The sequence below is a fragment of the Brachyistius frenatus genome, unplaced genomic scaffold, assembly GCF_029030835.1.
Source record: "Brachyistius frenatus isolate BFR_SWC_R1_liver_20210118 unplaced genomic scaffold, ASM2903083v1 Contig_235, whole genome shotgun sequence".
NCBI classification, from domain to species: Eukaryota; Metazoa; Chordata; class Actinopteri; family Embiotocidae; genus Brachyistius; species Brachyistius frenatus.
The window spans coordinates 128509-271287 of NW_027210834.1; the positions used below are offsets into that span (position 1 = coordinate 128509).

The 142779-nt window shown below is 41.7% G+C and overlaps 8 protein-coding genes across 12 annotated transcripts; 5 read left to right on the top strand and 3 right to left on the bottom strand.

Moving 5' to 3' along the window:
- Positions 1-15544: 15544 nt before the first annotated feature.
- On the bottom strand, positions 15545-18169 carry sod2 (superoxide dismutase 2, mitochondrial). The gene is made up of 5 exons (XM_069720147.1): positions 18076-18169; positions 17388-17593; positions 17063-17179; positions 16315-16494; positions 15545-16128 (listed from the first exon to the last, which is right to left on the bottom strand). Exons 1-5 carry the CDS (start codon positions 18108-18110, stop codon positions 15983-15985), a joined length of 684 nt encoding a protein of 227 aa, XP_069576248.1. The 5' UTR covers positions 18111-18169; the 3' UTR covers positions 15545-15982.
- A 1111-nt stretch (positions 18170-19280) lies between these two features.
- Positions 19281-25913, top strand: wtap (WT1 associated protein). The gene is made up of 8 exons (XM_069720145.1): positions 19281-19472; positions 19993-20028; positions 20136-20191; positions 20287-20345; positions 20471-20598; positions 21772-21950; positions 24416-24570; positions 24705-25913. The coding sequence occupies exons 2-8, from the start codon at positions 19999-20001 to the stop codon at positions 25361-25363; spliced, it is 1266 nt and encodes a 421-aa protein (XP_069576246.1). The 5' UTR covers positions 19281-19472; positions 19993-19998; the 3' UTR covers positions 25364-25913.
- Positions 25914-27094: 1181 nt separating this feature from the next.
- Positions 27095-30872, top strand: acat2 (acetyl-CoA acetyltransferase 2). Its single transcript, XM_069720141.1, has 9 exons — positions 27095-27243; positions 28060-28194; positions 28333-28514; positions 28756-28873; positions 28954-29097; positions 29202-29324; positions 29422-29576; positions 29666-29776; positions 29940-30872. Exons 1-9 carry the CDS (start codon positions 27195-27197, stop codon positions 30108-30110), a joined length of 1188 nt encoding a protein of 395 aa, XP_069576242.1. The 5' UTR covers positions 27095-27194; the 3' UTR covers positions 30111-30872.
- Positions 30873-30909: 37 nt separating this feature from the next.
- Positions 30910-35928, bottom strand: tcp1 (t-complex 1). Its single transcript, XM_069720140.1, has 12 exons — positions 35818-35928; positions 35346-35431; positions 35129-35257; positions 34746-34843; positions 34549-34659; positions 34238-34419; positions 33750-33876; positions 33065-33240; positions 32822-32945; positions 32025-32217; positions 31728-31891; positions 30910-31328 (listed from the first exon to the last, which is right to left on the bottom strand). The coding sequence occupies exons 1-12, from the start codon at positions 35888-35890 to the stop codon at positions 31115-31117; spliced, it is 1677 nt and encodes a 558-aa protein (XP_069576241.1). The 5' UTR covers positions 35891-35928; the 3' UTR covers positions 30910-31114.
- Positions 35929-39092: 3164 nt separating this feature from the next.
- On the bottom strand, positions 39093-82252 carry LOC138633755 (pleckstrin homology domain-containing family G member 1). 3 transcript variants are annotated; one of them, XM_069720167.1, is made up of 17 exons: positions 81933-82252; positions 61135-61706; positions 55968-56068; positions 54014-54083; positions 48827-48873; positions 46686-46836; positions 46133-46264; positions 44984-45166; positions 44791-44886; positions 44325-44411; positions 43863-43896; positions 43603-43695; positions 43327-43388; positions 43032-43223; positions 42769-42888; positions 40817-42653; positions 39093-40128 (listed from the first exon to the last, which is right to left on the bottom strand). In XM_069720167.1, exons 2-17 carry the CDS (start codon positions 61555-61557, stop codon positions 39119-39121), a joined length of 4638 nt encoding a protein of 1545 aa, XP_069576268.1. In that variant the 5' UTR covers positions 61558-61706; positions 81933-82252; the 3' UTR covers positions 39093-39118. The 3 variants fall into 3 exon arrangements, with proteins under 3 accessions (XP_069576268.1, XP_069576267.1, XP_069576269.1); XM_069720166.1 differs by lacking the exon at positions 81933-82252 and adding an exon at positions 72475-72936; XM_069720168.1 differs by lacking the exons at positions 46686-46836; positions 48827-48873; positions 54014-54083; ... (1 more) ...; positions 61135-61706; positions 81933-82252 and adding an exon at positions 46381-46677.
- Positions 82253-119521: 37269 nt separating this feature from the next.
- Positions 119522-124568, top strand: paplnb (papilin b, proteoglycan-like sulfated glycoprotein). Of its 2 annotated transcripts, none has more exons than XM_069720151.1 (13): positions 119522-119617; positions 119849-119931; positions 120309-120418; positions 120771-120831; positions 120930-121032; positions 121330-121460; positions 121892-122209; positions 122461-122637; positions 122711-122861; positions 122940-123020; positions 123514-123670; positions 123780-123858; positions 124209-124568. In XM_069720151.1, exons 2-13 carry the CDS (start codon positions 119875-119877, stop codon positions 124491-124493), a joined length of 1710 nt encoding a protein of 569 aa, XP_069576252.1. In that variant the 5' UTR covers positions 119522-119617; positions 119849-119874; the 3' UTR covers positions 124494-124568. The 2 variants fall into 2 exon arrangements, with proteins under 2 accessions (XP_069576252.1, XP_069576253.1); XM_069720152.1 differs by having other exon boundaries at positions 123559-123670.
- Positions 124569-125857: 1289 nt separating this feature from the next.
- Positions 125858-128840, top strand: erh (ERH mRNA splicing and mitosis factor). Its single transcript, XM_069720158.1, has 4 exons — positions 125858-125994; positions 126405-126492; positions 127858-127978; positions 128060-128840. The coding sequence occupies exons 1-4, from the start codon at positions 125992-125994 to the stop codon at positions 128160-128162; spliced, it is 315 nt and encodes a 104-aa protein (XP_069576259.1). The 5' UTR covers positions 125858-125991; the 3' UTR covers positions 128163-128840.
- A 1087-nt stretch (positions 128841-129927) lies between these two features.
- smek1 (SMEK homolog 1, suppressor of mek1 (Dictyostelium)) lies at positions 129928-140809 on the top strand. 2 transcript variants are annotated; one of them, XM_069720142.1, is made up of 15 exons: positions 129928-130109; positions 130256-130311; positions 130402-130500; positions 130627-131244; positions 132218-132295; positions 132385-132501; positions 134583-134699; positions 134794-134925; positions 135453-135555; positions 135711-135869; positions 136015-136184; positions 136918-137060; positions 137861-138051; positions 138702-138913; positions 139625-140809. In XM_069720142.1, the coding sequence occupies exons 1-15, from the start codon at positions 129968-129970 to the stop codon at positions 139745-139747; spliced, it is 2460 nt and encodes an 819-aa protein (XP_069576243.1). In that variant the 5' UTR covers positions 129928-129967; the 3' UTR covers positions 139748-140809. The 2 variants fall into 2 exon arrangements, with proteins under 2 accessions (XP_069576243.1, XP_069576244.1); XM_069720143.1 differs by having other exon boundaries at positions 136921-137060.
- Positions 140810-142779: the final 1970 nt, after the last annotated feature.

Sequence of the window (142779 nt, forward strand, 5' to 3'; positions counted from 1 at the left end):
AAAAAAAGTGATCATACTCTCAAAGGAAAGACCTGTTGTTTTATATGTTGGGCGCACACACACACACACACACACACACACATATACACACACACACACACACACACACACACACACACACGCATACGCATGCAACAAAATTTCCAGGTAATCAGTTCAGGCTGAGAAAAAGTGCTCTGTATCCCAATTCTGTCAACAGCTAAACTCGTTTTTTATGACATGGGTGCCTGAAAAAAAAAAAAAAAACATAATGCGATGGAAACAAAGCTGGAAAAGCAGAGATGATTTTAGACATCGTTAACTCGAGGAAAGTGGTGTATTTTCTTACACTTAAGCAGTGACGGTGATTGCTACTGACCTTCCACTGTGACCGTGTGTGAGGTCTGATGTGCGTTTGACATCTCCCATGAGTCATTATATGCACTGGCAATGACACATATGCATGCGTGCTGTTCATAAACAAGTGCAGGTGTGAAAGTAATCACGAGGCACACGGTCATGACACTACAGCTCACTCAACAATGTGATCAAATCCTAATCAAGCTGCTTTTACTGATGGTAATATTCTCTTTCATTGGCCCATAAACCACAAAGATGGGATTTAGGATTATGGGTAATTGTTCCTATGGCCGTGGTATTTTTGGCTAGTTGACCCACCTATGTCATCCTATCCTACACGTTCGGGTTATATAAATCTGATAACGAGGCAGTGAAAGGGTTTGAGTGAGTGTCTTTACAGTCTCAGTCAAAGTCAATTTTAGACACCGTGATCGATTCATGAGGCTCCTAACTTCCCGACTTCCTGGACCGAGAGGCGCTTGAGCTGCTGCAGTTTCTTTGACGGTTTTTAACATCTTGAAATCTTTGAAAGTCCAGTTTCATCAGACAGACTGATGCCTTTTATCCACAGGATTTGGTCCTCTCTGATCAGATGATGAGAGTTAAATTCTCACGGAGCAGTCAGAAGATCTGCTAGTTTTAAACAAACCACCACCGTAGCCAGACCTACGTGCAACAGAAAATGAGTCATTGGTTAAAATCTTTGCTTGTGTATCAATCATAGTTTACTGCCCAACTGACTGGCGAAACTTTGATCTACTACACTTTTCATAGTTGTGTGAACACCATGGTTGTTGTTTTTTCTGCACTAAATGATTATTATTATTTTGTGTGTAGTCTAAATTATTTATCTGAACTAGACTCACATTTTAATAAAGCAGAATCTGGCTTCAGGCAGAATGATCTCAGTTAAATGAACACATCAAGTGTTCTGTTGTTTTACACGAGAAAATCTATAATTTTATGTCTATTTCATATTTGGAATGTGACAATAAAATCTGCCTTCCAGCTGCTCTAATGTTCCCTCGTTTACATGTTTCTTTAATCTGGACAAAAACCCAAGGAGAAACTGTGGTTGAATTTCTTCACAGAGGCCCAACTTCCCTGGTCCCGTTCATACAACTCGTAGTCATCATAATCAAACAGTCTTTGGAGTCGGATGCAATATAGGTTTATTGAAAATCAAGGGTCTCAATAACTCGAGTGATCTCATGAGAGCAACTGAAGTGAAATTGTCAGGCACTGTCTTTATAAACTGTTTAGGTCCCACATTGTACTAGGGCTTTCCCAGGGAGGCACATGCCATCACATGTTACTCGGGAATCCTTTTCACTGTAATTAAAATGCAAGCTACCCCACCCATCAGGTGTCATTGCCTTTGTGCTGATACTATGGGTCTTATCAGGTTAGAAGACACCCTGACATGTGACTGCTGACTCCCTCATGACTGACGCATGACCGACACTCTGTACTGTAAATCACTTAAAATCAATACTCCTACTGACTAGGCATTAAAATGAGTAGTTGAGTACACAGATGTACGTTTGACAGAGATGTTACATGATTTGCCAGCTTTCTTCCCTAGCCAGCTTCCACATGATGTTAAGCTTTGGCTAACTGTCTGCTCCCTGTAGCTTCTTACTTAACAGATAAGAAAATGGCATCAATTTTCTGATCTTGCGGGATAAGTGTTTTACCCAAAATGTTGACCCATTCCTTGAATGTAAGTGAAAGAGAGACTAAACAGATATGTAGGTTGGTGCTATAGTGGCATTAGCCTAAACAACCGGGTCTAATAGTGGTCCATGTCATAAAGTTGAGATGACAAACATGAATTTAATATGCAACTAACATCACAATGTACCCCACGTATTTGATTCTGAGCTCATCTGACACGGTTTTCCAGACGTTGGGTATTTAAGGCTCATTAAATCACCTCAACTGCTCTTGTCAAATGCCAAGTTGCTCAAATGTTCTATTACTTCATTATTACCCTCCACTTCTGCAGCAGATACAAATACGTCATCGGAAAAGTCCATGCCAGTGGAAGTAAAGGCCAGGAGTGGTTTGATAATCAAAACACAGAGTTGGCAGGGGTATCTTACCTTTGACAAGTTTATTGTTTTGGAAGTCATTTCTCTCCGACCTAACTTTCCAGCATGGTAGCCCCTATTGTTGAGTTCAAAACTATGATTTCATCATAATCAGCAGGGGTATCATTATATATACAGTAAGTATTCAAATGGCTGATTAACTTTATCACTACAAAATACATACAAGAAGTCCAATAAGGATCTTTTGCAAAAAGCGCCAAAGAGGAAAGTCCAGATATCACATTGAAAATCAACGGTCAGTGAATTTAATTTGTTTTTCAGTCTAAGCACAAGGCTATGCCTTGAGCATACTTCACATACATAAATCAACTTATGACAAGCATTTAACGTAATGTTTAAGTTACGTAACAACAGTAGTTTTAACCCAAACCATTATCTTTTCTGAAATCAAAACAAGTCATTTTGGTGCCTAATCTCCAAATGTGTCACAACGTTAATCATGTTTTTATTATTGTTATCATAATGATGAAAGTCCAGTGTACCTGTTGTTACACTCCAAAATTTAAACTACCTATTCAGTCGTTTAGGTGTGAGGACGTGTTGGTCCTATAGAGGGCGCTTAAACGCTCATATATGCCGTTTCGTGAGTCCGTGGAAATCGACCTATTGCGTCGTTTCAATATGAGGATGTGTTGGATCTGTCAGGTGTGCAGAGGAGAAAGCAGGAATTGGAAAATCTTTTCATTCTTTACATTATTACTTGTGTCACTTCTCGTGCAAAACTACAAATGCCTTCCAGGGCAGATTGTCAGAAAGCTCTTCGCCCTTCCTTTGAGTGTAGCTCTTCAGCCCAACCCCAACACTTCTCTCTTCCAATATGGCCTAACGACCTGTCATATGAACGAGGTCCTTTGAACTATATCTCGACATTCAAATACAATGCTTTGCTAAAAGGATTACGCACTATTCCCACTGGACTATGAATACCAGGATGCATTTAATTGGCCAAAACTGTGATTTGCATCACATTTGTTAATATAATGGGATGTTGCATCCAAATTCATGCATACAATAAGAGGGAATGAGATCACCAGAGTAGGTTAAATTGTTAACACACTATAAAATAAGGCATGGTTTGCATTGCATAACATAAAGCAGACATGCCTCTGCATGCAAGAGGAGCATATAAACTGTTTTGGTTTATTATGTCTCTCTCTCTCGCCGCTCATTTAAAGACCTGAGAAAATCGGACAAGTTGACTTATTCCTCTCTACCATGTGTTAGATGAAGGTGGAATATGTGCGTTGCTCTGTTGGAATTTATCCCCATGTGTCTCTGGGTTGTTGAACAGTGCTCCTCAGCTGCTGTGATCCTTCAAATTCAATCAGCTTTGGCAGCCCGACATCGGCAAGTACAGTTGTTGCAAATAATTATTAGCATTTGTTTAAACCACAGAGAATAGAACAGTAAACTGGCAAAACAAATTATACTAACCTATCTAACTCATGTCACGTTGTAATGTTGAACATGTGAAACACACCTCCACAATTAATAAGGGGATTATTAAGATAAAAATAATGTGAGGAATTGTTGTTAAAAGCCCTCCAACCCAGACAGGCCAACATTTGTCATTGGTTTAGTGAATTCTCAGTCTTACTCTTCTTTTTTCTGAGACTTGCTTCTATTTTCATGTGCCTTTAATAATTACTCCCACTTGTTGGACTTATTGAGGTTGTAAATGTTACAACCTTCTGCCAGAGGCTGAGGAAACAGACAGACAGAGAGCACAATAACAACAACACACATAAGGGATCTGGATTTACAGGCGGAACTTTTGAGCAAAGACATAGGTAGTCTGGTCCTTGTAATGGACGTTGTTACTTATCTTTTAACTGTCATTTGAAAGGACTTCAGGGACAAGATATATTTATACAGAGGGACACTGACAGATGTGACGGAGACAGAAACATAAGTACTTCCTTGTGTGCAGGCACAGGCCGTCAATATGCCTGCAAACAGACTACACACATAATATAGATGCAAAGGCACATGCAAACATTCCTCCACTTATTAACTCAGCAATTGAAGTGACGCTTGACCCACATGTCACAGTCGTCGTATAAATCTAAAACTGGGGATATGCATTGCTCTTCTGCCCTCTTGGCAAGTCCATCACATCACTAAATCTAGATTAAAAAAAAAAACTAAAAAAACAACACATGTTGAAAATCCATCTCAGTCAAGAAAAGTCATAGATGGACCATTTAGGATGCCGTTTCCTAAAGAGGCTTCCAGAGCAATATTTTTACATGTCTTATTAATCTCTGCATTAAAAAACATCCTCAATGGCAGAGCCAGGAGATGTTGTGAAAGAGCGAGCTGAGCGCTTTTAAGCCTGATTGGCTGCAGCTCTGGATGGAAAAGTCCCATCACAACAGGAGGTGCCTGCACTGGATGGATGAGGCAAGATGATGGCCAGCAAACGGAAGCACACGGGAGGGGCAGAGAGGAGATGACCCACGTTGTGGGTGAAACTTCACACTGACTAGATTCCTACTGTAAGTATATTTTAATGTATACATTAGAACAGGAGACGGCAACCTTGTCAATGTGACTGCTAATGTATTTAAAACAAAAAAGTAATACGAGTAAGAAAACTTGTAGCAATGAACCCACAAAAAATTGTCGCCCTGCAATTTGCTTCAGTTCTAATGAGCATTTTAGCATCGTTCAGCACACTTACACCAAACTCAGCAGCAACAACAGTGTCAGACAGCTGTTCTCAGCAAAACCGACTGCACCCTACCTGCCACGCATCACCTGACAGAATAAAGGAGACCATTTAGAAGACATCAGAGCTAACGAGAGGACAAATATTATTATTTTATTTTATTTTTTAATTATTCGTCCAATAACAGGCATACATTAATGAGGTGGCGAGACGTGACTCTAAATAAATGCTCATTTTTCTCCATGTCTGCTGGTTCTGCAAAAGGCAAATGTTTAACAGGTTTACCACGACTTTATAAGGTGATAATAAGGTAATGTTGTGTTTACACTCTTGCTTGTTTCCCAACCACCAAGTGGCCAAGAAAAACCTATTAATGCAGCTTTGAAGTTGACCAATAAAATCAGCAGGTTCAAATTAAACAGGAGCTCCTTTCTTACAAATCTGACACTTACAGCGACATAAATTCTTAATCCAGTAACTGTAAAGGAAATAAAATAGGTGATCTACATATTTTATACATAGGGGCGAAATTTAGTCCCTTTCTTTGCAGAAGTTTTGCTTTTGTATGTAGGTTATAGTCAGTTTTCCATTTATTTCTTGTGTTGTCTGCCAATATGTATATTCTGTTCTTTACTGTTCTTAATATTCCACTCATCTACACACACATACGCAAACACTTCTTCCCTTGTTGAAATGTTTGGCTGTCTAGAAGAAGCCTTATTGAAAATCCATTGTCGATACGAATGTGTATGAGAGTGCATTTGCAGCCTTCATGTCATTTTCAAATTTGTCCTGTGTGCATCTGGATTATGTGCACACTATTAATTCAGTCCACAGTAATATGCATTTGTGCGCGTGCGTTGATCATAATACCCGGCAGAGTGCCCTTCATAGTGCCCCAGTTGGTAAAAGACTGAGGCAGATGTGTGAGGATGAGGTCACTCACGTGCTGCCTTAAAGACTTACACTGATGCTGAATTACCTCACATGGACAGAGCGCAGCAGAGGGAGGGGTGAAAAGAGGGGGAGTGCAGTAGTGAGAGAAACAGACAGCGCAACAGAATGACTTACTTGTTCTGCCTTTTCTGCAGTTTTCAGGGCCAACAGCACATCAAAAATGTATCTCTCAAATACTGGATGAGTACCATTACCTGTTTGTTTGTTTGTTTCGAACCAAGCTGCATCAGTCCTTAAAGAAACACAGTGTAGGATTTTGTGGCATCTAGTGGTTAGGTTGCAGATTGCAATCAACACAACACACCTCACCCTTCAGAGCATGTCAGAGAAACACTTAGAAACTGGCAAAAAAAAAAAGTGAAAGGCCATCCTTAGAACCAGTTTGATTTGCCTTTGAGGTATAGAAACCATAGACTATATAAAAATGGACGTAGCGTTAGGGTTCAAAAAGTGAAGCCAATGTGAAAGTGCCTTAAAAGGCAATACCACTGACATCCACTAGGGGCTACCTCCAAAAAGCCTCTGGCTCTATAGACTCCCATTCAACTTCTTTCATAAAATACGAGGTCAATAAATTTGTTACCAGAAGTCATCATGATGCCAGTCACTAAATTCACACTTTCTGATCAGATTTGTGATGGTCCTTCTGAAAATAATTCCATAATTAAGTAGATATTTGACCTCAAAAAGAGCTATGTTTGAATACCATGGCTGAGGTGCAATCAGGTTTCATGTGTTGATAGCCAAGCGTAGGCGCTGTTCTCGTTCAGATCAAGTCAGAGCCAAAGCTCGTCCAAATGTGGTCACTTCTGGCTCTAAAAAAAGCCCAAGACGGCGACAGATGAAATGCAAGAAATGCAGTCCACACACACCACTGGGTGACGTGACAGTCGATTGCCCATGAAGCCATGGAAGGTTACCCACACACTATGTAGACATTACAGGCTCGCTCTAAGGTAATAAAAACAATGATTCTTTCAGTTGATTATACACTGATAAAAATAAAAATGTGAATATTATATTCTTTTCCTGCAATAGATCCTCCTAAATCCTTCACACTGAACCTGTAATTCAGAATCCTTGAAGAAAAAGTGAAAGCATGAGGAAAAACAAGGCCCAGACAAATGAGTAAAATGGTGAAATGGACAAGAGTCAAGAGGGTTATGTTAAAAGAAAGAATGGCAGTGAGAAAGTTGGTGAGTGTGAAATTAGCTGGGAGGAATGCTTTGAGAGCTTATTTTCTACGGCTTTCTACCCAACTACTGGTCTGACTGCCAATGTTGCATCTGTTTCTGAACACAGCAGTGACTATGGAAAATTCCCTGGCAGGGAGAATCAACATCACACACATTCATGCATGACAACATGGAGATCAAACCTGTAGCTATGGCCTCTCTGTATCTACTTATCTCTTGCATAACAGACTGACCTTTGCCACCTTCAAGAGTTGCCTTTCACATGAATCACATTGATATAATACAGACCTCGTCTCCCACCAGCTCCTCTCTGGCCTCACTTGCCTCCTTCTCCACAAGCAAACAAAACTTCAAGCCACATTAAGGGTTTTAAACTGATCAACAATCAAATAGAGGTTATTGTTAGAGCTGCAATCTAGACTTTGTAACTCGTTCTGTCTCATATGCTCACTATTTCAAACAGGATTCAGACTTGTGAGGGCCCACGGCAGGAAAATCAATTTAAGGAAAGGAAATAAGGAAGTGGGTAAAAATGCATCCCCCCAAGTCTCCCATACAACGATGCCTTCATGGGGAAAATTATATTTTCTATTCTTTTTCAAACTTTCTGGACAGGAGGTGAACAATCTACCACTGTGACATCTGAAGTCACTTTGACCTCACGTTTTTTTTTCTTCCCTTTTCAAAATACCTTCTGTTGTGACCCAGTCGTTTTTTCCATGCTGGTTTCTGCTCCTGGTTTTCCATTTGGAGATGTGTTTAGACAGAGAATGAAATTTAACAGACCAGAATGATGAATGGATTCTGATGGATTCGCTCAGGAATACGGCATCTCTTCAGTTCAGCATGATCCCATTAGGTATGACATATGAAGTCAGCTGAGACCAGTTTTGCGGATTAAAATAGTTTATTGAATCCCACTATACATCAGGGTTTCAGAAAACGAGTGGATCGTTGTGTTTTCTATGCTAACTCTCTGGAGTGCAATTTCTTGGATGCAAAAGGAAAAAGTGGATGTCTGATTTTGAAGGTGTTTCGCCAATTGCCACTTTACCGTTAGACTTTATAGTAATGCCATTCTGACATCTCTTTCCAGGCAAATTCACTGTGAATCCCACTTCATAAGGATATGCTTGAAATTAATTTTGCACGTATGACATGTTTGCATCCGTACACATCAAAAGGCAATACTTTCCGATTGGTCGCACTGTAAGGGAGGGTGAAAAAAAACAGGCCATCACAACGAAGGTCGAGACCAATAGCCATTCAAATGGAGGCTACAGTGTGCTTTCTCTTCTTGAATAAAATATAGCTAAAGAAAGGACAAATCATATTTTCCATCGTTTTCCATTTGATTGGTTCCCTTTTTAGCTCATCTCATTGCAACCTCGTCTTCTTTAACAGCTTTTCTTTGGCTAAATCTTTGCACTAAATTTGAATTGAAATTGTCCCGGTTTCACTCTGAACCTTGTTTCGTGTTAAATGTAACACCCATGCCTCTGGTATCACCCCATCCACCCATCGGATGTGCCAGTATCTCTTCCGGCTCCCAGTCACCTGTCTGCCACACCTACCTTACTTGTCCTCATTTCCCAATCAACTTCCCTGTAGATACCTGCTCTCCAAATCCATTTATTGGCCAGATTTGTTTGGTGTGTTTGCCTGAACTCTCCATTCTTCTTGTTCTGCCTGTGTGCCTTTTTACCTGGTTGACTATTTTTTTGACAGTTTTGGCCCAAAATCATCAACCTGCCTGTAACCGTCTGGTTTTGCATTCTGCAAAAAAACGACCTTAAAACTGAAAAAGTCTGCATCAAGGTCCTCCTCCCTGCTCTCCTGACGCAAACCGTGACAGAAACCTAGCTATAGTTGGCATTGACACTCTCAGAAAGTTACAAAGATTGTGTGCGTGAACAGGTTTCAGACCCAAACCCAGTTAAAATGTGACCTCAGCAACAGCCATGTGATCTAAAGTTGTTAACAAACCATAAGAATTGATGACCTGCCTCTTGAATCAATGATAAATGTCTCGATCAATACACTGAATTTCTACATTCACAAAAGGTAAGAATAAAAGTAGGAATGCTCATCGGTATCCGTGTAGAAAACATATTTAACACAAATTAAAATGCTAACTAATATAAGGCGCACATATGCATCATAAGAACAGAGTGTGTCATTTTCAGTCAGGACTCAGACATATTTTGATACACGACCTCAGTTTTAAATTTGTATTTGTCCTGCATGTAGATCTGTCAGATAGCCTGTCATCCAGCCAGTGGAAGTTGATTCTCCTTTATTGTACCTCCCGGGACAGAAAGTGTCTGCTGCTGCCGTTAACACAGCCAGCTTTCCACAGTGCATTGGTAAAGGTTAAGAGGGAAAAATTGCAGACACAGCTCCATGTGTTGGCCTATATAGAACTGCAAGTAGAATTTATGTCTCGTTTCCCTTCATATGACGCCATGAACATGCAATTTTTTATCAGGATGCCGGGTTCAAAGCTACGTTGTTTGATTTTAACAGTTACCATCAGAAATGTTCTCGTGTTGAACTCACAGTTCAGACGAGACCAGAAAAAACTGTTTAGCTGTGGTGTTTCACGTTAACAACTACAAGATGTCAAATTTTCTCATGGGTTCAAAACAGCATGCGAGTAATTTTACATAAAATTGTTAAAAAATGTAAGACAAACGTCACAAATGTCTCATCCATTTACTAATTTGTTGTTATCAATAATGGAAGCTTTCAATATCTACAGATAAATCTACAAGGGCGACCTTGAGTGATATTACAAATGATACTGGAGTATGAGCTGATAAATTACAAGAAATATCAGTAAAGTTAAAAAAAAAAAAAAACTACGGTGTCTTTATTTCATAAAAAAAAAAAAAATTACAGCTGTTTTTCATCTTTTAGTGCTCATCCCAATTTTGGTTGTCTAATTAACAAGCAAAAGGAATCCGTATTAAAGAAAACAAAAAAAACAATGCATTAAACATTGTTTAACAAGAACCTTGTGCATTGGCTGATATGCAATTGCAATTTTTAAACTCTTGATAGATAGTTGCAACAAAAATCTAGCACTGGCCTGGGTTATGTCCGAGTACAGAATATGTACAGAACTGATATTTAGTCTATTGGCTCTGAACTCATCATAGAATAGCATATAGACACTAGCTTAGAGGAAGAACAGCTGAAACTGTGGGGATGGCAACAATCAACAGTTCCCCCACAAAAAAACAAAAACAAAATCTATAAATGGGAAACCCATTGTCTGCTTAATTATGAAATCTTTTTGCAAAGAATTTTTGATATATATTTCAGCCAGCACAATATGTTGTGTGAGTGTAGTAATTTGCAGAATTTAGTCAATTTAAGTCAAGTTTCCTTTCTTTTCTGACAAAAATGTGGGAATTTGGAGTCATTTTGTAAATACAAGCCCCCACTCTCTGTGAGAGAGGGGGATGTTTGCAATCTGTGACACGTGTTCTCTGATGCAACAACTTGGGCCACCCAGTGAGTTGAATTCAAGAATTCAAGCCAGTGTTTTAAAGTTAAAAGTGGAAGGTCACTTCTCATTAGTCACTCAGCATGTTTAAGCTTGTATCTTTTAGTTTCTACTTTCCACACAGTGTCACATCTTCTCAACCCACAGCCTTCTGGTTCCTGATGCCTCACCCTTTGCTGCCCTGGTACCAAGAATTCCTCAAACATGAGATCATTTCTTAGAGGTCAAACGTGCATCGGCGTGGTATCTATACGACTGGAGCCAAAACTACGTCAGGATTCTTCACAGTCACCCAGAAACACATGTACTGTGCAGAGCCAAAGACGAGGCACGTGGAAAAACAAACTCGCTTCTGTCTTTAAATCTACGCTGTTCTATTGCTGACCGACTCAGTTTGTACCAATGGACACAAAATTGATATTTTCCTTACAAACAGTTTGTCAGTCTCAAATGCTACAGCATGTACCTCCCATTTTAGAAATCTATCCCGATATTTCAGTAAATCAGCCAGTTGCCCATCTTGCTACTGTCTGTCACTTCACTTGGAAATTGGTTTTATGCATTTATGGGAGTTTGTTGCTGTCAGAGGCCACCTGGTGAGACTTATATCATTTTAAATGGGATCACCGTGGACCAGGAACAGCTCCATCCAAGGAGGAAGTCAAGTCTGCTCCACATGAAGGCCCCTCATTGTATTCTAATACTCTCGTCTTTGGGTGTCATCCAGTTTTTCTGTGCTTCTTTCGTCTCTTCCCGTCTGACATCCTGAGTACCCGGCCAAAAAGGATCTGCCGAGTGCTGACTCTCAGCAAAGCGGGAGAGAAGACGGCCAAATTTTGACAGAAAAACTTATCCACTCACTTGATTAAATCCAAAGGGATTATTGAATCGAAATCCAACAGGCTTAATTGCCAAAGCGAGAAATACAGGAACGAATGAAAAATGATGGATATGGAAAGAGAAAATACACGCAAAGGAATAATTTGCAAACATGTTGTCTGGGTTATAAAGCTTTGTACTTTTACGTCTTAAAGATAGATCCCCAGTATCACCGATTCATACGCCTGTAAAATCCTCCATAAAGTGATGTAAGTTTTGTTCGTTTTATGGATACGAGGCTCTTAGGTCTATTTGTATGGGCTACATTTGGCAAAGAAGCGAGCTTTGCATTCTTAAAAGAAAAGTCAGTGATCTCCGTGTGGATTTGTCAAGCTCGGATCAATCCAACATCAACTCAAATGACCCCAGGCCTGCGGTGATTTATCCCTCTCTGCTGCCTGAAGGATGTCCACAAACCTCTGGACTCACTGATGCAAGTGAGTGTTACATAACCGCAAAGAATTAACCAGACACGGTCACACCCGCTTGCTAAAATAATCTTCCCTGTACAAACTTTTTCAGAAAGAGATTTTCAGGTGCAGAAATGTTAAAGATCAGATGAAACACTAGCAAAGATAGAGGAGACCATGTCACAGAAGGCGGATGAAATATACTGCATACACCTTTACTTTATTCAAGCTCTTGAGGATAAGTGTCTGTCTGCCTGGTCTTTGCAGCAGTCACCCTCAGACTGAGGTATTCCACAAAACCCCGCAGCCTCAGACCAACTGAAATGTCTGGTTCCTGGCTCTTAGCGCCTGGTGGACAGGTCCCTCTCCAAAGCACTCAAGACTCGGGCTCGGACCCAAACGGGTGCCCTGAATTTAGCTCCGTCACCTTCTCTGCCAGGAACAACGGACGACAAATGCTGGAAAGTTTTACCTTCTTAATGTCGACACTTTGGTTTTCCAGCCAAATGGGATAATGGCAGCTTGTGCAGGGCAAAACAGAACCAGCAGTTAACATTAAGAAACAATGTGGGGACAGCTTCCCAGGGTGGAGGACAGACTGGTGGAGGTATCACAAGTCTATATCAGATTTTCTAGAAGGTGAATGACAAGTATTGATCTTTCACTGCAGGTGTGACTTCTGCACCTTACATCCATCCAAATGTAGATGCGTCTGTCAGCACTTCACACTTTCATGCTGTTTCTGTGTTCAAAAACCCAACAAATCTTCAGAGGCAAAGAAAAATGCTGAGTTTGTTCTTGGTTTTGAAGGTTTCTATGTTTCTCTCTCGCTTGGCCACTGAGATTTTTTGCTGGAAATGTGTGACAACATTAACAGTATTAAGGAAGAGAAAGTCTAAATTTGTATGTGCGGTAAAGAAAGGCTATAATATAAAAATCGGTGAAAAGTACAGGATGGGCACGCACCTCCACCACATATGCCCTGACACTGAAAATCAGGATACGAAACAAAACCACATGTGAGTCTCATTGCATTCTTATGTGAAACTGACAAACCATAGCAACAGCTGAGTTTGTATTTCCTATGAAGTAGGTGTATCTGTTTGAAAGAAGCTAAACAAAACAGAGAAAGTTTGTAATTCTTCCTAAAACCAATCAACATGTGTGCACATCGAAGATATTAAGATATCGTCTGATAAAAAAGGGGATACACAACCAAACTATTTGCGTCTGTACATCTCGGTCTCAGATTTTTCTAATAAACTAGAATTTTATTTGTAGTTTTTAGGAAACAAACACTACAATGAAAAGGAGATAGAGAGGTCAAGAAGAAAGACAAATTTCAGAAAGGACTTAAACTCAGTGACTGAGACATTTGCCCAGTATTTTCCTCTCTTCCCTTCCAGAGGTTAAAAAAACTATGCTAAGCGTCTTCCATCGTTTTTACGAGTTGTAGACGAGGAAAATACATTTTGGCACGCCTGAGTTTTTACAGAGCAAAAGTAGGCCACATTTAGACAAGCCATCATCTTATAAATGGGGAGACTTCTGTTTTTAAAGGCTGGCAATGTCTCACAAACGAAAATACTCAAGTTTGTCTGCTTGTAATTTTTGCTCTTATAAAGTTGATGCCGTTCTTTGTCGTTGGGTCCAGAATCAGAAGTAATTTAATATGCATGATCAACCCCAACAGACCGGTAGGTCAGATTGAGCCATTACTGTCCATGTAACGATAGAGTTGAGCTACGCCAATATGTAATAAATCCCTGATTCATTTGTAAAGAGCTTAACTCAAAATACTTTAAATGATGTTTTAATTTTTACTGATTCATACAGTAACTTCATCCAGTTATCTCATTCCTTCCAAAATTACAGCTAATTCAGTTAAACCAAAACGGGCGCCGATTCCAGTCTCAAGATTTGAGTCTGGTTAACATGTGTTTAAATCCACAACATCCACTGAAAACGAGCTCCTCTACATCATGACCGCAGCGCCAGGAAAAGGAAGAGATCTCTGAAATGTGACATTGCCACAGAGAAAGTGGTCAGTCTGAATCCCTGACAGGAAGAGACGAAACACTTGGATGACACGAGACCAACCAGCTGAAAGCCATTTGTATAAATACAGTAAACTTGTCCTTGATGTTATGCACGTTGACGTTAACCTCCTTTTCTGACGATATAACAAACTCAAAAGTCACAGACATCAGTGCCCTTTAAAAATCTACCGCGAGATGAGGAGCCAAGTAAGTAAATAACTAAGTTTTAAAAAAGTCCCAAAATATGATTCACTGCTGTATGTGCTATTTCTCATGCAGTTATTAGTTAAATACACTTGATTATTAAGTTTCTTGCAAAGAGACCGTCAGCAACCACAGCAGAAAACCTTAGGAAACACTGCCCTCTTCTGGTAATGCAGTGAAAACAAAGTGGAGCACAGCAGATCAAACCAGAGTTCACTGGTCAACCAAAAACTATTTTAAGTCTGATGAGGTTTAAGCCATCTTGGTTACAGTGCTGGACAGTAGATGCCTATGATAGTATTTAATGTCTTCCAAAGTGTTTGCACATCTTGTTAATCAGAGTTGACTTTATCAGATGGGAGATGGTTTCTCAGTGAGCACTATTTTTCTAGAGATTTAAATCTTTTTATGGGACTGAAGCCATCTTGGCTGAGCTTTAGAAACAGTTTTACAAATGGCTCTAAAATAGTACAAAAAACAAATATTGATAGCCTTAATATGGCACCATGAGATAAAAATGAACAATTACAGCCAAAAGGAAAACTCTGAAGTGGACTTGGTTCTCAGGCTCTGATTTACTTGCATTCCTTATCCAAATACAATAATAAAAAAAAAACTAAAAACAAAAACAAACACATACTATGCCTCTGAAGCTATTTCTTGAGATTCCATGACTTGTATAAAACACTTAAAAAGGTCCTATCCACTTAAAGTCAAGTTTATCCTTGTTCATGTGTTCTTTAAATGCTTCAAGATAAATCATGAGGGAAATAAGCAGTCAATATCACGGCTGAGCACTTCTGTGTTGGAACTGCAGTGAAAGTCTGACAGGATTTTGTATGTCTCAAAGCAAAGGAACCAATCCTGTTTATTTGGGGGATGGCGCTTTCTATATCTTTGGGCTGCAGGTGAATGGTGGAGGGGCGGGTGGAGTCGGAGAGTTTGCAAATGTATTCAATTCAGGTTACTGAATGAAGGCAAAGGATTACGTTTTAAGGCTTTTTTTTAGAGGGTTTGATATTTGCGAGGAGAGGAACTTCAATAGCAGGGATCTCTACTGTCCTCGAGTGGGGCCAGAAAGATTTAAACTGAACAGAAAAATATCCCCCCCCCCCCCACACACACACACACACCTTTCTCTTTCACCATGCTCTTCTAACAACATAACCATCTTATAGCATTGTCATCTCTTACATATAGAAACTGAAGAAAGAAGACTCAAGATTGTCAAATTGAAATCTTATAATTTTATTATAATACATCAAAAACACAGTCTGTATTTAGCTCAGTGAATATACACTGTGGTTATCCGACACTGGGTACAGGATAAATTATTTGGGTGTGAATAACAAAAGCCAGCTTTGATGTTAAATGGTGGCCATTTTTTGTGCGCTTTGAAAAGAGTCTGGTCGTTGGGAACAGACCTGAGATAAACAGCACTTGCAAATAACGTAAAGTAAGTTTGCTTCAACCTATGAATGTCCCGGATACACAATGTAATCGGCACCAAAAAAGAAAGTGTTTTAAAGACAATCTAATCAACTTTGCGGTCACTGACAATCTGAAGGTTTGAAATGTCTGTGTAAGCCGGATTTATTTGCAACTACTATTTGATCGAGGTCACAGGGAAAAGGGTTGTAGGGGATGTTTGATCATTAGCTTCTACTTTTTGGCAGTGTGAAGACGCTCACCCACGTTCTCCCAGTTGATTACATTCCAGATAGCTTTAACATAGTCGGGTCGCACATTCTTGTACTGAAGATAGTAGGCATGTTCCCATACGTCAATACCGAGGAGCGGAATGAGACCTGAGGGCCAAAAACAGGAAAACAATACTTTGGTGGTTCTGTTTTATAAGTGGCATTTGAAAATGGGCAGTATTTAGGGTGAGGGTAGGGGAAGGGGGAAGGGTATGAGGGGGGAGGGGTTATTCATGGCATACTGGAGAAAGAAGGTCAAGTCTCATCTCTACCTCAAACCTGCTTTCAACTGACCTGTTGTCCCCTGCAGTGGATCCTGGTTGGCACAAGCAGCAATGCGAAGTCGTCCACTGTCCTTGTCAAAACCCAGCCAGCCCCAGCCTGAGCCCTGCACTGCCACTGTAGCTGCAGACATCTTCTCCTTCATCTTCTGGAGGGAGCCAAAGTCCCGCTTGATGGCCTCCATTAGCTCCCCTGCAAGATGATGGGTGCAATGGTACACGTCAACAGCAGTCACATTTACTTGCACAGTTAATACATACTTACAACAACATCTGTAAAGTAAAGGCTATACTGCAAAAGTGCTTTATGAATAGCTAAAGAAACAAACATATTTCAGGACATTAACAAAACATTGTGGATTTCCCTTATTGTTTCTTAGGGCAGCCGTAGCCTGTCTTTACCATTAGAGGGCAGTGAGATCAAATAAGATGAGGCAAACCAAGTGAATTTCAACAACAAGGCAATTCAAAGTTCTTTATATAAATATTTAAAAGGCATCCAGACAAAATATAAAAGCAACATCAGATCAGACAATTAAAAAAAACAATGACCTTCAAGATACCACATTTGTATGTTTTTGGGGCAAACCTGTTAGAAAACAGGAACAACATCCACTCGGTTAATATTCCTGGACTCCTGATAAATTTGACACCCATATCCACTTCCCTTTAAACACAGATCTATCAAGTAGGTCCGGTGCAGGAAAGAAAATAGGAGAAGATAAGCTGGATAAAGTTTTGTGTACGTGTTTCCTCCTCACCTTGCGGCTCGCCTCCACCGTTAGGAGACAGGTTAGTCCAGAAGATGGTGTGGTTAATGTGGCCTCCTCCATTAAATTTCAGAGCAGCCTGGAGGGCAACCTGTGCCGTCACATCTCCTAAAATACAATTCAAATACATGCAGGGGGGGATCAGTGTCCGTCAGACTTTGAGACCTGCATTAGTTGCAGAGTTTTGTATTTGTCTGAAAAGTTAAAACCACGTCCCAACTGTCAACATTAAATTACAGCTGGATGCAGGTAACCGTTTCTGAGTCTTCGTTTTCAATCAGTCAGACGACGACATCATGTCACTCTGTGTTTGTACCCTTTGCCAGCGCCTCCTGATATTTCTCCTCTGTGACGTTGAGGTTGTTGACGTATGTGGCATGATGCTTGCTGTGGTGCAGCTGCATGATCTCTGCACTGATGTGGGGCTCCAGGGCACCATAGTCGTACGTCAGGTCAGGGAGAGTGTGCTTCTGCCTTGATGCAGCTGTCTGACTTATAACCTGGCTGAGGCTGGCTGCACACCTGGAGAGAAGCAAAGAAACAGCTCACAGCTTTAGTCAGGTGGTCAACGAGCAGGGGAAGTCGGTATACACTAACCACAGTAGCCTGGCACAGGGAGGTTCATCGGTTTAAGTTACACCAGTTTGATCAGCTGGCTTGCAGCGACCTAAACGTCCAGTGGTGATTCTGGGTGTTTGTAGCTGTGAACTATGAACTCATTAGGCTGCTGAAAAATGCTGTGCATGAAAAAAAAACAAAAAAAATTGCCCAAATTATGACGACTTTCAGCTTCCAACTACACCCAGAAGATGACCAAGCTTTAAAATGATCCAACACAAGCCAGGAGCCGAGCTGCTAAACTAACTTAGCATCCTGGCTAACTCACTGTGAGCTCCCAATGAACAACTGTCACACGGTCACGGACCGGCAGGACTCAGCTGTCCTCCTTCCCTCTGAGCTTCCGAGTATTGCCTCTAAATGGGAGGTTGACACCGGTTTTTTACCTGCGAAGCTGCCCAACTCTGCAAAGCATGTTCATGGTGCTGGTCGACGGGGAGACAGCAGCGCGCGCAGGCTGATCGCTGCCCTTGAAATGTTGACGGGGCGGCCGGACCGTACCATCATCATCATCAAATGGGGGTGTTCACGAGGTGCGCAGGAACTACCAAAACATACACGGCGACGAGCGAAACCACCACTCATTACAGAGATACTGACAGACAACACATAACGAAGCATTTTACAAAGGAATCGCGATATACTAGAATATATTTAAACATTATATTATGTATTTATCCCCCCCCTCCATATATATAATGTTTCGACTAACCCTTTTGGTCACTTTCCTTGGCCTTAATAAAGGTGCATCACATCACGTGAGTGGTGGAATTGTTTGCATGTTGTGTTATAAATAATGTACTTACAACGTGTCTATTTATTAGGCAATATGTTATGTTTCCATTTCGAAGCATGCCGAGTTATGGTCAAATAAATAATGCATAATTAAACGTAATATAATCATAATATTTGTAAATAATTTGCACAAGTAAGTTGAACAATTTGGCATAATTATAAAAGACTAAAAGCAAGGAGTCACGTGCATCTTTTCTCCATCACATCAGAGGCAATGTCTGAGATCGTCTATGTTCGGCAAGTGGATCACTCAGGTAAAAATAAAAAAAACAAACACATTTTTCAGTATGCATTGGACAAATACAGAATATTATCACTCATTTCCTGCAGCATGAAAATATGCAAAAATCTCCATCTTGCATTTGAATCCTCACCGCTGATGCGCCTGGAAGTATTGTATAACCACACAAATGTATCTAGGCAACAAGGAAATATTTGATTATTAAGAATAGCACTACTTGATTGATTGTCAACATCATTAGGAATTTTTATTTTTCAATTAATTAATTTATATATTAATTGTTTTAAGCACCAACTTTTGTTTCACACATTGTAGTATTTCACGTCTGAAATGTAATATGACAAAAGTAATAGAAACGACAGCGAGCCAAATACCAAAAAAAAAAAAAAAATCATAGAAATAAAAGACTAATTTGTTGTATAACTTGTAATTTGATCTTTTTTTTTTTTTTTTTTTTTCAAAGGAGCTCTTGTGCGCTGCAGCCCCGTTTCAGGATTCTGAAATCGGCGCGGAGTCAGCCGTCTGCCCGCCGTCCCTATCTTCGGCGGCGCTCTGCTGCAGCGCGGTGAGTGCGGCGCATCCAGAGCCATTCTACCGCCGTCGGGGAGGAAGATGATGGTGGCCACGCCGAAACGACACTACTACTTATAAATTCACTGCAAATCGGTTGACGAAGTTGTACTTTCTCGTATTTTAAAGACTCAGCGAAGCCGGGAGGTTCCAGAAACGTCGAAAGAAACGCCTCTGGTGAGTGTTTTGAAGGCTGAAGGCCTGACATCTGCAGCCAAGAGCCCGCTAGTTTCAGGAAAAGGAGCGCAAGGGAGGGAGTCATTTCCTTCACCGCCATTTTGTGATAACAAGGAGCTGAAAACACAGCCAAGAATTACATGCTGCCGGGCTGAGCAGAGAGAAAACCTTCAAGGTCCAACACCGGACTTCCGTAGTCTCTCTTTATTTTGCCAGCGGATGCTAAATGTTATTAGCAGCCGAGAGATTAATCTCGGTGAGCTTATTTCCTCTCCCTCGCTGCGACCTGCCACCAGCTAACGTTGGGCTCGGCAGCTCCTCGCAACTGGTCACGTTAACTTTTGATTTAACCGACCAGGCAGCTAACTAGTCGCCTCGCACCCTCGTCGTCATTAGTTAGTCAGAAGTCGCCGCCTTCAGCTGAGCTGTCATACATGTCATATTTTACAGAGATGATGCAGCACACGACATCAAGCTGGACTCAATTGCTGATTGTTTTCTTTCGTGTTTCCTTCTGCAGCTCACGATGACCAACGAGGAGCCTCTTCCCAAGAAGGTGAGTGTCTTTTCTAGTTCAGACAGTTTACGGATCACATGTCCAAATATGTAAATGAGCTTCTTTATCTAACTAGTCCTTGTTTTTTTGTTTTTTTCCCCTCACAGGTTCGCCTCAGTGAGTCTGACATGAAGACCCTGACCAGAGAGGAGTTGTGTACAAGGTAGATAGCAGCTCTGCTGTTGGTGATTCATTACATCGTGTGAACGTTCAGTATATTTAGGTTTACGCTGTTAACGCACAATCTGCTCTCCTTAGGTGGAAACAACATGAAGCATATATCCAGGTCCTGGAGGCTAAATATGCAGAGCTATGTTGTAAGTACATCTGTTGCATAAATATAATCCAATATGACGTGGTCAGGATTTCCTCTGACTACAATCGTCACTTGTGTTTTGCACATCTGATGCCTCTGATTCTCTGTCCCTCTTCGCCGTCTTAGCCAACGATGTGCCTGGGCTGAAAGAGTCGGAGGAAAAGCTCAAGCAGCAGCAGCAAGAGTCTGCACGCAGGGAGAACATCTTGGTCATGCGACTTGCCACCAAGGAGCAGGAAATGCAAGAGTGCACAGTACGTATTTATTTATCTGCTTTCTTAATGCTTTTGACGTGATTATGGGGAATTCAGTCTTTAGTCGTCTCAAGAGTGTTTGAAGTCGTCCTTATTGATGTTGAAGGCTTCTGACAGAGTTGTTGGTGCCTCGGGGACTTTGGGAAGCATGATGGAGTTCATAGTTTCCCTATAGTCGTTGATGCTTTTCAGTAAACCCTTATGAATTAGTAATAATGTATTGCGCTTTGCTATTATTATTTATTTCTATTTTATTTTTTTATTATAGACAAGCTTAGTTACAAAAACTCCTGAATGTATTCTGAATATAATTATACAAAATTGCAAAGTGCAAGCAACTGCGTCTCATCAAATGTTTCACTTGAACGAGCAGTCGTGTATCAGACCTGAAATAGTCCAATTTTCTGTCTGTGAATCGAGTGACATTGTTCCAGCGCGGTGTTACACCTTGTCATTCAGTCAGACATTCAGGATCATGGAAAGTAGGCCAAAGGTAAATGGTGTCAAGATGGGCATCCTCTGACAGCTAAATTGATCAACCAGTGGCTTAATGACAGCACATGCCATTCTTACAAAGCAGCTGAGGTAAGCTCAACACACACAGCCAGGTTCAAAAGCTTTTAAATTTCCTGCAGTCAGTTTACTTTAAATATCTGATCTGTAATGCAAAGAGCACAATTTTTCAGCTAAATTGCTCAAACGCTAAGTTGGTAGTTTTAAAGACGTATTTGTTGGACCTCTGACCTTTTTAATTCAAATGTATTCAAATCAATTCAGGGGAAGTTTGAGGTCATTATGAATTTGACTTTTTGCAGGTGAGTATGGTTCATTTTGAATTACTCCCATGAAAGGAGAACATCAAAACAGTAGCTGGATTTTTTTTTTTTTTTTAATCTCTTGGAATGAAACACAGGATTACTCCTAATAAAAAAAAGTTGAATTATCCATCCGACTGACTGATTATATTAACTGAAAAGGCAACATCCAGAAATTTCTTGAGCCCTTATCGTTAGTAATCTCCATGTCCTGCGATTCAGAATTAATATTCACATCAGATCACTTTAATTTATCCCTGAATTTTGTAGATTTTAGAGGAAAATACAAATACTGAAATCAATCATAAAACATGTTTTTATCTTACCCTCACTAACACATGTTTGTCTTGCCCTGCAGACCCAGATCCAGTACCTCAAGCAAGTCCAGCAGCCGAGTGCGGCCCAACTCCGGTCGTCCATGGTGGACCCAGCCATCAACTTGTTTTTCCTCAAAATGAAGGCTGAACTGGAACAGACTAAAGACAAACTGGAGCAGGCCCAAAATGAACTGAGTGCCTGGAAATTTACACCTGATAGGTAAAGACAATCAAAATAACTCCCCCCTCAAAAAAGTCAAGACTTCCTCACGCCCCCCACCCTCACTCTCACTGCAGGCATGCAGGAACAATGGTGGGGGGGAAGGCTGACAAATGCTGTACTCACCACGAGACTCAGACTTTACAGAAAGCCAGTCACTGCAGAACAAAACGGTTTTTGTACTCTTGCACTGTGCCAGCTACATATCACATAACCTAAAGAGAAAAGACAGTATGGTCAGGTGACACTTGTGTTTCAGCTCTCTCCCCTTGTATCCCCTCACCGTCCAAGGGCCTGAAGGAGTCCGGACTGTTCCTGAAGAGGTGGTCACTCACTTCCCGACATGGATATGCCCTCCCCGCCCCCTCAGCTCAAACCAGACAGTTCACAAATTAAATAGGGGGGTTATGGTGGAGGTTGAGTCAGGCAGGGAGCATCCCTAGCCTAAAACAGCAATTGAACATTTTAAAGACAATTCCAATACTTGCTTTATAAAGACATTTAACTGTGGATTACGCCACACAAATACCTGCTAGTGTGCCTGAAAAATGTAAGGACTTTTTGGACAGTCTAGATACATTCCAGTAACATGAGGAAAGTTTCTAGGATTTAAAAGTAAGACTTTGGGAGGGAAGAGACACTAGAAAATTAAGACTGTGAGCGGAGCAGCCCGGTCCTCGGTCCACAGAGGACCATGGTTCAGGCATGAGGGTCCGGTCGCCTGTGTCTTTGAGCATGGGCCTACACACGGTAGAGTGTATTTACATGTTTTATTTTGTGACTTGTTTATTTTTATTGGCATTTAATTTGATCTTTATCTTGTTTCTCTGAAACAAACACTTACTGCAGTGTGTGTGAATCAAGAAGCCTGATTGGCCCTCATTGTATACACTTTTATTCTTGTTTTAATTTAATAATTAAGCGTTGCTTAACTTCTCAGATCCTGAAACACACTGCTGTAGGTGCACTTGAGTCCTGTTTTGAAGTTGTGAATGCAAATGTCTTTAACAAGTCATGTTATGAGTTGATGAGAATGTATTTATTGTATTTCTGTGTATTTTTGTGATTGACTACACAATCTCTCCCTCAGCCATTTACGCCAATGACTTTCCGTTCTCACCTGTGTAGCGCACATCTTTAGTTACTGTTTACACAATGAATCCCTCCTGGAGTTTGTTTTGTTCTTACTGTCTACAAACAAATTTATACCCAGATGTTTCACTAAAGTGAGATGCTGAGATTTGGGCAAGCAGTGTATATTTGAGAAGCTTAAAGCACTTTTCTTCCAAGCACTGCAGAAATTAATGGTTATTATAACTTATTATAACTAGTAATGGAGGAGAATTGCAGGAGATGCAATTAACTAATTGATGTAAATGCATGATGACATTTTAATGACGAGTAGGAATGCCCTCCAGTTTTTGTGAGCTTTCTGATCTATTTTAAAAGCCCCATTATCACCAAGACTTCTTCTGCTATTATAGGATATAGCTGCTGAGTTTTGTGCCATAACTGTTAATACTTCAGTGTCCTCTGGCCGGATGACATCCGTAGGCCTTTACACACTAAATGGATGGCAGTTAAATATGCTTTTAAATAATGTATATTTCTTTTGTGTGCAAATTTGGCTTCTTGAGTAGGGACTATTTGAAAGCCGCAATAATTGCTAATGTAAAATGAAGAGGTGTGCTGGACTGTTGCACGATTTCTTGACCTGTCGCAAAGTTGAGAAAGCAGCATTGTTGAGCTATTTGATTTTACTGTTGAAACACTTGCTTTCTGTGTTTAAAGTGGTGACACTCAAACCCTGTGCCTGGTCCCGCAGTGCACGTATCCTTTTTGTTACTCATAGTTAATGGTTGGTATTTGAATTGTAGGTTTTCTTGTAGCTGGTCATTCAACTATTACTCTGCTCTCTTCCACTTTTCAGACTGCTTGTTCTTCACACCCTGTGATGCAGCAAGAGTATTTAAGATTGAAATTTTGGTAGCGACGAGAGTTGCTACTTTTATTTCTAAAATGCTCACTTTTCTTTCATACGCAACCTGGTGACTTAAGTTAGTATACAAAGGGATGCAGTGGGTCCATAGAAATGTAGGATTAGGCAGCTTGTTTTGAGTTTGAGCAACAGTGAAGACCATCAATTTATAACTTTTTAATCATTTAACTAAAAGAAAAAAGTAATTTTGTATTTTTGATCCTTTACATGAATTAATTTGCATGTGATCGTTCAGGACAGATGTGTGTCACTGGGTTCCTGATTATTTTTATATTGCGTTGGAGTCTTCATAGATTTAATTCAACTTGTGTTGTGACCCGAGTCCTTTAGGGACAACCAGGTTTGTGTTGACCTTTGGTAAATGGGGAAGTGGGCCAGGCAATTGGAACAGATCAATGGCATCTCTTTGCCTGAGGTGTTTGTCTCCTGGTTCACTGTGTGATGTGAGACTTGTTTCCCCTTGCAGCCAAACAGGGAAGAAACTGATGGCCAAGTGTCGAATGCTGATTCAGGAAAACCAGGAGTTGGGTCGGCAGCTGTCCCAGGGACGCATCGCCCAGCTGGAGGCTGAGCTGGCCCTTCAGAAGAAGTACAGCGAGGAGCTTAAGAGCAGTCAAGATGGTGAGAATATGACAAAACATCCACATCGCACAGCCTGGCGAAGTTTGACCGCCTGTCAAATGTTCATCTTTGATGTTGTTACGTTTGGAGTTAATGTTTGACTTTGTTCTTTGTTCCTGAATTGTCACTCCCAGAGTTGAATGACTTTATCATCCAGCTAGATGAGGAGGTAGAGGGGATGCAGAGCACCATCCTTGTCCTGCAGCAGCAGTTAAAAGATTCGCGTCAGCAGCTCACTCAGTCTCAGGGGGCTTTGGCCGGAGCTGGACCGAGCAGGACTTCACCCACTGCTTCCAGCTCATCCGCTGAACCGGCCACTCAGCCCGAGCAGGCGACCGCACCCTCTGAACCCATGGGCAACGACTTCGGGAGGGTCTCCAACGGTCCAAGCAATGGCAACTCATCCCAGAGAAGCGAGACCACTACACCCAGCCTGTACCGGGAGGTTAGCAGCACTGAGGAAGACTTTCCCATGTCCCCTGTGGTCTCCAGCCCCGGTGAAGCTGAGACCAAACTCTCCAACCACTCAGAAGAGGCGCCAGGGAGTCAGACTGCTGCGGGGAGAGTTGGAGGACCTGTGGGTTTCGGGAGCCAGCTGAGTGCAGGGTATGAGAGCGTGGACTCACCGACAGGCAGCGAGACATCATTGACTCAGCACTCGAATGACACAGACTCCACCACCGACCCCCATGAGGACAAGGCTGCCCTGGTGACCAAGGGCACCAGGACTGCAGGGTCACGGCACTCTCAGAACGGCCTGGACTCCAACACGAGCGACAGTGCAGTTTTGTAATGTACTTTAACATGTACCGTCTTCTTTTTTTTCTTTTTTTTTTATACAATATACAAACCTGGCAACAAATGCATAGTCTGTAACACAGCACTGCTGTCCCAAGATGTTTTGTTTTCACCCTCCTCCCCCTGCCTATCGTGATGCCTCTGTCACATTTGTGTTGCTAAACGGGGATATAACAGGAATGGGTCAATGTTAGATTTAAATTGCCTGGATGTATGATTTAAAACTAGTACGTTTCATTCTGACGATTATTTGAGCAAATCTATGCTGTTCTTGTTTGAGCTCTTTCCACTGAAATCAGGCATCTGGTGTTGTAACTCATTGTCAAATGTCAGTAAGATCACTGAATTACAGTAGCTTCGCAATATTCAAGGTCCTTTTTAGATGTTGGCCTTTATTTTTTAGTGCAGTTTTAATTTTTCATTGACAAAAAATTCTGTTCAAAAGATTCTGTTAAATTGTGAGTAGTTCATATGCGATGTTCATATTATTCTGACTTCAGTCCTTTTCATGTACTGACCAAATACCAATAAAGATTTTAATACTATAGAGTGAAAAGCATTTCTACTAGCCATCAATACATTAGTTTGAAAAGTCATTGCTACTCGACATAAATATAAAATCGGCTGGGTTAGCGGAAGCTTAAACATTAAAAGGCCTATCATATTTACCCGACTAAATCTACAAACCAGGTCTTGAATATTTTTTTTAAAGAAAATAAGAATTCAACATTTATCTTAGAAGTATTATGAAAAATGACATATACAATTAATAACCAATACTTATGTGACCTACAATACAGATATGTGAATTTTAAAAAACCTAATTTGAGTGATATTAAGATGAATCTGTTTGTCCCAGGAGGAAAATAATGCATTACAATAGCACAAGGAGAAGGCTGAATAGGCCTACGTGTATACAAAATATGGAAAGTATTTTGTCCCAACTAATGTGCATAAATTTAAGTGCAATTTTCTGGTTGTCCAGATCATAAGGCACTGGAAAAAATTTATATATATATATATATATTTTTTTTAGCAATCATAATGTGGAAAATTAAACAAAATGTACAATAAACATATCATAAAATGTGATACACTGTTTATATAACTGTTATATGTGGCCCTTTGGTTGATTCTGACTGGCCCGTGTGAGGTTGATTGGAAATTACAAAATAAACATATTTTCTAATTTTACCTCTTGCATGGACTAAAGCTGCAGTGCTTTTATTTTGAAGACCAGCTTTGTGATATCCCACAAAATCCCTAAAAACAGTAAGCCATTCTGGGAGGGGGAGTTTGTCAAAGGGTGCTCGTGGACTCTGCAGCACTGATATGCCCCTGCACCAATATTGCGGTGTCTTTAGAAAGCTAAGAACCTCTTTCCAACAGTATATGGAACTCAAAATGTGTTTTGGGGTGAATGTGCCTGAAAATGATCACTAATATAATGAGTCACAAATGGTAAAAACATTCACATTTTGTTTGTTTTGGTGTTTTATTGAATAAATGACATTTTTTTGTAAGGCAACCTCGCTTTTTCATTGTGCAGTACTCTTACCAGTCTTACCAGCTTGTCAAATTTAACGTGTTGTACTATAACACGTTAAATGGGATTGGTTAAATTAAACTCGAATGCCAAAATGTTGTTTTTCTTGAATCACCAATCGTCCTCCCAAAACGCACGGTGGCGCTGTGGTTTCTACCAGTCACACTTGTGCAACTAACATTTCGACATCCACGCAGTGTCAACAGAGCTCAGTGCAGCGGACAGGCAGGAGCAGCCCTCTGAAGCCTGGACCTTCAGCTGCAAACATCCGTCTGTCGACATGAACACCGAACCGGTTGTCATCGTTTCTGCTGCACGGACACCAATTGGTAAAGTTAAATATATTGATATATATATTTTTAATATATATACTAACTGGCTGCTGTCAAATTAGTTGGACCGGAAATAAATAATACGTAGTTATTAACGTTTTTAATTGTGCACGTTTGTACTCGCGCGAGCTGCCTTTGCAGGTGAATTTGTCGTTTTTAATTTGTCCGTGGTTGTCGCCCTTCAATGAAAACACGCTGGGTTCCTTGCAGAGCTGTGATTGGTTCACTCCCTGCGTCCGGAGTATTCTGAGCCCACTGATTGGCTGGCTGTTCATAGTGCCACGATGCGCGAGCGCGCTCCCACTGGCTACCTGCAACGCGTCACATCCGTTGGGCGAGTTTCTTCTCCAAGATGTGTTAAAGTTGAATCTGTGTTTTTTTATACCCTTTATTTAAGTGTGTAACAGAGCAACGCTTCATTTTAAATCGGGATACATTTTAAACCACTTTTGCTAAACTCTGATCAGAACTAAGAAAAACAGCGAAACCTCCAAATCCACCCAAATTCAGTTCTTTCCGAGCAATAATATAAAATCTGTAGGCGCAATGATACAACGGTCAAATTCATCACGTCTAACGAGTTGGAGTCCAAAATGAATTGGCTGTGTTGAAGACATTTTGAGTGACTTTTGGGCATCGACACCCCTTTGTATGGAGATACAATCATTTTTGTAGGCACTAAAACTAACAGCAAGAAAACAACATTTTCTAAAATATGTTTTTCTCTTTACAGTTTGATGCACTCCAGTAAGCTGTTGGTCTAAATATATATATGTTTTGTCCGTACTATAATAACTTGCCATTTTTACAAAGGGTCCTTGAACGGCACTCTGTCGGCGGTGCCTCTTCATGACCTATGTTCAGTGGTGATCAAGGACGTCCTGAAGTGGGCTGGGGTGAAACCAGAGGAGGTCTCCGAGGTTATCCTGGGACACGTCCTAACTGCAGGTAAAAGTTCTGGAAATGATTGGGATGAAACAAGGACAGCGGTCCTGCGTTCACGTTAGTTGTTGGGCAACATCAGCTTGATTCGACCCCTCTTTTACAATATTCTCTCATTGCAGTTTTTCATTTTCTGTCTTTCAGGTCACGGGCAGAACCCGGCACGGCAGGCCAGCGTCGGGGCAGGTATCCCCTACGCGGTGCCGGCCTGGAGCTGCCAGATGGTTTGTGGCTCGGGGCTGAAGGCCGTGTGTCTGGGAGCTCAGTCCATCCAGGTTGGAGAGTCGGCGGTGGTGGTGGCAGGAGGCATGGAGAGCATGAGCAGGGTAGGAAACGGGATGAGAAAAAACGATTAGTGATCAGACGGATAAAAGAGTACGTCTGCTTTAAAAGCCTATTAGAAGAAGGGCGGGGCTTTATTGTTCACTCATTTGATCAGATAGGACCCGAGTACGTCGGCTAATTGCTGCAGATGTGAGCAAAATGATCACGATGCCCGTCGGTGAATGACTTTGTGGAGGATTGTAGATGACAAGAGGTCCCAACTGTTCTTCTCGGTTTGCTCAGGCCCCTCACACAGTGCAAATGAGAGCAGGAGTGAAGATGGGCGATGCCTCCCTGCAGGACTCGATGGTGGCTGACGGCCTGACAGACGCCTTCCACGGCTACCACATGGGAATCACAGGTCTGGGTCTGTTTGATCGTTTCACACAGCAGCCGGATGCTGTATTGTGAGTATTGTGAGTATTTCTGAATCTTTTTCAGCTGAGAATGTGGCGAAGCAGTGGGGTGTCGGTCGAGAGGAGCAGGACCGCTTTGCTGTCCGGTCTCAGAACAAAACAGAGACTGCACAGAAAGCGGGACATTTCGATCAGGAGATTGTCCCCGTCACGGTGCCGTCCAGAAAAGGCAAGTCAGTGATTTATGAACCGATTTTCTATTCTCCACAAGTTAAAAACGCCTCGTCTGTCTTTGGTGTTCAAACGGCGCTGACGGGCTTCTGTCACCTTCAGGTCCAGTGGAAGTGAAGGCGGATGAGTTTCCTCGACACGGCAGTAACATGGACGGCATGTCCAAACTCAGACCCTGCTTCATCAAAGACGGCAGCGGCACCGTCACCGCTGGAAACGCTTCAGGTTCTACAGCCGCTTACGAACCGTGACGTACATCGAGAGGATGATTTCTCACTCGTCAAATGACTGATATTTAAAGCTGCTGTTATCTTTTTTGCAGGTATAAATGACGGAGCAGCAGCGACCGTACTAATGAGCCAATCAGAGGCGGTAAGGCGCGGCGTGAAACCAATGGCCAGAATCGTATCGTGGGCTCAAGCCGGCCTTGACCCTTCGATTATGGGAACTGGGCCAATACCAGCCATCAGGAAAGCGGTAAGGACTCATCGATAAAATGCAATACCTGAAAACAAAACCTCGGTTTTCTTTTTAGTTCATTTCATTTATGCCTTTTACCATCTCAGGTTGAGAAAGCAGGCTGGCAGCTGGATCAGGTCGACTTATTCGAGATCAATGAAGCATTTTCCGCACAGTCCATCGCTGTGGTCAAGGAGCTCGGCCTGGATCAAGACAAAGTAATTTATTAATTGTAACATGTTGTGCTTTTTGATATCAAGTTTTTATCTCGCAAAAGTGTCAGAGACACAAAGCAAAGTGGCCTCCGAGTCGACGTGTACATGATTGCCAGGACATTTAAGCTTTACTGTGATGACAAAATGTTTTTGATCCTGTCGTCAGGTGAACGTGAGCGGCGGGGCCATTTCTCTGGGACATCCCATCGGTATGTCTGGCTGCAGGGTGCTGGTGACGCTGCTGCACGCCCTCCAGAGGACCGGAAAACACAAGGGAGTGGCATCACTCTGCATCGGAGGAGGGATGGGGATCGCCATGTGTGTAGAGAGGGTGTGAGATGAAAACCTGATGCTGCTTAACAGATTGCACTTAATCTTTTTTTTTTTGTTTAATGGTTAAGGGATACAAAACAAATGATTGTTTACACCGCAGGGTGAGATGTGAAAGCTAAAGTTTACACGGCTTCCTGCGATCACTGTGCTGGAGGTAAAAGTGAGTGTTTGTTGTGATGTTGTCCAGCAGTATCTTGCCATTCTCACTGTGAACTTAAATTCAACCTTCCTCAGGTTTTTAGCTCTGCAAACATTTTAATAGTGTATGCTGATGGCTAAAACATGAACCAGTAATTTCATATTTGTGTTACCCGGTAACAGACGTACTAAACTGACTCCATACTGCAGGTAGTAGTTGTTGGCAGGAAGATGATTAAGAAGGTTTTTCTTTAAAAAAAACAAACAGCTGCTTTCAGTTACTTCTAAGCTGAAAGAGGTGAAACACTAACTTAACTGGAAAGACGAGCTTTTAGTGGCCAGCGTGAAGACGTGCGACCTTCTCTGTAGAACATACCTTTTAACTTGTGGTGTAATTTACTGATGATTGTTAGATAAACTTGCGCTAAATCTTCCAACAGCTTCCTGTGTAAAATAAATGGAGTCTGGTCAATTGTGCAGACAACAGCCTGTAAACACTGTAAACACAGCTAAGTGCCATAAAGGGAAGTTTGCTAACCTTCTCAAACCCAGTGCTTCCTGTACATGAACATGTTTCCAATCATCGAGCTGTTGGACATGTCATTAAAAAGAATTATAAACCATAAAACCTTTTTGGACTTCACAATACTCACAGCCAGTCAATGTGAATTAACAAATCAAGGGTCATTTACAACCATTGGAGCTTTATTAAGTGTCAACACAAAATCACTTGCAGTTCCTCTAGAAGCGGCGGCGAGTGGGAGAACAGTAAACAGGCAAAGTGTAAACCTACACGAAGGGCAACAGCCATGAAAGAGCTCCCTATGTATAAATACAGACATCGAACCTATCGGGACCAGTTGCAGCGTTTTAACCCTCCAGAGATCCAGATTCGACGGCATCTCTGTAGGACTGGCCGCCCTCTTTCTGCTCTGGGTACAGTTTGATGAGGTCGTCGATGCGGAGGATGGTGATGGCTGCCTCCGTGGCGAACTTGAGGCTCTTTGTTTTAACCATGGTGGGTTCGTACACACCGGCTTGACGGTTGTCTCTGGGTTTGCCGTTCACCAAGTCGAGACCAATCCTACAGGACGGAGGGAAAATTGAGTAAATGCAGTTAAGACAAAGTAGAACTTGAACAAACGAGTGTCTTCACTTAATACAGCTCTGATCTTAACAAAACAAATCTGCTCTAAATTCCTGCATTGTTTTGAAGCACTTTGCCTCCATTTTAGAGTTACACAGATGGCAGCAAAACGAGGCTGAATTCAGAGGCGCAACTAACAATGAACCAGGGATATTGTGTTTACATGTTCTACCACTTAATTTCTACCATTTCATTTAGCAGAAAACTAAAAAGGTGAGTATCGACTCAAACCTTAGGAAAAGCAACTTACATTTCCATTTACTGAGTGGACAGACCTGAAGGGTCTTAGGTAAACAGACACTACAGCTTCATGTCTGCACTGACGCAAACACTCACCACTTGAGATTCTTGCGTTCGGGGTTGACCTGAGCCTCGTTGTGGAAGGCCCGGAGCTTGGCTACCAGGTCAGTGGAGTCCTGTGCTGCGTTCACAGCCAGCGTCTTGGGGATGACGAGGAGAGACCGAGCAAACTCTGCAATAGCCAGCTGCTCTCTGGAGCCCTGAAGAGATTTTTTTTTTTTTTAAAGTGACGAGTTAAATTTCATCTGGGAGGATTTGCTTTCAAAAAGAAAACACCAAACACAAAAATGTCCAACAGCTGCAAACTTGACAGTTTCTCAGTTGAAATCTCACCATGCTGGTAGCATAGTTTTCCAGGTAAATTGACAGAGCTGCCTCCACCGCACCTCCACCAGGCACAACAGACTTGGACTCCAGCACCCTCTTGACCACACAGAGAGCATCGTGCAGCGAACGCTCCATCTCGTCACACATGAAGTCGTTGGCGCCGCGCAAAATGATGGAGGCCGACGTGCGTGCTTTGGTACTGAGGGGATGACAAGGTGGCAGAATTCAGTAACTGTACGGTTAACATGCACCAGAGTGTATCAGCATTTGAAAGACTTTAAATCCCAGTTAGGGGACCGTATTGGCCCAAATACAGAATAAACATAAGACAACCCATCCTTTTCCTGTAATGTTTTTTAAGAAAAAGGACAAACTAACATTTGTCCTGTTTGAATTGTTTTTCTGGTATACAATTAATCCAAAGAGAAGAGGGTCCTCATCATTGAAGTCTTTTTTCTCATATAAAGTTGAAATATGTCCATACATTAAAAACTCACATTTCATTTCAGACAAAAAATATATTTTTTAAACTTAGCTGCATCTTCTTTCTTTTACACTGAAACTCTCCATTCAAAAAGAATATCTGATGGCGTAAACACATGATTGAATAGTCCTTGAACATAAGACGGTCTGCAGGAATTTCCACAAAAATAAAGTGTCTTATATTCAGACCAATACGTTACAAAGTGAGCACAGCTGCTGCCAGAGCTACAGAAGAGATGCACGAATTAATTCATTATCTGTATCATTGTTTTACATTTAATGGAACCAGTAGAAAACATGTCAATAGTTGCAGATCTTACTTTTTGACAAGGATGAGCTCGTCATCACAGACGCGGTCCTGCACGACCTCCTCGGCCTGGCCGAGCATGGTCACCTCAAAGGTCTCCTCGCCCTCCAGATTGGTCAGAGAAGGACACATGGTGGCTGAGAACAGACAAACACAGCTGAGGTCAAACACGTATTTATTGTTTTTGCCAAGACATTAAAATGTATACACAGGCTTTCAAGCCTTTTTGTCTATAAGCAGCGTGCTTCCGTCTTACCTCCTGTTGCCTTGGCGATGCGTTTGAGGTCCCTCTTGAGAACCCTTCTCACCGCCATGGCTCCTACATCCACAAAATACTTCAGACACATGTCATCGATGCCACCGGTGGTCAGGATCACATTTGCGCCTGATGCCAAAATCTTCTGGATTCTCTCCTTGGTGATATCAGATTCTCTGGAACCAAACAAACACAAAAGCTATATTGTAATTCATCTCCTGTAATTAATTAACAGGTCCTGCTAAATTATGCGAGACTATACAAAAGCAGGAGCAAAGTATGGTACAGTATAAAAGTCACCACAATCCAAACTAAAACAGTCAGCCCACTTTAGCAGACATATTGAAAATGAGTCAAATAAAACAGAGCTTTGTTGTCAAGCCACAAACAAACTGCAAATGATTTTAATAGTATGATTACAAAGACGTGTAATGCACAATGTCCAGCACACAACAGTGGTGCTGCAGCTCAGACAGAAGCTGCCGCCTTGACTTGTGGCTGCTTATGTTTTGTCCCACGCGTATCACTGTGTGAACTAATGATTCAGTACCACAGCAAATTTAAATGGGATGGGTCTTAAAGATGTGTGTGTGTGTGTGTGTGTGTGTGTGTGTGTGTGTGTGTGTGTGTGTGTGTGTGTGTGTGTGTGTGTGTAAATACTGAAGAGAAAGGTACGATAATGCACCTTTGTCTGATCTGGTCGAGCTTCTCTGGATCATTGATAACGACTTGGACTCCCATCTTCATTTTAGTCTTCTGCAGGCTGAAGTCCAGGCACGCAATCTTGGCATTAACGACACGCTTCACCATGCCTTTAGACGGACACAATACACGGTTAACATTGGAAGTATACAAAAGGTAACAAAAAACCAAATGAAGTACGCCGTGTTGTACAACAGTATGAGGGATTAAGAGTCACTGAAATGTTTCAATGTTGTAATTCCAGCTGTTGTTTTATTGTCAGGCCAAAGGCGATGCCACAGTTTACAAAGCACTGCAACTAGTTTCCTTTCAAAGCCAGTTCACTATCTCCCACGCGTATCACTGCACACACCACCAGCAAGACATGGCAGCAAATTTAAATGGGAGTTGCATCAGACTACGATATCTGGAGATAAAGTGTAAATCCTCACATTTAAAATGTCTGAATTCAAGGCTTTGTGACAAACATACATTGTGAACCAACTGTGCAGTTTAGTGCATATCCATTGACCAAGAAACTCTCTTTCTGGCTGCGACCGTGGGCTTTCAGCACGTTAACGGAGTTGATGGGATATTTGGCCACCCCCTTGTTGTCCACAAACTTCACAGCTAAGGCAGCATCCACCACCATGTTGGCAAAGAAGTCTGAGTCGCTGCAGGCTCGGGGTCAAGGCAGATAAACGCAAGAAAGAATAACTTTATGCAAATAAATATAAAATGTCAACACCGCATGCAACAAGGTGGACTTATTTCCTGCCAACTCCTTCACATATCCAGGATACATTCCAATGATTTTGGAAGACATGGAGGTCTTTGCTGCGTTGATAAGACACTCTCTGCCGAGGTCATCCGTCCCGATTGTGAGATTCTCGTTGATGTAGCGCACGGCTTCTCTAGAAGAAAAGAACAAGTCAGCCAACCGGGAAACTGGAACAGATCCGGATCGAGTAATTCGTCACCATCGTTGGCGGCGTCTTACTTGCAAGCCAGACGATATCCACTGATGACCGACGTGGGGTGAATCTTCTGCTTCACCAGCTCATCTGCGCTCTTCAGCAACTCTGCTGCAAGAATGACCTAATAAACACACAAATATAAGATTAAAACTAGGAACCTGCTTCATTTTCCCAATTCACAGAATACAAAAGGTTGTGGATGACACACACTGTACCATCGTTTCATTAGGAGTGGCAGAAATGAGGCTGCTCGACCCCTTCAGACAAATGAAGGACAGTTTCTCTCCCCTGTTAGCATAGCCACACATCCGGGACAAGGCGGATGCACGGTACTAAAACAGGACTTTGGAAATCACTCTGCATTAAAACAAAACGAAAAGGTCGCGCACACTTCGACCCGACTCACCACAGACGTGGTCCCGTCTCCGACCTCCTTGTCCTGCAGTTCAGCCAGTTCACACAGGACCTTGGCGGCCGGGTGCTCCACCTCCAGCAGCTTCAGGATGGTGGCTCCGTCGTTGGTGATGGTCACGTCCTGCAACACGTGATCAGACCGCCTGAACATCCAGCTGTTCAGTTATTATGAATGAATGAATGAGTGAATGAATGAATAACTAACTCACCCCAATGTCGTCCACCAACATCTTGTCGAGGCCGACGGGTCCGAGGGAGCTCTTGACGATGTTGGCGATGGATGATGCAGCCAAGACTGCAGAGACAAGGAGGACATTTAAAAGACAGCGAGCGTGTCCTCATCGTGAAGTGTCTTCTTTCCGTGTCGTCATTGTGTCCGGCCGGCCACACCTTCAGACGGCCGGCCGGTCGGTACTGAAGCATCGCAACGTGCACCGCTGGCGTTAGATGCACATTTTATATATAAAAACAATAAAATAAAATAGAAGCCGTTAATGTGCTTTGAAATGTTCCTACCGAGGCGGGAAACTTAAAGTCTTGGACGTTAGCGGTAGCATTAGCACGAAGCCACACGTGCAGCGCGTGCTGTAAAAGAACCCGTTTTCCCGCCGCCCGCCACGAACAACGAGAACAACGTCGAGTGTTTCCGGCACACAAAGCGAAGCAGCAGCGAAGACTCACCATTTTGAGAGCGAACAGATTCGCCGCTCGTTCTGTGGCCGAGCACGTTTAACGGACCCTCCAGGAGAGACATTTTGAACACCGACACAGCCGAGAAGAAAGGAAGCCGCGCGGTGCACTCTGGGTAAACCGGCGTTAACCCGAAGCTTCGAGAAGATCGTTTATCAGAAATCCCGAGTTTTACAGCGGAAGGGCTTTAAAACAAGGAATTCATTTTAACTTTAAATCTGTAATGAAGTTTCACGTCAACCAGTTCCCTAAACAAATTAGATTTTTTTTAAAAACGACAACATTTTGGTGCATCTTTCTTTTAAACTGCATTTCCCAGAATGCCCTCCAACTTCCGCCCCGCCCCTCATTCTTCTTCTTGAGTTTTCCATCAGCGCGTAGTTTAGTGCGCACTGGTGCTCCACTCCTTCAATTTGCTGAATTTTATGATGGCATAAAAATAAAAATAAAAAGTGTGAGACAAGCTACTGAGAAAGTATATGGAAGATTATCGCAATAATGTTGTTTTTTCCAATATAGATGTATTTTTATTGCCTTTATTTTTCTTCCTTGTAGTGTTTATTGTAGTCTTTGTTTTTTGTTTTTATCTCTTGCAATGGCAAATGTTGCAGTTATTTTCATTTTGGATGTATTGTTATAGTTAACCATCAGTCTTCATGTAAGGATTCTGACGTATGACGTTAAAGATGAACTGCCAGACCATATACACATTTATATTTGTCAATTGATTGATCAGCAGAAAATTAAAACTATTTGGATAAATGATTAATCATTGAGCCTATATTATTTGTGCAAAAATTCCAAATATCTAATGGTTTTAGCCTCTTAAAAGTGACAATTTGGTGCTTTTCCTTGCCTGAAATTACAGTGCAAGTTGAATTCAAAGGTGTCCTCTGTCGGTATATTTGTCACAATTTCCATGTTTTATACGCCAAACAGACTGTCAATTTATTGAGAAAACCATCAGTAAATTTACCCATAATGAAAACTGTCACTTTATGAAGCCCTGTATAAAACATTTGAAATTTGCTGCTTAAAAATGAATTCTCGACCTACCATTCTTCTGCATCAAACACTTATTTTTGTGTGCGAGTACTTTTTCTTGACGATATTTTACTTTAGACTGGTACTAAAAGTACTTTTATTTAAGTAAAGGATCTGGAAACGATATTGCTTCTCAGAAATATAATTATACTGATGAATGTTAAGCAACAGCTTCTTTTATATTCACAGACACAAAGACACGAAGATGAGTTTAATCTGAATTTATTACCTCCAATACATTGTTTTGTTGAGCAATGACAACTAGGCAGTTAAAAAAATACAGTACACTTAACTTAAACGCCAAAGCATAATAAAGCATACCAATGGCATACAAGAATAACTTTCCTAAAATGTACATCTTTACAAAGTGTTTACAAATAAAATGTAAAAAAGACAGAAAAGTGCAAAAAAAGAGTCAATGAAGACCAACAATCCCCACCAGTGAAAAAGAGGACAAAAATATACAATGAAAAGAACATACTTCATATTCCTAACTTGTGTGAGATGCAGTTTTCCTGATATGAACAGTAAGCCATGATGTTGTGCTTCTCAACTTTTCATGTGTTTTTGTGATTTATTATTTAAGTATTAAGCAGTGCTTGATAGAAAAACTACCATATCTGATAATATTCACAGTATTTGATTCAAATTTTGTGAGTCCCTAAATTATAATAAAACCATCTTTTAATAAATATGTTGTACTTTCATTTACAACTAGTCTGTGGCTTGCTGTAACTGCGACCAGGGGCAGATGCGTTAAGTCATTTTTTTTTTTTAAAGAAAATAAAGTGTGTGGTATATCCAAGGTTTGCTTCGAGAGGTTAGAAAACAAATGTGTTGTATGAAGTGACTGACAACAATCTTAATGTGACTTCTTTTCTGTGAGTAAGGATGGAATATCAGTAGCGTGACAGTTGGGACGTAAACAAGGTAAATAAACAACTGACTATCCATTTGAGTAAAAAAAACAAAAACAAAAAACAAAACCCAACCAAATAAAGCAAATGTACACCAAATGCAGTACTGTAGTGTTTTAACTAACTCCCTTTAATGCTCTCCTTTGTGGTCCCTCTTAAAAACAAAAGGTTAAAATTAGCATGATCCAAAAAAAAAGAAAACATCATCTACGTGTTGAGATGAACATTTTGCTGTACATGATGGATGCCCCCAAGCTATCGCATATAAAACATTTCTGGTTTGCTCACAGATTCAAAATAAATATGAAGTTCTATGTTTTCTTATAGATTATCTAAAATATCAGCATTTTCTCTTTATTTTTAAAGCACGACACCCTACTGATGTCAACGGTGGTAGGTAGAGTGACATATACAGTACAATAACTTCAAATAGACTTACAAGTCTAAGTCTAGTTATACTTAACTTATTGGATCTTTTGATAGCCAATGTGTTTTCTTTCCTGTTTGTTACAGTTATTGCCCAAAAAATAAGCTCCTAAAAGTGACCAACTAGCCTGAGAAGCAGATCTGAAGATTGCAAATGTGAACTGTAACTTTGTCAAGCTGCTTGTTCAGACAATTACAAACACTAGCCACGACTCTGGTTCACCCCTCCTACAGTGCAGTTAAAATAACCTTAAGAACAAAATGAAAAGAAAGGGATCATGATTGAAGAGGTACCCCTCATGTGGGGGGAGGGGGGGTCACGATCCGGCAAAGACCATCAGATATTTGATGCGTTCGGTGTGAAACGCCGAGCACAGAAAAGATTATAATTCAGTCGGTAGCAGATATCCTGAACTACTATATCTGTACAACAGTTTATTGGCACAAGTGCTCTTGCAGAATCAATTCATATGACTTCAATGACCTCTACAAGGCTCACACATAAAGCAATTAAAGAGTTTTAATTCCTTTGAGCATTAAAATCCATTCAGTCCCACCGAATGCCAAATGAGAACATTGCTTTGTCAAAATCTTGAAAAGTTTCCAACCAGATGTCTGGAAGTGGTAAGGCAGCTCGCATGCAGGCTCTAATGTGGCATTTTGACCATTAATAGTAACCTATTATGTTTTCCTTTGAAGCCCTGTTACACAAAGTATAGGCATTAATTTGTCATTATAAATATGGCTGCGATCAAAGAGACTGTGTCTGACCCATGCTGTTATATTTGTTTTATATCTGTGGTCTAGGATGTAGATGTAGGGCGTCCAAGGCAAAGCAGCAGTGTCCCCCTTGTGGTTATACGCTGTATGATCATATATATTTGGCTTTTAGTTGTCATGTAGCCTTAGGCAAAGCTACTGGAGCTCAGACACTGTAACTTCTCCCTCAGAGACTGGACGATGTTGGATTGGCTCTGCTGCGGCTCGCTCCACAGGTATTTCTCCAGATGCTCGCGGTCCAGAGATCTCAGCGGGTCGCAGGAGCGGACCGGGGTGCACGGCAGACTCTGAGACTGGACGAGACCCCGGCTCGGACCAGAAAGGATGGCTGAGCTGCCATTTCTCTGTGCCAACCTGTCCTGCTCTTGTTCACTCTCGTCCTCTGAGCGGATCTCGACATAGTCATCGTCATCTTCCTCGTTGTCCTTAAAGTTGGCCAGGTAGTTCTGGGTGGCGGTGAGTATGCTCATTGCAGAAGCCCGATTGAGGACCACCACCTGTTGTCCATCGTGTAAAGTGAGGTCTGACTGTCCCTGGGTAGACCGCTCTGGGAGGCTACTCTGCCGACCGGCCCGACCCAAACTGCGGCCGTGAAGTCTGTCTGTGGACCGATCCACAGCGGGTCCGTTACATTTGAGTTCAGACTGGGGGTTCTTCTCCTGCTGCTGGCTGCCCAGAGAGCTGACTGACTGACAGTGACCGGGTGGGGATGACTTTGAGGGCAAAGACGGCGCGTTAAAGGAAGGATGTCTCTTAATGGAACTGTACACGTGATCCTCTTTCTCGCTCGGCGCCGACATGCACGAGCTCCATCTCTGTGACGGCGGAGTGGTTGGAGAAGGAGGGAAGGTCTTGAGAGAGGGGATGGAGCAGGCAGAGGTGAGCCTGCGCTGCGGGGTAGAAGATGCCCGAGCATCCCCCACCTCGTTGGAGCAGGAGACAAAGCTGGCCAGCTCTCCGTTGCTGTAGGTGGAGTGGAGCCATTCGTCGTCCAGAGAGGTCTCGGGCATGGACGGAGAGGACGACAGCCCCGGGTGGCTGTGATGGGGGGTAGCAGAGGTCTGACCGGCTACACCGGGAGAGTCCTTAAACATGACCTGGTCATAGAGCTGAGAGTACTCGGCTATCCTCGCACCTGAAGAGAGAACAGAGAGTGAGAAGGGCGTGTTTGTATTTTTCATGCAGCATCGGATATTTTGGCCGTTTAGAGGCAGTGGACATGATCTCTGAACACAGAACTAGAGACAGTCCATATTTGATAGATTTACAAATCCAGCAAATATGGACAGACAGAGGAAGAAGCAACCTCTTTGACCTTATACACAGTCATTTAATCAATTGTCTTCTATATTATTATTGACCGGGGTATTCTAAATATATTTTTATCCATTTTAGACAAAAAAAAACTTTAAGTGAAGCTGAAAAATGTTGTCAGTTAATCAATCAACTGAAAAGTAATCAGCAGCTCTGACTATTTAATTTTTTTTGATGGAAAAATGACAAACATTGTCTGGTTACAGCCTCTCTAATGTGACAGTTTTCTGTTTTTCTTTGTCATATATGACAGTAAATAAAAAAAATCTTAAGGTTTAAAACTGTTAGTCAGATAAAACAAACTAACTTAAAACAATACTGTTGCCTCGTCAGATGTTACGAATGCCTTTTATTCATTGTTTTGACATGAACCAGTTTTTGTAATTAGAAATTGAGAAAATAGCCATCAGATAAATAAATAATGAAATAGGTGAGACATCTTGACTTTAAATTTGGGAACAGACTTGTCGTAAAGTATCTTTCAGAGAGAAATGAATGTTTGGAGTTACCTATGGCAGCACCTCCTTGTTTCTTCTCCTCTAAGATGGCGGCAAGGTCTTTCTGTTTCTTATCTGCTCTGGCTCGAGTACAGGAGTCTCCGGGGTCCATGCTTCTCATGCGCAGCAGCTGGTTGGCTTTCTTGATCTTCTGGCTGTACTGCCGCGCCATCAAGAACACACGGTTCTTGCTTTTGTCCAGTTCTAAGTCTACAGACTCCCCCAGCAGGAGGGAGGAGGATCCCAGAGGGGTGTCCAGACCTGCCAGCTCCCCTGGAAACAAACTATGAAGGTCCTTGAGGGCACACTCTCTCTGAGGGGGGTTACGTTGAGGAAGCTCCACCAGGTCGTCGTCTTCTAGGCGGAAGCTGCCACTGCTGAGGCGAGCCAGTCTGTTGCGGATGCTCTTCACTGTGCCTGGGAGCGGCTCCGGGGTGACAGGAAGGGGGCGTGATGTGGGAGCAGGGCTGTGGTTTTCTTCTTCAGTGGTGCCTTCACTTTGAAAGTCAGGAAGGTTGATAACTGGGATGGTGAATGATGGTGTGGAGGTAATAGGTGGGGGTTTGGGCTGATGTGCTGGGGGACTTTTGGATGGAGGGCTGGCTGCTTGAGGACTGATTACAGGAGGGCTCTTTGTCTGGCTGTTTTTGACAGATGAGGCCTTCTTCGGCGACTCGCTGGCACTCACAGGGAACGCGGCAGGAAGTCGGTCAGCTTTCTTCTCATTGTTTTTGATGTAGTTTTCTAAGTCGTTCCAGATCTCGTCAACCCGCTCAGACATCTTATCTCCTTTCTGTGAGCATTGGGGAAAAGTCTCCGAGGCAGAAGAAGAGGAATAATCTGGCTCAGAGGAACACGGGACAGGACAGGAGACATCTGGTCCTTCATCAAAGTGGAGGCTCTCCTCAGAAACAAACCCTCCAAGACTTTCAGTCAGGTCTTGTTCTGAGGCCAGCAGACTGTCCCTCTCTTGTTTCAGTTTATTGCCTTCATTAATTCCCTTGAGCTCTGTTGATGGTGGCTCCCTAAAACAAATGGTGTCATATATGTTCTCCTCCACTATCTTGAGCTCACATGTCCCAGATGGCTTCCCCTCTTGTGCGGAGGACCGGTTGTTCTCTGACGAACCGTCTGGTTCAGTCACAGACTCTGTGGCCCCTGGAGCGCTTGGTACCCTTGCTGCCGGGCCCTGGGACCCCTGTGGATCTGTAGATGTCTCTTTCTGCGGCTGGCTCTCTTCTGGGTCCTTTCTGATGAGGCCCATGCTCTTCAGGTCCTCATAGCTGATATTGTCATAAACATTTTCAATATCGTCTATTGTCAGCTGCTCAGCTGAGGATGACCCAGATATGTCATTGCTGGATGATTCAGTGTGGATCACTTCCAGGTTGCTGTGACCGGCCGAATCATCTTCAGGGCTCTCTCGGGCCTCCGTAGCCTTCTCTCCTGCACTGCTCGCCCTCCGCAGGACTCTGCTTCCATCGGGTGGAGGGTCAACCTGCACTTTGGGCACCTGCTCCACATGCCAGCTGCAGGGCCGAGCTGTCTTGGGTGATGAGGTCGCGTCTGACCTCTCCGAGGGCGCCTCTGGTTCTGGTCCGCTGGGCTCCGTGGGGACAAACATCTGGTAGATGTCCTCGTCCTCGTCCTCGGGCTGCATGGTCCTCTGGCGGGTGGGGAACATGGCCCTTCGAGCCCGATGGTCTGCCCAGATGTTCCTCACAGAATGGTCGCTTTCTGTGACTATAACAGCAGGAATGGGGGATTCTGGAGGCTCCTCTGTCACGTTCGGGGACCTGAGGAGTGGTGGGTGGTGACTTCCTTCCCTTACCAGAGATTCTCTGGCTCTCTGAGTGGAAGAACCGCAGAAATAAGTTGTTTTACATGAATAAAATCACTGAGATACAATATATAATGATTTCATTTATCAGTTACTACAGTGTAGCCATGGACTAATTTACTACCTGGAGGTCTGAGGTGCTCATGTTGAAGGTTTTCCACTGTTCTATGCTATCAACAGATGCCTGAGGGTTCAGCCTCTTCCTGCTGCTTTTGCCAGGGACTCGCAGCCTCTTTCCGCCTCCCTAAATGCAGAGTTTTCAGCATTAATAACATATTTAAAAGACATGGAATTAAACGATCACACAGGCTGGAAAGTGTGTGTCACTGAAGTGTTTTAGTTAAGAAATCAAATAATGCAGACTTGTTTTGGTCAGCATAAACCCACCAGACCACTGTCATCCTCGTCATCAGCATCCTGCTGATGTGGCTCCTCTCCCTCCTCCCTGTCACTGTGGTCATAGTGATCGCCGGGATCCAGAGACTCCTGTGATTGGTTGATGAGGCTGCGACTGCGACCTATAGTGCCCAGAGCCAGCTGGGACATTGGAGAAAGGAGGGTGGCGCCGAGACTTGTTCGCTGGAGAAGCGGAGACGAAGACAGTTTGGGGTTTGGTTCAAAGAATTGGTGTTTGTGATTGTTTATGTGTTAAAACGGTTCATTATCTTTAATTATGACTCACTTTTTCACCGTCAGTGTTGGCAGCATTGTGCTTTGCATTTTTCAATAATTTAGATAGGGGTTCTGCAAAGACAGACAAAACAAACATGATAAAAAAAACAAAAACGTAAAGCTCAACTGTGTAATTGTGTTATAGATTGTGCATGTGTGTATAAAGTTTTATTTATGTCAGTATTTTTGCAAACCGAGTTAGGACAACAGCACTTTTGATCTGGTCCTCGCTGTTTGGTCTTAAATAAACACAAAGTTCACTTGGACTTTTGACTACATTTCTCACCTTTTCTGCGTCCTCTACGAGGAGTGGGGCCTTCCTTGGTTTGAAGGGAATCCTTCTTGTCACTGTCGGGGCTGTAATGAAACCCGGGATGATCTGCAGAAACGACAGGAAAGATATAACACCACTCGTAAATGATAATTAAAATGTAAAAGATGATATCTGCTGACAAAGAACATGAAGATTAAAATATATAAAGTAGAATATTATTTTAATGAGAAAAGATCATTAACTTTTCAACTTAAATGTAAATTTGCACTTACGCATTGCATCCATCTCCAAAATGGCTTGCTTGGCCTAGAATTCAAAGAGTAAAGTCACGGTCAGTTCAACAGGTTAGAATATGATGAACACGTTTTAACACTGGATGGCGCCACACTACTGTCATGCCTCAACAATTTAGTTCAAGTTTGACACTTGATGAGCAGCCTCTCTATGAAACCATAGTGAACGTTCTCAGTGACTCCAGGAGAGAAATCGTCCGTTTCCATTTGCACACGGTCAAAGGCACATGAAGAGACAGAGAAGTGACTGTGCCAAAATGACAATAAATAAGTGTAAGAAATCAGTGAACATGAAAGCAAAGACAGTAGAAAAAAGGAGGGAAATACAGAAAAGACAGAGAAAGGAGGAGGGAGTTATCTTTCCAGCACATCCCACTCAAAGCTTGTGTTTATGCCATCAGTGAATAGAGAAGGAGCTGCCAGGAGATGAGCTGCTCTTACCTTGGCAGGGATTTTGGCAGGATGGTTTTCAAGTATGAGGCGCTTGAGGTGCAAGATCCACATGCGCTTGTCTTGTTGTGATTTGGCCTGGGGGCAGAGGGCGAAACATCACACAGAAGATAATATCATACATGCACTTTAAAGGCAGCTAAGGGGGTTGGAATAAATCCTTCAAAATTTGCAGAGCTGCTTCCTTACATCATTACACATTAGCTTTTTCTTTTTCAGTGGTTAAGTAACAAAAATGACCACCATTAGCCTTTAAACGCTCAACATGTCTGAGCAACTCAGTCAGGTGAACCTGGTCGTTCAACAAAGCATTCAGACACCTGCAAATAATCATCACACTTTCTGATTATAATCCTGCACAAAGCCACTAACAGCTACATTTTTAAACATGTAGTGACATTCAAAAGGTGTTCGACGTTCGTTAAGATGTGTACCCTCTCATGTAATGTTGCTATACCTGGACTGTGTGCTGTAGTTTGGGATTCTTGTAGTGAAACACGCTGAAACTCAGCGGCTCTTTAGGAATAATTTCCACCAGCATCAGGTTACAGCACTGCAAGACACATGACAAAAATAGTGTTACTGAGCAGAAACATTTCTACGTGCAGTGTTTCTTTAGAACGTGTAGTGCTTCGAGCTGTATGACTGACCAAGATGTGGGCTTTGTACGTGTAGGTTTCTTCTCGCTTCTTGGTGATGAGCAGAAGTTTGTCGAACAGGAAGAGAGTTCTTTCATTTTTGGCTCGTTGCAGACGAAACGTTCCCTCGAGAACCAGCTCTCCGTAGCCGATCAGATCGGGGCCCTTCCAGTTGGTCAGCAGGCTCTGAATTTCCTGCAATGAGCACAGAATTACAGAAAGTGAGGGGAGTTGAATAACTTTATTTATTTGTTTGTTTGTTTGTTTGCAAAAAGGAGATTTAAAAAACAACAACCATTTGGCCAAAAATAAACTTTTGAAATGCAGCTTATAAAAATTCAGTTCCATTAATCCAGTTTATCAAAAAATATAAAAATGAATTATGGTAAAAAGAAAAAGCAGACTATGAGTGAAATAGTGTTAAAAGATTAATAATTAATGTAATTTGTATAGCTCTTTTAAAAACACAAAGTCCTTTAAATATGAGAATCAAAACAACATAAAAAAACACAACTAAAAGTTGAAACAGTAAAATTACAGACACACCACTGAAAAGCTACTTTAAAAAGGTAAATTTTTAAAGAGAGTGTAAAAAGAGGAGGATATAAGATGTGAGTTGTGTAACTGAATGCAGGAAGACACAGACTTAAAGCCATAGAAACAAAAAGGTTGAGGGGAAGTTGGTAACAATGGTAAGTCAGGGAAAAATGCCGATGAAGAAGAAGAAAAAAAAGGATAAAATGAACATTTTTATGAAGCCAATACTTCCAGACTCTTAGAGCAAACGTTTCCACACATTCCTGTATTCATCTCTAACCGTTCCGTCTCCCAGCAGATAAAAGAAACAAACTTCCCTTTTATGTGCCCTCCTTATGCAAGGCCATCATTAACCCTGTGGAAAATGCAGTGACTTGCGTAACATGCAGGGAGGATCAGGGCCTTGGCTGATTCAAAACCTAGAGTTCACATAACTGTTCTGCAGAACAATAAAAGAATTGGCTCCTTGAAAGGCTTTAAACTACTGCGTGTGCACGCTGGACACATGATCACACGCTCAACATGGAATGGATTCAGGAAAGGTTCTAAGAAAGGAGGATGACTGTTCAAGATTTCAGGTCATCCAATCGGTTCTAATCTTTGTTTTGTGTGCGCTCGCTGTACCTGCAACCTCACAGCATGCTCGTGTCTCCTCTTCATGTCGTTGATGTGCCAGGCCACCCTCTGCATGGTGTCTATTGCTTCCTGCACCACCTCGTAGGTCTCCGTGTCCTTCTCCATGTGGTTGGCTATCTCCTGTGAAGGCGACACATACAAACCGCTGTGAGTTAGCGTTCACACACAAGTGTATGCACAAACATTTACACATGCATGTTCACAAACACACGTGCAAATAATGGGTGCACACTTACATACACCCGTGTGTTGTTTAGGTGATCATAAAAAATAAAAAACAGTGTTTGCACTCCAATACAAGCACATACAACAGGAACACACACACTGAGCACCATATGTCTGAACATTTGGCTTCTCCAACAGAGCCGAGTTGGAAGCCGTGTCAGAATGCTGTCACTTCACTGTACACACGCATTGGCGTCGATAAAAACCATTAGTGTGCACTTATAAGTGTGTGTCTGAACTTACATTTCTGTGGGTACAGAGTAAATGTTTGTATGTCAGTGTGTGTGTTTGCGAGCTAAACAACTGTTAGACGTACGTGCAGCAGTAAGTGGTACTTGAGGATCCTTTGCACTGGCTTGAGCAGGTAGGAGCCCAGGGGCAGGGAGTGCCTCAGAGATTCCTGGCGCTCGCGGAAAAACTTGGCCAACGCCTTGTTCCTCATGCACTCTGTGAGCACAGCTACCGACCTGTGGAGACAAAGCACAGCAAATAAGATGTCATGAATGCGTAGTATACCGTAATTTGACAGCAATGACGAGTGAAAGCTGTAATGCATGTCCTGAAAAAACTGATTAAGAAAAATTTGACCTGTTTGGACAGAAATTGAAAACATAGAGGGAATATCAACTTATAGATGACAGGGATCATATACATATTTAAAAAGCACAGAAAAGGATCTCCATCTTTCAGCCTGGACAATATTTCTATATTAATCATTTTATTAGTGTTGATATTGATTATTTTTATTCTCCATAATTCATAATGTAAAATGATATAAAATAATACATACAATAATATCTAAGTCATAATGTGCAGATGCACCGATTTTGAAGTTCTATCAGTCGTACACTGAAACCACTTATATATTCAAATGATAAATCCTCTCAATCAAATCATCTGAATTTGGGTGAGAGAATTCATCAAAATATGTTCTATGAAGTTAAATAAAGTTATTAATGATCCGGTCCTATTTCAGCCTGAGATCCTCTGAGAGATTGTATCTCTAATGGCATGATAGATGCTTCATGCTGGTAGAGATGTCCTCACCAAAATTTAAATTTGTTTTGCCACATATTTGAATAAAACACCAAAAAAAACTCGTATGAACCAAATTACTGTCTGTGGAGCTTGTTTGACCTGCAGAAGAATAAAGATCTTTTTTACAAACAAATGGAGGCTGTATGCACACACACACACACACACACACACACACACACACACACACACACACACACACACACACACACACACACACACACACACACACACACACACACACACACACACACACAGGCATGTCTGCATGTCTAAATTCCAGTGCAGCTCCACACAGGCCTCACATTGTTCTGGAGGAAACCCGACCTAAGAGCTCATAGATCTACAGCCTGTGTGTGTGTGTGTGTGTGTGTGTGTGTGTGTGTGTGTGTGTGTGTGTGTGTGTGTGTGTGTGTGTGTGTGTGTGTGTGTGTGTGTGTGTGTGTGTGTGTGTGTGTGTGTGTGTGTGAATATGTGCAAGTGTCTGCCTGTGTGTCGTGTGTGACCTTGGTAGGGGTCACCAGCTGTGGTGTGGATGTGGGAGACGGTCTATCTCAAACAGCTGACAACAGCCCCTTCACTCACACAGAGTCACACACACACACACACACACACACACACACACACACACACACACACACACACACACACACACACACACACACACACACACACACACACACACACACACACACACACACACACACAATCAGCATTCAATTAGTCCCCATTAGCTTTTAAATAGCTTCTTGCTCACGTTGCCTTTCTTATCATACACAGCAGAAGGAAGCTGGTAGCCAGAGGAGAAGGTGTGTTAGGGAGGTGCAGTATATCACAGCAGGAGGTAAAGCCTCACGTTTCAGCTGATTTTATCACAGACAGTATGCACAGTGACACAAGAGTACTCCACATTATTCCATACAGGTGTCCCACGGCAACACAACGCTCACCACACAACGCAGAATAAAACATTACCAGCGTCAGCTATGGTGGAGTGACAACTCTAATACTCCGCCTGTCAGTGTGTGAGCTGTAAGTCTTTCAATAGGCCACGAATAAAAGAATGGCAGAAACAAATGGAGCAAGAAGCAGGGCGGGAGGTGGAGAGCCCCCGAGGCACAACTGACGGTAGACACTTTGACTCCTGCTGAGGAGGACTCTATAGAGCGTGTCAGCTCGTCAGGGAGGAAAAAAGCTGAAGCATTGAGCGCCGTACATAATGGAGCTACGTGAGACGCTGGGAAGACGGCGTACGGAAGTGAGATCAGGATGCAATAACGAGTGTACAGTAGACCGCACACACACACACACACACACACACACACACACACACACACACACACACACACACACACACACACACACACACACACACACACACACACACACACACACACACACACACACAGGTTGCTTTCTTACCGCGGGTAGTTGGTGCAGTACTGGGTGTAAATGTGGAACTCTTCACTCTGTAACAACACAACAGGAACAAAATTATTAGATGCATTTATGTAACAGGAAACAGAACAAAATGAAGAGTATCGAACAAAAAGTCTGACGTGTAACGATGTCAGGTAATGTTTGCTGGCAGGTAATGTTTGCTGGCAGGTAATGTTTGCTGGCATGCTAACATTTGTTGCACTGACCACACGGTGCAGGCTGATGGGAATGTCATTCGTTTCTTAGAAAGCAAAATTTTAAATAAATGAAAATGACACTAATTGAAAGGTGACGGGAATTAATGCCTGGATTTCATGCATACATATCAGATTGTTGTTGATATTTCAGTCTGGATCAATGTATTGGACAGACAGACCGACCAACTGACCGACATATAGAAATATCCTTCCAGCCTTTTTGGACTTCATATAAATCTTTAAACCAAGTATATTTTAGAGCATCTTAACGTGGTGACAAACTGGAACTTCTATGTTTTTGAGAGGAATATTCATCTCTGACAGCATTTTGTTGTGATTTTTAATGGATTTTGATTCTGTGTAAAAGTGTATGTTCAAGGATGAGCTCACTCACAACAGTTAAAATGATGTCTGCATTACTTTTCGTCAGTGTTGTGCTATTCTTTGGAAGTAATGCAGTTTAATCTTAGACAGACTTGACCATTTTACACTATTTCCTCACAACAGTGATGTTTCTTTGAAAAAAACAAATGCAGATTTAATATTGAAATACACGACCAAGAATGAGTGCAAAACAGTGCACACCTCGACCAGTAGAAAAAGTACATTTAAGTTAAACATAGCAGCAGTGTTTCCTAAATGTTTAGTTGTCATTTTAAGTATACGAGCCTTGAAGTCAATGGGCTTTTACATAGAAAACCTCTCGTACTGTACGAAGCTTTGAAGGTCAAGATTTAGCCACATCATTTTTTGCCTGTTTATCACTGGTTATATCTGCAGTGGGTCGTTTCAGCTTTGATGACTGGCTGGTTATTTCATGTTTACTGGTCTGCACACTCTGAGCCCACAGACAAGGAATCCACTCTCCTGCGCTCACCGATCATAATTGAACCTCATCCCTGTAGTTTATGATTAGCCTGCACCCTGGCCTTTAATTCCTGGTTTATCTCAACAGCCCTGAGCGCTTGGATTAAATATCCCCTCCTACCTCATCGCCGCCCCTTTGACTGAGATGTTTCCCACCTTGCATACCTCTCTTAACATCAAAGACATCAGAGGCAGCATGACTTATCAAAGCTAGAATGAACCTCTTTGCTCTGATCCTCATATCATCCGGGCCATCTCTTGATTTCTACTTCTGCAGCACATTTTTCATGTCCACATTGATCTTTTATGGACAGTTTCTTCTATTCATAATCTTTCTCCCTGAAAGCTTTCCTCCTCATCCTCCCTCTTCTCATGCTCTCTTGGAGGCCTCAAGATTAACCCCTTGCAGTTGCATAACGTGACTAATTGAGCTCTCTTTGTGTCCATAAACACGAGGGGGGTACAGCTATCAGGAAGCGACATCATAAACACAGAGGGGAGATGACAGAAGTTTGTCCTGGTTCATTATGTACACCCATACACACATACACATAAAGCAATGTGGGCATTCACACACATTTGCCAACATATGACTCATGGTAAACTTAGTTTGCACACACAGGAAGTGTGCGGATCGTTTTTCGCTGTAAGTAAATATAACGTTCGATCACCACAACGCAAACAATTCGCCCCGCCTCATACAAACAATGCATCTCTCCAAAATATACTGAACATACGAACACACGCACACACAATGGCACAGACACAGACAGACTTTCATGATTTGTTAGCTGGAGGTGCTCCGTGGGAACCTTTCTAAATTGAAGAGCAGGGCTCTCCTCCTCGTCTCCAGCAGTCTGCCACCACAGACCAGGCCTAAACACAACCAGATGGGCCACCATCGATTTCTGATGTCACACACTAACACACTCCTAATACACACTCCTAATATCCCTCTGCACCATGAACACAAGACCACAAAGTACATAAATGCTTCCACTGCAGACAAATTTTGCAGAGAATGCATGTGTGCACGCACGCACGCACACGCACGCACGCACGCACGCACGCACGCACGCACGCACGCACGCACACACACACACACACACACACACACACACACACACACACACACACACACACACACACACACACACACACACACACACACAATCACACACATCAGTGCACGCTCTTTGAAACTAACCAGAAAGCCAACAGACCTTGAAATAACTCGCATCTATAATACATTTCCCTTTTAGAAATATATACAAGCTATGTTGAAAGAATTATAATAATCACATCCCATCTGCATGTGAGAGTTTTGAACTCTGCTACATGGAAATCAAGAGTATCCGTATCTGTAGTGAAATTATATGGAAAGGTTTGTCCTTGTTTGAGTGCTGCCCACTAATCACTACAGAGCGAAACAGAAAAAGTTCAAGCTGCTTCAACCCCCACTCATCACTTTAATGAAAAAGTAATAACACAGCAGGTTTTGTTGTTACGATGATTTCTTCGAGACCGGACTGGTCACAGTGAGTCACCAGATCAGCACTGAACCCGGTAGATCATTAGGAGTAGGGGAAAAAAAGAAGGAGCATAACCTCTTGATGTAATTGTGCTCTTTGTGCTTCAGTCAGCATGTAGCAACCTATAAAATGCTTTAAAAGCTTACTCAACACATAGCACGGTGAGGATTTTGTCAAACAGAGAAGAACATGAGGATAGATGGCCAATTATCTAAGAGGGAGAGATAGAGATTTACAGCGAGAGCTGTCTCTTCTTCAAATGGTGCTGGGTTATGATTCTTGGCTGCTGAGACGAGAAAAGTATTAGTAGTGTGTGTGTGTGTGTGTGTGTGTGTGTGTGTGTGTGTGTGTGTGTGTGTGTGTGTGTGTGTGTGTGTGTGTGTGTGTGTGTGTGTGTGTGTGTGTGTGTGTGCATTTCACAGCAGACAGTGAGAGAGGTTTTGCGGTTTCCAGAATCTTAGCAACCATGACTAACCTTCAGTAATATAAAGGAACTCTGGTTACTACCCATTTACCAGAAGTCAGCCTGTGAAATCATGAAACCACACACGCATGCGCACGCGCACGCGCACACACACTACAGCATCTCTAATTGTGGTGCCTTAATGTAAAGGCAGCATGATGGTCAGTGGGGACTAAATACTTCCAGGTGCTGGTCTGACTACTGACCGCCTCATACAACTGAAATAATGTGCCGTATACACCCATTTCAGGAGAAATATGAAAAATGTAACACGCAGTTAGATCATGGCCACAATGAACACAATACCAAATATGGCGCATAGATTTTAGGTGCTTTGTGATTGTCGTTTCCCCACACATGATGTTTGTGTTGTAAACACAGCCAGAAGAATAGCATTAAAAATGGACTCCTGCAGGACATAGTGAACCACTGTAGAGGAGTGTGTGTGATGGGCAGCAAGACAGGAGCTTGTTACCTCACCTACTGAATAAAGTAGGATTACCTTTCATGGTTTTAATTGACATCTGCAGTATGAGTGCAAGACTCATAAGACGGAGGTTATCAGGCAGGACGTTATTTGTGAAGGCAGACTGCTGGCTAAACCACATAGTAAATATCATAAGAATGCATTGCTGTTTTTATGATCACTGTTGTACTGGCTGCAGAAAACCAGTTGATAGCATGATGGAGATTTTGTCCAGAAACAAGTGGAACTGACTATCTGAAACCACAACGCCACCAAACAGCTTCTATTTAATCTGACTTGCATTTTATGCTGAGAATTTATTTGCTAACAGCAACATTAATCAGTTGGTTAGAGGATGTCATCATGCTGGTTTGTTGATGGATGTCAGTTAATTATGCAGAGTGGTGATGTGGGCTGCCATAAAACCAGTTTGTCTCAACAACAGCTGCTGTATTTTGGGAGTCTATGACGCTACTGGGACGCGTTTTTTTTGTACATGGTCAGACAGTTGCTCTGTGGTGTTGGGTGTAATTGCAGTTGGGGAGGGAGGGAATCTAAAGTGTTTAAGAGGAAGTGCTGGAATGCAGCACATTATCATGGGACATAATCATGCGATCATTTTATGGGGCACGGACGGGCGAAGAGCAGGGGAGGAATAAAAGCTGAGACACACAGAAGGACCAGGGATATTTTGAGCAGAGTTGCTGAGTCCAGTTTTTCTTGATGAAGCACTACCGTACCCCCCTCCAGTAAAAAGGTGATTATTAAAATTCCTCTGGAGTTATCGTTCCTCACTGCCCTCCTGCTGCACTTCAAATTGGGATTCCCACCACCAAAATAAGGCTGTTCAGCTCAATAAACTTTCAAAGAAGTTTAATGCAGTGTCCTCATCTGATCATGGAAAGTTATCTTTATAAAAGCTCATTCCTTGTTTCTCATTTTCTGTCCCACGCATGTCTTTGTGTCTGTGTGCATGTGTCCAAACCAGCTGTGTGGACAGGTTTCAACAAGCAGAGGTCGAGAGTGCATGAATGCAAAGAGACAAGTACTCTGAACCTTTACTTAAACCAATGCAAAGTACTCCACTGCAAGTACAAGTTCATTCAAAATCCTACCTAACTCAAATTAGAGAATTATTATCTGTAAAACAGCGTTCTGCTTTACAAATTTGTATTAATTGTTTCCAGAATACTTTCTAATCTCTGCTGTTTCTTTTTTTTTTTTTTTAATATTTGGTGATTATACCTCTTTGGGCTTCAGCTGTTACTTAAATGAAACCATCTGAGAAATTTCAAGTGAAACTGCAAACAGCTCAAAGATCTGAAATATGAGACTGTTTTATTGCACAAGCCAAAAAAGATAAAAGTACCGGTTTAATCTTTAACAATGCATTACGTATTTCATTTTATCATATGATTTATTTTATGTGACACCTATTCTGAGAAGTAACTCATAACTCCAGCTGTTAAATAAATATACTGGAGTGAAAAGCATAACATTTCCCTTTGAAGTGAAGTAGAAGTAATAAGTAACAGAATTTATATACTCAAAACCTTAAATAAATAAATGTGTTTCATTATTTTTTACTAATTAAACGAGGAAGAAAGCTGAAAAACGTAAAAGGAACGAAGTGACTATCTTTACCTTGGATACGAAGCACTCTGCGATGGCCACAGGGTCTGCGTTGCACTTCTCAAGATCATAAAGAAGATCCCTGAAACAAACACAGATTTCACAGAAATCAACACTCAATTTGAAATTGTGCACTCATACGGTGTAGATCCTAGGACTGCAAATAGTTTTTTTTATTATCGATTAATCTGTCAGTTATTTTCTCAATTAATCAATTAGCTTTTTGGTCTTTAAAAGGGTCATGAAATGCAGAAAAATGTGGGGTTTCCTAAAGCCCAAAGTGTAGCCTGAAATATCTTTATTTGTCCACAACCAAAAGAAGATCAGGTCATTATCATGAAGAACTACAGGAACCAGAAAATATTTACATTTAAGAGGTTTAACTCAGAAAGATTCAGCATTTTTTCATAAAAACATTACTCCAAAAAAATAAAAAAACAATTAATTTCCTGTCAAACAAAACTGTCAAACTTATTAATTTGTGCAGATCGAGTAGGTTCCTGAACTACAACACACCTTCCTTCTCCTTTTTCCGTGACACATAAATATAATTGCTCTCCCATGATTCATTGTTCCAAACAATTGAAGTGGATTTCAGGAGTAAGAGTCACCCCGAGTACAAAAATTAGGCCTTAGGGCACTTAACGCTGAACAAATAAGAAACTTCCATGAATTCAAACATCCAGCTCCCGAGTGTTGCTGTGTGTGTATAACTGCACACTGTGGAAAAAAATAAATGGCCTCTGGTGAAGTTATTGTTTCATGGCTAAAGCATGAGGTCACTGTGACCGCTTTAAATCACTTTTATGCTTCCTTTTACTGGCCGGTGTGTCTGTGCACGGCAGCTGAAAAATGAATAGGTGGGACAGAGTGTTTGTGTCTCCAGACCACCATGGCTGATGCTCAACTAGCCATCTCGTCTGGACACAAAACTTGAACACACACAAACACACAGTCTTTAGCGGTGCTGGAGGAGACAAATATGCAGACGGGAAGTGATTATACACACTCCCAAACACACACACACACACACACACACACACACACACACACACACACACACACACACACACACACACACACACACACACACACACACACACACACACACACACACACACACACACACACACACACACACCTGACTGCCACAACAACGCCCTTCCCAGACATCAACAGGTGGTTCAGCCCAGTTTGACTGTTAGCTGGACATTTTTGTGGAGCCTGAGGTCTTTCTGTCTTTATATGTGACAGAACTCTTTCTGAATGAACTGTGATGAGCAAAAGTGGACTCTCTTGTCAATCATCGAATTCAAGTCCCTTCCCTCTCTGATATATCCTGACAGATTCTCCTAGGAATCTCTTTAATTATAATTATAATTATAATTAATAATAATAAAATATAAAAAAATGTCCAGCTAACAGTCAAACTGGGCTGAACCACCTGTTGATGTCTGGGAAGGAAGTTGTTGTGGCAGTCAGGTGTTTGTTTGTGTGTGTGTGTTTGGGAGTGTGTATAATAATTATAATTATAATTATACAGCTAATGGAAGTGTTAATACTGAGTGGGAAATGGGTTTCTATTCACTACAGATTGTGAATAGAAATAACCAGACTTGGGTACACCTTTGCAATTTAATGCAATTCAAAACAAGTATCCTGCTGTACAGTCTACTTTTATGATATGATATATTCAGATGAAGCCTGCACATTGAAACTATAGTGAAAGGTGGAAACTCTCGCTGACGCTGTGCTGCGACGAGGCTCAAGTCACGCAGGCTGTGTGGATGCTCTAAACTGTTAACTAGAAACTAAAATAGCGCTGAGGGTCCCACAGCTGTCAACCACAGGTGAGATTAGCGGTGCGGCACGGGCCTTACAGTGCCACATTTTCTCATATTCGTGACTTAAGTCCGACTTGAGTCCAAATCTGTACTCACAAATGTACAGCTGTGTGTAGTTGTACCTGTTAAAGTGGTAGATGTCCTGGATGTTGCCGAATAGTGAGCCTTTATCCTCAGAGCTCAAGGCCAGTCGAGACTGGTTACTGATACACTCCAAGTAGTCCTGCAGACATAAAGAGAGAGACTGTTAGAGGGACTATTGGACTGTTGGCTCTATTTTGCACCACTTTGCCCAGACACCAAATAATCATACTGAAAATGTCCAAACATACTTATGCTTTGTCTGTAATCTTTAAACTAATATATGAATGTGTTGGATATTATGAGTTATAACAACAAAGCAAAAGCCGGATCATTTGTTTCTTGAGAATTCAACACGGGACAAGCTGTTAACGGGCTGGCAGCCAGCATGTCTTTAAACTCTCCACGAGGGAACCCACAGACTTCCATTAACAACTACACCTGTGTAAATAATCTCCGATCTAGAACTGAACAGAAGCAGAACATTTTATATTATCCCTGGATATCATCCAACACCAAAGAACACATTATGAACTAACTTATTGATAATGCAGATTTTACCTGAATAAATTGACAGCTTTATGTGCCAACATATTGGAGTAGCTCCAGCGACAAATCCAGCTAGATTAAATGTTCTGGTGATCAAAATCCTACTTAATCCAGTTGCTGACGGGGGAAATATCATGTTTAAGTGTGCTTGTCCTCAAATCCCTTTCCCTCTAGATCCAAGAATACAAAATGTAATTAAAATTTTCTTTAGATTAAACTTTGTGAGAGAAACTAAAACATTTAAATAATCCTTTACCATTAAACTCTGGTGTACTGCCCCTTTATTTAACTAAACACCTGATTCCTATATTGGTGTTTTGTGTAAACAGCTCCATTCAGAGATAACGCAGGTCATCAGGTTTGTTGTAAATTTGTCAGACAGTGACTGGGAAACAAAGGGTTAAGTTCAGTCGGTAAGATTTAACTTTGTAGCTCTTATCGCGGCTAGTGATGAGCGCTGATATGACTGATTAAACACCAGCCTCAGTTCTCTGAGTGCCCTGCAGACAGAAAGTGAAAGGTGGAGTCAGGAAGACAGAACGACCAGTAAATAGCAGAAGCAAAAACAGATTAACATTTCTCTGTCGCACGCGATACAGTAAAATGACTGACAAAAGGACTGTCAATCAATTTAATCCAGAAATCTTATGGTTCCAGCAACTGTCATATGAATATGTGCTGGTTTTGCATATCTGTTATCTGTAAACAGAGATATATATCCAAACCACAGATATCTGGGTCTGTTCATGCAGTGAACTGTAAGTTCAGTCTATTACAAAGGATGAACACAGTGCACGTAAACACACACGTATCATTCTGGCCTCGTATGTTCACATCTTAAGTCACGAGCACGTGTGCGATCGGTGTTCAGGAGGAGAACGTGTTCTGGTTGCAGCATTGTGAAGGTTTTTATAAACCAAATCGCAGTCTGAAACTGGGCAGTAAAAATGTTACAACTCAGAGAAAGGTGCCACGCTGCCCTCGACATGCACAAACACACCCAGTGATCATTTCCCTACGTACGACATGAGTATTTTTAAGGACCCAAAGAGGGGAGAGAGTGAGACTCTCTTTGTTCAATCCCTTTAGTCTGTTTGACTAATTCCAGTCTGCTGCTTCATTTTTTTTGTACCTGGTACTGTTTTATGTATTTAACCGTTATGATTACTGTTTTTACAATAGCCGAGTCTGAGTACCAGTCCATTAAACTGTGTTTGGTTAGGAAAAAGGAGGAAAACAAAGAGAGAAAAAGACAAGATGATCCAAAATTTGAAATGTAGGTTTAATTCAAACATGGAGGGAATTAGAGTTTAATGGTCTTACAAGAGCTTTAGGCCAAAGTTTAGGTTCAAGGATTTTAATTACAGCAGTAAAGAATAGAAATCCTGCTGAAGGGCAGGCTGCTGGTTATGTCGGGGTCACGTTGGGAGGTCATGTTTAGATTTTGTTGACTGTCGGCCATAATATGTAAGGTGATGCTTTATTAGCCTCGGGGGTCAAAGATCTGACCTGGTCTGACCTGTTCACTCATCGCACTCAGCCGAAGCCTCAGTGAGCTCAACAATGGGCAGCGCTCAGATCAGCACACACACACACACACACACACACACACACACACACACACACACACACACACACACACACACACACACACACACACACACACACACACACGCGACTGAAGGTTCACTCCCTGCTAAGCATCAGACGTAACATGCACAAACTTGATATTTTCTTGTGTTAACCATTAGCCTCCTCAAGCACACACTCCTTTCCTACACACCAAACATAACACTCACTCTGCCCCGCAGTAGGAAGCTTTTCCTCCAGACAATGCTGTCAGTACAAACAACCAAATCTGTGTACTTGAGTAATTCTGCAGGACAAGTGATGTTCCCAGAATATTTCCAAATTCCTGGTCAACTTCAAACGGCCTGGCCATGCATTCGAGGTCTGAGAGCGTAAAAAAGGAGAACGGGAAGCAAGATCAGAGCTTTTTCGTCTACGTTGTTTGTGGATGATGGATCAGGCTCATTAAACACCCTGATCGAGCCAAAGAGGGGTGGTCATGCAGAATCAACAAACAATGTTAACATACAAAAATGTGCAGCGGCCCTGAGAACTCGGTGTACTGTCGGTTCAGAAAATCTGTGAACAAATGAAAAAACATCACCAATTTAACAACATATGTTTATCATTCAGGAAAAAAAAAACTGCAAAGAGAGAAAACACCACAACACTGCTGCTGACAGATGTAACACAGGTGAGCTGAGGGGAGTCTGGGTAAATATTTGCGTTCGGGCTGTCACACCCTCTTCCCCTGCAGGAAGCACCATGGCCAAAGGGATTATGGAAACAGGGTTGGCAGGACAGTGCTGATAATAGATGGGTGGATGCTGTGCTGTCCACCAGCTGTAGTTCTCTCTTCACTAAAGGTGAACTGTCATGTTAAAAGCCCTATTCATGCAGATACAATCAGCGCAATCCATCCTTGATGCACTCACTGGAACTGTCATTAACAGGGTGAAGAACGACTGAATGCATGCGTCCTTTCTAAAGTGCTCGTGAAGAATTAACTGTCCTGCCATGTAAGTGTGGTCGTCCTGGGCCGGGTGGTCTGATCCACTAATGGCAATAGGTGGTCTGCAGAGCAGAAGCAGTAGAGGGTTATTAAGTGCACCTCCTAAGCTCTGTTCAATGTTTTCCTAACCTACTTTAGACATTGTTATCTCAGAGCTAAATCCCTCTTCCTACTTTCCTCTCTCTATCCCATTTCCTCACCTCTGCGTCCTGACGGAGGGAGGCACAGAAAGGAGGAGCACGAGAGGGCGGGACAGTCCATCACAAGTAACAAGCCAAAAACCACAGAACAGAAATTCTGCTTTCTTCTACTCATCCCATCTCCTGAGAATATGTTTCCTGCTCTTTCTCCTGCCATTTTCTTTATGACCTTATTTGACCCCAAATAACAGACACAGATACAAACAGGCGCACACACATTGGCCCATGAGTGGAGGTACTGCTAAGTGGGACAATGTGGTGAAAACGTGGGCAAAGATCTAACACATGTAAAAACATGTTTCCACCCAACGTCTATTTGCAGGATGAAAATGTGCAACACGCAGCACATGTGTGCAGTTCATTTTAGCACAAAACATTTTAAGTTTCACAGAGAACCAAAAATATCTGAATAGAGAAACAAAGAGGAGGGAGAGACAATGGAGAGCATCCTTTGATACAAACCACAACACCCAAACCTTAACAAAGCCACTGAAGCACTGACTGGAGGCAATGTGTAGCCTCGCCGTTCAAAGCCAACCTCACAAAAAGAGCGCATTGGCTTGAGTGTGTGTGCATACAGTATGTGTGTGTGTGTGCATACAGTGTGTGTGTGTGTGCATACAGTATGTGTGTGTGTGCATTGCAGCACAAAGGCAACGGTGTCGTGTAACTCGGCCAAAACCCCACCTGCGAGCGCAGGTGACCTTACCGTGTTAAAGGTTCCCAGCAGGCATCGAGCAGTGTGTCACGTGCGTGAGGAGACGTTTGTGTTATCTATCTGGTGATTTAAAGCTCTGAAAAGATCACAGTCAGGCAGTCTCTGCACTGACAAACATTTAATATTGTCCTGGGTCAGCTGGGAGTCGCATCACTTGAATATCATTCTCTTGCTTTTAAAGTTTAAAGACTATTTGCTCCTATTTCAGGTTCTGAGGCTCGATACTAAATTCAAACAGGAGGTCCCAACCTGGGGTCCCAAGATTGTTAATATAGAAGGATTTTCTCCTTCAGTTATGTTGAGAAAATTCTTGTCTTTGTGGATCTTAAAGTCACTCAGTTTACCACAACCAATGGACATATGCAACCAGTACAGTCAGTACAATTCTGAGGTACTTGTACTTTACTTGAATATTTCTTTTGTAGGCTATTTTGTTTCTACTTCACTATTTCAGATGGAAATAAGATACCTTTTACTGCTCTACATTTATATTACAGCTGTTACTTTATAGATCATAAAAATGATATCATAAGCTTTTGTAACTTAACACATTGTTAAAGTGCTTCTGAAGCATTTTGGCTTTTGACCCTTTATAAAAAAAAAAAAAAACTATCACAGCCAAAAGCAGGTAAAATAATCACTTTTTTTTTCTCTCACAAAAACAGTAAAGATTAGAGAAAAATACAAAATATTAAAATAGTTATGTTAATCAGAATGTGGTTTTGTTGTTTTCAACATTAATCCTCTCAGGGATCCTCAGATATATATTCTCACTCTTTGGGGTGGGGTCCAACCATGAGCCTGTGAACAACTGAACAAAACGATCTAACTGTACAAAAAAGTTGCAAACAAAAGCTTCACTTTGAGACACAGTAAAATTGGTGCATATTTTAAAATCAGTATAAACAACCTAACATGGTCATATCAGATAATATGCCATTTTCCTGCAGAAGTACTTTTGATACTTGAAGTGAGAGGTCCCAGTTGGAGATTGCAAAAGCCTAAATTTCTTCAAGGCCTCCTTCTGCATTTGATGTTCTGCCAAGTGTGCTGATATACCTTTGAGGTCCTGCCCATATGTAGGATCCCTCAGATCTTAATCTGCTACACATGTTGAGTTCAGTCACGAAGTTATAATATTATGGATTTTGGTTCCGTACCTCTACAATGCTGCGCAGGTCCTTCACGTAGGTTCTCTCTGTGTCTAGTATTTCCTGCACCACCCGGTCCCCATACGTCCGGGGTCCCTGCACCTGACTCGTCCGCTCTCCTACGTCTGGGCTCAGCTCCGGCTCTGAATGTTCTGTTTTGGTCTGTCCGCTGCCCTGTCTCGCTTGCCCCCTCCCTGTGTCCATCCCCCCATCATTTCTGACATCTTCTTCTCCGCATCCCAGCTGCCTGGCAGGGACCAGCTCCAACCGAATTGCCCCAGAGTCCCGGTCTGAGGTCACGGGGTTGCAGTGAGGGGCAGTGACGAGAGTGGAGCGGCTGCCTAGTGAGCAGTGACTGTCCCGGGAGGAGGCGGAGGACGAGGTGGAGCTGTAGCTGATCGGCCTTTCGGCGCTGTCAGGAGAGGAGTCCATGCTGATGGCGGAGCAGTAGCGCGAGGAGGCGTGGCGGAAAGCCGGGTTGCGGAGGCAGCGGGCTGAGATATCAATGGAGCTCAGGACTGAGCCGGAGTCCGGGACTTCAGGAAGAGGAGGCAACGCATCAGGCAGGTAGCTGTAATCGTCTGGAGAAGAAAGGAAGAGATTCAAGTCAGTGTTCAAATTACAACTGCACTTCTTTCTTGTACTTATTGATTTCTCAAGGGCCTTGTCTGACCAACAATCACATAAAACCATAAATACACTCATTTATTACAAGGAAACCACCGGTTTCAAGGGAAGCAAAGGGCTCCATGGAGTCTAGCAAAACAAATGGTTCATGGCTCAAATTTTGCTGCAGCTCATTGTCAGCGGGTCGGACAAAGTGTTGCGGTGAAATGCCTTATAGAAACGACCTTGTAGCATTGGGCTGACTTACAGTTTACTTTGGAAGCACTGAGATGACAGAGAAAATTAATGGTTGTTGCCACAAGAACCTTCCAAAGTTTTACAATCTTGGCATACGTTACATAAAGCGTTGTATTTTGTCTTGGTGTTTAATATGATGTAAAACTAAACTTCCTTGTTTGTATTTCACAAAGAGTAAGAGACCAAATTTAAATTGGAGCCATAAAACAGTTCAGACAAAAGTAGCAGGAGCAGAATAACAAATAGGTTAACATTATGCAATGGGATACAGCATAACAAGTTAAAGAGTTTAACATAAAGTTTAAAATCTAATTACAAAACTATCAAAAACGTTAGAGTTGTAACAGAGTTTAAATTCAAATTAAATTCATACGTCTGACACACACTGACCCGTACTTCCCACTTTCCAACTGAGGGCTAAAAAGACTCCCTGTATGGAACTTCTAACACTTACAATACCACTTTCATATTCTTACAGTCTCTATCTGTTTAGCATCCCAATTCCTGACATTCCCGCTGACCACAGTCTAACTGACCACCGGCCTTATGAGGGCAACTGGCTGGCGTGGATTCGTCCTCAGTTCCACCCAAAGAAACCTTTTACTCGCACACAGCCGACATCAATCACTACACCGTGCAAGAAAACATACACAACCAAAGAAAGCAAAAACTTTTCAATTTGAATATGAAACAGACAAGCGATTGAGTTTAATGACAAGATTAACAGTGTAATGCTGAGAGCACTACGAGTTGTGAATGAAAGCCCTATGTCCATTGAAGACAGACGAGTTTCTGTGTTTGTGTGTGCACCTACAGGAGTCTATTTGGTATCCAGCCCGTGCCAAACTGACACACTATGTGTATGTGGACAGACGTATTCAGATACGATTACAGGCGCCAAAGACTTCACAGTCAGGCCATCTGACGTAAAACCAAACGTGCAGTGCATCAGACAGAAACCCTCCAAACTTCCTTCAACGTTTTCCAAGGTGCTGCTTCACAGAAATGCTTTTATGGAAACAACAGAGAGCAAGTAAACACAATGATGAAGCAAAAGATGGACAACATAAGAGCCACATACCAGCTCAGTGGGAGTTTGACACCAGTCTTTACCATCAAAGCTGGATGCACCCGTGAACCGGCAGTCACCATGTTGTGGCAACACTGACATCCAGTGTGGACAGTGTGGCTCTCGCTGCCAGCAGCAGCAGCGGCAGCAGCCCAGCCTCAACCTGTCTCACTTCAAAGCTTCAGAGATCACAGGTTCAGGTTCAAAAACATGAAACGTGAAACTGAGAACAAGCCCAAAGAATCCAGGTACATACCCACTCTCTCACCTTTCAAGGAGGCGCCTTGGAGGACTTTTTGCTCTGGTGAGAGCACTTTAGTAGCCGCCGAGCTCGTTAGACGAGATGAGAAGATCACAGTTCACAATTTGGCAACTGCTAAGTCGATACCAAGTTAAAAAAAAAATGAGTCCGCATGTTACTTATCTGGGTCAAAGCTCTAAATTTCCGGCCACTTGGGGCTCAAGAATATGCTGAAAACATTAGAGTTAGCATAAAAGTCCACATCAACGAGACATCCAGCTACATTTCGTTCAACTCTTTGGGAAATATGCTCATTCACTTTCCTCATGTCGATATGGAGCGGATCCAACAGTCAGCTTCGCCTATGAAGATAGAATAGGGGGAATATAACGAACTAGTTTGGCTCTGTTTAAAGTTCAATAATATACCGACCATCACCTCTACAGCTCACGAACTAAAAAAAATTCATGCAAAATTTCATAAATGCGCTCATTTGCTTACTTATCAAGAGTTAAATGATCAGTTCAATACCACTCTAATGCCTTTGCATTGAGTAAAGTGCTCATCTCAGGAAATGTTTAGCTTTGCATGAAGACTTGTAAAGATGGAAAAAGAAAGCCCGGCTAGAAAACCAGCACTTCTGAGACTCATGAATGAACACATGGGGTCTTTTTTTGATTATTCTGTTTTCTGGGAAGTTACATGTTGGTCCCCTCTGCTTAAGTCTCTACGCTAAACTAAGCTCATCACTCAGCCACTGACCTTTCTTCTCATTTAATTCTCCACAAGTAAAATTGTCTCGTCTTGCTCTCCTTTGCTCTGCAGGAATTCCCCATAAAAATTATATTTTGCTGCTAGATTTCTTATTTATTCTAGTCACAAATTTTGTCCATCTGTTGTTTGTTGCTTGCATTGTACAGTCGTTTTATTAATGCTTTGTAGATGAAAACAGCCTCAATTGTCTGACGGAGCTAATATAGATGGCTAAAAGATCTGCCAAACTGCGGGAACTGTTTGGGGACACCTTTCAAATAACACAGTCTTTTGTTTCATTGTTAATCTATAATGGATATTAGTAGCGCTTTAAGTCCCAAAATCGCAGACACCGTGATAGGTACCAGCCTTTTTGTTCGTCACTCTTCTCTGAACCATGTTTTTCTGTGGATTATAAAAGCCAATTCCCTGCTACATTGCTCCTCATAGGGAAATTCAAGTGTTTTGAAATCCTCGTTTCAAAAACTCAAATGAAAGGAGAGTCCAATGAGCTGCATCACGGCTTTCTCTATAGTTTTAATTTTGCTCCACTGCCTTGCCAAGAAAAGCAGGAAGGAACTGGAGCGTCCAAAAACTGAAGTAGCATGAAATTGTATTTTCCTCAGACAAGTTTGGAGCTAATTCCCCGTGCGTGTATGTCCATCCAAATGTTTGCACTCCCAGGCCTGACCCACTTTTTAACAATTAAAAGATCAGAAAGGAGAAAGAAGCTGCTGGTAAAAAACACACACACATAAACCAACAGCCTCGGCTTTTCAATAAGGAGCACACTGCTTTCAAGTTACTGTGCACAATGCACAAAGGGTTGTATTAAATTACACACCATGGCTTTAATAGCTAACTTTGCCCTTTGACGAATCTGATAGATCCTTTCTTATCACAGCAGGTTATGTATGAATCTATCGTAAGTGTGCATGTTTCACCCAAATTGCTTTAGGTTTATCACTCCAAAGATAAGCCTAACCAAGCTAATAACTTAATGGTCCTCACTCCAGCTCTTGCGGTAAGACAGGGGCAGGCAGAGTGCACACACGTGCAACCTACACACACAAACATACAAGGAGAGCAAATACAGAGAAGCCATGCTTGCAGTGAAACCCAAACATCACAGAGAGATTGCTCCATATTGTGTTTGCCCAGCCCCTCCTAGCCACCTTCCAGCTTCATGTTTGGGGCACACCCTGCCCGTTTCCTGGGTGAACTGGCTCTTTCTCTCTCTCTCACACACACACACACACACACACACACACACACACACACACACACACACACACACACACACACACACACACACACACACACACACACACACACACACACAGAGAGAGAGAGAGAGAGAGAGGAAAGATGGCCACAATTGGCCAGGCTTTAGTTACCTCCTGTCCAGATTATGTTCAACTTGAGCCTTGTAAATGATCTCTAATTATGGTCCTAAGCATGCAGGCTGAGACTGTTTCTCCTCTGTATGTCTGTGCATGTGAGGATTAGGATAGTGTGTGTGTGTGTGTGTGTGTGTGTGTGTGTGTGTGTGTGTGTGTGTGTGTGTGTGTGTGTGTGTGTGTGTGTGTGTGTGTGTGTGTGTGTGTGTGTGTGTGTGTGCCAGAGAGAGAGAGAGAGAGAGAGAGAGAGAGAGAGAGAGAGAGAGAGAGAGAGAGAGAGAATCAGCGAGTGCCTGAGCAACCTGGCTTCAATATCTGGCTTTCATTTGACTTGAAAAACACAAAGTGCCGGGGCGCTTTACTATTCAACTGAGTTTAATATGTTGAACATCAGGCCAGTCTGGAAGACAAACAGTGACAACTAGAAGGAACCAGACTGAACACTGAGCAGACAATAAGCACAGAACGTACAAAGCACGGACAAAATAGTCTCACATTGCCGTGTTTTACTCTTCAGGAGAGTGTAGTGGTTATCACAAGTAAACACAACTCCTATGTTCAAAGCAAAATAAGTGTAAATGTATGTGTTTTTATTTTGGTTCTTAAAAATTTGATTAAGAAATCTATATTACGAATGTATTGGTAGTGGTAGAAACCAAATTTATAAAATACTGTCTAAAGTAATGGAGTATTACTAATTCCAGTAAATTACATCGATGTTAAGGTTGAAAATTCTTGAACTTGAAGTAAGTATTTGACCCAAAAAACCTCCACATGCAACCCCTCGGCTGCTCTGGAGCTTTTGATTGTGTCAGCAGACGTCTCCTCTCTTATCATGGAAGCACAGATGTTTGAATTTTACAATGTGATACATTGAAAACAATCAATAAATGGACAGTGGTGAGATTTTCTTTTGTCAAATTAGCAAAACCTTTCTTCTCTTACTTTTTAATTCAGAAAAGTAGACGTCTCTTGATTGGAGTAATGCTCAAGAAAAAAAAAAAAAATCAAAATATGCAGTACCTAACATCATCACAAAGCATTGAATTGACCATCGAAACACAAGGAGTTACAGTAGTTTCAACAAAACGTGAGTCTTTTCATCACGACGGTTCAGTCAGACCATTTAATCGAAGAGAATCTCTGGTGCGTGTTGTCTTCATATTGACTGCCACGACAACACAAACAACACAAAGTGCGTTGACATGTACACGACAAACTGCTACAACTGAGGCTCTGTGATTTTGCTCCACTGATGCAGTCACTCTGACAAGCCTCACTACCAGTCCAGCCAGGTTTAATGACTCATGCTACACTTAGCTGGTCCACTTGAGTCGCACACTTTATGGTCACCTGACGTGTTCTTTGTTCTGGAGTGGTCAGCAAACAGCTGTGAGGACCCTCGTCTCTTTACAGCCCTGATCATCCTCACAAGTAGCTCAGACAGCACAAAACGGCTCTATGACATGTAAGCATCCCTTGCAGACATTTGACCCATAAACAAGTCCAGAATATTTCAAAAATATGATGTCATTTGCAGTTGTTGGACATTGAGTAGCTGAAAATCAATTCCCTGTGTTTATTCTAAGTTAAGCGGTGTCCCTAATCACCGGGTTTGAACAGGAGTAATAAACTGCCAATGTGTAGTGTGGTGGTTTCAGCGACACGCGACTTCCAGGGAGTATCCCTTCGCAATAAAATACAGTCTCAGGAACATGAAAGAAGGGATTTCGTACTGAAAAGGCTGAAACTTTGGAAAATACCCATTCGGTTTGGCTAACTGCGGAGGCTCATATTAGACTTGGCTGAACTTTGAAAGGCATTTTTGAGGAGGAGAGTGGAGAGGACTTTGTCGAGCATAAGAGGGAGGACTTCAGGGACAGAATGGAGAGGAGGAAGATATGCTGTGAATTAGACCACATGGACAGTGGGTGCTCATGCAGTTCTATTTATGCTACACTGAGTTTTGCATACACAAGTGTTCGCACATTTGTCTGAATGCTGCAGTCCACAGGATCGTTTATTTTGGTCTGCATTCAGATGGTCGACAGATGACATTTAAGCCATCACAGCAATGCAGATGCAGGAAGTATAAAGTGGCTTCATCTTTTGACCAGTGAGCAGGGAAAGAGAACTACATCACTTCTGTGACATACGAGAACACACAGGCTCGTTTAAGTTTGTCAACACTGCGGCGGTGGCAAGTTCACATATAATAGTCATTAATGCATATTACCATCTCCTTAATTTAATAACGTTAACAATATTATCATGCAATTTTCCACAGTTGCTCTAGATCACCCATCTTAAGTGTTCTTGACAGATTTCAGTGACAACCGGTTCCTACAAATGTTTCAAAATAAAAGCCTTGTTAAGAAATGAAGGGTTTTTGTCTGAAAAGCACAGAGAGCCTTTAATTTGAAATGGATACGGTAAGTGTCGATTTTGTGTTAACATTAACATGATGCAGTATGTTAAACAAGGCAAACTGTAGCGGACCAAAATGAGACTTTAAGTTGACATCGTAACAATACATCTTAAATGTCAATGACAACTTTGACCATTCCATTTGTTTTTATTTGCTCTGTTGCATGAAATAAACATTCGAGATGATTAGATCTTCAAGCACTGAAGTATGTAAAGGAATTTAAACCTGAAATGGTTTCATTACCTCACTTTGAGAAAAAGTGGCACTACAACTATGCCATGAGTATTTTAATGGACTTCTATAGGTCACCAAATACTAAATATGGTTCCAAAAACAATGGCAGCCTATTGATTTATCCACACCACCGAGCGACTAATTCCCTTCTGTTGACTAAATGATAACTATGCATAATGTTGATAATTGAAGAAATCAAGAGAACCAAGGGGAATGAGCAAAGGTCTCATATTAGCTGTCACACTGTCCAGTTTTACAGTTGCTATATGACTTCAATAAAACTCCATTTTGCCACAAACAAAACTAATCACAACCAAAAGTAATCACAGTAAAACCCTCAAGTAGTCACCACATTACCAAGCCTCCAGACCAGGTGTGTTGTGAACATGCACAAGCAAAATTCACTGACATTTTCAGGTGTTTATGGAAGGGGAGTAGCTGAAGACAGACACATTGACATCATAATTTGCAGCATGACATCAATGTGAAGAGACCAGAGCAGGAGGTCACATCAGTGACCTGAAAGACTTTTTCCTTTTCCCCCGTTTCTGTTTTTGTCTTTTCCTTCTGTTCCACTGTTATTCTTTCTTTCTTGCTTCCACTTTCTAACTCACTCCTTTTTCATTAATATCAGTCATTCCTGCCACCGTCACATTTCTGGACATTTTCTTTCCCCATTGCTGTCATTCATTTCTTCCCTCCTCCTATTATACATTCAGAATATGACTGGTGGGTCATTAAGTAACTCTCGCCGAGTTTACTGTGAGTATATGAGCTCCACAGGACATTCCTATGGGCTCAGACCATACCTCACCAAGCATATACTTTACCATGTAAAAATACACATTGACCAGCCTCAACACAGCATATGGCTGCAGACCACCAGGGCTCACAGTTGCATTTTGAGTGCTTGCTATTCACACTGCAGCTTTCCCCTTGTACAGTGATGAAGATATGGCAACAGTTGTTGTGTATCAGGATGTTGTGTTTTCAGTGGTAAGCATAGTACCCACGAGTTTTAAACCTTTTGCATTTCTTTCGTTGTTACAAGAAAACAGAATGTTCGGAATATATTTAGATTTGTAAAACCTTAAAACATTTTCTGAATAGAGAGTGAAATAAAAAGGAAGATGTACTAAATAATCAGTAAACTGGAGGCTATAGGAACAGACCAGAAGAAGAAATGGTACCAGGAATTACTTGTTACAATACTTCTTATCCTAATCATGTGGAAAACTATTATGGTAAAACATAGAAACATTAAATCTCATCAAAGAAGGATTGTGGCAGGAGGAAGTAATTGACACTGTTTGGACGGTACATGTTGATCCTGAATGCAGTGCACTTTCTAACAAATTAGCAATTTAAAAAGCATTACTGGACAAAAGAAACGCAGATGAACAACACATTAAACATTCAGAGATTCCTGGTACCCGTAATTACTTTTCCACTGCTGCCCACAGACCGACTTGTTTGACAAACTGATAACATCTTAGGCAAAGCAACTCTGAATGGTAAGATTAAAGGATCCGAAATATTTTATTGGAGAGTTTAGGGAAAAAGATCGAGACGTGTGTCCCGGAGAGGCGTGAGCACACCAAACAGGACGAGACTACACTGATTATAGATCCTTAAATCAAAGTTGTTTGTCTGTGTGTGTTCTTGTTTATCTTGCAACATGCCAAACAGATGGCAACTGAGCTCAGTGCCATGCAGCTTGTTGCTGACTGTGCAGTCCTCTGGCACCCAAGAAGAGCGAAAAGGTAACTGAATCCATGTTGTCTTTTAATGAGAGAGGCTAGAATGAGCATGTATTGTTTTTACGCAAGTACGAGACACAAGCGAGAGCATTCTGTGACTTCCAGCCCAGGCGTCTTTGTCTTTATTTTGGCAGTCTTTGCAAACATGTTAAGCTGAGGGACAAGTGTGACTGCATGAGAGTGAGAAATGAGGAGGAGATATCCCAGAGGAATGAAAGTAGGAAGAAAAGATGAGAAGGAAGGCCAAAGGTCAAACACCACCCACTCCCTTGTTTTTTCTCTTTTCCATTTCCCGCTCGCACGGTCTCATTTTGAATTCTGCCTTTTGTGGTTCTTTCTTTAACCCTTCAAATTTCTCTTATATCCAAAACCAATCGACCAAAATTTCTCAGCATATCCACCTTTTGTCTCCAGATTCATGAAATGCAAACTTTGGAGAGGTTTCAGTCTCCTGCAGGCAGAGTGGAGACACAGCAGCACTTCTAAAGTCCTTGCTGTCTCAGGCCTCCCATCTTCCGTCCTGTCCACTTCAGGTCAGTCTCTACTTCTGATAGAGATATAGGCTTGATCTCAACTGACGCTAAGGACCGTAAAGTGTCACTCTGGATTTCACAGCGCAGCCGAACAAATGCAGAGAGCAGAAGAAGAGGGGGCAGAGGTGGGCGATACGGAGAGAGGTGAAGGATGGGATTGGAGACACGGGGCGACAACTTGCCACTGAACCAACAAAGAGCCGGGCGTACGTTGTAATGCAGAGGTGGAAGAGAAAATAAGCATTCATTCTTTGATGTGTCAGCGCAGAAGAGGCAGCACATCCTCCAACAATGTTCCAAACAGTATTTCAAGCATTTCACCGCGCCTCATGGCTGCACTGAAGTTTGAGGTTAATGTGTGAGTTAACAGACTCCTGGGGTTTCATGGCCTCACAAAACATGGTTAAAGTAAACACACGTAGCTGGTCGGCTAATTACTAACAAATGGCTTCGTTCACACGATAAAGTAAAACCCCTGTAATGATTCAACAACCACACACATATTATGTCCACAGTTTAACACCTCTTATCACCAGATTGTGTTTATGAGATCAGAATTAAAGTTTCTAGTTGAGTTTCATCATTTGTTACTGACTCTGTGGACATCAGTGGGGAACGTGCAGCATAGTTTTAGTTGACAGCACCGGTGTGTAGCTGTGGAAAAGGCATCCACTCGCCAACTGTCCCTATTTTCGGACAAACGCACACACACAGTCTGGCACCCATCCTTAGGACACCCATGCGACCCTTGCTGCACACACCCTTGCACTCCCTCTGAGTGTGACACACTAGCCTCATTCTCTGACCTGGATTTTAGCTCAGTGAGAAAAACCTCACCATTGAGCTCTCCATGTCCACACCAGTCACTTTCTGCAAATGTTCTGCCTCAACAGCTGCGTGCACATCAGTGGACACTGAGGTATGAGAGAGGAAAGCTATCGATTTGTTTAGATTGCTCCAAACAGACCTGCCCCCACCCTCCACTCCACCCACCCAGGTCTCTGTGGGGCTGCAGTTTCTTGCACACCAGCGCTCGGGATGGGGGGCAGATGTCCTCCCGGAGGACTGGACAAGCAGGGTGGAAGGAGGACGGAGGGGTCCATTGTCTCCCGCACCTCTAAACCAAAGAGTTTGCTCTGAACAGTAATTATTCCCCCCCTCTTCTCTTCTCTATCCCCGTTTGTAGCCACCCCCCAACTGCTGCTCTCAAGGCTCTAATTTGGGTCACAGGCTGCAGAATGGCATCTCAACACTCAGTCAAATCTACACCGGGCTGGAGGAAACCCATACATGTGTTGGCTTTAAGACAAGACAAGTGAACAAGAATGTTTTCCCCCCATCAATGTATTTGTCATACAGAAGAACTTGGTCTCGAACAAAGAGAAGACATGCTTTGGTTTTAGCTGGATTGCAAACTAAAATAAACCCAGACCTTAAGTTTTGTAGTTTCCTCCAACATCTGCATTCATCACTACCCTACGTTATATCTGTGTCAGCCAACAAAGTCAAATTTATAACCGCTGTAAAAGAACAGGGGCGGCTGTGTGCGCCATCATCTCAGCATCACTAGGAATTTAACCCGCTACGTCTGCGAGAAAGCAAACATGCTCCATTCAACGCCGAGGGTGAGAAAACAAGCAGAGGACGCTGTTCATACAACAGCACTGCCGAGAGACGGACGCTGCAGAGACACTTCACACAGCGCTGTCAGCTGAGGAGAAAATATCACTCACACCACACACAAAAGAGGCAACAAGATAAACAGCCAAACCATCAGAGACTAGTGAGCCGACCTTGCAATTATATGTTGCCGTCTGGTGTTTTATGTACGTTTTATATTCTTTACATTTACTCATTTCACCAAATAGAAACCTAAAAGCCAGTTATTATTCGACAAAATGTAAACCCCTTTGAAGAGATGTGTAGACATGCTACACCTTTGACACAGTCCCACCACATCACAGAAACACCTCACTTCTGGGAAAGCATGTGTCTGTAATTTGGACATGCTGGGAAATGAAAATAAAAAAGTTTAAGAAAAAACAAACTCAGACAGCTGCTGCTTACCAGTAGGCATTGTGTGTCTTGGCTCTCCTTCAACAGAATTGTAGGTAAATGAGTTTTAAAAAGTGACAAGCCGGTTTAAAGGAAAGCAGGATTTCCAGAGAGGGTCACATTTCCAGAGTATTCCAAACAGTATTCCTGGCCTGAAAAATATCCCTTAGATTTCCCCAATTGTCCTAGTGATTGTGAATCCTTTCTCCTGGGAGCTAACGTGCAGTCCGCTCCTCCAAAACACAAACAGCAGCATGCACTCTGGGTTTTCTCCTGAACACAGTCCTCTGATGTTTCTTCTTTCCCTTCTCTCACTTCAGTTTGCTGAGGATCTCCTCTGTCTGCTCCTCTCTCTCTGAATGCCTATCGCCCTCCCTCTCTCCTCTCTCCAGTGGCAACACATCCACACTGTGCATGTGTGTGTCCATAAGTGTTCATGTGTGTTTGCATGAGACTGTGTGTGTCAGAGTGAATGGCCTCTGCTCTCCCCTGCTCCCTCCCTGCTGGGTATTCCCCTCCCCCTGACTCCTCCTCCCTCTCTCCCCCAGCAAATTACAAGGAGCCAGGAGTTCCACATTAAGTGCCTACTCTCCTCTTTCCTTTTTCTTTTCCTCCTTTCATCTTTCGCCTGCTTTATTTCTCCCTCTGCTTTTAGTCTTCTCCTCCAAAAATCGAACTTTTTGCTGGGTCTGTGATGCTTTGCAGGGCAGGTGACACCTATTGTGCGTGTGCGTCTCCTCCACGCTCGGCTGGCAGCTGAACTGCTGCTGTTTAGCGCGCAGCTCCAGAGATCACACACATACGCACACTTTACAAGGAGAAGAGGGGGGTTACGGCTGATCAATAGGCCGCGAGCCAACTGCACAAAAGCTCCTCATCCACTGCGAGACACTGCACTGCTCATTGTGTCCCAGATTAGAGAAAGGCCCGACAGAGGGAGCACAAAATGTCAGCGGTGGGAGAATGTCACAAAAGGATGCAAATTTTATCCAGATTTAACATGAAGATCACAAAAATTTGCACTTTTAAATTACAATCTAAGATAAAGGTTCCCAACCTTTTGGGCTTGTGATATTATAAATTAGGGAACTTGTGTGTTTCAATATTGATGCCAACATACAACAGAGTCTCAGTAGTTTCAGAACTTTTTCTTCCAATCCCTTACTTTGGGAAATACATCTTTACATGCCCTTCAACAGGTTCACTTTTTACATTTAACACAACTGCCAAACTTCTTGATGTTTTGGACTTTAAAGGGGCATTCTGCCAATTTTCCAAATTACGTTCAGCTTACTTGTCATTGCGAAGAGTTGCATTCATGTCTTATTTAGATTTGGGAGTTTTCTAAAGTTTGTAAAAAATTTAAAAAAAAAACTAATAATCATCAGGCTTAATTGTTTTTTTTAACTGAAAGCCTGCACAACAAACTGGAGGTGAGTGATTTGGGGAGGGCCTAAATAAAGAGGACACGCTGTGGAAATTGTGGCATAGTTTTTAAGCTTGACTCAGATCAGAGGTAAAAGAGTAAAAGCCTAAATTTAGCTTCTGCTGTTTTGATTGTTGCTGTTAATTTTTTTTTAATCTGCCAATTACAATATAATCTCCCCAATTTTATGGGGGTGTAATATTAAATCACTTAAATATCCTTTAATGTGGCTTGAACACAAGCAGCCAAATAAAGCCTTTGTCTACATAAAATACACACTAAAGTTTGCAAAGTTATGATTTATTTGAGGAATATTTATATGTTTATATATATCTGGTGAGTCACAAAAATGCCTGTGAAGGGTGAAACTAAAGTCCCTTCATCCTCAGTTTGTATTTATCACTGCAAACAGATGATACAGTGACAAATACCTTCATGTTTGTTTCACAGATGTTGTGGTTTGTTTACACTGTCCTCACTGTCCTCTTCCATGTTGTCTTTACACTGCTGTGGACATTTATGTTTTACGCTTAGTCTGTACAAGTATAAAAGAAGCACATTAGAAAATGTACTATTTGCTAAGATGATCAAAAACCTCAATCTCAACAAGTACGGAGGTTTGATACGGTATCATAATTACTGTATTTTTAACCCCTCGTCACTACATATGTGCACATGGTTGGGAGCAGTTCACCCAAGGAGAGATTTTTGTTTCCCTTGTTTTATCTTTTAACAGATACATTTATAAAAAAATAAAAAATAAAAATTCTAAATATAACAAGCAAAGATTAATGAAAAGTTTGACAGGATAAACATAACTTTATTTACCCCTTTTGTTCTCCTCTTAGGACTCCTCAGATTCAGCTTGTGACCCTTGCTCTGAGTCATAATACCCAGGTTTGGAACCACTGCTCTAAGGTGTACTGTATGTAACTTCACAAAGCACGTATAATTCAGGACAGGGCATTGGTCCCGTCAGGGGGACACACGTGAGACAATGGACCCTCAGTCTCACACACTAAAGCAAATGTGTCGACTATTTGTCGTCCCTCTTTAAAGACAAGGACTGGTCCCAGCAGCAAGGGGTCCTGGTAACCACCCCCCTTCTCCTCACCAATGCAATAATAGAGAACCCCTGGACTACCCTCTGACACACACACACACACACACACACACACACACACACACACACACACACACACACACACACACACACACACACACACACACACACGACCCCTCTCTAATGGTCTGAGGGTCCGCTGACCCACGAAGCCCCTAAACCTCCATTCTGAATCCAAACTGTTCACCTGCCACTCCCCCTCTGCCACCTTCCACCTCTCTCACACACACACACACACACACACACACACACACACACACACACACACACACACACACACACACACACACACACACACACACACACACACACACACACACACACACACACACACACACACACACAGTCTAATGGTCTGAGGGTCCGCTGACCCACGAAGCCCCTAAACCTCCATTCTGAATCCAAACTGGCCACCTTCCACCTCTCTCACTCACACACACACACACACACACACACACACACACACACACACACACACACACACACACACACACACACACACAGAGTCCATAACGAGCACCTCCAGCTTGGCAAACACACCGAGGGAGCGTCTAAACTCTGCAGTTCAGCCAAGCACGACCTGTTGATGACAGAAACCTACAGCAACAGTCCGTCTTATCTGATGCCCCCTGTGTGCTCCCACAGCCTCAACTCCACTCCCTGCACAGAAATAATACTCTTCACCGAGTGTGACATGACGAGCTACAATACAGGGAATGTCACGGCAGGATATAGACATAAAAACAATTATTTGCCTGATGCTTTAGCTTTGGATTTCACAAGAAATAAAAGAAAACTTCTTGTATAATATGACAGTGAACCAAAAATCTTTTCCAAGTCAGAGAATATTACTCAAGTGATCTTGGTGCAGACTTTTTAACATGAACAAATAATTCAACATTTTAGAAAATGTCCTTTCTTGTCAAGTCTGAGATCAGATGACTAGTATTTATGTATATTTGGCCAATTCAAAAGCCACAGTCAGGATATGTTTAGCATAAAGACTGTAAGCAATGGAAAAATCCATTTCTTTTGTTGAATCCATACAGCAACAAATAACAAACAACTATTCGTGGCTGTACGGGAAGTTAAATGAGGTAACTGACATTATCTCTGACATCCCTCCAGCAGATGCAATCTACCACCAACCAGGAACTAACAGACAGGAGAACAGAATGTATTTCTAAATTGTTGGAGCATTCGTTTCAACAATTAATTAAAGAACACAACTGTAGCCAATTTTGTTTTTCAAAATTAGCTAATAATTTTTGCACCACTTGAAGTTGAGTCAGTAATATGATTTCAATGCTTTTTCCTCTTGCAGTGCAGCCAATGCGCCACACCTAACTCCCTCTCTGCACCACCACCCTCACTCCGCTCTGCTCCAGTGTCATTTCCTTTCAGCATGTCATCCCTCTCCACTCAGTGATTTCCCAACTGGCCTTCCTCCTTTTCAAGGCTGACAACAAGCTACAACGAGGCAGTAAAAGTTCAAGACCCTACACGGAGACAAACACTCAAACTCCCTTCATGTATCCAGAGTCAGAGTTGGAAGGTTTGAGAGTCTGTGAGGTTGCCAAGATGATCGGGGCCTTGGCGCTGTAGTGGTCACTATGACAACAACGAGGCATTCATTGTCATGGCCGAGTGGCATGTAGGAAGACAGTGAGGGAGAGAGAAAGAGGGAGGCAAAGAAGGAAGAAAATGCTTATTGTCAATAAACCACTCCATTCCTCATAACACTTGGGCAGTGCAAACACTGAGGGAGGGCACAGGGTTCACACACACTCTTTTCAACTTTTACTGGTGCGCGCATGCACTGACACACACACACACACACAATCATTTGCTTTGCAACCGCATTGTAAACTCAAGACTTTAAAGACCACAGCCTCTGGAAAATAGTGTGTGAAATTGTGTGTGATCAGAAATAAAAACTGTCCGCGACCACTTAAGCAAGTCCTGGAAGGAGGAGGGCTACAGGCGGAGAGAGGTGGAGAACTAATTTGATGGTTGTTATTGCTGCAAGCATAGTCTGTGTGCGTGTATGCATGCGTGTGTGCATGTGTGTGTGTGTGAGTTAATGTGTGTGTTTGGCATGCGTGTGAAATCCTCAGCTCGAGGCAGCCTGACAAGCTTCTTCATTTTCTCAGCTGTCCACAGTTTAAAGTGAAGTCTGAGTGTTTCTGTGGAAACGCGGGAGAGTAAACTGAGAATATAGAGAGAAATAGATTGGGAGAGTGAGAGAGACTGTGACTAATGACAGGAGTTTGTGGGTGGAGGGGTCATTCATATACAGTTTCCCCCTCCTTGTATGACCCTGTCTGTCTTTGTCATTGCTGAGATGGATCGTCGGCAGACACATACACACTCTTTCTTTCTTTCAGTCACCAACACTTAAATCTTTTCTTCTTGCCGCCGGAGCTCTTCATTAACCCCTTAACAGACAGTTTTGTCCCCCTTGAAAATCACTCTCTGAAACTGTATATTCTGTATTCAACATGACTTCCAAATGAAACTACAGTTTAGTTGTTCGTCTCTATCCTATTGAACAACACATGGAATTGTTTTCTCATCTGATTTCTCACTGCTTTCCAAAAATCTGTGTTACGAATCACAGATGAAAAATGTGTCCTTTTGTTTGATGTGACACTGCTGTGGTTAAGATGATGTGAGGTTCATGGTTTAGGCTCCTTATTAAGGTAAGGAGACCTTTCTCATCATGGTTATAGTAATACAAATCTTGTGGTCAAGGTTAGGGAACGGTTGTTTAAAAAAAAAAAGGGTCATAGTTGGAAATGAATGAAACAAATGGCGGTATCTTATGTTAAAGTCCAGTGTTATGTTTCGTTGTCTATATTAACATGAGCTGACTTCCTCCTGAGCTCCTGCTGTTTGAAAGCTTTGTCACCAGTGAAAACAAATGTCCTTTTTGGGCACTTGCGAAAACAGCTGATGCTGTTGTTTTTCTTGTCAGGGCAGTCTCTCTTTTTGAGGCTGTTGAAGATCTTAACTAAATCTACAAGGTGTTAACATTTAGTGAAATTTAAAGCCAAGAAGGCATGTGTTTTTTAAATGCCTTTTTTTTTGCAATGGCAGCTATGATTTAAGTGTCATACAATTCTGTGTTGGTGTGGGGAACATTTCGCTTTGTTTCAATCTAACCAGTCAGTATTTTCTAAATGACAACTTTAAAGGAAAGGAGCTCTTTACCATTTAGTGATATATGCTTTATAAGCAATTTTATGATTCTTTTGCTCACTGCCTTAACATACATAAAAGGGGCCCAATGGGACCTCAATAATATACATAAAGGAGCATTATGTCAACAAAAACTGAAAGTGCATAAGCCATTTAAAAGAGGAATCTATGAGAGAGCTCCTGTACTGGATCACACCAGACTGCACAAGTGTTCCCAATAAAGTGCTCTGCATGTTTATATGCATCCTGGCAGAAGGTTGATGTGAAGATGAGCAGATCTATTTCACAGACAGCAGGGTAGCTTACCTTAGCACAAACCCTTTAAATGGGGGAAATAACTTGCATGGCACTAATTGTTCTAATTGAAGATAACAATATCTACCTGGCAGCACTTCTAAAGTGCATTAGTAGACAGATTATATCTTTTGTGTTTTGGCAACATGTGCCAAAAAGTGCAAACAAACAACATGCCAAACTTTCGGTTGGTTGGTTGCAGTAAGAAGGCAACGTAGAAAAACCTCAGGAGGTCTCATTACAGTCAGACTTAATTCTTAGTCAACATACAGCAGCTTGTACATGCACATCAGTCTCATTCACGCTTGTTGCCAGTTTTCTGTTGTTGTTTTTCATGATTGTACCTTAGAGGTTATCTAGCTGCGTAGGAAGACAACTTTCCTCTCACTAATTCCTCCTATGAAGCTCTGATTTGTCAACTGTTTCTCTAACTGTTGTAGGCAACCGTCGTCATGCACAACACCAGATGAACAGTATTTGATTCTCTGAACAAATATGACATGTGGGCTGTAATTCAGAGGTATTCAAACAGACCGTTGCTTAATACAGTCTGACTGAACAGCACCAGTTTGCAACATCAGACCGACCTGGAGAGATTTAACGGGATTTAGTGACGCATCCGACTGTCCTCGTCACACCGCATGATAAGACAAATTGTTTTCCAGTTAGTGATGTGGTGCAGCAACTGGAACAAGGCCTGCCTGTCCAGTTCATCATCAAATTCAATAAATTGTGATGGCCCTCTATCTCCGTCTCTCCCTGTGGGTGCGTCTCTCTCTCTCGCTCGACCTCTCTATCTCTCCTCATTACTTCAACTCTCCCCCTGTGTGTTTTGTAGCAGGGGCAGTTGTAAGAGGTCCGTCCTGTTGGTTGCTTGTACCGGAGGAGGGAGTGGCCTGAGAGTATAAAAGGTCTGCCTTCCTGTGATTGATCTTTCTGTTCCTCTGCTGAGAAACATGGACGCCGACCACATGACTTAAATTTGGACTCATTTGCTTTTGTTATTTCAATTTACACTTCCATTCTCTCTTCACCCATCCACACATGCTTACATCCCTGACACCTCACATTCCCACATTTTGTTCTAAGTTGCTCAGTTCGATTTAATAAACACTCTTTTGTCTTTGGATTTGTGTGTGGACTCTCCCACTTGTAGTCCAGCCTTGAGCCGGGTTGTGATAAAATCACCGTCAGATTTCTAGCATCTTAGAACAAACAAGAAACTTCTAACATTTGCAGTACTGGGACTAATTTATTTAACTAGTAGAGTCAAATCTAAAGTCCCGATTAAATTGAATATGCTATATTGATTTTCCCACTTTTCCAGATTTATGAGGCTTCCAGATTCCCGGCGGTATTCCCTGAGGCAGCAGTCCGCTCACAGTGCCAGGACAAGTCCAGGAATTTCAAACTCTTGCCGGCCAGAAATCTGACTGAGGCACCAGTTGGAGCTTATATAAGAGAAGGAATCCCTCAAAAACTGTCCGGAGGAGCTGTTCAGGAAAACAAGGAGCCGTCTTCGCTGTTGAAGCTGTTGAAGCAGACTAAACAACAACAGCGACACAGAAATAACTACAGCTGCTACGTCAAAAACGACAACGTCAACAACAGCCGCAGCTAATGATAGAGCCGGGTGGCACCACGGCCGCGGCAGAACCCAGGAAAAGTATTTCCGATAGGAGATAATGTCAGTACTCAACTACGTACATCAACAGAGGCAGATAAATGACAATAAGCCAACCAGCAGGAGGAAGAGAGAAGATGAAGGAGCAGAAAAACAGGTGGCCTACAGGAATAATACGTGTTATTTCCTTTACTTTATGATCAGGTTATACTAACAATATTTGGCTGTTGCAGACAGATATTTCTTTATGCATCAACTACACGGAGCAATAAATTGCTAACATGTACCTTCTTTGTCAGAGAGAAACAAATTGTTTGTGCACTGTGGCTTTGAAACTGAAGGGAGATCAGTGTGCAGAGCTGCAGTGTGTGTGTGTGTGTGTGTGTGTGTGTGTGTGTGTGTGTGTGTGTGTGTGTGTGTGTGTGTGTGTGTGTGTGTGTGTGTGTGTGTGTGTGCGCGTGTGTTGTGTATATACAGAGTTATTGTGCGCTGAGTGAGTGCATGAGCCTGTGTGACGGATATACGGAGGAAGCTGTGTTTGGCCTCAGATTAAAATGCAGGACGGGGGTCCCGCTCCAGGAAAAGAGACCAGACAGGGGGACTTTTCTCCCTTTAAGGAAACACATGATCTAAACCAAAATAATATATAAACTACTGACACCATATTAACAATACCATTTCTTTGATATATAGCAATTTGCTTGATAGGAATACTTATTTCATTGTTGCTTTAAAGCCCAAATTATAGATACAATTAAAATACAAAAGAATATTTTGAAATTGTTGTTTTTGTTAACTTTATAATTGAGAACAACATGTTCTTCTTAGGCAAGACCTTAAACCAAAAATACATACATTTTGACCTAAAAACCACGAAAGCAGCAACCAGTAAAAAAACAAAACGTAAACAACCACAAATCAAGTGACAAAAACAATCAGGCCAGAAATTGGAATGATAAAGTTTTACATGAAAACAAATGAGTCCATCCCAGATTGTCTGTAAATCGGTGTCCCTCAGAGGCTGTGTGCTCCAGTTAGGGCTCCTCAAATGAGGACACACCACAAAGGAGAACACGCATGTACACACACACGCACATACGCACACGCACACGCCACAAACTTTGGTCAGAGTTTGAGTTAGTGTATTGAATTACAATAAAATAACTCAACTTTGTGTATTTGTATGTTGTTGTTTGTGTGTTTCCAGTGTTCGTTGTCAAACCTCCCCTGTAAAAACTGGACACATCTGGTAAAGCGGTAATACGTCGATGACTTTACCAAATTCTTGTAATAATATTTCTAACCTTACAGTTTATTTAAAATGCACTGAAAACACTGCTAAATCACGTTATATTTAAAAGACAGGGCAATAAAAACACTCCGTCATGTTGATCATCCTCTTAGATACACATCCGCCGTTCACCACACACACACTCCGTTACCACAAACGTAGTGGTCAGCGTCTCCCAAACTCAAACAGAAACGAACGACAGCAGGCTGCCATGCTGTCTAATTGGACAAGCGGGTAAAGGTGCCATTAGAGCGATGCTAAATTGAAACTCTAGGCGGTATAATTGCCGGTCAGACTGGTTTTATGTTGGGAGCAGCCTCTGCAATTACGATTAAATAAAGACCTGGCATTTTAACAAGGAAAACAATGTAATGTCTGAGCATGCTGTGAGAGCAGACAGACAGAGGTAAGGCCCCATTTAAAGTAAAAAAAAAAAAGTAAGCATCAATAAACTATGTCATGCTCTGTGTCCGTTTACAGCTTGTAATGACAATGACAACCTGTCACTCACCTCAGAGACCATTCCCACAATTAACCTTTCCTCAGCTGCTGGTATCCCAGTATCCTTTCACAGGTTAGATCCATGTCCAGGCATTAGACATTAGTTTCACACTATCTCAGAGACGCTGACTGACTTAGGGAGGTAGGTACGGCTCATGTCAAGGCGGCCCGGTTCGTGGTCCACACCTCTACAGTACGAGGTCAGCTCAGAGAGAAAGAGAGACGCTGAGAGAAAAAGAGCGAAGGGGGGAACAGATGGAAGCAAAATGCAACGGAACTGACTGCCCACTGGGAGGGGAGGGGGAGAGACGGGGAGAGGGAAGAGCTCGCACATCCAAGCAGCCCACTTCCTGACCAATTACTGCTGCAAGACTAGTCTCTCTCCCCTCTTTCCAAAACCAGGCCCTTGCTCTCTCTCCCTCTCTCTCACTTTGTGGTGTGGGATCGCCGCAAGAACTGGAGAGGAGCCAGCAGTGCAGATGACACAAGTGGCAGAAATTACAGTGGAAAAAGCAAGAGGAGCTGTCAATCAAACTGTCAACACACCGAGAGATTAATAAGAAAAAGGAGCAGCAGTGATCAAGAGCTAATGTGAGATGATGGTGATTAGCAGAAAAGGAGTGTGGGTGGGTGACACCGAGCTGATGCAGAGGATGAAAGAAAAAGGAGGGCAGCCCAAAGATGAGCCGACGCGTCTAACCCCAAAAACACACCAATAACTGGGACACATTGTGCACTGCAGCAGTGAAGAGCCTCTTTTTAAGCCACTTTTTTGTTCTTTACTTCTCAGTGTCACTTTCGATATTTAGAGCTTCTAGGATGCGGGAGGTCGAGGTCAGGGTAAAAGGTTCGGCTCCTCAAAAAACAACTACAGAGCAGAGATTTCAGGGCTTGTAGCTCGAAGTGCAACCTGCTGTGAACCAGTCTGTATGAGCACACACAGCAAATATCCAAGCCAGTTGTCATTGTGTGTGTGTGTGTGTGTGTGTGTGTGTGTGTGTGTGTGTGTGTGTGTGTGTGTGTGTGTGTGTGTGTGTGTGTGTGTGTGTGTGTGTGTGTGTGTGTGAGAGAGAGGGTAATTTGGTCATTGTTCTGCATCCTAATAGAGCAGGATGGAGGAAAGTCCCTGCTCTCGGAGCCAGTGGCGGTTGTTCCTGCCTCCTGGTAGCAAGGCTTCCTGGGATTGATAAAGGAGCTCAACACACACACACTTTCTCACTTCCACATTTTCACCAGTATGAGGTTTTTCCAGGGAAAACAAAACTGCACGTGGTGCTGCAGCAATTGCAGATGGTGGCAAACACTGACCTTTGATAAGGAACTGGCTAAAACAGAGTTATCACTAATGACCTAAATCTTCTTAAAAAATATGATTTGAGAGTGCAGGGACTTTTAGTATGCATCAATAAATTGGAGCGAACTTTTTTGACCCCTGCTGTATGTGACCTACTGTTGCACTGACCAGTCACCATACAAACAGAGCTGATATGGGTCAGTAACTGGCTGCTGTTCTGTTAACCTGGAAAACCCACAACGACCGTGCCGTGCCTTTATAACTGAACAGCACACCTTTCACTTTAAAACATGGACAGACAATGCCAGATGATAGCACCGCGCCTGAGGAAAAACAAGCTGATAACCTACTGCCAACTGCCCGCTCCTATCATTAGGTTTATCCTACTTGGAAGACAAGGAGGTGGAGATTACTGAAAGTGTCAGGTAGCTGGTCACACACAGAAAAGTCGACTAAAGTAACCAAAGTCAATAAACAAATTTGGTCAAAACAACATTTTAGGGCTGAAAAAGTCCTTAATATTTATTCTTATTTTGTAATTGTATTGGACTGAGTAAGGTCTGCTTTCACATGAAAAATAATAATAATTAATAGCAGACCTGAAATATTTTGTTGAATAATCAATTAACCGATTATAAAATAAATCAGGAGCGATTTAGATGATCACTTACTTATTAGAAGTAATATTTTGAAGAAAAAAATACCAAATGTCTTCTAAAAAAATACTAAATTTGCTGCTTCTGCTTGTTACCTGTTTCGTACCTGATTTTGGATTGTTGGTCTGAAAAAAAAAGTTATTTATACGAGTGAAGCTGTATTTATTGCTATTGCTGTTGTTGTTGTTTTTTTACCAGTTCTGAAATTTCATGGACCAAACTCTGAAACAATCCATCACAAAATTAAGCACAAGATTGATCAACAATGAAAATATTCACTTTGCATCACAACAAGATGCTTAAAGGATGTCGGTCAAGTAAAAGCCTGCACTGATGTCATGAGCTACATTTAACTGGGTGATTATTGAAAGGAAACCCCTCATATCCTATTCCTGGGAGTGCCTGCTAATCAAAGCCAGAAATGCTAAATAAAATGGAAAGAGGAGAAAGGTCAATATATTTTTGTCTGTAGCAACTCGTGGACATCAAGGGATCACTTGAGTGTTGACAGACAGATGTTTTCTCCTACAGGAAAACCGACACTGACTGAATTAAAGTGTAAATGCAAAATGCAGAGAAACTACTGTAACAACAGGAAGGTCACCCCCCCCTCCTCCTTTTCCCAAAACCATTTCCTGCCTGTCGTAATCTGCTTGTTTACAGATGAGGGAACCAAACAGGATGTGACATCATCATCATGCAGGTGATTCATACTCGTGATGGGCTTTGTCACCGAAGCGTCATCGTAAATTGTGCTTTTATCTCTTCGAGGCAGGAATTTCCCAAAGTTATGAAATTGACAACAGAAGAAATGATAATGAGTTCATTCATTTACTTGTTTGTTTAGTATCGTCGCTACTCTGATGTCACTCTCGGTGTATGTGTCCAAGATGCTTTAAAAAAAAAAAAACAAGCTTACACACACACACACACACACACACACACACACACACACACACACACACACACACACACACACACACACACACACACACACACACACACACACACACACACAAATATCACATCATCTTGTATTTTCTTGTATTTAACACATATTTGCGGGCATGGTTTAAAGGCAGTTTTTATATCTCCAGTAACGTGAACTTATAAGTGTAAAATAAATATGCGGGTATAAGAGGGAGATTGAAATAGTTTTCCTCCAGATTTGATTGAATAAAAACAAAAGTGTGCGTGGCTCAGCTAATCCAAAGAAATACAAAGCTGCGGAGGACTATTTTCTTGGAGCCACACCTCCCTCACCTACATTGTTAGATGAAGATGAATGGAGAAACGAATCAATTAGCCAACTGATGTCCTACCCATGACATTTCTCTGCTAGCTATTACGACCCACACTCTTATCCCTGAATGCTGGTTTATTTGAATGGCAGGTTAGCAAGTCACCTAAAATCCCATTTGAATGGAAATAAATATCTAAGAGAACAACAGGGTTGGACTTTGACATTTTTTTTTTTTTATTATAAAACTGTATCTTTAAAAGGCAGCCAGCTATAAGGTCAGATGTATTTAAGGACTGTGACCGGCTAGTTTCCTTAGATTCACCCTGGTGGTGACTGACATCATGTAGCAGTCCTGCTACACCCAAACGGACGACCAATATTTGTCCTAGAGAAAGAAACTATCGGGGGAAAAAACAAGGACTGTATTTGGCATGCTCAGCAGCTGGTCATAATAACTTGCATCCCAGTGTAAAAAGTCTCATCATCAGCATGATTGTAACTTTTTGAAGAAGTCATCACCACGTTGCGCTGGCAGCTCTGAAATGCACACAAACTTTGATTGAAATACTACTTCTTGGTGTGGTTTTTAAACATGTAACTGATATATGCACCCTGCTATAAATATATGAATGGGACATCTCAGTGAGTGCATGTGTTTGGCATTAAGATTAAAAGCTTTACATTACAGTTAAAAACAGAGAAGAAGCCACAACTCGACCGCTGGACTGCTCTCGTCAGAAGTTGAGCCGAACACACATTATTGCTCAGACTGAGATAAAGCAGAGGAGAGTAAAGCTGTCTGCATTTGACTCCAGTCGATGGGGAAGTGCTGATGTGTGTGCAGGCGCCACGTTCTGTGTATGCCGGCATGTGTGCTTATGTGGGTTTGAGGAGGATAAAGAGCCAGGAGTGCGTGTTGGCAGGTTCCCTTTGACCTGTGGAGGATTTATTTTCTCTCATATTCATATTGGGCTAATACTCTGCCTTTCCCATGCCAGTGAAAACCCTGGAAGCCGAGCCCTCTCCGGCCCTCTCCTCTCTTTGGGAACCTAAGATGTCACTGCACACAAAAGGAGCCATGAAAGCCGTCCAACTCAAGCAGGGGCTATTATTTACAGTACCAAAAGAAAATCGCTCTTCTCCCAAACAGCACCCCCCCCCCTCTCCCTCCGAGTGTCAGCCGTCTGTCTCCATGTAATGCTTCCCTGTTTTGTCCTTTTCCAGTCCTTTCCTTTAATTTTCTCTTTAACTCTTTTTTCAGCCATCACTTTCCTTCATATCTGTCTGTCTCTCTCTCTTTCTCTTTCTGACCCTCTGACCCCCACCATAATAAAGTAAATTGTGGGTTTTGTATCCAGTAAGCCAAAAATTAGGCGTAAGCCCCAAACCGAGGCTTCGCCAATGTGCATTGAGCCTTTTCAAATAGGCGGAAAAATCCATGCTGATCATATAAGTCCCTCCAAGAGAAGAAACTCAACTTGGTGAACTTTGTAAAAATAAATAAAAGCTTTTCACAACAGCCTCACAGATCTGCTTTCAGGCACTTAACTAAATACAAAAACTAAAAATGTTAACATGAAACAAATCTCAGGTAAAACAGGAGTTTAGGCCAATTATAAACATAAGTAATCTGTTCTCTTTGAAAGTTTCTATGTGGGCACAATGCAGGTGTTGTATGCATTCGATTTGTTTCATTCTGTCGAAACTGAACTAATGACTGCGTCCCTGCATTTTACCAGCACACTTTAAAGCTTGTGTTGAATACATTTTATACAAAATTACAAAGGATAAACTGGCACTGGATTATCTGCACACTGTGTCCATTGAAAGTAAAGGCTATATAGATGAGTCCTGCTAATGCAGTCTGAGTTATGCATTGGTCAAGAGATTAGCGTGATATTTGTTCCAAATATTTGCACAGCAGTTTTGTAATAGTTGCTTAGCAACATCCTCGGCCTGTGTTTTTTTTTCAACAATCTGTTGCTGGATCGAGGCAGAAGTCGACTCCTGCTGCAGCTTGTTGACTGTAAGCTACTGTATGAGGAGTAAACTGTGGTCCAGCTGATGGTGAAGTGCTGCTGTGGGCTATGATGACAGAAGAACTACGAGGTCACGTGTTGCTTTAATAACAGCTAGACACAGAGGTTAGAAATATGTCACACAACACAGTCCAACCAAATAAAAAAAAATTTAAAAGCCAGTGGAACTAGAAAAAGCTTCTACCCTCGTGTTTACAGTAAGTCCAGATGTTAGTGACAGGTCTTAACTAGACCCAGATGTGACCAAGACGAAGATGGGCCCCATAAACACTGAAGCACCCACAGACATCCTGACACAGCACTTTCAACACCCTACAGAAATGAAGAGGAAGATAGTGTGCAAAGCAACAGTCTCCTACTTACAAAAAAATATGAAAATGTTGAGGTAAACAATACTGGAGCTTTTAAACTGTGGTAACTGGGGAAGTTTTGGAGAACTTTATTATTTGTGGTTTCTGCATTTGAATAGAGAGAGCAATAGAGAGTTGATTCAGACTGACTGCACAACGGAGAGAATGATTTCCAAATAATATGTGCTTGAACTAAAAATTCTGCACACTGCTGAACTCTTGTAATGTCTTTATTTAGCATATATCAGCCCTCAGACCTTCATCAGGTAAAACGCAGGTCATTAAAAGTGATTGACAGTGTGTGGGATGTTTCAATTAATAAAAAGTCAGAGTTTATGATCTGACACATCGGTCTATAAGATGTTTTGGGGGTGGAAGAAATTTGCATTATAAATCATTCTACTGCCATTAGGCTTCCACAGTGCTTCAGTGTCATTGAGTTTACTGTCCAGGCTGTGATTAAATGTGTACATAACCAATGATTCTACAATGCTTATAGAGCTGCAATTTAAGAAGATGGAGAGGTACGATGGATAAAACCACAGACTTTTGCTTTAACTGTGTTGTACTGGCAAATATAAAATGAACATCAGTATTTTCAAACTGTTTTAAATGGCAGTGTGATGCTGTATTGTGTTACCATGTGTGTAATCGGGAAGATGTCATCATGAAGTCAGAATCAGCAGCTGGAACTGATGTAAACAAGTAATCTCTATCTGCTGACACAGTTGAAACTGATATGTTTGTGCTGCATCAAAAGCTAAAACTCATCTGCATCAATTCTCAACATATGAAAAGACCCAGGCAAAAGAACCTTAAAGGAACCGTGAGATACTGCCATAGATTTCATTCAGTTTTGTCTCAGTCCTTCATTGTAACTCCACCGTTATTCATCTCGCGCCGTCTTTCTGTTGTTATCTGTCTTCAGGTTCACTGCAGTGTTCGCCACCTGCATCGTGTCTCAGTGAAGTGTGCTGCTAATATAGGCCATCAGTGACTTCAATGACAACATCCAGCCGCCCGAGCCCAGGACAGACCCCCAACATCCAACACACGCACACACGCGTGCACACGCACACACACACACACACACACACACACACACACACACGCACGCACACACACACACACACACACACACACACACACACACACACACACACACACACACACACACACACACACACACACACACACACACACATACAGGTCCCAATGGAGCTGTAACAGAACTGAGGATCTAGGACGAGAGAGAAAAGAGCTCCATCTCAAGGAGAACTAATATTTAGATTGTCATTTAAACAAGACTAAAACTGTGTTTTATGTTAATGTAAAACAGTGACACCTTCTACAATATCAAAACTTATCTAATACAATGCATGATATGCGTTTAGAGGATTATTATTAATAATAAGGCTCATACTAATGATTATTTGGGGATTTTGCCTGTTGATTATTATTTAGTCATCACTGAAGTATAGATAACAGTAGAAAAATGTACATCACAATATTTCAGGACCCTAGTTCTGACATAACGTTTCTGAAACTAATGGATTTTCAATAAATATGTTCATTTTACAATCTTGACATCGTTTCAGTGGTCATTAGTTGAACATTTTTATTTTATGTACCGTCAACTCTAAAAAAATTAAAAAAAAACGATTGTATATTCACTGCAATCTACATTAGTACCTGGCACAGTGGATCTGTATGTGTGTGTGTGTGTGTGTGTGTGTGTGTGTGTGTGTGTGTGTGTGTGTGTGTGTGTGTGTGTGTGTGTGTGTGTGTGTGTGTGTGTGTGTGTGTGTGTGTGTGTGTGTGTGTGTGTGTGTGTGTGTGTGTGTGTGTGTGTGTGTGTGTGTGTGTGTGTGTGTGTGTGTGTGTCAGTCATACTGCTGGCTAAGGTAATCCTCACAAAGAAGCCTGCAGGCAAAAGTGACAGCAAGAAAACAATAGTATGAACATGGGTGAGATGTGAAATGACCCTCAGTATGGCGCTGGTCTAAATGTGGCCTGGATACAAGGAGAGAGTTGGATGGAAGAGGAAGGAGGCTCCAGTATTTTTAGCATTGGTCTCCCTGAGTACTTCACCGGGATGTGATTTAGAGATGGGTTTCTAACTGAACTTCACAGCTCATTAAAAGCTGCTTGCAGGTGCGTAGGAAGGACTGCAAAGTTTTTACATCGCATTGATGATAGGTGGAGATGAAAAATTGAACGATTCTTTCGGGGAAAAAAGAGACACAGCAGGCAAAAAAAAAATCTGAGTTATAAGAAATATTGGTGTGTTGGGAATTTACAACTGTTTGATAGTTTAGCAAAAAGCACCTGTGGAGTGCTCAATGCAGTGTAACTTCCTAAAGTACAATTCATTCACATCAAACAGGATCACACACTCACAAAGTCCACTCATGCAGAAGTAAGAGGCTATTTATACACCACTTCCTTTTATTTATCCAGCTCATTGTTCAGACCACATCTGCTGAGGGCCAAGAGCACAATGGCCAGTCCATATATGTGGCTGACCACACACACACACACACACACACACACACACACACACACACACACACACACACACACACACACACACACACACACACACACACACACACACACACACACAAACATGCATTGCGCCTGCACACAAGCCTGTGATTTCTACTGGCACAGTTTGACATTTGGTTCAGTGCTGGAGATGAGAGCTCATTACAGCTTGTCTGTTTCATGTCAGCTTTAATACAACAGGAAGTCAGTAAGGGCCTTTAAAAACCCACTGGACAGCTCATAACCTTCATGGCCCAGAGGCTGTGTGCTCCTAACAGCTGCTGAAGATTCATGTAGCGACCCACATGCACACAAACAGCAAGTCGGCTAGCTGTACAGACGCTGCAGGATTTGCAGATTGACACAATGGCTCCTCAACAAAATATGCGCGGACACACTTAATAAACTCCGATTCCCTTAATTCTAAAATCACCGCAGTTCCTTCTTAGCTGTAATTTCCCATGAAGACAGGAACTGGACAAAATGGCCTCTACAGGGTAAACAGCCCAGATCATTATCTTCCCGACTCTCCACCAGCGAGGAGCCACGGGGGTACAGTGGTGTGGCAGAGTCGGGGTACAGGAAACCAGGATGGTTTCATTTTCAAACCACTGACCAACCTTCCCACCACAGACATCTGTAAATCAGATCCAGGTACATGGTAAAATAAAGCTTGCAATCTAAAAGGCAATTTACACCATCTGCAAGTTTCTTTTCTTAAATTGACATCAAATTTGACTTAAAGACTTTCTCTAAGATTGTTTCCACAGTTAGTAAAATAATAACAAGAGAAGACAGAAAAAACCTTTGAAATCCAGTGATTTTGCTAAATAATCTCAAACATTTCAAAATTTGATCTCGGACCTTTTGATAGAGGCATTTTGTTAGGAAATAATATATAAATGGTCTGTAAAACCAGATCAACACCACCAAAAAGTGCCACATCCTCCTTAAACACACACATAAACAAAAAAATACACCCTGCGGCTCTTCCCATCTCCCTGAGGATTATATTCACACTGATTGGCGGTTAGAGGATAAATGCACATCCTTGATGTTTTCATGAGGGTGCTGTACTTTTTGGCTTTCAATAGAAGCTGCCCCGGACTTGTTGCTCACTCTACATATTTTCTGCTCTGTACAGGAAACAGCCGTTTGTCAACACCGCAAATAAATGTTGTTTGTTTCCTGTCCTTGAGTGGGGATTTTTTTCTGGTCCATTTGAAAGCAACGTTACAGATCTGGGACTCCAGTGAGGAGATGAAACATGATACATGTTTTTCTAAGCCAAGCAAACCATTAAAATATGGTTTATAGAAAAATGTAAAACACCTAGTCAGCTGCAACAGCTGCAGTTTAAGCTTTTGAGATGTTTTTTTTCCTGGTTTGGGTAATAAAGAGGTGCGAGGTACACAAACTTTATATTCCTAAAACATTTAACTTAGGCTTTTTGGCACAGTAAAACAAATGCATTGGACTATAACTTAAAAACAAGTGCAAAATTGTGGAAACTTCCATATCTGCAATGTTAGCAGAGAAAAATGTGTTTTAAATTCACGTCTGAAACAGGTGTTAAAAATTGCTGGTGGAGAGCCAAAACTAACATCTCAAAATCCTCATGAAGCTCATTTAGAAACCAAATGTTCAACTGCCTCCACTAATCCTCTGCTTATCTGGGCGTCCACGCCGCTACACCCGGCGTTCGGAGGGAGTCGGACCCCCGCCCCACTCCAGACGGGGGCTTCCCTGCCAAACGCTGCACTAACAATAAAACAAAGCCATCACACTGGGGCTGGAGAGGGGTTGGGGGGTGAGCATGCAGGGGCGCAGGGTGGGGTGGAGGGAGGGTGGAAAGTGAGAGGAACAGCTGCTGAGTGGGAGAGCTGGATGAAGGGGGAGCACAGGAGAAAAAGAAAGCTCGAGGAAGGAGGGGGTGAATTCTCTCTTTTCTCTGCCAGTGAAATAAATTACTTTTATGTTCGCAGCCTGTTCATGCTATGGTATCGTATAGGGTGAAGGCCACCCCCCCCCCCCCGGCCCTCCCCACACACACACACACACAAAAACTCCACTTCATGGCCCCCCCTCTGGACTCTTTAGGCATACACAAATTGACAAGTACACAAAGACATAGCTTATAGCTACACCGTTCTCCCCTGAATGTCGGATCAGTGCGGAAAGTCCAGGATCGGTCACAGTCTAGCTTTTTACTTTACAGATATCCCTGTACCTCTGTCTCTGAGGAATTCTCCTTATTACAATCAGTGTGTCACTCCGTGGTTGAACGTGCTGAGCGCTAACAGATCTGCTAAACACAGGAATGGAGATGACAACGAGGAGCTACTGTTAAGTCAAGAGCTGGAGGCTGACCAGGTGTGTGTCTGTGTGTGCATGATGAGGTCCTACAGGCCGGCCTTTAACCTTTACCCCTGTCTTCTATCAAGCTTTAATATCATGAGCTAATTATTAAAGGTACCCAATGACATTTTGGACCACTAGTGGTGCTATGGAGCAATGGTATGATAAATTTCTTGACCCTGCTAAAGTCATTGTTGACATAAATGAAAGAACACAATATGTCAGCAAAAATCAGAAGAGTCCAGTCAGCAAGAAAACATGGCTGAAGGAAATGTGTCCAATGTGTTTTTTAGTCCTAAATCTGCAATAGCTTCTTTTTAGACACCTGAGGGAAACAAGTTGTAGCCGCAAATTACCAGATCGAAACTCACTTTGTGAATAGATCCACTGGAGATCGTTTCACATCGTTGCATCCTAACCCTCAGACCTCGGGTTTAATTTCAAACTGTTGGAACAGCCTTTAACAAATTGGCATTGACCACCATATAATGTACCCTGAAATTCACCACGCTGTAAAAAGCAGAAGTTCTTCCCCCTTGTGAGAAGAGTGTGAAGACTCCAGCTTCAATTCCTCAATATGTGCAAGTATCGCTACCGTTCGTTTTCTGAATTACATTTCAACATCATCTCTCTTGGCCACCCCCACAGGACACAGATTGGTCCATCCTTCAGTGTGGCAGAGCAAACCTTAACCATGTTTCCAAACTTTACGTATCACGGTGAAAAGTGAGGCTGTGTTGCAGATTCAGGAAATAATTCTGTTGGTTCATCACAATATATCTAAGATATCTTTTTGATCATGACACGGCTGCTGCTAAACCGCTCAACGAGCATTTCAAAATACCCACTTCCACCTCAGCATCAACCAGCAGTCTCTGAATCTACATCCTTGTCAGGGAGGGAGAGTTAATATGCTTACTAATCACTCTCTATTGAGCTAAGGTTGGTCCTTCTTCGACAGGGTGCTGCTGTACATATTCTACGTTCACACAATAATCCAATCAACAACTGAAACTTTAACCAATATGATCAGAAAAACTGCATCAAAAACCTCCTTTCAAAAATGTTAGGACTTTTTTTTAAATTATTATTATTACTATAATTGTGTTCTGCTGCTGTCAGAGTACTTGTCTTTTACACCTTGACAGCAGACACACATCAGTGCTCAAGGGCAATTCTCTGTAATAAGTTACCTCATAAATTTACAGCATTATCATTACCGTTTTAGTGCTCTGTACATTAACAAGTTGTAAAAAAACATATCTTCATTCCACAGTCGTAATATATTTGACAGTGCCTTTGACAGCCTGTTGTTGGTTACCTGACTGTTTCTAAGAAACAAATGAGGTACAAGTATGTGAGCGAGGTGATAGACAGTAAAGGAGCACTTCCTACACCCCTCCAGCATAGACAGTTGGTTTGACCCAGAGGTCACACCCTGACGTTTGAGCTGGTAGAGCCTTCGGCTACGTCCAAATACAGCTGTTCACTCCACTCAGCTGCTCCGAAAAACCCCAGTCAGCAAACCAAAAGATGCAGATTTGCAAGTGTATGCCCAAAACAAAAATTTATTTGTGTTATTTTTGGTCTCATAAGGCTGAGCTGGTTAAGTTTCTAATTTAATACAGGAGCTAAAAAAAAACGTTTGTTAGTTGTAATTTGCCAACTTCCTCACCACGGCTTTTATTTTTGTTAGTGTTTAACAAGCCGCCTGACTCACATCCACTCTTCTTCTCTTGCACTCTGGCTCTTTTACTTGACAGTGCCTTTCACATGTACATTGAAATGAGCAGATGCCAGAAATAGTTCAGGGTATTTGAGGGGACTGCAGACATAACAAAATCAGAGAGGAAAGAAGGTAGCCACATAGAAGGGGCCTTGAGGACACTGGTGAGGAGGGAGGCACTGAGGCCAACAATACAATGGCACACATTCACATTCTGGTTCAACCTACAAGTTTCTGGTGGACTCATTATTTAGTGGATGTTAAGTGGAACACCACGCACTGTAAAAATTCAAATCTGGTTTTCAAATTGTCAAAAAAGTGAAAATCTCTCTCCTTAAGCCTGGAGCCAAAGAGCTGTGACTCTAAATGAACTGTAACATGAGGCACTTTGTAAACAACAGATGGGTGACTAATTTTTGGGATTCATAGCAGTTTGGTTATTCAAACTTCTTTTTCTAGTTTAGCACAAGCTTAAAGACAGTCACATTATTCTCTTGTCTTTTTCTCACACTTCAAAATGCACACTTAAAAATCCAAAGACATATATAAAGATAATTTAGTGGGTCATCCACTCATCACAGGGTTGGCGTTTTGATCCCCTGCACATTCTTTCTGACACTCCAGATTATTCCTGATGGTCAGACAGGCACTTTGGCATTATTAGGTGAATGAGAGGCAAACTGTACATTGTACAATATATTTATATAAGTGCAGCCATTTATCATTAGATGCCATGTTAAATGTCATCCAAAAATCATCTTATTTCCTTGCAAATACTGAGGGCTCCTCTACAACCATCATAAAGAAAACAGTTAATGTTGTTTTACCTATTACTAAGAAATGTAATTAATGTGGAATATTATACATTGCACGAACAAATGGTAGTGGTTTTGTAAGTTATGAGCAGTGAGCCAGTGAAACAGAAAGTATAATCTCCCCACAAACCCCCCCTTGACACATGCATTGCTTTATCTTCAGTCATCAGACTTTAATCTGTTTTATTCATACCCGATGACATCTCAGTTTTGAGGTAAAACAGTGACTGACCTGCCTTCAGCACTGGGAAATTAGGGGAATTCACAAATGATTTTAGAATTGAAATACACATACACTGCATCATTCCTCAGCAGGTTCCCAATGCCAATCGAGGACTGAGTGGATATCTAAATAAAACTAAAAGAATTTATTTTCAACCACAACATTCATGTCCAGATAGTTTCCCACTTCAGCGCTCAACAAATTTAGCAAAGAATCTGCATGACTGGCATAAAAATGTCACTGGTTGTCATGGGACATTCTTTGGGTCTGGTGAGCTGGTGACCTCCGACCCATCTGGGCATTCTCCCTCTTCTTCTTCTTCTTCTTCTTCTCTGTCTCCCCCAGCGGGCAACATCCGATGGACCATTACAGCAGGACTATTTTACTGACGAACATGAGGAAGTGAGAAGAAAAAGCCCCATGAGGGCCTGTTGTCAATGCTAGCATGGGAACTTGGCTTAATGCTGCTTCATCGCACAAGTAGAGCAGCTATGAAATAATAATAATAATAATTTAATGGATGAATAAATTGAACCTTGAACCCCCAACAGGAACACACCAGGTACACACACCCGAACACGTAGAACAAAGTGTCACATTGAGCCACTTGATAAGAAAGATTTTCTTTCCCTTCATACACAGAATCAGTTTGACATTGAGTGCAGGCTGCAGATAGAGATCGAGACGCACTCAGCAAAAAAACACAAAGCACTACATTCAGCTCCTGATAATGTTTACAGACCCTTGCAGTGATAGCATCTACAGACACTATACAATTAGTGAGTGTGTCAACAGAGCTCCATTCCCATATATAGACACTACTTTTAGGATTCCTTTCATGCAATCTGGAATTAGCCTGCTGCATTCAAAGCTCAAGTATTTCAGTCTCACACTGCCCCTGACCTCCAACCTTTTAGCCTTTAGTTTACACGGTCACAACCTGCAGGGAGCGACAGGCAAGTGCACGAGGTAACCCTTTGCAAAATCAGTGCAATGAATACATCAAGCACGCTGTTGCTGTCAGGAAATGTGCAGGAATTAAGGACTGAAGTCATGGTGTCATATTCATCACCATGTGCTTTCAAGTGTATCCGATGAGTTTGAAGGTTGCACAATACTGTATGAGAAGGCAGAACGTGCTCAGGCCACCACAGAGCACTCCTTCAAGTGAATTTAACTCATAAAACAGGACGATGCAGAGTCTCCAGACAAGCTAACAGCTGTAACTCAAACTGTTAGCTGTTTGAAAGTGAAGGCCCAAAACTTCTGATGTTTAGCGATCGTGAACAAATGTATTTAACATTAGGTCAGAAAAAAGGGTTTTGAAATTTCCATGCAATAGATTTTGAACAGAACAGTGGTGGACCAACTCGGAGACCAGCAATGCCACCGGTCGACTCCCCTGGATGAAAATATAAGCAAGTGGGCATGCAACAACGCCAATACGCAGGAAAACCCACACAAATACAAGGCATCTAATGCAAGCATTATTTTCAAGCTGCAATCTTTGCATCCTGACACAGTGTAAAATAACCATGCAATGAGCAGTTAGTAATATCTGCCCTTGTACTACATGTGTAACTACATTCTTGGTAATCTCTCCCTGAAGAACAGTTCCTGTTCAAGTAGGTGGGTATTAAAGTTGTTCTGAAGCCACACATTAAGGTATTTTCTAAGGTTACCATTTGTACTTTATACCAAATGTTAAAGTCAGTGGGCCAGACTTTCCCTCTCCCTGACAAGAACCTTGTAATTAGGTGAAACATGTTTTTACAGCAGATCTCGAAAGTACTTTAAGTAGTGGTTAGTAGCATAGAAAAGCTCAAGCAGACACATGCACTTAAATCACAGCCTATAGGTAAGTCTCCTGGAATGTCTTTCCCGGCTGAACAAATATGAGCTCCCATCTGTGTTATCAGATGCACAAAATGGGTTGTGACAAACAGTGTATTATGCACAAATATGCCCACACACACTTCATGTCACATGAAGTCGATGCACGAAGTGTGTGTGGGTGTATATGTATTCCTCTGACTGCTCAGGTCACTTGTGCCTTCAGTAAAAGTGTATCAGCCCATCTGTGGCATTTTCTCTGATTCAGACCAGAGACAGACACACACACTCTCACAAACATACCAGCTCTGACCTAAAAAAAAAATGGGGTGACCTGTGCCATTTTTGCACTGAAAGTAAATGTCATCACATTTAATGGCAACATCAGCCCACAAAACATCTTCAGACGTGGACGACTGATTTGCTATGAACTCAGGATGGAATTTAGTGACTTTTGAATACGTTATGCTTCTTGTATACAAATTGCTTATGACCGATGTGTGAGTAGCTATGTTCACTCCAATAGTAAAACATAAATGAGAAGATTGAGGACATTTTACTACAAACTTCAGCAACAACAACAAAAATATTTTGAGAGGAAAATAGCAACTAAAAAAAGAACCCTGCAGTCAGCACAATTATCAAAGGCAAAATTACGTATTAAAGCATGATACACATTGCAAACAAAAAGGAATTTCAAAAAGAACACCCCAAAAACAGGGTGAACACTGAAAGAAATAATTCAGGCTACTGTTGAAATTAGATTGAAGGTATGTGTTTGATGGACAGTTTTGCTTGGGAAATAAATAATTGCTTTAAAGTGGTACTGCTAATATTATTACCATGGAAACACAAGTCTTCCTGTATCTCTAAGTCAACATGGAGGTATAGGATGGCTGCCTCCCGAGGCTACAAACGACCAAAACTATAACCTAAATTGACCATGACCTTCCTCAGAGTTTTTGCATGTAGAACACTGATCTGCTGCCGTCCCACTTTAGTTCATGATGAAAGAATAAAACAATGACTCTGTCAGCACTATGCTTGGCCAATTTTATGTTCGTGATTGATTTTGTTCATGCGCGTGTGTGTGTGTGTGTGTGTGTGTGTGTGTGTGTGTGTGTGTGTGTGTGTGTGTGTGTGTGTGTGTGTGTGTGTGTGTGTGTGTTTACTTGTGTGTGCACATGCGAGTCTGTTCCCCTGTACAGATGAGGTCAAGGTTCTCTATGTGGTTTATCTGTATGTATTCCTAACGTAAGGAGGTTATGTCAGTTTTATTTGAGATTAACTCTTGACAGAGGACATCCTAACCTCTACAGAATCTTCCATCGTCTAATCTCATGCGCAGTGAACTATTTTCCTGCAGGTGTTGCAAGTAAACCTGGTCATTTTGTCACTGTCAGTCTGCACTGCTCTCATACTGTAAACAAAGTTCTACACTATGAATAGAAAGCGACCCAACCACCCAGACCTTGAAAAAAAAAAAAAAAAAAAAAAAAATCATTTGGTTTTGAGAAGGAAGTTCCTTTGGCAGACTGTCTCGCAGCAACACAACCGTCCAAAAATATCTCTGTTCAGCACAAAGCAGGTCTCTGCATGTCCCATCCCTGCTGCAGTCTGGGCCACGGAAACATGGGCTGGATGTGAAGACACACAAGCAGCCACAAAAGTGCACGCACACACATACACACCTGAGTATAACAGGAAACACATGGTGATATCCATCAAGCTTTCTGTGCTGCGACACGCACGCATAAGACATACACACACAATGACAGATATTTTGGAAATTACAACAGGAAGCAGCAGTCACAGCAGAACAAGCGCATCCATCGAGGCAACAGGACAAATCTTTTGAAAACACACAAAACAAATCAGAACATTCCCAAATAAACATGAACATGGATGATGACCAAAATGGGTGTATGTAAAGCTCTTTTCACCTTTAGAGAGAGATGAATGATTGTAACAAGCATGATGCAGGCAACTCTGTGTCCTTGTCTGACATTTCTACCTGTGCCAGGCTGTACCCTGTCTGGCTGCCACACACCTTTGCATGTGAAAGGGCATACTTTGCATGTCAGTCTGCCAGATTCATTGTTTGCATCTCCTCTCACGGCAGGTAATGAGAAAATTACAGGTTCTATAATCTCTGAAAGAGGCAGCATTTCCCATTATTCAAAATGTGTTCTCATTATTCACAAAAGGTCAACAACTTTTAGTACAACGTTTTTGCACAATGCAAAGATTTATGTGAAGGAGTGTGCACCCTGTATGTATCTGTGAAGAAGCTCAATTTAAAACTAGTTGCACAAAGCGAGGTGTTGATAGAAAACCGGAAGTCTCTCAAGGCGGAACGAGTGTTCCTTTACTGCTTATCTCGGCACTATTACAGCGTTGTTGATGTTCAGTCGAGTTTGCTTACATTTAACTCGAGACTCTGAAGCCTGTGTAAGTCACAGTTGTTGCCATCCATATGCTGGAGGCTGGCAAGGAACAATCTACGCACCAAAACCGACAATCAATCTCTCAAAGTGTTGAAAGAAACAACAGCTGAAGAGTAATTGAACTTTTTATCTTTTCCCATTAACTTCCCCCTTTGCCATCTTTTTCTACTTCTCTTCCCTTCATCCTCTGCTCATCCGTCTCTTGTCGACTCCTTCACGCTTCAGCTCCTGCCTGCGACCTGCCAGCAGCAGGTGAAAGATCGTGACCCTCCACACAAAGACTCACTGCCCTCCTCCTCAGCTCCAGCCTCCAGCAGAGATTAGAAAATAACAGGGGGGGGGGGGAATCACATCTCTCAACTTGAATAATTTAACAGGCAGGATTTCAAACTACTAGCAAAGGTAGCCTTAAGTACAAATTGGAAAATCAGCAAATCCCATCATCAAACTGCTGTGATTGCTTTTCAGTTCAGGCTGGTATGAACTGAAACAAAAGAGCTGATGCGGAAACACGGGATAAAGGAAACATGTTTCCTGTTAGTTCATAAAAATAAACCTAACCAGTAATTATTTACTTATCAACTCTGCTCATGTTGTTTTAGTATCTGCCTCCCAAAAAGTACTAAAACTGCTCTTCTCATCAAACATACTCCAGATACGTGCCAAGCCTCCCATGGAAGCACAGTTGGGTCTCTTCCGCCTGCAGAGCGTTTGAACTCAACATGCTGTCTGGAGCTCCTTCAGGCAGAACAGAGATAAAAGTGTTGGATTAGCGTGGACATGAGGAAGGCAGGTATATTATCATTAAGCAGGGGCAGACGCACACAAATTCAAACGTAACTGTTTTTCCTACAAACCGTCGCCATCAAGCCCTCCATTACTTTGCACAAACACACCACCTGGACCTCAGTATAAATAAGGCAGGTTGTGGAGTGATTTAAGATCATCTCCATGAGAGAAACGTGATACAGCGTGGGACCAAAGACATTCTGTGTAGCCATCTGTCTGAAAGTTCTCCAATAAAAACATCAATCAAGGGACACGGAGAGAGAAAGCCACTTGACAGGTGCAGCTCCTCATCATAAACTTGACCAGCAGTCACTAATTTGGTTTTGTTTCCACGGGACAACACTGTGTACAGCAGACCTACCAGAGGCTGTATGAGGCAGTGATATTCACCCACATCTGCTCAGGAATATGTGAACCAAAGGTTATTGATATTCATCCTCTGGGCATCAGGAATGTACAAAACTTCATGTGAATGTTTCTCTGATGAGTATTTCCATTCCTGGAGCCTCGCTAAAAAAAAAAAAAAAAAGTCCCTGCAGCTAAATGCTATATAATCTCAGGGTCACAATGTCATTAGAAGACAAGCGGAAGACAATAAATCACCCAGACCAAACTACTGACAGGACTTTAGAGGAGCGGGTCTGGTCTGTCCTGGGTTTAACATTACATGGTGGCACACAGGGGGGCGAAGGTGATAAGGTCATCAAATCTCCAATTACATTCTCACGAGATTTTGAATAGAATAGCACCTGCCATCCTTCTCGAACTCTGAGTAAGCATCAACACACACACACACACACACACACACACACACACACACACACACACACACACACACACACACACACACACACACACACAGAGTACACTAATATTTAAACATCAAAAAAAAAAACAAAATGAATGCTAGATGTGATGCTGCCACTCCTGCCAACTTGTCCCAGTGGTTACGCTCAGTATCCCGTCGGGTACCAAAACATATCTTCTCCATTATAAGACATCTGTACACCAACAACCGCAAACAAGATCGTTTTTCACTCTTTCTATTGTGAATTTTTAATCCACATGCTTTGAAATTTGTAAACTTATTTCTATGGCATTATCAAAATGTAAAAGAAACCTAAAACCTCACCTCAGGCAAGCAATTTTCATTCAAGAGAATCCAAATGTTCTTTATCCATCTGGTTGGACCAGATTTGCGAAGTCTCTTTTGGCACAGGCAGCAGCCAGTTAGCTTAGCTGAGCATGGAAAGAGGAAATGAGGGGGACAGCTAGCCTTGTTGCAGTTATCAGGAAACTAGCACAAATTCATTACCCACATGGATGTGTTGAAGAGAACTGGACTCAAAGATGGTGCATGCTCTCAGACACAACAGAAGTGTTGATCTTATCTAACACTGAACAAGTAAAGGAGGAAGTGTAGGCTACATCCTCAAGTACCAAACTATCCCTTTAATTCAGTATGCAACAGCAACAGGCCCTGTCAATCATAGATGCAAAACAAAGTCTGGTTTGTGGAAGTATTGGATATTAAACCTCACTTATGAAGACTGAGATGACTCAGTGTGAAAGTCACCTGGAAGTGTAAATATAAACAGTGATGTTCTACTTCCTTCTTCCATCTGCTGCTGTTTCATAGCAATCTGACGTCTGCCCAAGTTTAAAGTAAAACAAAATAACTGGGTGAAATGCAACAGTTAATTCTGCCATACAGCATGGTGTCCAGAGAACCACATCAATCTTTGGTGAGATGATGTTCCCGTTATGTAAGATCGGTTTCATAAGGTTAGTGTCAGAGTTGATCATGTCTCATCACGGACACTATTGAAAGCAGAACTTCATGTTCTTCCTGTCCATCAGACACCCACATGCCATGTCATGGGTGAACATCACTGCCTCTCTGTCCTCTGTCTACTGTCCTCGTTCTTATGCAACCTGTTCCTCCATCAGTCCATCCACTATCTTCTATCAGCATTTATCTCTATTATCCCAAGTTTGACTGTCACGCACTCTACCTGCACAGCACACCTGTCAGGAATCACCACGTTCACTTCGGGCGGCTCTTTATACACGGAAGGAACTAAACCAGCTCGACATGTGCAATTAGACAAATTTCACTCACAGTTTGTCATTGAAGATGTTGCAGAGAGCACGTGAGCAAATCCTCGCTCGAGACAAGTCGTTCTTCATTAAAACCGGACAAAAAGGTCCCTTTTCCACTTTACTGCACTGTTGTCAAGTTTGTCCACTTTGCACCTTTAACAACCTGCGTCCTCGTTCACCCGGCTGTAAACTCTCAATGACGTAACTCAGGTCCTTTGAGTGACGTCATTTCAAAGCTCACCTGACCGGAGAGGAGATCGTTCAGCAGTTACACTTCACGGTCCGACCGATCATATCAGTTTTCCCTCAGTGCAGTTCTTCCTCAAACTTAAAGCTTTAGATGAGTGCTCCTTTTGCATCCTGAAAAAAAACGTCGAACTTGATTTATATAGCTAATAATATATGGTAGCAACAAATGAGTGCAAATCAAAGCAGTTATGTGATTGACAAGCAACAACAGGGCACAAATAGATCAAGTTTACGTTTTATTTTAATTTTAATACTCTGCACTTACTAGTGTGTGTATGTGTAAGCCTGTGCACAATCCCACATGAAAGTTAAATTAAATATCGTTAACTCATCTGGTAAATAAAATTGTGTGCAATATTGTAATTATTTTATTCATTCTTTTATTCATTTCATTTTCATTCACTGCAGAATTCCACAGTTTGGAGTTGAAAAGACATCCAAACAAAAAGAATGCTTAATAACCCTCAAAAGGAAACAAAAAGCGTATGTTTCTAAAAAAAAAAAAAATATTTTCCCCACTTTTTCTGAAACAATCCAAAACATACTTACCACTCCACCATTAATTAGATACTTGTCTATTTTAAGCCACGGTGTCCATACCGGGCCCAAAACAAAACACGCTGTTTATGCCTTCAGCTGGAGCGTTTACTGGTCTGTTGAGCAGGAAATCAGGTTGCTGGAGGGGATGTCAATAACCTGTGAGGAATTCAATCCCTGAAGGTCTTTGCAGGATTTACAGACAGTAGCTGAGGTCACATTGCTCTAGTTTATGATAGGTCTCGGCTTTGACCTCTTCCTGAAACATGTTGTGCCATGTGTTGCTCATGTTTGGTTTTGAATATATGCTCAAAAGATTATGGAGACCTACAGTTTTTGTTTTATTTATTACCGATGTCTTCGGGTTGCCAGATGAGACACCAGTTTCTTCAAGATTGAAATGTGTATTAAGCTAAGACTTGAAAGAAGAGGCTTGAAGGTTGCTTGAACTGGCCTGCAAATCTTTAGCAAACTTATTTTTAAAAGAAGGCGACTACATTGCATGGTAAACATGTGTGTTTGCGTATCTTTTCTCTTGTAGAATGAAATTGAGTTAGTTCAGTACTAGAATCCTCAAAGTATGTGTCTACATAGACAATATTGCTTTAAATGCCATTAAAACATTAGCTTGTGTTTTGCCTGGTGAGCCATATTCCATTGTCAGTGCAGTTTTTGTTCATATAAATGATCCATCCTTCACATTTTGATTTATAGATCTCATGCTCTCTCTCGTCTGGTGAGTAATACCTTCAGCGCTGGTGAGCTCGTGGACTGAATGATTATCCTGCAGGGGATAGGCTTAGCCTCCGAGCCTTTCTATAATATCATCTTTCTCACAGCAAGATGACTTCATTGTCAACTGAAACCGCTCAAATCCTGAGAGTGATTAGGATTTCGCCTCAGGTAGCAGCTGAACAGACAAACAATGCAGAAGCTGTCTGTAGACGTTGCCGTCCTCTCAACATGTCAGTGCTTTGTTTTCAGTCAAAGAAAATTATAGTTGGCTAATAACTGTTTTTCCCTGTACATGTAGAGGCAAGCCCGGCCATTTTCAGCTAAGTGGAAGTCCCGTAGTCCAAATAGTTTTGAGTCCATAAGCGGTCATGAACCTCACTTACAGGGCAGCTTGAAAACAAATGCTACTATACAGAAAGGATAAAGGCCTAAATCTGGCTCAGCGGCTGTTTTGCTGACATGATGATGCATGTTTGATATCATCTTTTCCTGGTGAACAACAGTTTTGGCCCTGCCTCCTCTTATAGCATAAGTGTGGTTTCCCCAAAAATTCAAGTATTTTCTAGTGAAATTTGTTTCATTTTGTGTCACTACAAACACACACAAAAACAACCTGGTACATCATGTGACAGCCTGCAACACAAGGAAATGATGTGCTGTTCAAAACAGGCATTTATCTCAGATGGTTCAGGCTGTAGGACATACAAAACGACTTCCTGACATCCAGATAAAGATTTCCTGCATTTAACAATGTTTATATGCATCTCATTATGTGCATACATGAGTTGTTGAGTTCATTTTTGCTTTCACCTCATTCCAGCCATGCTCATCCATTTGTAGCTGCTGTCTTTTGAAGAATATTTTTATATTGCTGTTTCTCCCAAACATGAACCTGATTAGTTTAAGTTGAACAGTGTTGCTGGTAGCAACTCATCCTTCAGCTTTAGCATGACTGACAATGTGATATCTACCATTTTGTCAAATCTGTGAACAAGCAAATACTGAATGGCATCTTTAATCTTCAAATACTTGTGTTTGATCCTTACCTGTTTAAAACAGCTGGTTTGTGAATGCACTTTTCCTGTAACAAGTTCACTGCTCACCAAGCTGGCCATCACACTTGCTGCCTAAAGCTGATGTCAAGTCAAAACCAGTTTCTTTGTAGAACACAGTCTCATTCAGAAGTAATGAAACAGGCAGATATTACACACACAAACACGTTTTTCTTGCAACGTTTTAAGTTACAGTATTTCACTCTTTGTATGTCCATCTGATGATCATCACTGTTTTGTTTTGACTTAACGTGGATGTTTCAATTGTGATATTTTGTTTCTTCCTGGAATGAGAAACAATGTAACAAATAAAGGTTTGTGTGACCAGTTTTCTTGTAATGTCATCTATGTTTGCAATATTCGACCAAAATGAGTTTTGGCCTCAATGGATTTTATTGTATCAACTGCTGTACAACATTAGAGCTCATTATTCATCACGTTATCAGTTCATTTTGTTATCAGTGGAAGAAGATGATAAAACCCACTATATCATGGTAGGTAGGTATTTACTTTATTAGTCCCCGAGGGGAAATTTTTTAATATTTCATATCACTGAATTGGTGTGAATATTAGCCAGATGGGCGATGATATTTATCAGGTGATCACCAGGAGCACCACCTGCTTTAGCATGCTTGTGAAATATTTAAAGGACCTGCATTTGCAAAGAGAAAAAAACACTTGAAAGAGGTTTCCTTGAGGACAGAGATGGAGAAACACATGTGTGTTGTGTAAATGAAACAGGTTTATACCCAGGATAATTTACTGCTGATTTTTGCTTGGAACAGAATGGTACACTTGTTTGATTTTGCAGTTGCATTCATCACGTTTGGACTCAGCCGACTTGTAATACTCTGTGTGGCAAGTTGGTTAAGAAAAAGCTTATCTGTGGCAGACTGCTGTTGACCTGAGTCACGTTATAGGAGATAAATGGTGTCTAGTGTTTATAGTGTCAAGGGGCAGTATGACAGATGAGATGCAAAAAATAGGCTGAGTGATGTTGCAACAGGCAAAGGCTGTAATTGAAAGGAAGATGAGGGCAGCCATAATAAAACTCTTTATAGATTTTACTGAGACTGTACATGCTAGTTATGATGGTATAAAGATACAAGGTATGGTTTAGGACACTTTTAATCCAGCCTTGCAGACACAACAATGCAGAAAAAAATGCATTGCATGTTGAAACACTGCTAAGCCCATGACCCCATAGCTTTAACCTTCTACTTCCTTTTCTTAAGCACTTGCTTACAGAGGTTTTTGACACCAGTTTTAGACAGCACGGCTTTAGTTTTACAATTCCCAGACAGTGATTTCCCCAGGGCCAAGCTGTGTGCGCTGTTTTTCCTCTCATACATGCACACACAAGCCATGAGTGCATGTACACCTACACACCCAAGAGAAGGCTTATCTCCACCATCGGCTGTGAAACACTGGGAGCCCTGCTCCACTTCGTCCAGTTCAGAGCAATGACTGTGAGACAGAAACAAAGAGAGAGAGAGAGAGAGAGAGAGAGAGAGAGAGAGAGAGAGAGAGAGAGAGAGAGAGAGCCTTTGTGATATCAGAGGCTGAGACAGAAAAAGCTGTCGAGTTTGCCAGGATTAATGGACATTAGCACAAGAAGTCTTGAAGAAAGCAGGAAATTCCACAGGAAATGCCTAAGACTGTGTGTAATGCCATCTCTGATCACTGCCCATGTGGCACCCACATTATGAATGCTGATGTAGTGGGGAAATAGAGGGGGCTTTTGTACTGTTAGCACATTAATGAGATGCTAAATATACTGAGAAATCTGAGATGTTTCAGAAAAGCTGGTTGTGTTGTTGCTGTTATAAGACACCAGGGTGTTAAAGAGTGAGTGCAGTTACATATTTCTTGAGGAGGACAAATTAAATACATTGATGATATTGTATTGATGATAAAACAGAGGAATTATTTCTGATATAGCTGAGCAAAACGTATGTGCAACTGTGTTTATTTGGGTTTTAACTTATAATGTAACTCAAAATTAAAAAAAAGAAAGGGAGAAAGTGTACACCAGCTTTTACAATGTTTATTTTTATTGTAGCGATATCTTTATACAGTTTGATAGTAAAACCATTTTTGTCCAAATCAAAGCCCCAGATATATCCTAGATAAAATATTACAGAAAATAAATGTTCATTATGTTATGTTACCTATATTGGCATTTTTGCCTTTATTTAAAAGTTTGCAGTTTAGAGACAGACAGGAAACAAGGCCAGAGAGAGAAAGGGGCATAAAATACAGTGACAGAGTAGATAAAGTTTGAATACAGAAATACTAATGTACTTATTTGTTATTTAGGGGGAGGAGTAAATGCTCATCCAAGTCAGAGAGATTTTGATATCTCCCAGATGTCTGAACCAAGCCTCGTCCTCACTATATTCACCATCAGTGAAACAGAGACAGCAAGCTGCTATCTAATCAGCACAGGAAGAAACTACTGTGTGTCTGTCATCACCACCTTTGGGATCACAAAATTCTCAGGAAACACTCCCTGTCTACAACTTTATCGTTCTACTGAGTTCACTGGTTAACAATTGGCACACTAACTGCAAAAGGCTCAAAATGTATGAGGCTAAAAGTAGAAAAAAATATATTTCCCCTTGGGGATAAATAAAGTAACGATCTCTCTATCTAGAAGCAGGTGACTCAGAGGAGCCAGCATCGATGGCATACTGATGAAACAGGTGTCATGGTATCAGGAAGTTGATCAGATAATTGTCAGAACATGTTTTTATAAATCTTCTGCGGTTAGTTTTTCCTTCTTCATGAGCCAGACGTTTCTATTTAATTTACAATCAGAGATGTGATGCCCAGGCTTGTTGTGTAACCAACAATGGAACATGATTGGTGAAAGAATTCCAGAAGAAAGACGACTTGAGGTGTTATGTAAAAGTCGTTAGACCAAGAAGAGAACAGACACACCTGCAGCCACCTTCAACAGAAAACTGTCCCTCCTTTTCTTCTATTTTCAACATTTTTCGTTACATCATTAGCCAGTGTCCAGTTGTCCAGAGCTGAGGACGTCATATGGGTAAAGTGAGAGGTTGCACTGAAAGAATTACCCTGAGAAAAAAAGCTTGAAAATAGAATATAGAATCTTCTGCTCAGTCCATTCAATGACTGAAAGTAATATGTCAAGAGAACATAGAAATATAATTCACAGAATGTTCATCACCCTTTATTTGCTCATTGTTTTGGTTCACACAAAAAAATAATGATAATAACAATTGGAAAATTAAAAAAATGTCCTTTATTTTTCACTTTTCCCAAGAACTTTTCAAAACCCCAAATATATGGAGAGGTGACTGAAGTGCTTCAGTAACCCTTCAAATTCTCACAAACTCGTCTACCACATTAGATGAAAGTGAAAAAATACTGAAATGACCCCGCCCGGTATCACGCCAAAGCATCCTCTACACTCGTTTGTCCACTGGAGAAGAGTTACAAAGAAATGTTTAGATTTTTGTCCAGCATCGTGATGTTTTATGGGCTCAATACTTATGGTCTTGTGGACAAAACCTTTTAAAATTTCAATAACGTGAATTTAAATACAATGATTGTCAACTCCAACCACAGATATAGAGCAGCAAGAAATCCTCTGTATTGAGTTATGTTTTACCGGTGGAGTTTCCAGCAGACTTCTGAAACATGTCATCAGTACAAAAATGTTGTTATAGGAGAGTTCTCATAAAGGTCAAAAGTCATGATCTGTAAAGTTGATAACAAAGTTGAGCATGCTTTTTGAGTTGATGCATGGGGATTAGGGTTCGGCAGAACCCGAAACAGAACGTTTGGGTTCTACAGCAGAAGCACATTCCTTCGTCTCTGATCTCACTTTTATGTAGCCTTCTTCAAAAAGCAGTTCGTTTCGCTCCAGGTATGGACATTTGTCACGTCAGATGCCTCTCTCTTACACTGTTACATGTTGACTTTGATAAGTAAGTTAGAGTTAGTTAGTCAGAGTCCCGCTGTGCTGAATCTTTCAAGTTGCCACCCCTGGATGACCTGCTACCCAGCTTCCCAGGAACCTGATCCACTGCTACCGACAAACCTTGACGTTACATTCATCCCTCATAATCTTGCTTCATCTTTCTCTCGCTCAATCATCTCCTGCATGTTGGTTGTATAAGTCAGAGGAGAACACCTCTATCCACCCACTTAACCTCAACACACACACTCTACGGAGACCCTCTCAGCAGGAGGAAGGAGGGTGGCAGCTGGGGGGTCTGCTGGAAATGGGAGTCTGCTTTCTTCATCAGCCTCAACCTTGAGAGAGCGATCAGGGGTAGTCGAGGTCATCAAACCTCAAGAGTCCGTGGCTCACCTCAGACAAACTTTAGATTCGTAGGACACAAAGGGAGCAGCGTTTAAAGCTCTAAACAAGAGCCATTATTATCAAGCTACGTAAATGTGAGCAGTGTGAAAGCTCTCCATCTGAAGAGTTGGTGGCAGAGTGAAGTGCTTTACTGATTTGCTTTGCTCCCTTTACAGTCTTCGGAGTAGCAAATACTATGAACCTGCGCAGTTAGAAGTAAATGCCACCGAAAACCGTAACTGCTAATAAAGCTACGCACAGCATTTTAGAAGCATGTTTTAAAATGTCAATTCACCTCACAAAAACATATCCTCTCTTATTTCTAGGGGTATCTGGCCATGCAGATACTCTGTTGTTTTTTTTGCCCACATTTTGATCTCTGACTTCTCCTAAACACAACAGAAATGAATGAGAATTAGTTTGTGTTGCTCACAGCATTAAAACACTGGTTCAGTGTCAGATATCATTCTCTCTGTAAAAAGATGTTCAAGTGAAAACTGTTCATCTTAAGTATTACGTTTGGAACGTGATCTTGACTCTCAATACACCACAGTTGTGGCCATTTGCAAAAGGTCTCAGTCTCCTTCAGTGACAATCTGACAAAAAAAAGATCATTTTCACCAGGCTGCGCCCGCTTATAGGCTCCCCTGGTAAAAGTTCTTGTTTGAAAATTCTAAAAGGAGCAAGGATGTCATCAGTAGGCTCTTCTCCATCTCCCTCCCTACTTTATAGATAGCGGACAGATGGAACTAGGCTGGCGTTTTGCTAAAGTTAGCCATGCAATTAGTTCACACACTAATTAGCTGTGAGAGGAGCAGAGGCACACCAGATTTCCCCGGTGTCTAAAACCCGTTTCCCAGCCTGAATAAGAGTAAATGAGGTCCTGGCAGAGACGGCAGAATATATCCAAAAATAAAAAGAGAAAAACATGACAGATCATGTTATATAAAAACATTTATGAACAAAACCAGCAATGAGTGATTTAGTTACGGAAAACCTGAATGGATATTTTGATTCTTCTGTGCGGTAGACACAAATATTTCACAACGCAGTGGTAACCTAAAACCATATCTATACAACAGTGGTTCCCCACCTGAGGATTGGGACCCAAGAAGGGGTCACCAGATAAACATGTGGGATTACACAATGAACAATAAAAAATATTTTCAAAACTTCCTCGAGTATATTTTTTTGTTTTCTTTACTTTGTGAAACATATAAGGGCATGTACAAATATTTAAACATATGAACCAACAACAAAAAATACTTTGTGGTTGAACTACTCAACTGAATGATGTGTGCAACTGATAATGACTGGTTGCAAGAAGACATTGTTTTACCCTCAACCTTTGAGACCATGTGCCACTAAGCCTCGTTCCACCGTTAGCCCTTTCAGCAAAGACTCTTGCACACCACCAGGGGCAGCATCCTGCACCACCAGTGGTACACACCACCGTTTGAAAATCAATGTATTACATATAACTAAATATTGTATTCATTGAATTGCGAAAGTGTGATTGCTGGGTTTTAATTTTGCTCAGAAGTCTCTCAGACGGACCTCTTTGTTCAACTCTGCTTGGACAAAATGTGGTTTCACTTTAGGCCGAAGGTTCCTGAAAAGGCCACGTTCCCACATACTTGTATTTGTTAGTACTGCTCGCCAAGCGTAGCACTTCATTGGAAAGAAAAAATAACGTCCGGTGAGTGCTCTTACAATATGGGGGCATGTGTTGTGTGAATTCAGTGTACACTGAGGTGAAACTGCAAGCCCAGGAATAAAGAAGGAATATACAACAATTAAAGCTCTGTTAAGGGAGTGCGGTGCTGGCAGGCATCTCACATCAGGTGCAGCAGAGACCCAACAATGGAGCGCTCTGGGCTGGTGAACAGATCAATGTCAGATGTATCACTTATCATGAAACGGGCCCAAATGGTTCACTCGACAGACACTCTGGACACATTAGACATTCATAATGGGCACGAGTCACGAGAAGGTCAACCTGATGCATTCCACCTGATATTATATCCCTGCAATTCGTTGAGGATAGCCATGGTTATCCTCCAAGGTCTTCGATTGGGATCGCCACTCGTTGCTCTGATTGTTTCTGGCGCGGTCCAGTGATCAGGTCACATGCTGAGAGATCGTTTTATAGGTTCTATTTATTGAAAAGGATCCAACCAACACAACCGATACCATAACAGTGAGATGAGTCATTTTGGTTTCTTTCAACAGTTTTCCAGAAGCTAGGCCTGTTCTTTTAGACAAATCTAGAGGAAAATATTTAAAGTTCTCTGTCTCAGACAACATTTTGTAAGAGTCAGGTTTCTGACCAACACACACACAGCAGAGACTTCACATTGTTGTTTCTCTGACAGCGCCGAAGAAAATCTCTGGCATCAGATGAAAGCGGGGGCGGTCTGATTGGGACATTAGCCATTCATGCACTTGTATTCCCCTGGAGGGACGGGATCAGGAATCCCACCCATTTACCAGAAAAAGGCAACATCTCAAAGAAACTGATCCAGATCTGAGGGATCTGGGTGGAGTTCTGCTTAGCTGTTTTTCTTTCACTTAAAACAGAACTAAAACTAAATCTTCTTTTCCTACAGTGGTGTAATGTCACAAAGGCATTATGTCTTTCTTTTACAGGGATTTTAGCTGACACTTCTCTCCAGAGTGAGTGACATTTGAGAGAAACTGTAGATGACAATTTAAATAGAAATACCTTTCAAATCTCTGAGGTAAAAACACACCCATTCTGAATCACATGTTTTTATACGATCCACCAAGCATTTCTCTAAATTCTTCTTTCTGTAGATAAGTACATATTAAATATCAGGAATAGTTGGCCCCTCAGCCAAGGCGTGAAATACTTTCTAAACACCTACACATACAAATAAGGCATTGTGTCATATGATTCCCACCAGTAATAAGGACAGAGATGTTTTGTTGCTTACTTTATGTGTTGTCATTGTTTTATTGTTGTTTTTACAAATGAAAATACTGTAACTCTACTAAAAAAAAACACATTGTAGTAGTCAGGCAGACATAGTGGCAGTGTTGTCAGACAGTTCAGATTTGTCTTCTCTGTTATTGTTTCTTTGTTTTTATTTATTTTCTTAATAGTTTAGTTGATAAATATCTATATTCAGTTTCCTATTCACACATCCAGCAAGCACAAGGAAAAAATAGATTTCATTTTAGAAAAACCTCATGTAAAAACCAAATGTATGTCCAATATTCAGTGTCTTCTTTGCTCCATTTTGGTCTCTACCAACTCATGAGCAAAGAATCGTGGAGATGGTCAACTGAACTGGAAGAAGCCTGTCTGATGTCTCAACAATATGAGGAAATATAAACTGTATATCAAAATAAAAAGTTGGTGCTCAACCGGTAATTTCAAACCTTTGAATGAATTTGAACATCCTCCACAAATGTCTTTCTAAGCTTTTCTTTTTTATGCTGGAGAGCTTCAACCACTTCAATGGCTTTACATAAACAATCCCAGGTCCATATCCTACATGCAATTTACCCTCCACACACGGATCCCCGTGATTCCACCCATGACCGTCACTGCAGAGAGACCCTGTCTTTGACTCCTTGTCTCAAGTATCAACAACAATGCCCCCACAAGCCCAGATGGAGAGCTATAAATCATGGGCCCATGCACACCCAGGAGAGTCCATAAATAGAGTAACAGTTCTGAGGGTTAAGACATTGCAGCAAGTCCCTGGTCCCCCAAGGGTCCCGAGGACTGAGGCAGCATGTGAGCCACAGGCCCATAACGCTCCCATTCTTTCAGTGATACAGAGCTTTTTTTATACTCAAATTTTGAGGGAAAATCACACACAAGAAACACTTCCATGAACCTTTTCTTCAATTATGAGCAGTGATGATAGTGGGCTGTCTGAAAGCATTCTGCAGTGACAAACCAGATGTTTGGGTGTGGATTGTTTGGGTAAGACAAAGAAAGAAAGTGATAACAACAGACAGGGACTGGGAGACAAAAATATATTTTCAAGTAATTTATGGCATTGTTTTTAAATACATGGAATACCAGACAACTGGGGTTTTTCCACACAACCACCTGATGCTTCAAGTTAGCAAAATAAACTTCTAGGAATTTCTCGTTTGTCCTTCAGCTTTTATTCAGACCAGACTAAACATCCCTTTTCTTTCATTTTCTTGTCTATTCTTCATCACTTCCTTACAAATCAGTGCACTGTAACACCAGTCGGTTACAGCCAGCATAAGCCACATACAAATGCCAGACCATGGGAATTGATACATTTATTCAGTATTGTAAAAGGGGTTCAAGCACGGTCATACAGTCTGCACGGTCAGGCGGTTGTTGCAAGTGTGTTTCTGTTAAACCCCCATGAGTGAATCTATTTTCTGAGGCACCTCTGACACTCATCTGGACCACAACAATGCCCTCTTTCTCCTCGCTGCCTCACGCTTCGCTGGCCTGTCTGAATACGACCCAGAGCGAAATAATCCATACCCCTGAACCCCCGCACAGCACTCACATATATAGAAACACGCATGTTGGTACTTAAATGGTAACATGTGTTGTTGAGCTCACTGAAACATACACACAGCCTCTTACAGAATTTATAAGCACCAGCAACTTTTGGCCAAAGCAAACAAATATAAATGATATAGTAGCATTCACACAGAAGAGCAAATGAAGCAGACACACGCAGGAATGGGAGCAGGTAAGACACATAATACATGCAAGAAAAGTAAAGCTCAAGAATGGGAATAAAACTCAGACAATTTAGAAATATTAGGCTGCCCCCATGTGGAAATTGTTAGGAAGTACACAAACTTTGCTTCATGTGTTTTCAATTTTACACAAAGGTTGGAAAAAAACATGCTCTTTTTTTGGTTCAACTCTTGAGTTTGTCTTACACATGGACATTCCCATAAAAAATTCAACATATCGTCTTCTGAAATAAATTGCTAACAGACACTTGTAGTTTCATCTTAAACCTGCTGCTTGGAACAACTCTGTGTGGCAGTCTAAATTCTGTAATAATGTGTACTTTTAACTTGGTCAGCATAGTTGTAAATATTCACATAAAGTCTATTTCACTATTGCAGATTTTAAGTCTATCAAAACACTATTACAACTTCCGAACAACTCATGACACCTTCAGTATTTGCATTCTGTTTAATAAGCCTATGGCCATGTGGTCTTTGACATGGAAATACACACAAAAAACACAAACAATTATTTAGTTTATTAGAAATTAGGGTCAGATGTTGGGCAAAGTACTGTACATGTGGGTTTGATGTCAGACATGGCAGAGTAAGAACAAAGTATATGTAATAAAGATATTTGTAGCCTACAGGAAACATGTGCTGCTTTGTTTTATTATCTCCATGTAACAGCATGTGTAAATGTGTGCATGTTTTTCTCCATGAGCTTGCAAGCATTTTATCTGTTAATATTATACCTCTACAAAGTCTTGTCAGAGGGAAATATATGCAGATATGATAAAAAGAAAAATGAGATGTTAATTTGAGTTCATCATGGAAAGCCTGCATATATGTTTGGGAAGCAGGACGTGTAAAAGATGCCTTCCTTTATGACAACTAAAGATTCTGATAAGCAGCATTCATGGTTTCAGTCTAATATAGCAACTTCCAGACTATCGTCATTGCAAGTGGATGTTGTTGCTGTGAGGTGGGCAGACCCACTCTGCTCTGGGCAGGAGCCGTGCTTCACACAAAATCCAGATTATCTTCAGCCAGCATGTTGAGACTTCCCGAATGCTCACCATGAAATAACCACAGACACAGGCAAGAGGTTTTTGTTTTGTTTTGTTTTGTTTTGTTTTGTTTTGTTTTGTTTTGTTTTGTTTTGTTTTGTTTTGTTTTGTTTTGTTTTGTTTTGTTTTGTTTTGTTTTGTTTTGTTTTGTTTTGTTTTGTTTTGTTTTGTTTTGTTTTGTTTTGTTTTGTTTTGTTGTTGTTGTTGTTTGTGGGAAATGATATCAGATAGTTTTGTTCAATGTAGTAGTTCATATCATTTCAGTTTTTCATTCTACTTGCTCTATTGTGCTTTTGTCTGTTGCCACTAATGCCTCATGTTGCTTTATGCTTTAGTTAAGAACTGGTGTGGAACTTTTTTGCTTTTGCTTCCCTCTGTCACTCTAGCTCACCCCAAACACGTCTTGTGTATGTCTAAATGATCAGACGCTTCTTGCTGCTACTGTGTCTTTCCCTTGTTGCTATACATGCAACAAATACGATATTGTCTGCTTTTCACAGTGTCCAGTGTCTTTGCCTTGTTGTAAAGTAAAGGACCGTATTTTTGTTTTATTAAAACTAAATCATTGCTGGGTCATTAGGGTTTGTGTTTAGTGGCTGAAACTGTGTTCCAAATGAACAAATCCTTACTGCTCGTCTGACAGAGCCTATGTTTACACCATCGCATTTTAACCTCAGAATAAGTCGAGTCTTCCCCTAACTCTGGCCTCCAAAGAGCAAGTGGTCTTCTTCTGATAAGAGATTGGGGATGGTGAGGTCATAATGTAGACTCCTTATCTGTACAGCCATTTAAAGGGCAGTTGCCTTTGCCAGCTCTTTAACATGCTTTTAACCCGTGATGAGTTTTCGTCATCACTCCAATGTATTTTGTCATTTTACTGTTAAATTCTGGTGAAAATATATATATATAATTGGTGAAATTGAATGCAGATTACCAGTATAATTGCTGACAGCTTCATAATTCAAGTTAACTAACTAGCTGTAATTACTTTAAACTAAATTCACAATTTACACAATAAACTGTATACATTTCCCAGCTTTTACATGGCAATAATCTGAGCCAAATTTTATGGGTGAGTTTCTTTTTTCTTCTTTTTCTTTTTTACATGCCTGAATTAGTCCCAAGTTAACTTGATGTTTTGCAGCACTAGTATTTTTTCTTAGTGGATCATCCTTTACCAAATGAACCATGAGAGGACATCATTTCACAATCTTCACTCAGAAACTCATTCCATAGATTTCTAAAGAACTATATCTTTGATTTAGCACGCCACTTAATTTATGCCCCAACTCCCCAGCAAACAAGCCACCATGGGACCCTATGGGTTGGCGGCAAGGGCAGTCCACACATTTATACCATCGGGCCCACTGTGTGTTGTTACATGTGGGCTGCCTACAGACTTTGGCCCGTTGCCGTGCCCATAACCTATTTTTCCCTTTGGGCTTGTGCCCTGCATTGGACCAAAATTTCACACTGTATGCGGGCCCCACGTGGGCCCAAGCTACGAGGCCCCTACAGGACAGCCCACACCAGGCCTAGAAGTGTGGGGATTGTGCGGGTTGCCCAGAGGGGCCCCAGAGTTTGGGCTCCGTCATGACCGACTTTACACTCTGCATGCAGGCTCCATGTGTGCCAAAGCTACAGGGCCCAAGTGGGAAGCCCACACTAAGCACAAAAAACTTTTGGGCATCTCTTGGCCAATATTTGCTGGGACCACACCTCCAGAGAAATGGGCCCACACTATGCCCACCCTTTTGGCTCCCGACTTGGGCCCTATAACTTGGGGCCCACATTTGGCCAACATTTCACGATATATCCAACCCCTATGTGGGCAGTTAATTGACACCAAACCCAAAAGTATGGGGATTGTGCCCCAATTGGTCCCCATGGCTTGGGCCCTGCATGTGACCGACATTTCACACTGAATGCCGGGCTGAATGCCAAATTTGTCAGGCCACAGGGGCCCCACACAGGACTCAAATGGGATTGTTTGCTGGGGCAGTGCATTAAGTAGGTAAACAAATGAGTGCCAGTACTCCCTGTATTCACATTCTGAATAAAAGATACTAGTACAAGTTATTTAATCAAGTGAGACAAGCATTTCACTTGATAAAGTAACAAGACTCCATACCTATCATGTGCCTGGGCTGTGTGTGAAACGCCATTCGTCGGGAGGTCGTCGGGAGTCATCTCTCAAAATAGATCAAGCCTTTCTCATTGCAGCTGTATTTGTCAGAGCTTTGCATCCTCTCTACATCTCGTGGCACTATCTCAAACTAACCTGTGTTAGTCTACTGTAACTGCGCTACGCTCACAATAGTTCAACACACAGGAATAGAGAGATTACATTGTATGTGTCAAGGCCACCCGCAGATGATTCACAAGGACAGGGTTAATCTGTCTACTAAGACAGCAAGCAGTGAATAAATTTGGGTAGAGGGAAGAGCCACATAATCTGATCTCCCGCCTGCTGCTCATTTTAGCCAGCAATGGTCTGGACTAGGAAGGGTTAGCTTCCCTAACTGGATTACAGGACAGCACACGTCAGTGAAAAGGCCTGTAGGCACACATACACATACACCGATAGACGGACACACTGCATACGCAGGTGCGCAAGTAGAGATTAGTCAGATGTGCATTTTTCACCCCCTGCTAGGATCTTAAACTCCTTACCGGCTGAGGGACACGAAAGTTGTTGTGGCAGCTCTACACTTTTGACTTCTAACAGCTATTTCTCTCGCTATTTGAATCCTTTCCACTTTTTGACCTTTTGCAGTCATTGACTGCAGCTAAATGGTTCCCTTTTGTTCTAGATATCTGTTTTACTGAAGTCTTACTTGAGTATTGGGTGGCTGAGAGTTGCTACAACAGGAGGATGGAGACCGTTCTGAAGGCAGACGCAGAAGCTGAGGGCCAGCAACCAGATAACTCCCAAGTTAGGCGTTCGGACACATCAGGCTTTGAGGTAACTGCAGACCGTCTGGAGCAGCTTATGAAAAGCATGGAGGTGCTGTTGTCGGACGTGGAGCAGCTGCGGAGCCACTGCAGCCACCAGGGATCTGAGCTGGTGCGTGCGGCGGTGGACCTCAGGCAGCAGCAGGAGGAGCTGAAGGAGAGTTACTCTGAGCTTTCCCGAGAAATGCAGGAGATCATGGATACAGTGGACGACCTGTTGAGCACCAAGAGTGCCTTTGAAGCCAAAGAGAAGCAATCACAGAAACTGAGCCGGCAGCTCTGAGAAACAGAACGTGACTGGCAGATTTTGTTTGTCATTGCAGAGAAAAACAAGACTGCGTGTGTGGTTGGGGAGGGAGTGGTTTTGGATTTGTATGTGTTAGATAACGTTTGGGTGAGATGGTGAGGTTTGTAACAATGCTTTAATGCAATATTTGAATGATATGATAGATATTTTGCTGTGCAGATTATTTTAAGTAGGTCTATAGTTTACAACCACATTCACTGAAAATGAATTTGTACTATCCTTGAGTATGTATCATGAAACTTAGTCCGGTGAATATCATGCAATGGTAAACAACAGGCCCCAAAACTAAATATAAAACTGAATTATGCCCTTGCTGTCGTAGTTTTAGTAACAGTAGAACATTAGGAATTTAACTAAGGTACAATTTGTTGCATTGCTTTTATGATGGATTGCCAAGTGCTTGAAGGTGGTGACAAGATCCTGCAGGCCTGTGCTGCGTGTCAACTAAAGATTTACAATCACTTCTACTGTCATCATTTTCTTCCTACCCACACGTCAGCTTTTCTTTCTGTCCCTTCTGTGTTATAGAAAGATTAAAGTATATATTTTACTCTTGGTGGCCCGGGTGGTTCCTTCAGCCTACTGACATTCTGGCACAGGAATGTTGGTCATCACTGACTCTTGCTGGTACATCTTCCATACTCTCTTCCCGTCCAGACCATGCTCCCCTGTGGTTTCTTACTAAAATAAAACTTAAGGCGATGTTTACCTCCTGACAGCTCTTCTGCTGGGACTTATTGGTCTGTATTTAGTGGTTATGGGATGTGTGAAAGGGACAATCAGTGGTCAGTAACCTGAAAAAGAAAATCAGTGAATTGGAAACTTTTGGCTTTCTTTCACCCTCAATCATATTTTAATGCATTTCTTATGCAAAGTCTTAATAAATATTGTGGCTTTAATATAATTCTACTGAAATGTGTTTTTTCTTTCTTCTTGTATTGTGCAATGTACCAAAACTTAATTACGTTCCCTTTCTGCAGAAAATTAGAAGAGGGCCTTTTGGAAATTCTTTAAGAAAAGCATTTCTGCTAATAATAAGAACTGATGTAAAACTACAACATAATTCTCTGAACTGTAAACATTTTGCTACAAACAAAAGAATTCGTTCCTTATATTTACCCTTAAAAACAGAAGTAAAAATCTTTTGGGAGAAAGAAAACCTGTGTCTGTCTGTGTGCTTGAAATCTGACACTTTGTGGGCTGTGGTGTTGGTGAGCAGAGAGGGCGAGAAGATAGAAAGCTGGGTGTCAGTACCTACCTTCACTACTAAGGTGCTTGTCCCTCTGTGCTGCTGGTCGACTCGTTGGGAATTCATTTCAAGAAGGTAGGACAAAATACAGATTTGATGAGATTTGTTATATGCATGTTGTCATCTATCTTTGCACATTTGCTACATGTTGTCAACATTAGAGAAGAAATCCTGGAATTTAGGATCATCTGACAAGCATTCATGTCATAATAAACAAAAACATAAACACATCTGTGTACACATCATTTGTATTAAATGGAAGTACTTCCATTGAAAGTGGTGTAATTTAGTTGCTATATTCATCAGTTGTTCAGCAGTAGCTTCTGGTGAACATGAACATCCTCCAAGTCCTGGGGCTCCTACAGCTGCTGGCTGTACCTGCTTTTACAGTAAGTCTCACCTTTTGCAATATTGATCATATCAAACTACCCGCATGTCTACATCAGTGATAAATTCTTGAGCACAGATTAAAATTGCAAAACCTTTTCAATAAGATATGTCAAAATAGAAATAGCTAAATATGTACTATGACACCAGTGATGTTGTTTATATGTTACAGAGGGCTTATTCAGATGTTATGCAACATATAGGGGCTAGTTTGTGGTTAAATGTTCCAGCTTCTATTTTAGTGTCTCTAGCATGCTCATAGTGTGTGTTAGTGGTTCGTGGTGGGCTTTGATATGGTGTGTGAGAGCACGATGTGTTCCCAAGGCTGAGCGAGCAGGAGTTTTACTGCTTTTTTTTTTTTGTTAATGTATTTTCTTAGTTGACACGGCCAACCCATGACTACTGGGGAGAGTTTGGAGCCTATGGGCCCTGTAGCCGTACCTGTGGCACAGGAGTGGCAATGAGAACCAGGAAATGTATCACTTCAAGGTATGATATAGAAATGTAGGTGGTAAGGATAATAGAAACTTTACGTATGCCTACTCTTTATGGTTGGCAAAGATGATTAAAACTCACACTAATAGCTCAGTCACAATACATTTCATATGTTAAATAACGTACTGTACAAACTTAATTACATTAGTTGCTTTTCATCTATCTCAAAATAAAAAAAAATAAAAACCTCATAATTTCAAAGTAAATTGTTTTGAAATAGTGTTTTTATATTATTTTTAAGTTCTCTCTAAATGGTTAACACCTGACCAATTAAACCAAATACATTCAATAAGAAAACAAGATAGCTGATTTGTATTGAAATATTTTTTTTCCCTTTATCCTGCAGGACAGATGGTGGACATAACTGCATAGGATCCTCCAACTCCTTCCGCACTTGTAATATACATGTAAATATCCTTGGATCCTTTGTGTATGATTAATTGTAACAGCATTAAAGTATCCTATTTTCTATAATACATAACATTTCATTTTTCTGTCATGGTAGGAATGCCCAGTCGGATCGAAGGACTTCAGGGAGGAGCAGTGCTCTCAGTTTGACAGACTGGACTTTCAAGGAAAAAGCCGCACATGGGTGCCTTACTATGGAGGTATGTGACCTATTACAGGTCTGTACAACCACATGAGCTGAATTAGATAAACAAATACTTTCCAGTATGTAATATAATTCTGGGTGTCAGGTTTACCAATCTGTCAGTCATATTAAATAAAGAGTGACATCACCGTGGTTGTGTCTTTTCTTTTTCTGACCCTCACTGTATAGCACTGCACAATATTTCAGTCACCCTGCCATATTATGGGTCCGAGTAGGACAAACCATTCACTAAAAATTATGTGTAAATACCATTTGACCTTGGTTTCTGATTTCTGTACTTTTCATATTTTAGCAACCAATCCATGTGAGCTGAACTGTGTCCCAAGAGGGGAAAGTTTCTTTTACCGACACAGACCTGCAGTGGTAGATGGGACACCATGCTATGTGGGCCGCACTGATATCTGTGTGGATGGTGTGTGCAGGGTGAGTTTTGTAGTCAAGATTTAAAGAAGATTTAAAATTGGGGTTTTATTTTAATCCTGCCTCACATTACTGTGTTTTAATAACTCTTACTCTCTTGAAAGTTTGAGCTCCACTGCAAAATGATATGTACACAGTCTGACCCCAGAAGGCTGTTTTCAAATTCATATGATAAAATTGAAAAGATCCTCTTATTTCATCTAAAAACTTCAACTTTTGAAATGAAAAATATTGCATATTTTTTTCTATGAGTGGGGAGGTGTTGATGCCATATTAAGAAATTATAATAAAAAAAAAGAATAAAATGATGATTATTGTATTGTAATGTTTATGTTACCTTCCTGGATGGGGATGTTACAGCACCTCTTAATTTTTTATCGTTCCTGTGTGTTGGTCTAAATCAGACACATTGTTCATCATTTCTCTCCTTTCAGATATTGACCCATGGAGAGTTTATGGGCTTGGACGAGGACACCAACTCTGTGCACTCCGCTGCTTCTGTTGCTATTGTCCCTCATCCAAGAGAGACATTCACATACGTCTACAAAACTGGTGTCTATGGCGAGTGCTCTGCCACCTGCAATGGAGGCATGCAGTATCGCAGTGTGGAGTGTTGGGTTCAGGACCCATCGAACCCCCGTGTGGTGGAGGGGACTTACTGCATTACCCAGCGCCTGCAGAGGCCACCGAGTCAGCAGGCCTGCAACATGCATCCATGTACTGCAGAATACAGCGTCTCCAGCTTCAGTGTGGTTTGTATCTTACAGCAAAGAACTTTTACATTTTAACCATCATACAGTGAGAAGACATGTCACAATATGTTTGCCTTGAGATACACTGAGGTTTATGTTACAATTTGTTTTTCAAGATTTGTTGTAACAACAAACAATAATGCAACATAGAACATACCAGATATAATTTTTTTCGTCTATGACCTTTACGCTGTGATATAAAAATTCAATTGGTGACAGGATTTGAATGTGTTGTTGCATTTGTTGTACAGTGTTCAGTGACCTGTGGGGAGGGACAGCAGACGAGGGAGGTTTTCTGTGTGGGACCAGCAGGTGAGCGTCTGGCTGACCGTGCCTGTAGTGGACTGGCAAGACCTACTTCTGTCCAGGCCTGCCGCAGACCTGCCTGTCACACACACATAACCTGGCATGTGACAGAGTATGGATTGGTAAGTGTTTCGTACTGAAATATTTTGTATTGCTTCTTTATGTCCACATGACAATCCTCTCTTGTCTCTGCAGTGCACTAGAAGCTGTGGCGGTGGTGTGAGGGAGAGGAGGGTCAGCTGCTTTGATACAGATTTGAACCCGTACCCAGAGGCTCGGTGTGGATTAGACAGGAGACCCATTTCTGTGGAGACATGCAACTCACAGGCCTGCCCTGAAGTGCAAGGTGAGCAAAATCTGAACTGGCAACAATATTTTTAAATATTTGTGCGTTTTTGTTAATATTAACCTTGTTTCTCTCTAGTGGTCCCAAGTGTGCAAGATCCAAGGGCAGGTGGAAGCACCATGAGAGGATTTGTGCCTCATGTTCCAGGAGAAACTTCAGGTATGTAGAGTACATTGAGAATGTTTTGTGGAAATGTTATTATCTTTGTTTGCATGCTCGAGCATGAAATTACTTTTGCCTATATGTACATTGAGTATGTGTACCCAAAGCAGCAGTAAACATTATGTACAAAGAATTTCAAAAATGTATGTGCAGATAGTTATTTTAGTTTAGTTGTTGACACTCAAATATTATTTTTGAATGAGTGTGTCTTCAGGCAATAAAGAAAATGTACACTTGCTGTTTTTTGTAATCGTTACTGTCTAGACATTGATTGCACTGCTTTTGCATTGCTTTCTAATCCCTCGCTCACAAAAACAAAACCTATAAAGTTTTCTAGCAGCCTTAGAGGTCATTAGATTCTAAAAAAATATCCATAACAAATGCCAAATGTAATTCTTAGCCTTCTAAGAAAGGATAGGCAGTATTTTCACAGGTCTATGTCACATCCAGTAACAGTATGTTTAACCTAATTTATGTATACTTGCTTTAGCTTCAAGACCAGATACAAGCATTGTGTATGATCCCTACCCTTCAGTGGTGGGTCCTCACTGTGCGCAGTCGACATACGGCTGCTGTCCTGATGGCCATACCTCTGCAACTGGACCCAGGAACGAGGGCTGCTCACAAGATGACTGTGTTCGCACCAGGTAACGAGCTTCCAGATCCTATCCTTGTAATATGACATGAATTAAATTGATGAAAGGCTTATTGGCTCAATAAAATATTTTACACATTGAAAAATGTGCTCATTTTCAGGTATGGTTGTTGTTTGGATGGGGTGACACCAGCTCAAGGATTTGGAAGGGCCGGATGTCCTGAGTACCAGACGACTGTGGTAGGAATCACATCTGTTATCCATCGTAATACACTGAACTCATGAAAGTTGTTAAATAATGCAGATTACTGACTGATTTTGTTAATCAAAATCAGTTTGCCTTTTTAAAGAAGACTTTATATCACAGCCTCTATTGCATACATTTGTAATATTATTGTCTTAATCTTTGTCTCTTACGTTTTCCAACACTTTGGAAACAGTAAATCACTGGAGTATTTAATATTTATAACAGAAATTACCCACTATAATTGCTCTTTACCTGCTATACACGCTGCATATACTGTATCTTCTAAACTGACCAGACATACAGAAAGAAATACTTTCTCTCTCTTTCCCTCAATCTCATTCAGCATCTCCAGTCACCCCCTGTCGCACAACCCACTAGTAATGTGTGCGCCCTGCCTCGTGACGAGGGCCCTTGTGATACTTGGATGGTCCGATTCTACTTTAACTCTGGCGCAGCCAAATGTACCGAGTTCTGGTACGGGAGCTGCCAGGGCAATGCCAATAACTTTGTGTCCCTGGCGGCATGCCAAAGAGAGTGTGGGGGTGTGGTGAGGGATTCCACCTCCACATCTCGCAGAGGGACCCCAAGAAGAGGAGCTCCCATGGGCCTTCTGAGAGCAAGGGCATAACCGTGCTTACCATTAATACCCCCAATACAATGGATAGCTCATGTGCAAAACAAATAAAATGCTATTTTTACATACATGTACATGTGTGTGTGTGTGTGTGTGTGTGTGTGTGTGTGTGTGTGTGTGTGTGTGTGTGTGTGTGTGTGTGTGTGTGTGTGTGTGTGTGTGTGTGTGTGTGTGTGTGTGTGTGTGTGTGTGTGTGTGTGTGTGTGTGTGTGTGTGTGTGTGTGTGTGTGTGTGTGTGTGTGTGTGTGTGTGTGTGTGTGTGTGTGTGTGTGTGTGTGTGTGTGTGTGTGTGTGTGTGTGTGTGTGTGTGTGTGTGTGTGTGTGTGTGTGTGTGTGTGTGTGTGTGTGTGTGTGTGTGTGTGTGTGTGTGTGTGTGTGTGTGTGTGTGTGTGTGTGTGTGTGTGTGTGTGTGTGTGTGTGTGTGTGTGTGTGTGTGTGTGTGTGTATATATCTAGATATATGAAGACACATACAAACAAAAGCATTGTAAAAAAAAAATAGCCAAATTCTACTTTACATAAGTAAACATCTGACTTACCATTATTATGACCTCGATAATCATTATATATAACACAATCCAAGCTTTTTGTTCTGATATAATTTTGACCTCTGTGTATTCATTTGTGTATGTTGTCTTATTTGCCAGGGCTAAAGTGACATAGTGTGATTACTCAAGTTAAATCAGAAATCCAATAAAAATTAAGCTGCCAGGTAACCTTGAAATTGTTGTGATTTATCTCTACCTTTTTCTGCTCTTGTAGTGTTTTTTATTCAACTATTGTTCTAAAGAAAAACACGGTAGCATAAAGCAATGACATTTATGGAGTAAAATAGTTTTGATGTAATAGAAGTACTCATTTTTTGTTATTCTAAACTTCTATCCCATTAAAGATACGAATAATGCCCTTACTCTGCTATTATTTTACAGTTTTAGTCACTTGCTTCTTTAAAAATTTGAATTTTACACGCAAAATGTGGCCAAAATGATCAGTTTCTAGACTGTCGTAGTAGAGACTCATATAAACTGGCTACAACATTGAAATTGTTGCCACACATTTATGCATCAATAACAACAACAATAATAATAATAGAATATATTCAAACATAACACTGCCATAACAATTAGGATTATTTTTACTTTTTGCTGAGTACTTTTTCTTGAAGCATATTTGAATGCAGGACTTTTACCTGTAATAGACTGTTTTTACTTTATCGTCTGGGTTCTTTTACATGTTTCTCATCGCAAACAATATGCTCCTATACACATTAAAAAGAAAATAATCCGGCAGTTTTAAAAACGAGGCTTTTATTTTGAAGCCAAACCTTTCGTGGAGGGCACTTCCTTTTACAACCGGAAAAGGCCTTGCTTCACATCCCTGAATATTTTTGTACAAATAGCTTCATCGCAAGGAGAATTTATAAGTGGTAAACAGCGACTTTTTGGCAGTTTTCTATCCCCAGTAAATAGAGAAGGTCTGCGGTGAGCACAAATATGGTAAGTGGGTCTTGTTTTACGTTTTAAAAGGTGATAATATTTTAGTATTAGCCACAATAGCTCTTGATAATCTATCACAGCTAAGCTATCAAGCTGCGAGGCAAACGGTTACTACTTTTGTCCAACACGAATTTGAACCCGTTTCTTCTGCAGCTGTTTTCATCCCGTTTTAAACATGCCTCGTATTTGCACCACTTTTGTCTGCTAAGCCTGAATGTGGATCGATAGATGTTTTAGTAAAAGCTTGCCTCATAACGTTTAACGTCACAACCACCGTTTACCTCCATCAGAAACACGTCTTGGTGCAACATCAGCTGTTTCATATCGAGACACATCGGCTGAAGTGATGTGGTGCGACAGGAGGAAGTTTGCTTTCATGTGTAATTGAGCATTTATTGATCATTTTACAGTCGCACACCATTTTGCTGGTCCAGCCGACCAAGAGACCAGAGGGCCGCACGTATGCTGACTACGAGTCGGTGAATGAATGCATGGAGGGTGAGTCCAAACATCTCCTTCATCAACCCCTGGATTGGTCCTCATCGTCCTTGGTGTCGTAGATTTAAGATAAAACGACACTCTTGTCAGCAGCTGCATACATTTGATTCATCATATTGTTCTTGTTCTTCATTCGTTCAAATTCTGCTCATTTTTGTTGCAGTCAGAAAAGACCAAACTAAATAATAAACAGATCCGACTTCACACGAGCATCTTCTGAATCCAAAGCTTCATTCGACCTCTGATCTTTTTCAGAAGCTACACAGATTTAACAACAGGAACCATGTTCGAGTATTTTGGTCTGTCTGGATTGTGAAAAGAAAACTGTGAAAACGAGCGTGTTTATTAGTCTGTGGAAACGATATCTTAGTGGCACGATGTGGCCGAGTGACGTGTTTTTAATGGATTTGGACAGCAACAGAGGAGTAAACTACATCAGGCTCTGGATACGCAGAGAGAATAATTGTTAGTGGGATTAAGTAAATGCTGATTTTTGTCTTTTTATGGGATTTGACTATAAAAAAAAAAAAGACCGATACAGGAGATCATTCCTGTCCACCGCTATCAGACTATACAATAACTCACCTCTGGTCAACTGCGTCACCCAACAATAATACTGTTGGTTGTTTGTTTGCTTGCTTAAATCATTGCATTATTATTTAGTTAGTTTAATTATTCCTATTTAATCACATATTATTCTATTTTATTGTAAACATTTTTTAGCATTTTCATATTTTTTTACTGTTATTTTTATTGCTTTACCTGCATCTATAATGCTACTGTAGTGAAAAAAAAGCCCCCTTGTAGGATTAATAAAGTGTCTATCTATCTATCTATCTATCTATCTATCTATCTATCTATCTATCTATCTATCTATCTATCTATCTATCTATCTATCCTCAAACAAAAAAAGTGTAAACAAAGTAATTACATTTTAAGTTGTGTATGAAGCATCTAGATGCTGTTTACTGTGCTTGGGTATGATGGTACAATGTTTGGTATTTTAACAGTTTATGAAACTACTTTTGTTTCTTAGTTATTTCTTAATGTGCCTTTTATCCTTTTGATTTTAAAAGTACTGAAAACAATTAGTTGATTGTCTTGAGTTTATAAATTCAGTTTCATAATTTTATTTCCTTTTATTAATGCCTTCTTATTTATAGTGCCGCTGTTCCTTTTAGTGAAATCTGTAGTGACATTATTGACTTTACAGTCTCTGTAATGGACCTTGTTACATTATTGAGAAATCTGCTCTGTGAACATGAAGTTTATCTATTATTTGCTGCATTTTGGCTATTTTCCTTTGAATCACACTGTTGTAAATGGTTTTGCCTCCAGTCAGCCTGTCCTGCACCTCTCTTCCAGGTGTTTGCAAAATGTATGAAGAGCATCTGAAGAGGATGAATCCAAACAGTCCCTCCATTACTTATGACATTAGTCAGTTGTTTGACTTTATTGACGACTTGGCAGATCTGAGCTGTCTTGTGTAAGTATGAATTTGATTGAAAGTCAACCTTGCACTGGTTGTATTGATCACTTCCAGTAAACATATTTTCTTTTAATGCAGGTACAGAGCAGACACTCAGACATACCAACCATACAACAAAGATTGGATTAAGGAGAAGATATATGTCCTGCTGCGGCGTCAAGCACAGCAAGCGGCAAAATAAAGGCATCGGTGACAGGTTGTCCTGCGACACACACCTGGAAGGAGTTTTTGCTGCTCTACAGTTGCACAGCGTCTTAAAGATCTGTGTAGTAGGACAACATTGTCTTTTTGACAAGGGGAGAATTTTTATTTTATACTATACATTGGGGGAAAAGAAGGGGTTTGAAAAATGGGGCAAAGTGAGACATTTTGGGCTTTATATTGAAATGGCTTCATGCTTGGCAGCATACATATGTTTGTATTTTGTTACACTATGAAGAGAACGGGGCGAACGGCTGCAAGGACTAACTTATTGATCAAGGGAGGTACCTGTTTGAAGAAATGCTCCACATGTTTTTGTTTGTCAGATTTTTATTCCTCTGATGTCAGTTTCCCTAAAAGTTATGTGATATGTGTTTTTATATCTTTACTCGGTAGTTGGATTTGAACATTTTGTGGACTTTTGAGTGCAGCTGATTTATTTTTGAGTCTGATCAACGTGTGGAGACCGACGCTCCCGTTAATCGAAGTCATCCCAGAAGTTTCAATTTCCACAATTTATCTGTTATCATTGTTATATTGATGACCCATTGGATGTAAAATGCTGTTTTTGTAAACATTTTGTTTTCGCATGACACCGGATTTCAACTCTTATTTGTTTTCTTTGATTTAAGCAAAAAAATAAACTATTGTTTTCTGACCCGTCTCACCTCTTGAATATACAACCACGAGCACAATCGGTGAAACCGTTTTCTGCAGGGTTGCAGAAGTGACCGTGGATGATGGTAAGTTAAGTTATATGACAACAATTAAGGCGAAATGTGTCCGGAACCTGTGAACGAGTCGCTTCCACTCACCACCAGGAGACCCGCGGGCGGGCCGCCGTGTTACTGTCTCTTTAAGGGCGGCGGGCTGCCCTGTTGTTGCCGGGCTGGAAACCCCGTACTGCCTCTGAAGGGACCCAAGATGGCTGACTACTCACGGGGGGCACTTAGCAGTTATCTGAGCGAGACGTCCGAAATGAATGGCGAATAGCGGTGTAATGTAAAGCGAAACCTCGACGCAATTGTACAACTCAGATTCGTTGGTTCGCATACTTGTTGGGATGCATTAATAAGAGCGAGGAGACGGCGGTCCGTCCGCGGCCCCGAGCCAGAACATGGCGGAACACTTGGGGAAGAAATAGCAGCTAACGCTAGCTCGCTGGCGTATTATCTGAAGGAAAGTAGAGACGTTGTTCCGGTGTCGAAAACGCTGCCTGCGGTCCGAAGGTGTGACGTGATGCTGTCGGTGCCCAAATCCGGTCAGTTTGCTTCAAAAAACAAAATAGTTTTAACATTGAAAACGTGCAGCGGAGGCAGTTGGGTCTGCTAGCTTAACGCGAGAGGCTAACGAGCGGACAAACTGTCCGAACGAGCAGCGGACGCGTTTTTATTCTGATTTCTTTGATTCGTTCACAGTCGTTGATTCTTCTGAAGGATCCTCTTTCAGAAGAGTCAACCTCTCAGTCGGCCTTTTGTTTCGGTCGGTTCACGTTAGCGGAGAGAAGTTCGGATATTTATATTTACAACAAGGAATCGATCGAGGAATCCTTCCTTCCTTCCTTCCTTCCTTCCTTCCTTCCCTCCTTGCACCCCCCTTTTTATTTTAAAGCTGCTTCAAAAACCCTGTTCTCCTGGGTGCCCCCCCACCACCCCCACCCTCCATCATTAAGTCTGTATTGGAGAAGTGAAGAGGTGGCGTTGCTTTGTGAAGCCCCGTAAAAAAAAAAAAGGAGGAGGAGGAGGAGGAGGAGGGGGGGAGAACCGGTGACGAGCACCTGCCAGGATGACGGACACTCGCCGACGAGTCAAAGTCTACACCCTCAACGAGGACAGACAGTGGGACGACCGTGGGACAGGTCACGTGTCCTCGGGCTACGTGGAGCGCCTGAGAGGGACGTCCCTCCTCGTGCGAGCCGAGAGTGACGGTGAGTGAAGCCCACGTGATCACCTGCATGTTGTTATTTATATATATATATATATGACAACAATACTTGTTTATCAATCTGTAATGCACACAACGTTTGATTGACGTGACGTTTTGTAACCTGCCCTGGTGGGTTTAACTTGAAAGGCTCCCTGCTGCTGGAGTCCAAAATCAACCCGAACACGGCCTACCAGAAACAGCAGGTCGGTACCGACGTGCTGCAGAACACGGACCTCCTTTCCACCGCCTGTCGGTTTGTAAGTTGTCTTGAACCTGTTTTTTCTTTTGAAAAGGACACGTTGATAGTTTGGTCCGAGGCGGAGAACTACGACCTGGCGCTCAGCTTCCAGGAGAAGGCTGGCTGTGATGAAATCTGGGAGAAAATATGCCAGGTAACTACACCTGTTGGTGCTGGTCTGCTCCATCCGTGGATGCATTTGACATGAAGCGTATTCCCGGTGAGAGGTTCTACATCTGCTCGTATTCTACGTCACCCGTGTGTTCGGTTCCTCCTTCAGGTTCAGGGAAAGGACCCTTCGGTGGACATCACCCAGGATGTGGTGGACGAGTCCGAGGAGGAGCGCTTCGACGACATGTCGTCGCCGGGTCTGGAGTTACCGCCGTGCGAACTGAACCGCCTGGAGGACCTGGCCGAGCTCGTGGCCTCCTCGCTCCCGTCGCCGCTGCGACGTGAGAAACTGGCGCTAGCTGTGGAGAACGAAGGGTACATCCGCAAGCTCCTGGAACTGTTCCGCGTGTGCGAGGACTTGGAGAACAGCGAGGGACTGCACCACCTGTACGAAATCATTAAAGGCATCTTCCTGCTGAATCGTACGGCACTCTTCGAGGTTATGTTCTCAGACGAGTGCATCATGGACGTCATTGGTTGTCTGGAGTTTGACCCGGCGCTTCCGCAGCCGCGGCGGCATCGGGAGTTTCTCACTAAGACAGCCCGCTTTAAGGAGGTGATCCCCATCTCTGATCCTGAACTGCGTCAGAAAATACACCAGACGTATCGGGTGCAGTACATTCAGGATATGGTGCTGCCCACGCCCTCTGTTTTTGAGGAAAACATGCTGTCCACCCTGCACTCCTTCATCTTCTTCAATAAGGTGGAGATTGTGGGCATGCTGCAGGTAAGAACAGCACACGTGTTATGAGGTTTACCGGTGCTGGATTTTTCTTGTATCATAACATTTTTAAGACGCGTGTATGCAACCCATTTTTACCAACAAAAAAAATCTGCTCGGATCAAACGATCCAAATATATGCGAGTTTAATACAAACCGACTTCACAGCAAGACAAACCTTTGTTTGTCTGTAACTGTTGATGCACATGAAAATCCACATGTAGCAGAATTTTATTTTCTGAAATGATGTTGGAATATAATCTCAGAAATTACAGTAATTATAGGATTGTACGCAGGTTTTTTTTCTTCTTTTTTTGCCTGATTGTGCTTTACCCAGTCTGAGATTGTCTGCTAGTCTTTTATGGTCATGTGACCTTTGTGTTTTTATACTGTGTCAACTCAGCAGTGTTTATGTATGGCAGTCTCCATAGAGATAGAGAAGTGTTGTGTAAATCAGTTATGCTGCGCTAGAGGAAAACGGAAACGGGCACGCTGTTGACTGGGACACTGTTGTGTGGCGTTGTGATGGCAAACACTTCTGATATGGACCTTTTCTTTCTCACTTCCTATGAGGCACTCGTGTCGAGCTGAGATCCAAATGTTTGCTCAGTGTTGTCTTCATTTAAACTAGATGTAGGCATCACCAAATAAAACACATCCCATCAAACATGTTATTCTCAGCAGACTAAATGTATTCTGCAAAAGTTCTGAGAAACTAAGTAATGACATGTATGGTTTTGGTTTCTGGTTCTGGATTGAATCTAATGAGGTAAATTATGTCACAGTTTTACTGTCCTTCAAATCATTGGAAAGTATGGTGAATTTTATTTGTTAATGATTATTTGTATCCAGATGAACAACAGTTTTGTTATAAATTTAGCCGACACACAATTGAAAGTGTGAGTGTCGTTGCTGCTGACCTGTCGATCATCTACTTAATACTCATCTCTTCACACTTCACATTCCCTTTTGATGTCAGGACGATGAGAAGTTCCTGACAGACCTCTTTGCACAGCTAACGGATGAGGCGACAGACGATGACAAAAGACACGAGCTGGTATGCCAGAATTTAATCTGAGATTATTTATTAAATACGCTTCTACTTGTCTCTTGTTTCACGGAGCCCTCTTTGTTTATTCCTTACAGGTAAACTTCCTCAAGGAATTCTGTGCATTCTCACAAACATTACAACCTCAAAACAGAGACGCCTTCTTCAAGACATTGTCAAACATGGGCATTCTACCTGCACTAGAGGTCATACTGGTGAGTGGAGCAACAACAACAACAACAACAACAACAACAAACACTGTAACCCAGGTCATTGTTTGCTGAGACTAGAAGGATTTGGCTTTTGGTATCATTAGCTTAGGTAAGGTCATAAAATGTGCTATCCATCTGCTGATAAATTGAATATTTAAATTAGCGCTGCAAGTAATGATTATTTTCATCATCGATTACTCTTATCGATTATTGTCTCTATTAATCGGTCAGTTCTTCGGTATTTTAAAATGTCCGAAAATGATGAAAAATGTTGATCGGTGTTTCCCAAAGCCAAAGGTGCAACCTAAAATGTCTTGTTTTGTTCGGATCAAAACATATTGGGTTTATTATCATGAAGGACTAAAGGAAATGCAAAATATTAATATTTTAGAAGCTGGTATCAAAAAAAAAATGACTCAAAGATCAATTATCTAAATACTTGGCGATTAACTTTCTGTTATTCGATCAATTGATTAATTGACCAATCGTTGCAGTTATAAGTTAAATCAAGGTCATACTCCAAAAAACAAAAACAAGCCAACGTCATCAGCCCATTTATTCATTAGCAAACGGAACAATACTCGTGGGTTTGCCAAAGATTGTTTATAGCACAAGATCACCCTGTTGAGGAAGCAAAATCCACTTTACCTTCTGATCATTGTGGCACTAAATTGCAATGTGATGTGACTGAGGAAACAATTTTATTTGTATTATTTTTGTTTAACAGAATGGCATTACAAATTTTAGTTTTCAGTTTAAGGGTGTTTCAGTGCTGCCTCTCTTTCCACTTCTCATATGAACCATGACTCGGCATTTTTTTTTCTTGAACAAGTCAAAAGAATTTACGCCACCATAAAACAAAGTAAACACGGGTTTGCTCTGTATAATGTGAAGCATTGAGCATACATACAGTCGTTGAGTACACACGAGAACAAAAACAATCATCAGTGCTGCTGCTGCAGGGTATCGTGGTAATATTCAGCCTGACGAATAGCAGGACGCATTTTTCTGGTTTGGGGTTGTATTGCAGCTGAATTCTCCTCCCATGTCTTGTAAGACACTTTTGAATGGGTGTGACTAATACTTGGTTGTATTACCTGTCAGGGAGGTCAGCTCTTTGCAACATAAAGATACTGTTTCAAATGTCTAGTTTAAGAAGTAGCATGGCCACATTCCCCATAAATTATCAGGATGTTTATAAAGCAAACATCCCGAGTTATACAGATGCAAACGAAGAATAACAAGTTCATAATCTGAAAAGAGGGGATGCTTTCGCATTCTATAAGTACTGCTTTTCTTGCACAGATAATGTATATTACTGGCAATAAAGTGATCTGATCACAGTTAAACAGAATTGACTCCCAAATGCCAAGTGTGCACAGTTGGATTATATCTCGTGGTGAAGACAACAAGGGTCGACTTGATTTGAGTTTTGACAAAGAAATTAGTTTGATAGCTCTCGAAAACCTCAGCAATAACTTAAAAGACATGAACACAAAACACTACAAGCATCATGATGTTTTTGGAATTGTACCTTTCCTTTTCTGTAATGTTAGAATGAACAGTTTTTGCTTTTACATCTTCAGTTTCAGTTTTCACATGTCAGTGGAAACGGTTATTATTTGCTTTCACTACACCAGCGTCTTCAGAAAAACAAACAAGAAAAGTGAATCTGATACAAAAGAAGAGATTAGAAAACCAAAACACCATTTTTTTTAAACAGATCAAGGAAAAGCATCTAAACAAAAGCATAACGGAGACTCGGATAGCGGGCGGATCACCAACACATGCTCACGTCTGGAGATCTGTTTTCTTGTTACATGTAACATGCGTGCAGCTTTGGATTTACACACATCTTTGAGAATAATACCTGCTTCCCACAACCTTCCTCTCCTCACACAGTTACAAGTTAACTGAGTAGACGGGAAGAAATAATCTGAGTGAAATGTAATGCAATTCTTTGAATTCTCACTTTTGTTTCCATTTGTTTTAAAGAAAAGACTACTTATCCTGCAGATAAAATTCACTATTTGCTGACAAAAGCTTTTTTTTTTCTTTCCTTTTTTTTTTTTTTAATCAAATAGGGAATGGATGATGTTCAGGTGCGTGGGGCGGCCACAGATATCTTCTCTTATCTGGTGGAGTACAACCCCTCCATGGTACGAGAGTTCGTCATGCAGGAGTCACAGCAGAATGACGACGTGGGTACATGCGCAAAGACGGGTTAAAATAAAAGCAGATTATATTCATTTATCACAGGTGAATATGTAAACTAATAATTTTGGGCCTTTTCAGGACATCCTTCTGATCAACCTGATCATAGAGCACATGATCTGTGATACAGACCCAGAGCTCGGCGGGGCAGTGCAGCTAATGGGCTTGCTACGTACTCTGGTGGACCCAGAAAACATGCTGGCCACCGCAAATGTGAGTTCACATGCTGCTTCTCCACACATCAGTTTGTATCGACAATGATTCGACAGTAAGCCTCCCCAGAATACTTCTGCGTTGTTTGCTCAGTTCTGAACCAAACGAACCAAAACCTTATGGTCTAATGTTCATGATGCAAAAGAGAAGGAAACAAGGACATGGTGAGGTCTTTCTGTGGCTAAGAGCGGTGGTCTAAATGCTCAAGTCCCACAACTGATTTTAAACTCGAAAAAGAGAAAAATATGAGCCGTGTGTGGATTTGAGCTTTTAGAACAGATACAGTAGTCATATCAGGAAGGCGGGAGGGGGAGGGGGGGGAACCACATTGATACTGGCTGATTTTCCTGCTAATCAAGTTATTATCCAGTAACTGAAAACAAAATCGGTGCCACCAATTTAACAGGTTGGGCCAAATATCTGCACCCTCACTGTTGTTTTAAATGTTGGGAACTGGGAAAACATTTGTTGCAATACATTTCCAAGTCATTCAATTAAGCAAACATTTGTTGTTTTTTTCGTTCCAGAAAACAGAAAAGACAGAGTTCCTGAGCTTCTTCTACAAGCACTGTATGCATGTCCTGTCAGCTCCACTGCTGGCCAACACCACAGAAGAAAAACCAAGCAAAGGTACTAAATATCTTTGAGCCGTGTGTGCATGCGTTGTTGTTGTTGTTGTTGTTGTTGTTGTTGTTGTTGTTGGTGGTGGTGGTGGTGGTGGTGGTGGTGGTGGTAATTTTGTCAACAAGTGTTCTGTCTTTCTTACTACTTTCCTTCTCCTGTAGATGATTTTCAAACATCCCAGTTGCTGGCCTTGATTTTGGAGCTGCTAACATTTTGTGTTGAGCACCACACCTATCACATCAAGAACTACATCATCAACAAGGATATTCTCAGGAGGGTTCTGGTGCTCACTGCCTCTCAGCACGCCTTCCTGGCACTATGTGAGTCTCGTATATATCCTCACCTAGATCTCTTAAGTCTTAGTGTCTGTCAACCCGGACAAAATCTCGCACCACTAACATTTTAAAAGTCTGTTCTGTCAAAGAGTTTGGAGCTCAATATTGATTTGTGTTTCTGCATGCACAGGTGCCCTGCGCTTCATGCGGAGGATTATCGGTCTGAAGGATGAATTCTACAACCGTTACATCATGAGAAACTTTCTCTTTGAGCCCGTCATCAAGGCCTTCCTCAATAACGGCTCTCGCTACAATCTCATGAACTCTGCTATCATTGAGATGTTTGAGTACGTCCGTGTGGTGAGTATTCCCTGAGCACAGTTGCAATTTTTCACAACTGCTTGTGCCAGAAACTGGATATTTACATAAGCCATATGGTACCGAATAGTCACTTTATTAATATATTTGTCCATGTCTGTTCAGCCTTCTGAAAACATCCAGGTTTAATATTATCAGCATAAAAATCATAGTTAGGCTACAGAACTATAAAACTGGATTGTCGCCTCATGCTTGACTTCGTCAAGTTGGATGAACATGATGTTTTTATTTTTTTATTTTACTGCTTGTTTTATTTGTCAGCGGGTTTTTTGTTGTTGTTGTTTCTTTCATATCTTCGATATTCTTTTCTGTTCTGTTGCTTGTCTCCTCAGAGTTGAGCAGCATGTCAAACCTGAACATAGAACTTCTTAAAACCAGTCATGTCATAGTGCTATAAGGATCCCAAGGCTTACTGGAGTACATACACTGATTTAGAGATTTCATTTCGGGACAACATATACCTCAACTGATCTAATCAGTTTGATCTAATCACTTTCAATCCATACAATGTGTTATCCATTCATTTGAACCCGTTTGGTTAATCTGCCTTCTCTGTTTGTCTTCCTCGCTTATTTTCTTTGTTCCTCCCTCCACCTCTTCCTCCACCCGGCCTCTCTCCTAAACTCTACCCTTCCCATCTTTTTCTCTTTGCATACTTTCCCCCCTCCTCCCACTGCGTCTCTGTTCCCCCGCTCTCACCTCCCATTGCTCCCAGGAGGATGTGAAGTCTCTCACAGCTCATATTGTAGAGAACTACTGGAAGGCTCTGGAGGATGTGGACTACGTCCAGACATTCAAGGGCCTAAAGCTGCGATATGAACAGCAGCGAGAGAGACAAGACAACCCCAAACTGGATAGGTGAGAAAACCAAGGCTGCAGTGCTACTACTCCTGTTACACTCTCACTAGTTATGTAATGAATGATACAACCGGTCGAGTCTGACAATTAATGGGAAAAGACTGCGACGTCTCCGATACTTCATATTGATCAGCTGGAAAAAATGACCAGTATATTGTTTCTCATACATTAAATGTTTTTCTGTAACCGTTCTATTTTGTCAAATGATAGTGAGTTTGAGGTATTGGCCATTTTTAAAAAAAAAATTTTTGTATCATCTTTTGAAAGTTCCCCTGTGCACCTGTACTGCACTGACTCTTTGAAAGCACGTGTTGCGTGACATGTTTTCCAGAAAAACACAGTGTGACCACAAATGACAGATTGAGCACGAACCAGTTTCTCATGTTTGACTCAGTACACACACTTCAATCAGAAAGTGGAAACTCGGTAGAAGACATCACTCATGTTCGTTACTGTGGTGGGGCAACAATGCCTCTCCATCCTGCTTTTAGTATTTCCCTTTTTTTAAACCGTACGTTGCTTTCGTGATGTCAGTTTTTTCCTTTGTTAACCTCCTGCAGTTCTTAAAAAGGCTCAAGTTCATATGAATTTGATGCCCTTTTTTCAAACAAATGCAGTGCATTTTATTATACCAGTTTTTGTTGTTGTATATTATAGATTTTTTTTTTTATGTTGATGACTCAATGACCTCATGGGGAAAGCTGCTTATAAGCACTTTCTTTGATGTGTTTTACAATACACAAAGTGCCAACTTATTTAAGAATATACAAGATCACCGAGCTGCGCTTTATTTTCTGCAGCATGCGCTCCATCCTGAGGAACCACCGCTTCCGTCGCGATGCACGGACATTGGAGGATGAAGAGGAGATGTGGTTCAACACGGATGAAGATGACCTGGAGGACGGCGAGGCAGTGGTTCCTCCTTCTGACAAGATGAAGAGCGAGGAAGACCTCATGGAACCGATTAGCAAGTTCATGGAGAGAAAGAAATGTGCGTATGGGAAAGCAGTGTTTTCTACTTCTTTGGGGGTGAAACTGGGCTTCGAGAGGATCACATGCTGTCGTTATTACAGGACAGGATATTTTATTATGTTAATGGTGCAGCTGTTTATGCAGGGGCTCTGTGGTCACGCATAAATGACAGGTTGTACGATGGTTATATCAGAGTTAAAAAGATTATTGAAAGTTCAGAGCCTCAAAAGAGCAACTATGGGGAGAAAGTCCACCATTGCGTTGTTGTTGTTGTTGTTTTTGCAGTCATGTGCCGAATAAAGTGACAAAATAAGGAGCATATAAAAACAGGCAAACTTCTTTTATACTGAATATAAATTGGCACATTCAAGATGCAAAACATGTTATGAAATTGGTTTGGTTCCTCATGACGGTACTTAAACACAATGAATCGCTCAGAAACAACCGTTTTTATGTTCTGGTTAGCTCTGTTCAAAAAGACTGAAGTAGAGCTGCGTGTTGTTTTTCTAGAAAGCTTTTTTTTTTTCTACAGTCACACAAACCAGAGAATATCTCGTAAAGGTCTATCCTGGTTACAGTGAACGTCATTAAATGCAACCCCAAAGTAGTAAAGAAACTTGAATGGAGAGAATGACCATTTCTTTTTCACCTCATCTTCTCGACCCCCAGTGAAAGATACAGAGGACAAGGAAGTATTGGGGAAGTCGAGCTTGTCGGGCAGACAGAATCCCAGCTTCAAGCTTTCTTTTGCCGGCTCGACTAAAACCAGCCTGTCCAGCCCCCCTTCATCTGCGTCATTCAACCCAGGTTCTCCAGGATCACCAGGGTCTCCGGGCTCAGGGGCACGGAGCTCCCCCCCCACCACGACTGTAACCACAAAGGTACCTGCGAGCATTTAAAAGATTTAAAGGATGAACGTGTTGGTCTTAAACTTGAGGTGCCCCATGTGACAGTCCACTCATTGCTAGCTTCTCCTATGATGTTTTTTTTGGAGGGAGACGAGCGTTTTAAGGACAAAGTTAAAAAGTATGCTTTGCACACTGTCTTTGCTGTTATGAAGACTTCTTAACTGAAAGGAAGAATTTGGTGAATGCTGCGCTCTGACTATGAATCTTCACACTTCTACTGTTAATTTTCACACAACTCCCACCGTCCCTGTTGTGTATCACAAAAACTTGTCATCACAACCAGCATGTTATTGGACTACACTGATTTTGTGCTTGTCTGGCTTTATATAGACAGTTGAAACATAAGAGGGTGAGAGAGATTCAAAAAAAACATTTGATTAATAGGTCAAGTACATTCATCAAAGTTAATATCAAACAATACACAAGAGATCCAAACAAGAGGGAAAAAAACAACAAAAAGTAACAAGATCAGACAATGCCGATGTTTTTGGAGACGGTTGGTTGACCACTAATGAGGCATTTTTTACTATAGAGCGCTTTTCCAGCTTTAATCCGTTTCTGTACGTGATAGATTAGTTTTAGAGTTATGAGGAGACTAATGTTCATCCGAATTAAATGAAAACCCTGGCATATAATATTTGGTCATGATGACCGGATTTACGCTGTCTCTCTTGTCTGCTTCAGGGCGGTTTAGTGGGACTGGTGGACTATCCCGATGATGACGAGGAGGAGGAAGACGAGGAAGAGGATGGGGAGAGTAAAGAGGAACCTCTGCCACCTTCAAAGAAGTCCAAACTGAGCTCCTAAAGAAGCATCGCTGTCTCAGCTTGTGCTCCGCTCAGACAGTTCCAGCGCATAGACTTCACACAGGAATGATCAAACTTGTAAACAAATTGAATGAATGAACGAAAGGCACCGCTCACCGCCAGCGGCTGGCCGAAAGAGGAGCAGACTGTGAATGGATATGGAGCCTCCTCAGACTAGCCCAATTCATACAAGTGCCAATCAGGAGACCAGGAGTAAAAATCCGTCTGAAAAGTGGAACAGGTGAGTGAAAGTCGGGGGAGAAAAGATCTCAGCGGACTCGGACAGCCAGAGACAGTTTGGTAATTTAGCAACTGGAGGAAAAGACCACGTACTAAAAAAAACACACATGTACACTTAGACTGAAATCCCACAGAGCTCACGGGCTCGGACCATAACCCACTGCCCCTCCCCCTCCCCGCCCCCCACTCAGGGAAGGACATCACAGCGGCCCAGATGGGTTGGCCAATTCAGACCCAGAACCACCACTCGCATCCCCATCCTCTCCTCAGAATCCACTTCCTTCCTGTTCCTTTCTACTTCGTTTCTCCTCTGCTCTTGTTCTCTCTTTGTCTGTTGCTTTTTGTCCCTTTTTTAAGTTAGTATATAGGACCAGATGGGAGGCAGCATGTGGCAAAGAGCTGTCCTTGTTGTCGTTTGATGATGTCATCAGTGTCGTGTTTCCTCAGCGGACGTTGTTTCTCTGACGAGAAAAAAAGCCAGCAGTTTCTTCATTATTTTCTTTTTTGTTCTCTATTTGTCTCTCAATCTTTCTCCTGTTTTTTGTAAATGACAACAAAAAAGACCTGCCTTTAAAATGTTCAGGACGTTTTCAGTCACACTTGAACAGGTTTTTAAAGACCTCAGTAGGTGAGCTAGTTTTACCCTTTTTGCCCTTTGAAACTGCAGATTTTTTGGAGAATTTGTAATCCCGTCTTGATTAAAGATTGAGTGGAATTCTAGATGTGATGAATTTTGTCATATCTTCTCATTTTGTTCCTTTTACATGAGTGTACACTTAGTTGTTCGGAATATTTGGGACCATTAAAATGAACTTTGCTGTAAGGTGTCCTACTACCCTTTGTCCTAATAACTCGGTGTTTCTTTGCTGCATCTCACTTGTTATTGGTTGCTCATGGTTCCTGTCCACCACAGTTCTGTTGGGTTCAACACGGTTTCCCCAAACGCCAGAAAAACTGAAGACTGATCTGTAATTCCACCTCAAAGCAGTAAATGTTTGAAAGGTGGATTCATGATTAATATGATAACAACTTGAAACTCAATTTGTGAAACTATGTAGTTTGCAGATTTGATTGCTTCGCTGTTTTTCCCTTCTTCACTTATCCTTGGTGTTTATTTCATGCCGACCATTTAGAAAAATAATTACTTTGTAAAAATCCTTTTTTTTTTTTTTTTTTCCCTTTTAATTCCCGAGTTCCTCGGTCGCTGATGTCCTTATAATCCACCAGGTGGCGCTTTAGGTCCTGGAGAGAATTGTTTTGAGAAGTGAGTTGTCCTCCCTCATAGGTTATTTCTCCTGCACTTTGCAGTGCTTACAGTGAATGTGTTTGGCACGGTGTAGTTATTTACAAATGTTTATGAAGTGAAATATGCTGTGTGCATTTGAGCCACCTGTTCTTGGATGACCTCTTCACAGTGTTCATAATACTGCTGTGGTGCTGTTCTTACTCTAATCTACCACATGGTGTTTCTGTTCTCTTTAGAGGAAGTCTGTAAGGCGGTGAGCAGACCGAGATCCTCTTGGTTTGATATAAATACGACAAAGTGATCGGAAAAGTCTCGGCGTACAACGGCAACATTATTAAATCAAATACAAAGTTCAGATTGAATATTTAATTGCAAAGTAGACTCTTAGAAACTGGTCTTCCTCAGGTTGAAACTAGTATGTGTTGAAGTGAAAGGTTATATTTTAAAGTGTGCTATTTATTTAGATGGTTGACAGTTTTCTACACATGACTGCGATTCATTTGACCTAAACATTGGAATGAGTAACATTGTTTTGGTTACAGTTACTGTTATTCAGTTTGAGAACAGGTATTGTTGACATGCTTTTATAATTCCATACTTTCAGCATCACAAATCAAAGCCGCAGCACCCGGAAGACTTGAAAGTGTTTGTTTTTACACCGAGTGAAAATAGTTTATAAAAAAAAAATGTCAGCACCTCCCAGCTTATGTGGTCACCTCAGTGGGAGTTTGAGTTCAATTCAAAACAAACAGCATCAAGGCCACCAAGAAGTCACTGTGTTGTCCCTCCAAGTGCATTGTGGCCTTCTCAAACATTGCTTATTAATTAAAACCCAACAGAAGAGGATCACTCGGTGCCCAGCGTGCAACGAGAGCCGTCACACAACGCCTATTAAAGCTCCCATTCACATGAAAGCCATCTCCAGACAACAGCAGCTTTTGAAGAGCAGCCCTCCCTGCCAGCCTCCGTTTGCTCCTCAGCAGGAGTGTGGCAGAGGGTGTGTGTGTGTGTGTGTGTGTGTGTGTGTGTGTGTGTGTGTGTGTGTGTGTGTGATCTCCCCTCTTTGCCACTGGAGAGACCAGCTTGCTCCCGGTGCCAGCCACTGCTCCACCAGAATGCCGGCTCCACTCCCGTGCCAAGTCGCTCACCCGGCTCTGCCCGCCTGTATGTCTGCCAGGCTGGAGAGTCCCCATCAGGGACACTGCTGTCCAGCTTCCTGCTGGGCCCATGAAAAGCCTCTTTGACAGCTCTCTTGATCGGCTCGGCTCCCGAAGCATTCGGTCTGCCAGTTATCGACTTTGTCTGCATTGATCACATCAGTAGATTTCTGTGCAAAAACTATCACTCATAATGAACTGCTGCACACACCACTATACAGTGTGTGTGTGTGTGTGTGTGTGTGTGTGTGTGTGTGTGTGTGTGTGTGTCTAGGATAAGTTGTGTGCGTATTTTCATTAAAAAAAAAAACAATAACTGCGTATTGCCAGCAAGGGTGAAACCAAGCGTTATTCTGTGGTTTCCTCTTCAACACTTTGAGTTAATTCAAA

What these genes read in the sequence shown, in the direction of transcription:
- sod2 (XM_069720147.1), bottom strand. Translation starts at nt 18,110, where the DNA reads ATGAACATGCTTTGCAGAGTTGGGCAGCTTCGCAG. An exon ending in TCAGGAGGCGCTGGCAAAGG is followed by an intron (nt 17,180 to 17,387) that starts GTACAAACACAG and finishes ATTGTATTTTAG; the next exon opens with GAGATGTGACGGCACAGGTT. An exon ending in TCCACTGCAGGGGACAACAG is followed by an intron (nt 16,129 to 16,314) that starts GTCAGTTGAAAG and finishes TTTGGCCCTCAG; the next exon opens with GTCTCATTCCGCTCCTCGGT.
- wtap (XM_069720145.1), top strand. Translation starts at nt 19,999, where the DNA reads ATGACCAACGAGGAGCCTCTTCCCAAGAAG. An exon ending in AGGAGCCTCTTCCCAAGAAG is followed by an intron (nt 20,029 to 20,135) that starts GTGAGTGTCTTT and finishes TTCCCCTCACAG; the next exon opens with GTTCGCCTCAGTGAGTCTGA. An exon ending in AGGAAATGCAAGAGTGCACA is followed by an intron (nt 20,599 to 21,771) that starts GTACGTATTTAT and finishes CTTGCCCTGCAG; the next exon opens with ACCCAGATCCAGTACCTCAA.
- acat2 (XM_069720141.1), top strand. Translation starts at nt 27,195, where the DNA reads ATGAACACCGAACCGGTTGTCATCGTTTCTGCTGCACGGACACCAATT. An exon ending in CTACCACATGGGAATCACAG is followed by an intron (nt 28,874 to 28,953) that starts GTCTGGGTCTGT and finishes AATCTTTTTCAG; the next exon opens with CTGAGAATGTGGCGAAGCAG. An exon ending in CACCGCTGGAAACGCTTCAG is followed by an intron (nt 29,325 to 29,421) that starts GTTCTACAGCCG and finishes TCTTTTTTGCAG; the next exon opens with GTATAAATGACGGAGCAGCA.
- tcp1 (XM_069720140.1), bottom strand. Translation starts at nt 35,890, where the DNA reads ATGTCTCTCCTGGAGGGTCCGTTAAACGTGCTCGGCCACAGAACGAGC. An exon ending in TGTTGGTGGACGACATTGGG is followed by an intron (nt 35,258 to 35,345) that starts GTGAGTTAGTTA and finishes CACGTGTTGCAG; the next exon opens with GACGTGACCATCACCAACGA. An exon ending in CTGCACAGTTGGTTCACAAT is followed by an intron (nt 33,877 to 34,237) that starts GTATGTTTGTCA and finishes GTCCGTCTAAAG; the next exon opens with GCATGGTGAAGCGTGTCGTT.
- LOC138633755 (XM_069720166.1), bottom strand. An exon ending in TCGTAGAGGACGCAGAAAAG is followed by an intron (nt 43,389 to 43,602) that starts GTGAGAAATGTA and finishes CTGTCTTTGCAG; the next exon opens with AACCCCTATCTAAATTATTG. An exon ending in TGAGCACCTCAGACCTCCAG is followed by an intron (nt 42,654 to 42,768) that starts GTAGTAAATTAG and finishes TCTTCCACTCAG; the next exon opens with AGAGCCAGAGAATCTCTGGT.
- paplnb (XM_069720151.1), top strand. Translation starts at nt 119,875, where the DNA reads ATGAACATCCTCCAAGTCCTGGGGCTCCTACAGCTGCTGGCTGTACCT. An exon ending in TCCGCACTTGTAATATACAT is followed by an intron (nt 120,832 to 120,929) that starts GTAAATATCCTT and finishes CTGTCATGGTAG; the next exon opens with GAATGCCCAGTCGGATCGAA. An exon ending in CTGAGTACCAGACGACTGTG is followed by an intron (nt 123,859 to 124,208) that starts GTAGGAATCACA and finishes AATCTCATTCAG; the next exon opens with CATCTCCAGTCACCCCCTGT.
- erh (XM_069720158.1), top strand. An exon ending in GGTGAATGAATGCATGGAGG is followed by an intron (nt 126,493 to 127,857) that starts GTGAGTCCAAAC and finishes CCTCTCTTCCAG; the next exon opens with GTGTTTGCAAAATGTATGAA. An exon ending in GCAGATCTGAGCTGTCTTGT is followed by an intron (nt 127,979 to 128,059) that starts GTAAGTATGAAT and finishes CTTTTAATGCAG; the next exon opens with GTACAGAGCAGACACTCAGA.
- smek1 (XM_069720142.1), top strand. Translation starts at nt 129,968, where the DNA reads ATGACGGACACTCGCCGACGAGTCAAAGTCTACACCCTCAACGAGGAC. An exon ending in CGGCCTACCAGAAACAGCAG is followed by an intron (nt 130,312 to 130,401) that starts GTCGGTACCGAC and finishes TCTTTTGAAAAG; the next exon opens with GACACGTTGATAGTTTGGTC. An exon ending in TGTTTGAGTACGTCCGTGTG is followed by an intron (nt 136,185 to 136,917) that starts GTGAGTATTCCC and finishes CATTGCTCCCAG; the next exon opens with GAGGATGTGAAGTCTCTCAC.